The 121,896-nt window shown below is 41.7% G+C and overlaps 1 protein-coding gene across 1 annotated transcript; it reads right to left on the bottom strand.

The window, feature by feature from the left end:
- Positions 1-326: 326 nt before the first annotated feature.
- Rlf (RLF zinc finger) lies at positions 327-61,439 on the bottom strand. Its single transcript, XM_034502525.2, has 8 exons — positions 61,139-61,439; positions 35,157-35,311; positions 33,313-33,394; positions 28,584-28,716; positions 21,795-21,997; positions 13,475-13,611; positions 9,099-9,240; positions 327-5,239 (listed from the first exon to the last, which is right to left on the bottom strand). Exons 1-8 carry the CDS (start codon positions 61,373-61,375, stop codon positions 563-565), a joined length of 5,766 nt encoding a protein of 1,921 aa, XP_034358416.1. The 5' UTR covers positions 61,376-61,439; the 3' UTR covers positions 327-562.
- Between the last annotated feature and the right edge of the window lie 60,457 nt (positions 61,440-121,896).

Raw genomic sequence — 121,896 nt, 5'->3', positions numbered from 1 at the left:
ATCACTGGAGTATGAGACATACTCCAGAAAATACAAGTGCAACTGCAGTGTGCACGTGGCATGAAAACTCATTATGAGTAAACAAGAAAGTGGGTGAAAAACTGTAATTTATTGAAACTCAACTCAAAAAATATAAGATGCTGTAGTGTACAATATATTACACAAAGCACCCTTGGGTGCACATTCAAGTCAAGTAAGAACTTCCTACCCTTTCCCTAGCCCTCCCACCCTGGGACTTTAATATATGTTCCATATACAATCATGCACTTAATTGGAAAAAGGAAGCCCCAGTATATTTTGATGTATTAATTAGCACCAAACAAGAGTACAGTTCCATTTTTTAATAAACAAACAAACAAACAAACAAACAAAAATCCCAATCAATAAACCAACTGGAAAGCTACTGGACGCCGCCAATACTGCTGACACAGATATTGTACATTCATGTAAATACACAGCCTATTCTACCCTAAGCAAGTGTGGCTGACTCCCAGCCTTTGTTCACGTTAGCAAGTGTCCCGTACTGCAGTGCTGAGCTAGGCGCTTCACAAACAACAGCGGTTCAGGAACTCCCCACACAGAGCTCATCTGTCTTCTTAGTTGGAAACAAGTCTAAGAGCGGTGGAGAGAACTTTGATCTTTCAAGGACAACTACAGGCCGAAGATAATGCAGCTGTTTTAAGGCAAGCTCTCCACAGTCTGTTAATGCTTTGTCCAGCACAACCCTCAGGTTCTCCAAGGAAGGAACCGCTGTTGCTTCAGCTACTACTAATGGTGGGACTGCAGTCAGAGTCTCCGGAACTGGAGGGTCACTGGAAGAATGAGGTATGTCAACTTGAGGGTCGCTGTCATTCACTATGGTATCTGCCACAACATTCCCTGTCAAGTCATTACTGGGCTGAGAGGAATTATTCAATGTTAAGTGCTCTGAAGGCTCCCAGTCATCAAAATCATCATCCTTCTCTTCACTTTCCTGAATAAATTTCAGAAAGGAAGACTCAAATCCCATAGGTTTGTAAGTCTTCAAATCAAATGACCTGGGCTGAGGATGCTTTCTAATATTCTCTTTTGGGACCTGGGTTGCATTCTTTACAGTGTTTTCTTGCCCTGAACTCTGCTGCCCAGGTTCTTCTTTGATCCTTGGTAATGGCAGCTGGAAGTCTGTGAAATAAGTACCACTTTCTGTCCCACTGGGATTAGGCATGGGGCTTTCTATTTTACAGGGAGAAGACTGAACTATATTACATTGTTCCAAAGAAGTGGTTTCTGAAGAATGGTTGCATTTCAAAGTTCCCCTGTAGAGTAGACTGTGTGTGTCAAAAACTGGGTTTCTTTCTGAACACCCTTTCTGACCACCATCCTGTTGAGCTGGGCAAGTGGAATCAGTGGTTGGGAGGGGCACACTGCTGTCTCCTGGGGGTCGGTTCTCTGTGCACACCGATTCACAGCTAGTATTTTCCTCTTTCTTTACACAGGGCTCTACTTCTGAAGGGGGCTCGTCTTTAATTTTGGTACCATACTTAACACAAACCACAAGGTTCTCCAACTGCTGCTCTAAATAGGCACTATTCATCTGATGGGTACGTTTGTAATGCCTCACAATGCTGCTTTCCAGCTTCACCACAGACAAGCATCCCTGAACCATGCACGGGTATTGTGTGTGCTCAGAATGCTCAACACACATATGGATCGCTTCTGCTCTTGTTTTAAAGCTAATTGGAGCTTTTTTATCTTTGAGTAAGCCACATTTTTTAGCTTTAGTATTAAATGGCCTTTTGGCAGTTTGCTGTTCCTGTCCCTGTGTCTGCCCCTGCGTCTGCCCCTGCGTCTGCGTCAGTCCCTGTGCCTGAGTTGTCTGACACACCTTTTCACTCCGTAGGAGGCGCTCATTTGCTACTTTCTGGCTGCTGAACAGGTTGTCATAATAGTCCTTATGTCGGTAATAGACATGCTGGAAGTAATTACTTCGATGGCTGAAAATCTGGCCACAGCCATTAAGAGTACAATGGATTTCATAATCCGAATGGATTTCTCCTTCAATATTATGCTGTTCCAACAGGTGGTGTTTCAACTTACTGAATGAATAAAAAACAGCAGGGCACTGAGGCTGGTTACAAGAAAACCTCGCTGCGGACTCCGTCTCAGAAAGCACTTTAGACTCTTCAATGTGGTCTAAGTTATGAGAGTCACTGCAGTGCTTAGCCAGGGCCTTGGAGCACAGGAAGCGCTTGTTACAGTCCTTATATTTGCAAGCAAATAGCTTTTTACATTTTACGAGTTCCCTTTTGGTTCTTGCTTTGTCCTTCTCTAAGCACAACTGCTCTTTGTTGTACTGATGTACAGTTCTGTAATGGCGAATTAGGCCTTTTAGATTGGTAAATGAAGAGTTGCAAGTTTTGTGGATACAATGGAATGGTTTGTGGTACTTATTCAAAATATAGCACAGATTTCCTTTAGCAACAGTCCGCCTGCTTCCTCTTCCCTCTTTCCCCTCTCCCTCTTCTCTATGGCTACCTATTGGTGATGAGATACCAGAGATCTTACTTTCTGTTTCCTCACAGGAGGACTCCAAGTCTGTTTCTGAGCTGCATTCATCTTTTTTAGAATGACATTGAGTGGTCTCTGAATTACTGTTGGGACCAAGTTCTGCAGAGCAGTCACCTTTCAGTCTGTCTACTGAGCACGGCCCTTCATGATCACATTTTTCACTGTCTAACAGTCTGTGAGTTGCCCTGTCACTGCCAATTTGATGCTTGTTTTTATAATGAATCCTAAGGTGTGTTTTTCTTGTAAATGACCTTTGGCAGATGTGACACTGGAATGGGGAATACCGGTGCTGAAACATGGTTAACTGAAGGACCTTCTCTTTTGAATAGTTATGCTTTTTAAGATAATGCATTAGCAAAGCCTCTCTGGTCACAAATTCATATTTGCATCCTTGAAGCTCACAGAAGAAAGGCTTTGCTGCCAACTGTGCAAGGTACTGACTTGGCATATTTTCGTCCTGATTCTGAAGATTAAGGTCTGAAATGGAAGATGGGACTGACTGAAGAGACTTAGCACCACTAGATGGGCATCCCTGCAATGACCCTGAGAAAGAGCCATGTGCTATTGAGTTCTTCAAGCTTAAATGTTTCAAACGTAACAGAAGTTCCAACATTGTATCCTCTGTACATGGCCTTTTAGAAGCACAAATGGAAGGCTCCGGGGAATAACCTCCATGTTCTCGTTTGCATTTAGTGTGGATACTGTTATCAGGACCTTCATCTGGGGAGTCACTGTTTGTATCAGAGCTGGGTTTAGGTTCTGCATCAAACTTGTCAGCTTCATTATGTTTGTCATCCAGGCACGTAAAGAGGTCTTTTGTCTTTATCTTTCTCGGCTTGCAGTGGTATGGATGCACCTTCCGCAGATGCTTCTGCATCCCTCTTGCGTTTTTGTAGGTGGAGCCACAGCCATCAAAACCACAAGTGAATTTAGTCCCATCAAAACAAACAGCCACATTGGAGCATTTGTCTTTTAAACTGGAGGGAACAAAGACTTTCTCATGAGACAGTAACAGGTCCTGCATGGTTTCAGAGTGGTCCAGTGAGTCAATCAATTCCTCAGTTATTGATGTGGAAGAGCTGTGACTTAACTGATCACTAGAATTGCTGTCACTATTGTCCTTCAGGGTTTCTGTGGTGTCTATGTGAGCACTATCTGACCCTGGACAGAAAAGATGATCTTCAGGAGAATGGGACTTATCAGTTTGGTCAAGTAGATGGGACTGATCCACACAATCTTGCTTCCCACCTGCTACAGGTTCCTCAAGTTTCACTGACTTCTTTAATTCTCCATCTGGACTTTCAACATTATGCATGGAGAGGTGGTTCTGGTATTCAATTTTAGAATAATAGAACTTTTTACAGCCAAGGACATTGCATGTGTAGGATGCATCCCTGAAGTGTTGTGCTTCATGGTGGTAAAGCTGGCCCAAGTCACTGAATACAATATTGCAGCCATTCAACTCACATTTGTAACGGAGGTCATCATGTTTCTGCTTGTGGTTAAGGAGTTCATTCACTGACCCAAACCTTGCATAGCAATCTATAGAGACACACATATAAGGTTGAGGACCACAATGTACCTGCTCATGCTCTCGTAGGTGAAAAGCTGACATGAAATGTCTCCGGCAATAAGTACACTTCTCTCTTCTATTTTTCATATCCAAGTAGTGCTTGGCATTTTCATCATTATTTTGGTGTTCAGCTTTAAGATGCACGCTTAAGTATTTAAACTGTTTGAACACACGGGAACAGTCTGTACCAGGACATGGGTACAAGTCTCTGTCTTGCAGGCGGCGGTCTTCTAACTTGCTAAACGTGACATATTCATGAGACTCTCCCCTGGCTTGTTCACTCAATGATGAATTTTGTTCTAGACTTCCAGTAGGACTCTTGGGATAAATACCCCCTTGAGAGCTTTTCAACAGTAATTTTTTTCTAGAACGGTGGCTTCTGCTTGGTGGCATTTTAACATGTTCCATTACGTGAGGAACAAATAACTCTTTTCTCTTGAATTTTTTAATACAAACTGGACAGGTATATATTCCATCTTCCATGTGCATCTTGGAATGATGGAGAATCCTGGCCTCTATGCATTCCCGCTTACACAACAAACAGAAAAACTTATACTGAAGCCACCTCTGGTATCTTTCAGAGGAACCAATGGGCTTTTTGTCTCTTTTCTCCTTATTCTGATCTGCTAGACTTCTTCTATATTGTTTATCTTCTTTACCTTCATCATAGTCACTGAGAAATGACTCTAAGACATCTGTATCATTAATAGACATTTCATAGCCACTTAGGTCATCATCGGAATCGGAAGCTTCTTGTCCCAGGAGTTGGTGGCAGTGTCGCTTTAAAGTTTTCCAGTCCCAAAATTCAGGATCAAAGGGCCAGTGGGCTTTTAAAGCTAGTAAGAGCTCACATCGCAAGGAATTTGGAACTGGTGCATTTTCTTCATCAAATTTTTGATCTGGCTGCAAATATAGTTCTTCCAGCATATTGAATCCATCCAAACTGGGTTCAATTAAGAATTCTGTAAGCTGACAGGCTCGTCTGACTTCCAAATCTTCTGGTAAAAGACAGGAAATTGTTTTACAGACTGAAGCTTTCATTTCCTCATCATCACTTGATCGGAGTTGAAGAGCTCTGACACATAGTAAAATTGACACCCCAATGCCAGCATCTTGTGCCTGTAAGCAAAGGAGAAAGGAAAAGTCAGTTTTTTTTATGCACAAATGATTACATTAACTTCTGTTGCTAAGATAGCTTAACTTCTCATACTGGGTGGTGGTGGTGCACACCTTTAATACCAACACTTGGGAGGCAGAGGCAGTATGATCTCTGAGTTTGAGGCCAGCCTGGTCTCTAGTGTCCTCCAGGCCCCCCCTTAACTTCTCAAATTTTCAGAGTTCTTAGCACATGTTTATAATTCTAGCAGCTGGAAAGTTGAGGCAGGAGTAATAATGACCAGTTAGGGCTAAACAGAGTTGGGGGCTAGCCTGAATTATATTAGTAAAACCATGTTTCAAAAGTAAACAGGGCCAGTGAGACAGCTCAGTAGATAAAGGCTATTGTGAGTTACATTATTATAACTGTAATATTCTTCAGTATGCTTCTCTGTTTATTGTGTAAGCACGAATGCACAGAGGCCTAGGTTCTCACCAAAGATGCACATGAAAGACGGAACATATACCTGCCCAGTTTGTACTGATGAATTCAAGGGAACAGAATTATTTGTTCCATGAGTAATGGAGCACGTTAAATGCCACTAAGCATTAGAGCCCACTCTAAAACAACTTTTAATGACTTAACAAACAACTAAAAACGTAGTGCCACCAACTAAATAATCCTATGAGTTCTTAAACTTCATCTTAAATCCTTTTTTCCCCTTCAAGCAAATGGATATAGACCTTGAACGAAGGCCCCTCCCCCAAATATTGGGATCACGGGCAAGTATCACCACACCCATCTGGGTGTGAAGGATGATTTAGATCCTTCTTGTCTCAACATGCAAAGGTCTGAATTAGACTGTAATTAGGAACAACAAAATGTATTTACGGTTTCTGCAGTTATAAAGCATCATATATTGTTCTAGTTGCTTTGGGACAGGGTCTTGGTGTGTGCTTGCCACTAGGCACTGTTGATGATGTTGTATACTCAAGTAGTTCTTACCCTTGAATGAAATAATCCCTGAGCCAAATATATATACAAATATAAATAAATGCACATGAGTCCAAGGGATTATGGGACAAAAGCTCAATAAAAGATAAAAGAATGGTAGCATGCTGAGTAAAATGGATAGAGTTTAAACCTCGGTATTGGCAGATACTTGTAATCCTAGCACTGAAAAGGCTGAGGTGGGAAGACACAAGCAATCACATAAAGGAAGGAGAGGAAGAGGAAACTCAGGGATACAAGTGCTTATACAGTGGATTTAAGGAACTTCGTGTGTAAAAACCATCTGTTTTTCAAAGTCCCAATACTAGAAACTGACCCTTCTTCAATTTCTTCTGAAAGAATTGTTTTGTACATCAGTCAAAGGCATAATCAAATCTGTTTTCCACAGAGGAAGAGAAATTAGACAAGCTCTCTACAATAACTTCCTGGAAAGTAGTTAAAACTCACAAAATGGTATGGTTACAAAACCCGAAGATTATAGTATATATGTCTTTATGGAAAGGCTGAAATGAGATGTGACAGAGATGTGACACTGTGAGCCAAGAGGACTGTGTGATAGAATAAGCAGTGTCAACAGCAAAGGTTAGAGTCAGACTTTGGTACAAGCTCTCAACTCCTCCAAGCCCCATACTCCTTCCTTCTTTCTACTTTTTTTTTTTTTTTTTTTTGAAACAGAGTTTCTTTGTACTGTTGGCTGTCTTGAAACTCATGATGGAGATCAGGCTGGCCTTGAACTCAGAGATCTGCCTACCTCCTGAGTGCTAGATTTATAGGCGTATGCTTCCATGCTTCACTTTTGTTTGGGGCTGGGGGAATGAACATGCTTGCCATGATTACTAATCATGTAGAAACTCAGATGACAGCCTCGGGCCATATCAAAGTACAAGCATCTTGATTACAGAGTCTTGTTCACTGTAATCCCAGTCCTTGGTTAGTTGAGTAGAATCTGCTAGAGCAGCTAACTTGAACCTCTGATACCTGCATTCTGCCTCACAAACACTGCAGTTACAGACAGGTATGTGTCGCTTGAGTTTTAAACAGTTTCAAAGTCATCCATAAAATGAAACATATCCTAGCCTCTCTTGCAGCTGGATGACCCACATGTGTGTGCTGATACCTAGGTTAGGACAATGTATCACGGTGTAGTCTGTCCTACCTCTTTTTTCCTGCTCTCTAAATGGACAGACATATCATAGTCAAGGTTGGAAAAGTTAGGATGTACATCCTAAGACTTTGAATTGGTATGAAGTCATGTGTGCTTTCTACATGTGGACTCTCTAATCAACATGGTCTGTGTCCATTTTAATTTGTATTACATTTTTTTATGTAAAAAAGAGAAATTTCCATGCATGGCCCCCACAGATCTGAGTTAAGAAATCTCAATTTTAATGAGTTTACAACTTAATTCCCTTCCATCTACCAATTCAAATTCTTCTGTCCTTTAGGGGGACATCATGTGAGGACTAGGCAAGAATATAGCCCATACCCACATCTGAGAGTTCTGGTGCTACAGGTAAGTGGTAAATTCCTCAGCCTGTCCAAAAACAATGCCACTCCCCACCCAAAAGCCACCAACAAACAACAAAACAAAATAACCTCTTCCCCTTTCTCTAATATCTAGCAGCTTCCCTATTGTTCTGTGTTCTTAAAAATCTGTAGATTCTAAATTAATCCCCATTATCTATCACTGGTGGATCATGTATATAATTTTTGTTTCAGGAAAGCCAAACAGCAAAATTGCTTTGAGTCTGAAGCTAGCCTGGACTATATAGCAAGATTTTGCCTTAACAAAACAAAACAAACACACAAAGCAACCAAACCCACCTAAATAGGGCTGAAGAGATGGCTCAATGGTTAAGAGCATTGGCTGCTCTTGGAGGACTGGTTTTGATTCCCAGAATCCACATGGTGGCTCTGAACCATCTGAAAATTCCAGTTCCAGGGGATCCAACACCCAGTTCTGACACAAGGTATGCATATGATACAAATATGGTGCAAAACACCCATAACTGTAAACTAGTAATATTTTTTCTAAGCCCCGTTTAAGAAGGAGGAGGAAAAAAAACGTCTTCTTGAGTGGCATTCAGCTTTACAGAATCTCTTCCTCTCAAATGTGGACTGAATGTGTAATTATGTTATGCATGTGATATCAAAAGGGATTTCGCAAATAAAGGTCTCCAGTCAGCTGACCTTACATTAACTATACTACCTAGATTGGCCTTCTAAACTTAGGTCTAGGCAGGACCACTAAGATGGCTCAGTAGGTAAGAATGCATGCTGTCAAACCTGACAACTGAAGGTGATTCCTAGGAGCCACATAGTGAAAGGGAAAACAATTACTCTAATCTTTACATAAAATATGGTGTGTGCTCACACAGACAGACAGAAATAAATGTTTTGTTTTGAAAGAGACATGAATCTAGTTTAAGAAGTCTAGGTCAGAACTGGAGAGATGGGTGACACTGGTTAAGAGCACACACTGCTCAGTTTTTCAGAGGACCTGGGTTTAATTTCCAGCACCCACATGGCAAGTCCCATGATGCCCGTTTCCCATCCTAGGATGACAGTGAGACAGGGAGAGGGAGTCAGCTCAAAGTTAATTTTAAACCCAAGAAGCCAGGCATGGTAGCACATATATGGAGACCAGCACTGAGGAGGAGGCAGGAGGACCCAGCATTTGATTGCATCCTGGACTACATGAGACTGTGTTTCAAAAAACCCACACACACCAGACTAAGCCTGTGGCTCCTGAGAGGTCAGTGTGCATATCAGTAAGGCAGGGCCAACTCCACAATTTCAAATTCTTTTTATCCAACAGGAATTCTCTGAGAAATTGCCACAAAATCAATACGGAAAGCATAAATTACTCACTTCAGTCTGTATGACTCTAATCAGGCAAAATAGATGCTGTTGTGTTTTAGCTATGACACCAAACTGTCGACAGCGCTCCAAAAATGTCTCCAAAGATGGGTCGATTCTTCTTTGTAGTTTACTCCAAAAGAGAGTCAGCTCCCTGTGAAGAAAAAATGGCTGTATTAAACATTTTAACTTGTTTGCTGTCCCACTTGACCACTTTGTTTTTGAGTCAATGAAAGTAAGCTGACAATACATACAACAGAAACCAGTGAAAAGCTGTCTACATCCTCCACTGCTTCCCCTAAATCAGGCAACACCATCCATCCTGAAAGTTCTCATTCCCTCCTTATCTCTATAAAGCTAAAAAACCAACTACTTCCTTTATGATGCCATCAAACTTCTTTTCTTAGATTCCCCCCTTGTTCTAAAGGATTTTGGATTAGTCTACTTATATTGAGTGAATTAAACCGTCTTCTAATGAGCTGGGCAAGTACCAAGGAAATCTGTGCAGCCTGTCAACCTGATAGCCCCACTAAGCCTGTGTTACTGAATGTTTAAGTAAAATGGTCTACAAAGTGACTTCCAGGACAGCCAGGGCTATGTAGATAGACACTGCCCCCAAATGAATGAATGGATAATAAAGAGTATCTTTCAAAATATATATGTATGTTGAAAGCTGGGAACATAGTTTAGTGGCATAATACTTGCTTAGTATGTGCAACGCCCCCCCCCCCCCAGTTCCTATGTGTGTGTATGTGAAGCCTACTAAATAAAGCCAATTACATGTCATTATGAAGATTAAAGAATATGTAATGTAAATACCCAAAATTTACTATCTAAAGTCAGACATGGTAGTACATTGTAATCCTGGTATTCCAGAGGCTGAGTTAAGAGTATTGCTATCAGTTCAAGACCAGGCTGGGCTATATACTGAGTAAGAGGCCAGCTGAAATGCACAGCAAGATTTAGTCTTAAAAACAAGACAAAACACAAAAACCCTAAATAAAAAACTTCATTAGGGCTGGAGAGTTAAATAACTAAAAACTCTTGTTACTTTTGTAGAGGAATAGACTTCTGTTTCTAGCATCCATGTCTAGAAATGAACAATAGTTTATAACTCCAGATTCAAGGGGACATTCCATCTTCTACTGGTCTCTGTACGCATGTACATACATGTGAGCACACATGAACACATATACACACTGACACAGACATGCTCGCCCACACAGGTACACTTGGTCACGGGTTTGAAAAGATGGCTCAGCCATTAAAAATATTTGCTACTCTTGTAGAGGACCCAAATTTGGATGCCAGTACCCAAACCAGGAGGCTCTCACAACTGCTTATAACTCTAACTACAAAGAATCTGATGCCCTCTTGTGGACTTTGAGGGCATCCCACAACAAAAACGTCATTTAAACTTTGTTTTTTGAAATGGGTTCTTGCTACATAGGCAGGCTAGCCTCAAGTTCATGGCACACCCTTTCCCTCAGATTCCTAAATTCTCACAACAATCGGGAGCTGCAACTCCAGTCTTGAAATTTCAATTTTCTAGACAAGAGCCATCGATTCCCTCTATCTTAAACACACAAAAGTGCCCAGCATAACAAACTAATTTTACTTGAACAGTATTTCTGCGATTAAGCCTTTCTTAGTTAAATTTATCGTTATGTGTGATTATTTCTGACTCTAATATCTAGACCCACCCTACAAAAAGGAGGAAAGAGTTTTTGTTTGTCTCTTTTTAAAATTAAGATTCTATTTCACTTTGAAAGAGAAGCTTTTTAACAAAGTGTTAAGTGACTAAAGATTTTCTTTCTCCCCTCCTCCCCCAAAGGGGAAAAAGGAAATCCCCATTAATCCTTTCCTGCTTCCTGGGAACAGCATTAATCCTAGAGACTGCTATAGGTTCCTATGAATGGTGGCTGAGTAAAAAGAAAAGGGGGAGAAGACCACTGTAAGAAAAGTTATGTCATGAACACTAAAAAACTGTGGGAGGAGGCTGGGGAGATGGCTCAGTGTGTAAAGTGCTTGCTGTACAAGAATGAGGACTTAGACTTGGATCCCCAGCACACATGTAAAAGGCTGGGTGTGGTAAACACTAGAATCCCAGCACTGGGATGCTGGAAACAAGAGGGTCTCTGATGCTTGTTGGCCAGCCTAGTCAGCCTAATTGCAAAGTTCTGGGTTTACTGAGAGGAAGCAGGGAAAAAAGGTAGAAGCCAATTGACCTCTGCTCTCTAAGCACATGTACTCATGAACATACAACACAAGGAAGAAAAAAGGTCTGAAGCTGGGTGTGGGGTGATGTCTTACATCTGCACTTGGGAGGCGGGTCTTATTTTTGGGACCAGCTTGGGCTACAGATAAGATCCTAACCCCATATAACCAAATGGGGAAAACAAACAAGAACTAAAAGTACAATAAATGTGTGGGTGTGTTTTTGAAAATACTTAGAACCTTGGGTCATAAAAACATGAGGACCTGACTTGAATTCCCTGAACTCATGTAAAGACAGATACAGATACAGTATATGAATCTGTAGTTCTGGTGCTTCTGTTCCAAATTGCCAGCCAGGAAGAGACAGAATTTTTTAAAGTTTCCAGGCCAGCTAGCCTTGCATATGTAGCAGCAAAGAACAGAGAGACCCTGTCTCAAATTGAATGGAAGGTGAAAATCTGTGCCCAGGATTGTCCTCTAATCTCCACAGATCTGACATAGCCAATGGCTATGCATACAGAAGCATCTTCCTATCTCTCTCACCACAGAATCTATAATGTTCTATATACGGTTTTATTAACTAACTTTTGAAGTCAAAGTTATACCCAGGAATAATGGCGAGAGACAGAGGCAGCAGATCTGTGAATTTGAAGCCAGCTGGAGAACAGCCAGGGCTATGTTGAGAGATTCTGTCTCAAAAGTCTAGATACGACTAGCAGATGTTTTTATTATTGAATACGAAGTATATTTAACCATACCAAGAAAAATTTGATTTTACTTGATGCAATGATAAAACATCTCAGTGATATTTAACAATTTGTTTTATTTATATTATTCACTCTGGCAAAATGCCTACAATGATTATTAAGACCTGGGGTCCTTATTCCACTGTCTCTTTGCTTACAGGACACACACATGCAGTGTCATGGACTCAGTGACAGATTACAAGCTGCATCTTAGTCTGTGTTATGTGGCTGTGGCCCACAGCAGCTCTTCTCTGTGTGAAGCCCTAAGCTAGGTTAGCGGAACCAGGAGTTCAAGGTCAGCTTGGGCTATGGAGACACTAGTTCAAAATAAAAAAAAAAAATCTGTTTTGTTTTCTGGAAGGAAAGCACTCAAGAAAGAAGCAAAACCTTTGGGCTTGTGCTTTATAATTTCGATCTTGAGACTAAGAAACCATAACATTTCTCTATCACTGATTCTACTGCCTCATACTGTAATGAAGGATGGGGTGAGGTAATTTACAGCATATAAATACTTCTATATAAATGGTAGACAAAAAATTAAAGTGGAAAGTGAAAACCTACACTCAGGATTGTCTTCTAATCTCCACAAGTCTGACAGGCTAATGGCACCTATGCACTCATGAGTCACACACACCCTTCCCACCCTAGGAAAACTACACAAATAAATAAAAAATAAATAAAATAAATAAAGATAAGGCAGCTCCAAAGGGAGCCCAGTCAAGACCCAAGTACATATAAGGCCTTTACCAGAGTTTCAAAAAAAGAAAAGCCAAGCTTTCCTCAGGCTGGCACCTTTCTCAGCTGCTGCAGCGCAGTACTTTCATCACTAATGACATGTTCACTGACAAATATTTCCTGCCTATCAAGTTTATCTACTAGACTTAATACATTTAGAATTTCAGTCTATGGATATATTTGTTTCTGTTTTTTTTTTCTTTTGTAACTAAGCATTCTACAGGCATACATAAAGAAAACTAAATAAAAATTAACACAATGTCATCTACATGGTACCAAGGTTGCAGATCAAATAGGCACTCAAAGGGACTTGCTTTTGTAATGCAAATTTTAGCTAGACTCATAGGTAATATGGTTTTTTTCATGAATGGGTTTCTAAATTAGAGCAAGTTACAACCAGAAGATATTAATAAATGTTAGGGGAAATAATCTTCCTTTCTGTTCCATGCTGGCATAATGCTAACGCTGATTCAAGAAAGAAGACACCTATGGGAGTCACAAGACAACCGTCCACAGGACAGGCAAGAGAGACATCTCACCTTTCCTACATAATACGAATGGCATTTTTATTTAAATGGCTTTATTAGTAATCAAGATTTTATTTATATGCTAAGATTTACATCTAACACAGACCCTAAATCCCATGGTATATACTAACAAACAAAGTATATACAAAGTAAGTGTACTTACCAAGAACAGTAGACACTGGCTGTTTGGAGCTGCTGGGTCAGGTAAGTTGTACAAAGAACAAATGCTGTGTTATCCTGACCCTCAGATTCCAGGTTACATATGATGTCTAGTATTTCCTTGCAGTCCACCTTTGCAATCTATCAAAAAATGAGATAACTAAGTTAAAAAGAAAATGGTAAATTTTCTTTTGTAAAGTCTATTATGTAAAAGGGAAACTCTTCTGTAATACTTTATCTTTTGGTAATTTCTTTGACAAGAATTAGAGGCATGGTAACTATTTTACTGACTAATATCTGAGTAGTAGAGCATGAATGCTTCGTTTATCCAACTATTAAGATGAGAAAGGTTCGGGCCTTTTGTAAAGCAGCTCAGTTTGTTCTGTATTAATGTGGACACAAGCATTCTGCAGTCTCAAAGTACTTACAAACACTGCCGCCATATGAGTTAAATTATTTCCATCGGCTGGTTATTCCCATCAGAAGTTATATCCCTTTTCTTCTCTTCCCTTAAACCCCCAGTGCTGAGTAGTGAACACAGGGGCTTAATATGCTCAACCATCACTCTGTAACTGAGCCTCAGCCACCCACCCCTCATTCTGTAGTAGAGATAACAATGTTTACTAAGTACACTGCAAAGGGAAGAAGCCTAGGCAGTAACCGAGTACTTCCCACCACTTCTCCATTTGAAATAGGGTCTTAAGTTGCCCCTGAAGGCTTCAACTCAAACTCATAAAGCTCCTTAGTAGCTGGGGAATGCACCACTACATCCTGTCTCCTCTCTTCCTCTTATGAAACTCCTTATCCTAACTTTAAAGACATTCAAGGGGTGGCCTATTCACTTTCCTTCTTCCTTCCTGTATGTGAACAAATCCCCTCACATATCACACACCTTTACTTCCTACAGTTCTGAAACCAGTCATTCTCCCCTACTCTGCTTTAAAAAGTGCATCTCATCACTCAAGTGAAAGTTAGGGGAAACTCCTGAGATCCCTCCTGCCACTGTGTGGGATGGAGGATTAAACTTAGGTTGTCAGGTGTGCATATGTGTGTCTCTCTACCTGCTGAGCCATTTTGCTGCCCTCTAAAAAAGCTATTAGTATTCATTCCTGGCTTCATTTTTTTTTTCCTCTCTTTCTTTCAGGTTTGTTTTTTGAGATAGAGTTTCACTATATAGCTTTGGCTATCTTGGAACTCACTGTGTAGAACAGGCTGGCCTTGAATTCATAGAGCACCATCTGCCTCTACACTGGTTCCAAGAACTCTTCTAGCTCAGACTTTGTCCTAAATCTCACACAGCCATCAAGCCCCAGGTATTCCCCCATCTCTTATTTTCAATGCTGGATTACAGGAGTGTACCACTATGCTTATTTTGTTTTATTTTTAAAATGGGTTCTGGGTATTAAACTCTGGTTTTCATTCTTGTATAGCAAGCACTTTATTGACTCAGTTTTTTCTACAACCCTCTTTTTAAAGCTTATTTATTTTTGATATAGGGTCTGCTCTGTGGTTCAGGCTGTCCTGAAATTCACTATAAAGCCCAGGCTAACTTGAACTCACAGCAATTCTAATCCTTCAGTTTCTCAAATGCTGGGATTACCAGCATAAGCTGCCTGGCTGGATTCTTGAAAATTATGTTTGACTCTGCAGTGACCTCTCCAGTCCAATGAGATATCAAAGTATCAACACTAACCCATGAAAGTGAGACTAGAAGTCAAGTCCAACCCTGGGTGTGGTGTAGTGCATGCCTTTAATCCCAGCACCTGTGGGAGTGGAAGTGGGGTAGCAGAGGCAGGTGGATCTCTGTGAGTTCAAGATCAGCCTGGGCTACACAGAGAAAAAAGCCCAACAAAAAACAAAAGTCAAAGAACCCCAAAGCAAACAAAACAAAAAACAACAACAAAGAAGTTCAAACACTCATCAAATCCTAGGAAAATGCCTCTTCAGAACTGTTTAGGGCTGTGGTAGCCTGACCCTCTAGCAGACATGAAGCCCTGGGTTAAAAACTATTTTAGAAACTTTAGGGGTAAAACACTTAAATATTTAAGTCTTAAATTCTTCACAACCTTTCTAACTTAGTGTATTTCTTGAGTTTACTTAATTCTCCATATGACCATATTGGGAAAAAAAATATAAGTATTAAGATTCTAATTTTAAACCGGGCAGTGGTGGCACACGCCTTTAATCCCAGCACTTGGGAGGCAGAGGCAGGCGGATTTCTGAGTTCGAGGCCAGCCTGGTCTACAGAGTGAGTTCCAGGACAGCCAGGGCTACACAGAGAAACCCTGTCTCGAAAAACCAAAAAAAAAAAAAAAAAAAAAAAAAAAAAAAAAAAAAATCTAATTTTAAAGCTATGAGTGGTGGCTCATGCCTTTAATCTGATCAGATGGCTCTCTGTTGTTTAACAAGATCTCAATCTAAACCTACACCTAGAATTTCTATGCTCCTGTTTACTTCTCTACTCCCAAACTGAATTCCCACTGGGTCCTGTTTAAATGTATTTGCCCTGTTTATCATTTATACTTAGTGACTGTGTCAATTCCCAACAGAGTTAGTTAGACTAGTGAGTAAATTAGATCCTGTTTATATTTTCTTGTCTCTATCAAGAGAAGAAACAAGTATTTGTTACTGTGCCTACCAGCTATAAGAGCCAGGAAATGTGTAGTTCATTCACAGTCAAACCAAATAGTTTCTGCTATTAAGTACCCCACTACTGAAGCACAAAAGCAGACAGAGACAGGAAAAGCTGAGAGTGACTGTGCACTCAAAGACTCAAAAATGCATTCATATACACATGTGGAATGAGAGAATGGACTTTCACAAGCTGTCCTCTGACCTCCTCACATTTATGTACCATGCAACAACATGCTGGGTTCATGTGTGCATGTGCATGCTTGCTTGCATGTGTGCACACACACATTCATAAATAAATAATAAATGTAATCTAAAAAACTTTAGTTAGGGACCAGAAAGATAACTCAGTGGTTAAGAGCACTGGCTACTCTTCCAGAAGACTCAAGTTAGATTCCCAAAGCCCAGATGGTGGCTCACAGTCATCAGTAACTCCAGTTTCAGAGTATTTGACACTCTCATCTGACCTCCACAGGCACTGGCACGCATGTGATACACATACATGCAGTTAGGCACAGCTCTAGTACACATTAAAAAACAAAACAAAACAAAACACCAACCTCCAAAGCTAAAAGACATTCTATACAAACTGTTTCAACAAAGAACTCCAAATTCCAAGGTATTCTGTTTTTTAGTTCCCCCAGTTCCTAATTTGTCTAACTATGCACTGGCAATGAATTCTGGCCTTTCACACGACCCAGTCAATTAATCTTAATTGTATGTGTTTGGCAAAATGGTCCCCAGCAGAGGTTTCTCATTACATACACCCATTACTAGGATACCCACAGGTGCTGACATACAAAGAACTTTTATTCCCAGCTGTTCCTCAGTTAATTTAACTCTTCTCCTGAAGGTTGAAACAGAGTAAAAACTATGCTATATTAGGACATGTGCTGATTAAAAACACCAATTAATGAACATGTAGCAAGTCACCACTAGTATTCCAAAGTAGGGGTTCTTTATAATTCTATTGTTAACTAGATGAGATCAGTGCTTCTTTTAAAATAATTTTTGTGTGCTAAGTGTCTTTGTCCTGATAAATCTAACAAATTAATTCAAATTACAAGAAATATTTAAAATTACACTTATATTTGCCTAACATGTATGAAGACCTTGGGTTCAATTCTCAACACTGATGAGGGGCAAGGGTGACACTGCTCGTCATTTTCTACCCAATGGAAATAAATGGCACAGAGGAAAGACAGCCAAGGAGCCAGCTGAACTGCCTTTTAGTCAGACTTTAGACTGTCATTAGCATTAATACATGCAGGGCTTTGGGAACATGACCATACTGGCATCACTGGTGGAGTATAGAGAGTCTAGAGGACTGTTATGGAGACTGTCATTTAATGGTGGTAACACTGAAAATTTTTAGTATCATAAGAATTGGTAAACATTTGGCAAAAGGGACAGAAGAAAATACTTTCAGCCTTTACCAAATAGTTTCTGCTGTTAAGTACCCCACTACTGTAGCACAAAAGCAGCCAGAGACAGGAAAAAGCCGAGAGTGATTGTGCACCCAAGGACTCAAAAACCAGATAGAGGTAGGCATGCTGGCCTATAGTAACCCCACTACTTGGGAGGCTGAGAAGTGGACTAATAGTTTGAAGATAGTCTAGATTACAAAGAATGCTCAATGTTACTCGAGGTGAACAAAGGACAAAACAAACAGAAAACAGGTACAGCCACATGTCATAGCCACTAGCCCACACATAGGGAGCCTCTGCTACACAGCCTATGTGGGTAGTAGGTTAATGTGATCCAGATTGTGTAACAGCACTACAGTGCTGGCACCAAGACGAGACTGCCTCATGACACATTTTCCAGATGTGTGTCTGCCAATCCAGACACGATGCAGAGCAGCGGTAGCTGACCCATTTCCCATAGCAGTTCCCTGAAAACTCAGCAACTTCATAAGTGAACCAACTAAGTAACTTCATGAAAAACCCTGTTTACGTACTTAGCTGTTTAACCGACTTAGCCTAGCAGTACTGGGCAGGTACTGTTATCCGAGTTATGACTTAGCTCCTTAATCTGTTATTAATAAACCCAGAAAGATCATGGACAAAACAAAGCCGACAGCTACATGTATAATCTTCAACACACGCAGAGTCCACGGTTCAAGTGCAGCACCACTAAAACAACAGCAAGCACCCATAAGCTGGCTGTCTTCCCATGCTTTCCTGGCTCCTCTGCTCCCTCCTCTGGGGGTCTCTCTATGAAGGCTACATGGGCCTCCAACTCGGAGGGCTGGAACTGTAGGTGTGTACTACCATATACTATTATTCTGAGTATCTTGAAGCCATCTACTATCCTGCTGATTGTCCCTATTTCTGCCCTGTCAGCAAATGCTGTTGTTTCTCACAATCTCTTGTCCTAACCCTAATACACTATTCCTGAAATCAAATTTCCCCAAAATATCATACCTTATCACTTGTTACCTTCAAAGCTGAGTCTGAAGTGCATCCAATCTAAGCTCTAATACATTTGTTTTGGAAGACCTCCTTTCCCCAAGCCAACAGATCTTATGTCTTACAAGATCTTAACTCACATGTTCTGGCTCACACAAGGTGTTCACTAATTGAAAATTGTGAAAACACAATTTTCTATGCCTCACTACAAGTCAGTTGCCCCTCATATACTCTATCCATCTAACCTTACTTCAAGGTTCAACTTGGGCATCAGCTTCTCCACAAGGGCTTTTAAATGTATTTACATGGATAGCTTCCATAACTAGTTCTGTACTGAACACAGCAGCAGCTTAATATTACTTAGCACTTTTCTTTCTATAATTGTTTCTAGCAAATAATGCTACATGAACTGTATCTGCCAATGCCCAATACAATGACAGAATTAAAGTAGGTTTAAATTATGATTAAAGTTAAAGAAAAGTTATTATAGGATGAGGAGGAAATCAAATCCAAACTTAGACTTTTTGCTGTTACTTCTGAATTTTGCTCACAAAGTCTCCAGTACCAAAATTAATGGCTGTTTCTTAATTTGTTTTCTGAACACAAAATATTGCAGTTGGTCAGTATCTGAACTTAGCCGATACAAAACCAACCAACCAACCAACCAACCAACCAACCAACCAACCAACCAACCAACCATATGCTTTAAAAATGTGAATGAACTCATACGAGGCCAATTATGCCTATGTATACATACGACCGTGCTCCCCTTCCCTCCTGTCTTCTTAAGACAGGAGGCCTTAAACCTGAAATTTTCCATCCTGTCTTCTCAATTGCTTCTCTCTAGTACTGCAAGTTAGATCCAAAGAATTCTTATTACAGAGTCTATATTTGTTCAGTGTCTATGGTGTTGTGCCTTTGCCAAGGAGGCCGGAAAACAACTTTGGGTATCAACCTCATGAACATTATCAACCTCCTGTGAGTCTAAGTCTCTCATTGCTTGGTAACTCATCAGTTAGGCTAGATTGGCTGGCCATGCACACACATACACACAAATACACATAAATATAAATAAATCTTTCAAAAACACACTTTAAAGATGGGGGTTAGGGGAGGCCTATACTACATAGCACAGGATAGACAAATGTTAAGCAAATGCTTCCTGTAATTATATTTAAGGTTGCAGTGAGAAGTATGAAAAGACAGATAGTGTGAAACAGTTCAGCCTTTGATTTCTTTATGAGCACAATACTTAATTAATTAAAAAAATGTTAAGAGTCACTGAGACAATCTCAATTTTGGAAAACTACATTCAGATGTTCGCATCACCAAATGCTGTCTCATCTCTGCATGATCTGGACACTGTCTAGGTCCACATCTCAAAACAAGGATGACCAACACTCTGTCACTATTCACATACTACACGCCACCAGACAATCTCCCCAAATACAAGTCATCTCAAATTTTAATGTTACAGGGTCTACTCTTCCCACTAGGATACCACTAATGAAACATCCCAAGATAAAAAGTATATAAATGTAAAACAAAACAAAAAACAAAACAAACCAAGGGAGTCAGCAGGAAGGAAGGTAAAGATTAATGGGAGTCAGGATGGAAGGATGAGCTTCTGGAGTCAGTCAATCCAGTGAAGCACCTTAAATGTCAACAACACAGTGCACAAGCTTCTCAGAACCGGGAGGTAAGAACTGAGCCCTAATTTAACCACTTCACTTCGAAGAACTATTGACCCAAACACTGGTCTAGGATTCAAATAAAGAGAAGCTGGCTTTATAACACTGTATTATAACAGATATTTATTGAAAACAGAGTAGGAGAGAAAATATGGAGCATTATTTTCTTTGTAATTTCTTTGTGTGTGCCTATGTATGTGCACATATGTGCACAGCATGGACTATATGTGGAGGTCAGAAGACAACATTTAGAAGTTGGTTCTCTCCTTCCATCACATGAGATCCAAAGCCCATGATGAAGGTGATGAAGGCCTCTTTGATAAGAATGGTACCATGAGACAACAGAGTAGTCATGCAGAGTGACTTGCAAGCACAAACCTCTATGACAAGAACACACTGAGCTTGCTCTTAAACCTTAACGACAAGGTAGCTGAAGAGCAGTGAGCATTAAGCTGTGCAAGATAGAAAAACAGACACTGGCCACAGCAAATAGAATTAATGCTTCTAGATTTAACCTGAGAAAAATAGAAAATTATTGGAGGGTTGTGGCCAGAGAATGGCCTGACCTAAGCACTGAAGGGATTTTCTGGCTACTTCAGGAGAGTAAAATGCAGAGACCATCAGTGAGACTACACACAACAAGAAAGGCCTGAAGAAGACACAGGCCAACAATGCAAAGGCAGTGAGTGCACGCGCAGAAGCCGTCAAGGCCCTTGTGAGGCCTCAGGTCACCAAGCCCAAGATGCCAAAGAGCCCCAGCGGCAAACTCAGCCGCCTGGCTTTCATCGCTCACCCCAAGCTTGGGAAGCAGATTTGAAGCTACCTGGCCAAGGGTCGTGGCCTCTGCCAACCAAAGCCCAAGATTCAAACCAAGGCAGAGGCCAAAGCTCCAGCTAAGGCCCAGGCCAAAGCTCCAGTCCAGCTCCTAAAGGTGCCCAGGCCCCTGTGAAGGCCCCATAGAAAAGGCTCCTGCCAGTATGAAGACAGATGGACTGCCGTGACACACCTACCCACACACTATTTGCAGATGACCAGTGTCCTAGGCTGTTTTTACAAATAAACTCGAGGCAAGGGAAAAAAAAAAAAAAAAAGACTGGACCATTTTAGTAACATTATATATACACCCCATGGTATCCAGTTTGACCAGTTAATTATTAGTAAAATATATTCATGAAGCTTAGAGTCCTGCACTTGTGTGTTACGGAGGCAAAAGCACAAAGTGTTAAGTCCCATACTCCTTGGATTATTCCTTCACCTATTTATTAATTTCCCAAGTCCAGTAAAGTTAGAACTGTCAGGAAAAAAAGCTATTTTCATATCTGACGATTCCACAATAGACTATCCCGTGTAAACACTTATAAGCAACACTTGTACATTCTTAATTATCCATTTTAGAAACCCAACTATACCTATAAAAATTTCATATCCAATCTAAAGAAGTTAAGCATATAGTTAAATACATTTATATTTTGTAGCATGAAGGATGAACGGTGGCTTTCACTCTAGAAGAAGGGAAATAAGCCATGCAACCACTGTACTGACTGACACACCACGCCTACAGCAAAACTGCACAGTTGGCTAATGGACTCACCTCCTGAATGGCCTCTTCACTGGGAAGCATGGAACATAAACATGTGATATAGGCTTGCTGAAAACACGACACCTGGGCAAGTTCTTTAGACTCTGCACACAGTTTTGATAAAGCAGTGGCTTGGGGGATGCAGTTAGATTTCAATAAGTGTTTGATTCTCATCTGTAGAAAGGAAGGTCCTTCTTGTGCAATCAATTTGTTAACTAGAAAAAAAGAAAAATGCAATAGCATGACAATATACCACACGCCAAAGTAGTGATGACATTTTCATCTTTCTGCTTTTGCCTTTTTTTCCTCTGAGACTGGTGGATCTCAGGCTGGCTGCGAGGTCACTATACAATAGCTCACTATGATTCTCCTACCTCTAATTCGCTTGTTGTTACTAAATCCTGAGTTGCTATAAATGAGTGTTTATTCTAGTCTCAAGATTCCTCTAACAGAGAGAGGCAAGAGGAAAATAAAGCTAACAATTTTCATGTTAATTAGTTTTATTCTAAACACCAAACTTTTTACTGAAACTGTCAATATTTCAAAATTATATGATCATCTCCTCTCTCACTTTCTGATAAGTCCAGTAAAGAACAGTTAAGAATAGTGAAATCAACTATAAGTGTAAATAAATTCAAGAAAATGAAACAAGTGACCTACAACAATATTAACTACCACAAAGTGGATGCGTATAAGGTACTAAGTTTTATGCTAAATGTTCTCATATATCTCATTTATTTTTCACACCACCACCAAGGCAAGTAATGTCCACAGATTAAAGTTAGAAAAATTAATATTTAGAGAAGTTAGGTCACTTGCCAAGGATTCCAAAGCCAGTGGTGCTGTTTCCTCTAAACCAGGCATTTCTCAAAGTGTGTTCCAGCGACCAAAAGACCTGAGAGATAGTCCTAGAAAAAAAAAGGATTCCTTGGTCAAATCTCTGAACAGTCCTGCAATGAATAAAACTGTTCACGTGTCTTTAGCCCAGCGTTTCCCAAGCTGATTTGACCAGAGAACCCTTTTATGAATATTAGTCCCTTGTGAAATATACACTCCTGGTTTAGTACACACTTTGGAAAATGCTGCTCTGAGCACTAACATACAGTGCTCAGCCAAGCCCTCAACTTTGCAAAGCCACTCAACAAGTCTGTGACATTATATAGCCTTACCTAATAATGCAGTATTCAAGCAAAGTTAACCTAAGACTGCTTTAGGTGGTTAGTCTAAGGCACTACTTCTCAGACTTGAAAACGCTTTATAAGAACCCAGGAGACTTATTTAAATGCAGACTCTGACTCAGTAAGTCTAAAGATGGAACTTTACATTTTTGGGGGTGGGGGTGGGGCACAGCACCTCCCTGTGTATCGCTGGGAAGCCTGGAATGCTCTGTGTAGACCAATCTCGGCCTTGAACTCAAAAGACCCACTTGCCTTTGTTGAGATTAAATAAAGTGACTGCCAACATTTCCTAGAACTTTAAGTTTTTTCTATCAAACCCCTCCTTCATTGTAATCCCCCTGGTTTTAAAATTATCTTTTTAAAAAATAAGATAACTCATTGTCTGTGTATATGCAATGTGTATACACATATGCAGCTAAAATTATGGCCTAAGCCAGGCATGGTGGTATATGCCTGTAATCCTAGAATGAGCCTGCAAAAGATTCTTTTATATATGCATGCATGTATTCGTATTCAGATTTGTGTGCTTAAATGTGTAGCATGTGAGTATCTGTAAGTTACAGAGCAGTGCCACCACGTGTGCTGAGAATCAAACCTAGGTCCTCTTGAAAGCAACAAGTGAGTGCTCTTAACCACAGAGCCATCTCTCCAGACTGCAAGATTCATTAAAAGGAAGGAAAGAAAGAAAATATCCCTTTTATTTTGACATCAGTATTTTAGTTTCCCTCCCAGAGAAACAATTCTTTTCATCTTTTTCTGTACCCTTACATAAATGATCCCTTTCTTGACCAACCAAGTACATGATATAATAGTTCATTCTACCACCAATCTCTTAGAGTTGCCTTATTATTTATCGCTATCAACCAAATCTCACTGTTTAGATGTATTATATAATTTACCTCAATGATTCCCTACTGATCCATTTACAAGTTGTTTCCAATCTTAGCAGTCACCAATAATGATGCAATACACAAGCCTGTGCATGGGTAATTTTACCAATGAGCATGTAAGAAAACAAAACCAAACAAAACAAACAAAGCCCCAGAAGTGGGACTACTAGGTTAAAGGCTTTGTTCAATAATTCTGGCCCATATTGCCAAGTTGTTCTCCAGAAGTTGTACCTACTTTTAACTACTTTCAGTTCCAACTCTGGAGACTTAGATTTAGCAGGCAGAGCTTGGGTCTTAGTATTATATGCTTTTGGTTTTAAATTGTATAAAATGGAGCCAAAGTCAAAAGTCATGAAGGAAAAACATCACATTTACCTTAGCTGATAATTATTTAAATCCATAAAATAATTCATTATTATAGCTCCCCTATCAATAGTAATTTATTCTTTTGTTTTCAGTAATGTTATCATTCTTCTATGCTACTGCTCTCCTCAGAGAACCACAGAGTTACTTGCCCCTGGCCTTGTGGTTCTTTAAACCTCTTCCCGTTATTGCCTGACTCTCTTCTGCCTATTATCAGACTCTGCTCTACCTGTTACACGGCTATGAGCAGCTTATGAACCTCACAAGAGACAATACACTAGAAAGCAGAAATGTTACCATTAAGCCCCTAGTCCTGCTAAATTTGCATAGTACTTTTCATTTCTTACCACACTAAGATTTCTCTGTACATGTAGAATAAAGGGTTATAATGTAAGACTATAGATTTCTAAATTGCCATCTGATGATTCAACCTTACTCTGATGCAAATTCCCTGACCACTCTGAAGTCAAAACTTTTCATCTATAAAATGTTAATAAAACTTATTCACCTTACAGAATCATACATGAAATGGGAGCGATACAAATAAAAAACAGAATAAAAACAAGCATGTAATAAATGTTCATTATTACTGCCTATTATTTATCTCTGATATCGTCTGTGCTCTTCTACCACCAATCTGTGATACAATGTTTGGACTTCTGTATTCTCTATGGAACCGTGGACTTAGTGATGTAAGGGTTATCAACCTTCAGTCAAATACTTTTAAAGTCTGGCAAAACACCAATGCACAGAAAAAAATTCAATAAAAATAAGTAAACCATTAAACAATAATAAATGTTTTATTTATTTTATTAAATAATAATAGAGAGGTTATTTCAAGAGCTAGAGAGATGCTCACTGGATAAAAACATTTGCTCTGCAGACATGAGTTTGATCCCAGGACTCACACAAAAGGAGGTAGTAACTCCACTGCTGAAGCTCGGAGACTGGCAGCTCTACAGAGCTCTGCTGGCCAAGCAGCACTGATGAGCTTGTAGCTCAAATAAGGCAGTGAGGTTAATCTACCTGCGACCGCCTTCGAGAGCTGAGATTCAAGTGTGTGCTACCACGACTGGCTTCTTTCCCTTTCTTAAAAAGTATCTATATTTCTTAGATACTTATTTCTTATTTACTTGTCAATACATTTATTTGTTGAAAGGAAATCCAGGGACTAAAAAGGCAGCTCAACAAAGCATTTATCCTGCATATCCAGAGTACTGGTTCATGACTAGCACTGCAAAATAAAACGACAGTTCTGTGAACCCACGTGCTTCAATACTTAAAGCTGTCCTCTGCTGTGGCATACACATACACAAATAGCTTAGCAGTAGAACACTTGCCAATTATAAGGTGATCCCCAGCCACAGGTGTTGGGAAGAATAAATAGGCATTGATTGGCAGTATGATACTCTATCTTATCTGTACTTTATCACCTGAAAATATCACATTTAAAGTTTAATTTAAAAAGAGTTCTTAGGGATAGAGATGGCTCAACAGTTAAGAGCACATGTTGCTCTTTCAGAGGACCAAAGTCGGATTCCCAGAATTCACATCAGATGGTTCTGCTGTAACTCTAGCTCCATGTGAATTCAATGACTCTAGTCTCCTTAGGCACTGTACTTACATGCATATACCCACACAGACACATCCATATATATGTAATTAAACAATTAAACCTTTAAAAAACAAAATAAAAGGAGCTCTCAGCTAGGCAATATGCTCTATAGTTGTATCCTGAACACTTGGGAGATTGATAAAACTTCTCAAGTCCTTAGGCTGGAAAGATGACCCGATGGCTGAGAACACTTGCTGCTCTTGCAGAGGACCCAGGTTCAGTTCCCAGCACCTCCAGGGCAGCATGGCAGCTCTTAGACATCTTTAACTCCAGTTCTAAGGGATCTGATCCTCTCTTCTGGCCTCAGCAGGCAACACCAACACACACACACACACACACACACACAGTCATACACATAAAAAATAAAAGGAATTCAAGGCATGCCTTGACTATATAGAGTTCAAGGCCAAATTGAACCACAAACTGCCTCCACACACATACAACCAAAGGGGGTGGTGGTGGTAGTGGGTCTCCAGAGACAGAAGACTCTTTCAGGATGTCTTTAGCAATCAACTCAGGCAGAGAGTCAACTGGCACTTACAGGCTTCAGTTGTAAACAATTTTATACACATTTTCCAAATTTACTAGCATTTGTATGCTGTGTGTAAAAATCTATGTGGAAATCAGAGAACTTGGTTTCTCCTTCTATCTTTATGGGTTCCAGGATTTAAAATATGGTCATTAGGCATTGGGTCATAGGTTATTAGGTGGCAAGCAAAAATGCTTAAAAGCCTTTTGAATGCAAAACAAAGCTTAATCCCAGAACTCTGGGGACAGAGGCAAGTGGGTGTCTGTGAGTTCAAGACCAGGATGGTTTACACTGGAAGTTCTAAGCCATCCAGGACTACATAGTAAGACCCTGTAAATTCTGCAAGATTATAATGAAAGAGGGCTGAAGAGACGGTTCAGCATTTTAAAGCACTAGTTGCTCTTGCAGAGAACACGGGTTAGATTCCCAGAACCTACATGTTGGTTCATAATCATTCAGAACTCTAGTTCCAGGGGGATGCAAAACCCTCTCCTGACTTTTGCAGACACCCCCACACACATACAATGCACGCACGCACAGGCAAAACATTCACACATATGAAAAAAAATCCAAGAGAGAGACTATAGCAGAGAATTCCTACTGCTAGGCTGAAGAAATGGTTTAGCAGTTACAAGCACAGCTGCTCTTCTAGAAGACCCAGGTTCAATCCCAGCACCCACATGGTGGCTTACAACTATCAGTAACTCAGTTCCACGGGGAATTCCCAACACCCTTTCTTCAAGCCTCTGTGTGCACACATACAAGTAAAAATGTTTATATGCTTAAAAACCTCTAAAAGGCAATTTCTTGCCACTTAGTGACAATGTAGCCATAGGAACACTGTGATGCAATGCATCACTCTGTGATGATGCTGATATAAACACCTACCATATCAATAAAAGTACACTACTAAAATTAGAAAACACATGATAAACATACCCCATAAGCTGAGTGGTGGTAGTTCATGCCTTTAAAATCCCAGCACACAGCAGGCAGAGGCAGGCAGATCCCTGTAAGTTCAAGGCCAGCTTGGCCAACAGAGTGAACTCCAGGGCTACACAGTGAATCTCTGTTTTAAAAACAAAACAAAAGCAAAGCATACCCTAGCAGTAAGCAGTGTATGACCTCTAAGAGCTCTTACTGATAAGAAACATGATTTGTTAGTCTCCACTTGCCTACATTTACCAAGGAAAATTATCTTTTCCAAACAAGTCGAAGGTCATGACCAATAAAAAAAAATCTAAACACCTGAGGGCTGACAAGACCACCTAGCAATGTGAGGTGAGATTCTCCACAGTGAAAAGGTGGACAGACCTTACCCCATAAAGCTGTCCTCTGAACACACAACAGATTATGGCAGGTGCACCCACCAAAAAATAATTTAAAAATTATATGAGAAACAAAACCAAAACCACAAAGCCTTGTGCTAAGCTTCTTACTATTAAAAAAAAAAAGCCCGAACAATATGAACATAGTAGTTACACTTACTAAAATGTTAGCTAGCTGGGATAGTGTTCTGAAATCTACTGTTTATCCTAGAACTGTAACAATTTAATCTTCATTTCAGGAACTTCATGTGAGCATTATCATTCAATGTGACAACTTAAAATAAAGCAAATACAAAGACATACTCACAACACTAAAGGTAAGAATTCTTGCAGAAGCCGGGCGGTGATGGCACACGCCTTTAATCCCAGCACTTGGGAGGCAGAGGCAGGTGGATTTCTGAGTTCAAGGCCAGCCTGGTCTACAGAGTGAGTTCCAGGACAGCCAGGGCTACACAGAGAAACCCTGTCTCGAAAAACAACAACAACAACAACAACAACAACAACAACAACAACAACAACAAAACAAAACAAAACAAAAAAAAAAAGAAGAAGAAGAAAAGAAAAGAAAAGAATTCTTACAGAAAAAAGCAAAATATCAAACATTTGTTTGAAACATCTTCTCACTGTAACAGGGGGTGGTCTTCAGTATGCTAACAGGCTGACCTGGAACTAAATCTCCTGTCCCCAGATCCTGCATGCTGGGATTCTAGTGTGAAAAACACACACACACACACACACACACACACACACACACACACACACACACACACGTAACTATTTTTTACTACTCAGAAAAACAAAACAAAACAAAACAAAAATCTCAGGTACAATATTTTAATCATTAACCAATTTCAAATCTCTTAGAACGCAATATGGCCAATGAAATGTTAAGACTTACCTTCCTCTGTCTCTACTGGCTGTTGCGACAGAATTTTAAGAAGAACAGGGTTTTTCCACACTCCTTCTTTTGTAACATGAACCAGTATCTGTAAATTATTATTCCCAAATTCTAACAATGCATCATGTGACTCCTAAAACAAAAGTAGCATATTTAGGAGAAAAGTTAATAAATAATAAAGCTTTGCCTTCTCAACTTAGTTAAAGATCAATAAGCTGAAAAAGACTTACTGTTAAGGTCTAGATAAAATATTAAGGCCTGGATGGAATGTTAAGGCCTAGGTAACCATTACCTATTTGTGCTGGTACTAGTACTACAAGGAAACGTTCTCCTATGCTGTTTCCACTGTTACTAAGAAACTTTCTCATGCCCAAGTTGATACATATTCCTTTATGTTTTGTGCCGTTGCAAGATAATCATGATAGAAGTCAGTAGAACTGTTTTGTCTAGTTACCCACAATGAGCTTGGACCTGAACTAATCACCCAGCAGCACTTCCTGACCTGTGTAGAAGCTTTTATGGTATTTACTTTTATAAGCTGCCCCTGACATGAACTCCAACAGAAGAAGAGACACCTGCACCAATACAAGAAACTATTTGGAATAAGACTTCCATTTTGAGTAAGGGTTGAGTAAAGTTTAAATTCCCATTGGCTCCTTGAGAACTTGTATCCTACTTGGCTGAAAGAGACATGTACATGAGTAACTGACATCCTGGTTGACAAGTTAAGACAATAATGTTAGACAAGGCAAGTCCCCCGCCACAGCTGAATACCCCAACTACTAATGGGAACAGCAAATATACAGAGGTATGTTCCAAATAAAATCCTGTCCCTTAATCCTGATTGGTGGAATAACTTGGCACAAATGTTTGTGGATTTTAGGCTTAAAAACCTTGTAGAATCTTAATGTCTGGATTTGTGGCCCTGATCAATCAGTTCTGGGGCATATGTTCAATAAACTATCCCTGTCTGACTGAGGTCAGTGTTCATGTGGTTTGTGAGGAAACTCCTGGACTTCAATACTTATAACGAGAGGGAGAGAAAAGAAACCTCAAATGTTTGTGTTTTCCTATTGGGATATTTTCAAACAAGATAAAAATGTATTTAAAATATTTCCATGAATTTCCTTCATTAAAATTATCATAATCAATTTATACCTGAGTTGAATATCTGAAATATTTTAATAATTACGATGGCCAGACCAAATAACCTTAGCAGTAGCAGAATTCGCTAAAAGGCTTGTTCAGTATTCATCAGACAGCATAGACTTGCAAACAAAAATAATTATCATATGGGATAATTGATGTATGACACTGGGGTGAGGGCTGCTGTTGAGCTTGAGTTCCAGCTATTTAACTATTCATTTTCAACTATTTAAATTCCTTCTCCCCCCCCCCCCCCCCCCCCGAGACAGGGTTTCTCTGTGTAGCCTTGGCTGTCCTGGAGGCTGCCCTCGAACTCAGAAATCCGCCTGCCTCTGCCTCCCAAGAGCTGGGATTAAAGGCGTGCGCCACCACCGCCCGGCTTAAATTCTTGTTACTGTATTTATACAAAATGTTTTAAGGTCTTGGTTATTAGTATTTTTTAAAAAAATATAATTGCTATTAGGTATGAAGGCACAAACCTTTAATCTCAGCATTAGAGAAGCAGAGGCGGGTACATCTAGAGTTCTAGACCAGCCAGTGAGACAGAGTGGCAGGTATTCAACATTAAGCAGAAAGATCAAGAGCTCAAGGCCAGCATGGGCTACATAAAACCTTCTATGAAGGGGAAAAAATAGGCCTGCCCTAGCCTCAGGAGTGCCTTCATGGGACCAAGAATCTCCTCTCCCACCTATGCCCAACAGGGCCATCCTCCCTTACATATACAGCCAGAGCCATGGGTCCCTCCCTATGTGCTCCCAGGCTGGTGGTTTAGACCCTGGGGGGCTCTGGTTGATTGGTATTGTTGCTCTCCTCATGGGGTCACAAACCCTTTCTGCTCCTTCAGTCTTCTCTGTAACTTCTCCATTGGGAAACCCTTGATCATATCAGTGGTTAGCTGTGAGCATCATCCTCTGAATGTGTCAGTTTCTGGCAGACCTCTAAGGAGACAGCTATATCATGTTCTTGTCAGCATGCACTTCCAGCCATCCACATCAGTGTCTAGCTTAGGTGACTGTACATGGGATGGAGACCCAGGTGGAATGGTCTCTAGATGGCCCCTCCTTCAGTTTCTGTTCCACGTTTTGTTTCCATATTTGCTCCCTTGAGTATTTTTGTTACTCCTTCTAAGTAGGACTGAGGCATCCCCACTTGGTCTTCCTTCTTCATGAGCTTCATGTGGCTATTCCAAGCTTTTGGGCTAACATCTGCTTATCAGTGAGTAATACCATGTGTGTTCTTTTGTGATTGGGTTAACTCACTCAGGATGATATTTTCTAGTTCCATCCATTTACCTAAGAATTTCTCCAATTCATTATTTTTAATAGCTGAGTAATACTCCATTGTGTAAATGTACCACATTTTTTGTATCCATTCCTCTGTTGAGGGACATCTGGGTTCTTTCCATCTTCTGGCTATTATAAATAAGGCTGCTATGAACATAGTGGAGCATATGTCCTTGTTATATGTTGGAGCATCTTCTGGGTATATGCCCAGGAGTGGTATAGCTGGATCCTCAGGTAATGCTATGTCCAGTTTTCTGAGGAACCGCCAGACCGATTTCCAGAGTGGTTGTACCAGCTTGTAATCCCACCAACAATGGAGTAGTGTTCCTCTTTCTCCACATCCTCGCCAGCATCTACTATCACCTGAGTTTTTGATCTTAGACATTCTAACTGGTGTGAGGTGGTATCTCAGGGTTGTTTTGATTTGCATTTCTCTGATGACTAAGGATGTTGAGCACTTCTTAAGGTGCTTCTCAGCCATTCGAGTTTCCTCAGTTGAGAATTCTTTGTTTAGCTCTGCCCCCCCCCCCCCCTTTTTTTTTTTTTTGGTTTTTTTTCGAGACAGGATTTCTCTGTGTAGCCCTGGCTGTCCTGGCACTCACTCTGTAGACCAGGCTGGCCTCAAACTCAGAAATCTGCCTGCCTCTGCCCCCCAAGTGCTGGGATTAAAGGCATTCGCCATCACCACCCGGCTTGTACCCCATTTTTAATAGGGTTATTTGGTTGTCTGGAGTATAATTTCTTGAGTTCTTTGTATATCTTGTATATCCTACAAATTTAATAACTACTAAAAACTTACACTGGGGGAAAATAAAGAAGCTTGTCTAGAAATAAATAAATAAATAAATAAAGAAGCTTGTCTAGAGAGGATATAACAAAAAATACCAACAGCACCACAAGAATTAAGTACATGTGTCCTTCTAGAACGCAACACGCCAGAACCAAACTGAGGCCTCAAAGCACCAAGACAAACGTGCTTGTGCCAATCTGGGCATGGTGCTGCACATCTGTAATTCCAGCACTCCTGAGGCTAGGGCAGGCCTGTCTCAACCTTCATTGTAGGGCTACAGACTGAGATTAAGGATGGCCTGGTCTTGGCTTCTGGGGATGTGACCAGCTTTAAAAAAAAAAAAAAAAAAAAAAAAAAAGCTAAAGCAAAACCCAAATAAATCTCAAAAGCAGAGATCAACATGCCATACATGAAAGATGAATTTAATGGCTATTTGGATGCGTGAGAAATCAGGACCACATTACTGGTTTCAAATAGGCCAGGAATGACAAAAAATTTCTTTTCCCCTAGGAGGAAAAACATTATAACCACTTCATTTTGTAGTATGCAGCCCAGAGGAAATAAATTCCTGTACTCTAAAATGTATTTTCAATATATAAATCTTTATCTGTGCCATATGAAACAGATCCAAGTTACTGTGAAGTTGTGTGTTCTGCATGAAGCCATTAATAAAGGGTTCTGAATCTGAAGGTGGGTGTTGCTCTGGGCAAGCTACCTTTCTTATGTTTGCCTTCTTGTTGTAAATGGAGATTCAAATAATCTCCACATTTTAAGGTTTACTTGATTAAAGGACATAAAATATTTAAGATAATACAGAGCATGACCCTTAGCAATCAGTGATTATTTAATGTTTATTTTTATGTGTGTGTATATTTGCAGGTGTGTGCACACTTGGGTCAACACCTTGGTATTATTCTCCAGCAGATTACCAACTTTCTTTGTTTGGGAGGCCTGGAGCTTTGCCCAGTAGGCTAGGCTAGGCGGATATGCGCTCTAGGGATCCTTTTTCTGTTTCCCATCTCACTGTCCCTGGGATTATGGGCCTGTGGTACCACACCTGGCTTTTTATATGAGTTCTGGGAATTCAAACTCAGGTCCCCATGCTTGCAAGGCAGGGGCTTTACTGGTTGAACCATCTCCCTAGTTCATAAGTGTATTTTTAAACTACCTTTTCAGTTTCTATCCTTATGGATCATTTGACACCTGTTGCTGGGCAGGACACTAGTCATTTTCTAGTCTGTGCCATCTACGTAGAAAGGTGAGAGCCCAAGTGGTCTCCTGTGAGTACAATGTATGAATAGAATCTATGGCAACTAGTTTAGTTGATCTAGAGGTTTATATTGATTGGCAAAGACACTGTGTTGTGAGCAATCTGAATATTTTAGTTTAATAATCATAAATATACAAATGTGTAATTAGCTTGTTTTGTTCTAAGTTTCAAAGTTTCTTTGCTGAGAGAATCCGTTTGGAAAACTATGCAGAGAATTTCTTTGAATTAAAATAGACTTACCTGTAGAGACTGAAGGAATGGTACCCAGACTTCACAGGGCAGTTCACTTTCAGACACTGAAAGCAGTAATTCAAAACAACTCCTACAATGCAAATAACTATGTAAGTATGTAATGAGGTTAGAGTAATAATTAAGTACCACATAAAAAAGTATGCAAGACTTTTATACTTGTTCTAACTATTTTAAACACTTCTACTCTTTAAAAATTTTTTGAAATTGTTCTATTGGTTTTTCAAGTATTTAAAAAATAAGAAAAACTATAATGTTTTTATGTTTACATTGTTGTTTTAATACATTTTAGAAATACATGAACCTTCCAAAAAAAGGTCATATTCTAAGCAGTGTTCACTTGTACAGGAAGGCTACCTATAGACCAAGAACAAGATCTCAGGATATTGTGAGTTTAGTTGACACAGTGATACAGAGATGCAGACTGTCATCCACTTCAGTTTCTATCATTTGCAGAGGACAGAATGATCAGCAAAGTGATTATTTCTTCACTTGTAAAAACCGAGTAAAAATGATTCTTCCTTCTATAGTAACTACTACGCGGGCACAGGGAAGAAGTAACAGAAGATTCCCAAAAATGTCAATAAAGAACAACTCAAAATATCAATCCGCCAAAAGCTCACCTAAATCCCACAGCGTATCACTTTGCCTGCAGAGACTGGTATCAAGTGGCGGGAAGTAAGTGGGACTTGGTAGGGAGAACAAGGAGATACAGGGAATACTAACCTTCCTCAAAAATGTCAGAGATTCAGCCATGGTGACAAGAATACAAACAGGTAGGGCTAGACAAAAGGAACAGAGTACCCAGACTAGCGCTATCTTACTCAGCAATACAGGATCTAAATGAGACAGCACCAGCCTACATCTGAACAGCTGTTGGGATGAACAATATGTTAACGGTGTAATTCTGTCCTTAGGTGGCCTAATATTAAAACAGCTAAATGACTATGGACATGTAGGGTGGCTTTACTATACTGATATTTTGTGCTGGTGAAGTTATTTTCAGTTCAAAAAATGTAATCAAGTTGCAAAGTTTGACAGTATCTTCTCCAAAGTATATGGTATTTCTCTAGATAACCAGTTTCCAGTTTCCATTATCTATGATAATTAATTCTGGTTGCCAACATGATTAGACTGAGACTCCTAGAAGATGGACAAAGTGTATCTGTGAAAGCATTTCCACCAATGATTAACTAAGGGGAGACTTCAGTTGAGGTGAGCAGTGCTGTCTAAAGCCTCAGCTCCAGATGGATTAGGAAGATAAGGGTACAAGCCCATTCTTGGGGGAGGCATTTGCTCTGCTTCTTGCTTCGGGGTAAAGACTGCTCTACTTGGCCAGGCCTCCTTCTCATGATGGACTAAAACTCTTGAAACTGCCAAAATAATCTGCTCTTAAGTTGGTTTTCTTGGGCACTTGGTCACAGTCACAATAAACTGTTTAACACACATTCTACACGGAAGGGAAAGAGAAGGAGAAGGGACTGTGTACTTGAAGTACAAGCCTGAGTAAAAAGAGACTCCAGTGAACAGTGGTGGCGTACGCCTTTAATCCCAGCACTCTGGAGACAGAGGCAGGTGAATCTCTGAGTTCAAGGCCAGCCTGGTCTGCAGAGAGTTCCAGGACAGCCACATGATCCTGGGGAGGAGGAAGATGGAGACTGACTCTAAAGGCAGCTGCAGATTTTGTTGAGCTGGAGCCTCACTTGGACTTTACTTCTTGGGAACCTAGGGGTGAAGGCTCAGGGTAAAGACAACTGGTGCCACTATAAAGTAGTCAGGCAAACATCACAACCAACAGTATTCAATTCTTAAGTAATTTAAGAGCTTGAACTTACAGGACTAATCTGCCAAGCACTAAGAGGACATCTTCACATTCAGTAGTTAAAAATGGACGTGCGCTGGCAAAGCTTTGGATAGCAAGGCGGTATACCTCCAGAAGATACACAATGTGTTCTGATGCGTTCTTGTTGCTTGCATATTGCAATAAGGTCTAAAAAACAAACATATTTAGTCATTTTACAAATAAAAAGGAAACAAATTAGCTCTTCACTCTCAAATGTACTTTTCGTTCATCTTTTCCTAACACATGTGTACACACTGTCTTTTCCTAACACATGTGTACACACTGTCTTTTTAGGCCCTGGTTTGTTTAAAGGATTCTATAGTCACCAATTCATGAATCATCCCTTCTGAGCGAGTGAAACGCAGAATGGTTCTTCTGACAGGGAGAGATGAGAGGAGTAAAGCCATAATATGCCTGAGTTGGATCTCCCTATACATGCAGAATTAAAGTAGCAAGTTTGGTTAATACAGCATTAAATTGAAGGAGGAAATGGAAAGGAAGGTTGCTACATGTATACTCTACCCATAACAGATTAAGTTTCTCCTCCCCCTTGTAGACACTTATTCAAATATACTCCTAGATATATACAAGATTAAGAGACAGGTTGGTTTTGGGTGTATGAACAACCAGGCAAACTGTCATGAGTTGAACTTTTAGAAAGAACTTCCTACTTACCATCTTGTGCCTATACATATATAGACTATATAATTAAAATCAGATATGTCATCAGAAGGGACAACTCAGGTCTGTCAACTAAAGTAGAGAACCCAAATTATGACCCTTAACAATTAGTCTCTCTTTCCTACCTTATAAGCAAAGGCCCAGGAAATAACTATTCTCTCACTCATGTGGTTACTGTCACTCTTGCAGACAAATCCTGAGCCCATCTTGCTTTTGAATGAAGTGTTCTGGCTTAACTCTTTAAACATACGTGAGCCTTTAATTCCTTGAAAAGACACCAAGAACCTGACGTAAAGCTGGGTGTAGTGGTACACACCTTTAATCCTAGCCTTGAAGGCAGGGGCAGAGGCAGGAAGATCTTGCTGAATTTGAGTTCCAGGGCAGCCAAAGCTATATTGGGAGACCTTGTCTCAAAAACAAAGCCAAACAACAACAAAAACCTGATATAACTTTTTTGTGTCTTAGCCCCACATAGACAGATGGCATTTTCCCTCTAGAGGACACACTCTAACTGGTCTGTGGAGTTCCTAACTAGGTTTTTACTCCTATAGTTAAGTCTTCAGAAGGCAGCTTGATTATGAGTAAATTCTATGTGATCTGAAGTTTTTACCCCCAGGATAATTTCTATAAAGATTTTTAAATCACTGTCTTAGAATTTTCTGTCTAAAGAATTACAAATAGGGATAGTAAGACAGCTAACAGTTAGTGACACTGGCTACCAAACCAGATGACCTGAGACCTACAAGGTGAAGATGTCCTCTATTTCCACATGAGTGTCAGGCACACATGTACTCCTTCCCTCCCCCCCACCGCCTACACACAAATATAGTAACAATGCAGGATTCCAAACTTTTTATACATTTAGTTTCATACTAAGAGCCCTTTCTGAGCTGGGTGTGCTGTACCACCTGTACTTGCTCAGGTCAGCTTGGGTTACAGGACAGCCTACCTCATATGAACAATAGAAGATCTGTACTATTGGTTAAAAACAAAAAAACAAAACAACCTCCTCTTTCTAATGACATGTGATATAGCATCCTGCTGCATATAGTAACAATGCTCTCAATATACTGAATGACGTGGGATGTAATACTTGAATGCTCAACTGAGTGTCCTGTATTTTCAGAAAAGCAATATATTATTTAATCAAATCATCCTCCCCGCTGTCCCTCAAAGACAGGGTCTCATGTAGCCCAAGATGACCTTGAATTTGAGTGCTGGGATCACAATTATGCCCACCATACTCAGTTGCTGCTCTGCCGGAGAACAAGCAAGTCAGGCAGGCACTCTACCAACTAAGCTCCAGGCCACAGTCCAAGTTACTCACTTTCAAATATCCAAGACGGGATTTGCTTGCCTTGTCCTGATTTTTTTTTTTTTTTTTTTTTTTTTTTTTGTCTTAGATTTTGTTTCACTTTACTTTGATTCAAGGTCTGTATATGTAGCATTGGTTGGCTTCAAATTCATAGAGGTTCATCTGCCTCTGCCTGTGAACACTGGGATTAAAGGCCTGTGCCACTATGCATGGCATTTTACTTTGTCTTTAGTTATGTGCACTTGGGCATGCACATGAGTACAGGTGGCTGAGGAGGCCAGAAGAAGGGATTGGATCCCTTGTGAATTATCTAATGTGGATGGCGCAAACCAACTCAGGTTCTCTGAAAAAGTAGTTATATGCTCCTAACTGCTTAGCTATCTTCCTAGCCTCTTGACTTTCATTTTTATACTCCTAAACCTTTACCTCCCCCATGTTAGTTCAAATTAAATAATGAATCTTCTTAACATAGCCATTAGGATCATGCTTAGCATTTCAACAATCACTGAAACAATGTTCAATGTTCTTAATGTATCCAGTCATTTTTAATTAATTAGTTAATTTGCTGGAGACTGAACCAAGGGCCTTGTACTTGGGAAGTAAATTCTCCACCACTAAGCTAAACTCCCAGTGTTTTACCATTTTTTTAATGCAACATTAGGCTGAATGGATTATACTCATTCAAGTAACATAAACAACTCATACAAACCAAATCCCATCAGAAGCATTTAAGAAAAAGCCGCCTTGTTTTTTTTCTTTTTTATTCTAGAAGACACCAATGAAGCTGGCAAGGAAGTAATAAATGATAAATAGCACTGTTCCAAGTTCAGTGGCATTCTATAGAGATCAAATTAATGAAATTTCTTTGTTTCAGGAAACAAATTTATTCTATAAACAAGGAAACCAGATATGCATGTTTGAAAGACTACTATACCTATTTAGGCACCATATTTAGGCATTTAAATACTCTTACAAGCTTTTTCTTTTTCAAGTTCCAGGCAGATTAAAAAAATACTACCTCAAGCCTTGCTGTATATCTCAAATCCCTATTTTATATTTTCTTCTGGGTGGTCTACTTTAGTCTCAAACCCCAACATGTACAAAACCAAGTATCTTCCCCAGAAAATGTATCCCTTTACCTTTTATTTCCTCCACCTCTTTTCAGAAGCCAAAACTAAAATAATTTTGAAACTAACACACCAAGTTTGTTGATTCTAGCTCAGGAAACAACTTAGTCTCCTAGCATCTCTGCAGCCAGTGATGCATTCCCAGCCCCGAGTACTCTTATCTGAATTATTACAACAGTTCCCTTCTGCACATCCCAAGGCTCTAGTTCAAGTGTGCTATAACTGCAACACACTTGTACATTAAAGAATCAATGCATAGGGCAAAAGGACCACAAACAGCTAGACTAAAATACGCTAACACAGCTAGACTGCAACAGTAATAGGATTGTGGGCTATTTTTCTGTCATCTTCATATTTTATTCTGTGAAACTATCAAGAGAGAATAATTTCAAGATGGTCACATTTTATGCAAGGGATGCATTCCAAAATCATAGTTATATTTATTGGGTATACAGAATTGAATAGGTATTTTCCTAAGGGCTTTCACCCTATCACAGTCATGAATCACATGGTTTTGGTCAACGAGGGCTTATGTTAGATTTACAGAGATGGCTCAGCCAGATCTCTGACAGGGTTGAAGACTAATCTCATAATTAAACTTGAGTTATTTAATATTAAAGATGTTCTAGATTTGAAAGGATGGTTTTCTGATGGTATCACAAGTTAAAAATCAAACATAATTCAGGTACAGAATTGTAAACTCTAAGTTAGAATAGAATGATAGAATACAAAGATGATGTACTGGACATTATAAATGTATGTTATACCTTATAATTTACATAACTGTTATAATTATGTTCAATGTATATCTGAGAGAAAAAGCATTTTTAACTGGACAAAAAGGGGGAAATATAGTGGGGTTGGCCTAATGCTGCTTGTATTCTAATGTTAATTTGGGTCTCCAAAACTGTACATGTCCCCACATAAGACACTGAGGGACTCAGCCCCCACTTGGTTCTGACTGGTAAGTAGAGATGCCAGCAGCCCATGGCTGGGCAGGCCAGACAGAGGCAGGACTTTCAGAAGAAGGAGATCCGCTGTGTTGGGAGAGTGTGGAGAAAAGGAGATCCACCACCATGCCTGAGAAGCGTGTAGGGCAAAGAAGAGCCACCATGTGAAGGAGCCAGAAGAGTGCAGCCCAATGGGGTCCAAGGCAGCCAAGACAGAATACAGAATTTAGTAAGTAGTAACTTGGGTTATCAGTGGGAGGTAGTGAAGGTTAGACAGTGGCCCAGCTATTGTGCTGCTTAAGGCATATCAAAATATAAAGGCTGTATGTATGTCTTTCACTCTGGAACATAAAGCATTGAGATGGGTAGGGAACCTGCCGCTGGGACATATTAAGCAATTATTTAATTCTACAAGAACTCATTAAGAGCACACATACTGCTCTTGGTTTGTTTGTTTTGAGACAGAGTCTCTCTGTTAATGTAGCCCTGGCTGGCCTCAAACTCACAGAGATCCATCCACCTGGCTCTGTCTCCTGAGGGCTGGGATTAAAGGTGTTCACCATATCAGGCTCTTATTAACAACTCAAGTTCATACTCCCAGCAACTGCTCCCCGCCCCCCCTCCACAGGCACCAGTACTCATATTTACATACCCATGCACAGACCTACAAATTCACATAATTAAAACTAATCAAAATGGACAATGTTTCGAGAAAAAAAAAAAAGCAAAAAGGGGTTGGAAAGGTTGCTCATCTAGATTAAGAGCACGGGCTGCTATTCTGGAAGGCCCAGGTTCAATTCTCAGTACCCATGTCATATGTTACGCCAGTTCCAAGGGATCTGACGCCATCTTCTGACCTGTACAGGTACCAACCACAGATTACATTCAGACAAACATTCTTTCACACAGATAAATACAATTTTAAAATTAAATTAAGAAAAGAAAGAGGCAAACAGAATAAGAGTAGGTAATACAAATCATTTGGAGAATCCCAAAATGCAGAACCCCAGAACAAAAATGATCTGTGCTGGGATTAGGAAGAAAGAAAAGGGTATATCCTTAATGGTGTGTCTTTCTTTCTTTTTTTTAATTTTTTAAATTTTTGAACCAGGTATGGAAGGAGGCATTTGAGTTTAGTCTCAGCATGCAGAAGGGAGAGACAGGTTGATTTTTTATTTCAAGGTCAGCCTGATCTACATAGTGTGTTCCAGGACAGCCAGAGCTACATAAAAACCCTGACTCAAAAATCCTGTGTTGTGTGTGTTCTCAGTCAGCTAATAACTTTTTGGCTTTTTCAAGCTACACTACAGGGGACCTGGAGAGATGGTTCATTGGTTAAGAGTACTTGCTGTTCTTGCACAGGACCTTGGTTTATTTTCCAGCACCCATATGGTGGCTCAAAACCACATGTAACTGCAGTTCCAGGGAATTGAACCCTTTTTCTGACTGAGCATGTACATGATACACATACACATCTAGGCCGTGTGTATGTGCGCACGCATGCTGCTGGTGGTGGTGGTATGGAGTTGAACCTAGAGCTTCAAGCATGTTAGGCCTTGGCTAGCAGCTGCCTGCTTACAATGAGGAAGTGGCTAAACCACAGCTCTTGCACCTTGTGTTGCTATTAGTACCCAACTCACACTTTCCACATTAGCTACAGGGGAGAAAAAAAAAAAGATGGCATCTCTAGCCAGCATCAAACCTCTCATTTAGGCAAGGATGACTTTGAGTTTCCGATCCACTTGCTTCCACTTTCTAAAGGCCAGGATTATGAAACTGTTTTATGTACTACTGGGTAGGGGTCCAAACTTGGAGCTTCATACAGAGTAGGCAAGCACCTTACAAACTGAGCATATCCAGCCCTTACAGCTGGGGGGGGGGGGGGGGAGAGAGAATGACCTCCTTGTCATTTCCATCCTCCACTCATCAACATCCCTGACCTTTATTTACTTCATTTTTTAAGTAAGAAAGCAGAAGCCAGGGGGTGGTGGCGCACACCTTTAATTCCAGCGCTCAGTAGACAGAGGCAGGTGGATCTCTCTGAGTTTGAATCTAGCCTGGTCTACAAAGCAAGTCTAGGACAGCTAGGGATAGTTACATTGAGAAACCATCTTGAAGAGCCAAACAAAACAAAACAAAACAACCCAAAAAGGCAGACTTTATGCTTTCATCTGAACTAGTCACCTGGCTTGAATGTGCATGTTTTATCACTATTCTTTATGTCTTCTCAGAATTCACAACTCTACTATTGCTTTAATAAATATGTTTATTTCCAAACTCTGCAGCCTCTGCAGTGTGGCCATCATTTGGCCTTCTTCCTCAGAGTTTACCACATACACCTCCCGTTCTAAAGTCACTGCTTCTGAGAGATTCTCTGGCAATAGTGCTAAGTGACACTCACTACTTTGCAATGCTGTGGTCATGTCAGGGAAGTGGCTCAGTTTAGGCAGAATTGTCTGGCATGCACACAGCTCTGGGCTTGATCCTTGTACAAAAAAAAAGATGGACATGGTTTGCAGACCTGTCATCCCAACACTTGAGAGTTAGTGACAGAAGATGAGAAGTTCAATGTCATCCACACCCAGCTACAAAAGAACCCCAACCTACCCCCAAAAGCGAACCTACCAAGTGTTGGTGGGTCATTACAAATGGACATCATGGGGCAACTAGATTTTTAAGGTAAGTGTATGCATTATTTTAAAATTTTCACATAACACAAGAAATCTTGTTCTGATTTAAATTTCTCAACAAATGAAATACATAAGATTCTAAATCTAGTTGAGAGCTGAGTGCTGGGAGGCAGAGGCTGGTCTGGTCTACAGAGCGAGTCCCAGGACAGCCAGGGCTACACATGGACATCTTATTTTGAAAATAAAGCTCTAAATCTGAGCAATGTGATTGAATCGGGAGCCAGCAATTGAATCGTATCCCTGAAACAGAAGGTAACATTTTAAAATGCAAAAGTAAGGAGCTAGGAGGACTCCAAAAGATGATCAGAACTAAGATTTAGACATCAGTTAGCAATGAAGACTCAGGGAGTTGACGCAAGTGAATGGGAAGAGAACAGCTGGCTGCTTGAACTCCGGAAGTAACTGGAGTACATCTGGAACCTGCGCAGCTTCTGTGTCAACACGTCCCCTCCACATTAATTCCAGCTGCTCTGAGCTCAGAAATCTGGCCTACTCACTGTCCACTGCTCCACACTTCTTCATCCACCCTGATTAATTTCACTGGGTCCAGTCTCCATCCCCATCTCCCAGACTATTTTAGATCCTGATCCTGTCATGGGTCATAAATATACTTTCTAGCTTCATTTCATTTTTTAGTTTTAAAATGCTTCTTGCTTTTGCCATAACAGTAGTGTATCTTTAAATGTGTGATATTTTCCATTATGCATAAAAACACCACCTAGAAACAGATCACTGTTAACAAGCAGTTTGAGAATTTCCTTAATGTATGAAGTGAACCATTTTATGGCAATATTATGTCTCTACATTAATTGTAGAGCCTTCCTTTGACTTCATTTTTAGTTTCTCTGTGCGCCCGCCCCCCTCCCCCCTCCCCTCAGTCCAGTAAGCCCTCTTCCATGGAGTTATATCCCCAGCTACACTTAGATTCACGGACATCATAGTTTCTAACTTCTGTTGTGACTTTTGAGGCAGTCTTACCATGTAAAACCAAGGCTGGTCCTAAAACTCACAATGTAGCCCAGGTCGGCATGGAATTCACAATCCTCCTGCTTCAGTTTCCTAAATACTGGAATTATAGGTGTCTACTACCACATCCTGCCCTTATCTCTTAGCTGTGCAGTGTAAGATAAAGGTAAGTCCCCCATGTGTAAAATTTTACTTATATTCACGACAATCTTCTTGGCTTACTTGTTCTTTGACAGTTTCATGATTACATACCAGGTACTCACTCTTCACTCCCACCCCTGTCAGGACTTCTTTTCCCGCATCCATATCTTCTTGTTTTGTTTAGTGACCACAGGTTTGGAACTATCCACTGGAGCTTGGTGGCCTCATGACTGCTTTATTAGAATGGACTGTAAATACAATTTCTGGTTCCATAACTTCTAAGGCTTTATATGATACTGGATTCTGCTCCAGAAAAATCAATCCCAGTTTACATTCCTATTATCAGTATAAAGACACACTGAAGAGCTATCACATTAGACAGCATATGAAGTTGGGGGAAAGGGCGTAGTTACACTTGTGTAAATTCTACAAGGCCAAATGCCAAAACTTTGTTTGTGACTCTGGAAGTTAAAAAGCTGAGGACCAGAGTCAAATTGCCTTGGGTTATTTCTTGTCCTTTCAAAAGGTATTCATTACCCTCTCCAATGTCTATCTGACCAAACATCCTTGTGACTATCAAAGCCTTTAAAATGCATTCTTTGCAAACCACTAATTTCCACCACAAAAAACTAAGAACGTCAAGTAGCATAATACCTGTACCAATCTACTCCCCTCCCCATCTTACTTTGCTGGAACCTGTGGTCCTCAGCAACAAATTTGGTAGATGTCTGTGTTCTAGAACTAATTAAAAACCTCATGAAACCACCTCTACAATGATACTTGTAGCCTGAATCCATGTTCCTAGACCACTGTCACTCATATTTGGCTCCAGAATAAATTATATCTTATTCTTTTTGAGGTAAGAGGTATGGTTTTTGCCTGGATAAAGTATCAGCTTAATGGAGAAATGCAGTATCTTGCTTATTCAGCTTACAGTCCTTTCATCTTCTTTGTTATGTTGTTTGAGGCAGGGTGTGGTGTAGCCTGGGCTGGCCTCAGTTCCTATGTTGTAGAAAGAGGCTGGCCTTGAATTCCTGATCCTACTGCCTCTGCCTCTGAAGTGATGAGAGAGATGATAGGCTTATGCCACCAGCCAGTTAGCAATCTTCTCACCACCATGTGGTTAAATTGTTTTTAATAATATAACTCAAATTTTTGAATTGCGAGTTATCAGTAAAAGACAGAGACCAATGGAATCCAACAGATAGCCTAGAAATAAAATCCTTATATGCATGGTGTAATAATTTTCAAAAACTGTAACAAGACCATTCAATAAGAAAAAGACAAATTTTTCATTAACTAATCCTAGAAAGCAAGATATCTACATGCAAAAGGATGAAAGTGAGAGCAGCTGAGTTAGCGCATGGGCCACCAGTTGTTGATAAACCTGGGAGACCTGAGTTCAAGCCCCAGGATCCACACGGTAGGAGAGAACAGGTTCCCACAAGTCCTTCACATCCATACGCAATGCTGTGGCACTCATATCCTCCCCCCACCCTCCCCACACACACATTAAAAAGCCAGGCTTGATGGCACATGCCTTTAATCCCAGCACTTGGGAGGCAGGAACAGATCTCTGTGATTTCAGGCCAGCCTGGTTTACATAGTGAATTCTAGAACAGGAAAGAAAAAAAAAGAAAAAAGAAAAAAAAAAAAAGGTACATATTAGAGCAGTCAAGTTCATAGAAAGAGGAAAGGAAAGAATAAAATAGGGAATTAAGTGTTTAATGAGCAGTTTTATTTGGGGAAGATGGAAAAGTTCTGTTGTTCAAAAATGTAAATGAATGTACTGCTGTAATTAACTGGGCGCAGGTGTGGAGACGCACCATGTAGAGGAAGTTAAAACAGAAAAGAGTGTGAGCTCAAGAACTGAAGGCCAGATGTGGCAACACAGCAAGTCTCACCCCATGTTAAGTAACTTATGTCATATACATTTTACGCAATTAATTTAAAAGGAGTCAACTGGGGCTGGAAAAAAAGCTTAATGGTTAAAGGCATTTGCTGCTATCACTGAGGACTTGGGTTTGATTTCCATCATCCACATGACTCAACCATCTACTCTAGTTCAGGGGATCTGACCAACAACAACCTTCAGGGGTATCAGGCATCCATACACGGCGTACATACACACATGCAGACAAACCTTCATACATATAAAATAAAAAAAAAAAAATACATCTTTTTAAGTTTAAATAAGGGGCTGGAGAGATGGCTGGGTGGTTAAGAGCACTTGGGGCTCTTGTAGAAGACCTGGGTTCAGTTCCCAAAACCCACATGGTATGTCACAAACATCCAGTTCTCATGCTTTTTTTCTGACCCCTGCAGCCACCAAGCATACACATAGTACATAGACATACACTCAGCAGACAAAACACTCATACACATACAAAATAAAATAAATTAACCTAAAAGAAAAGGTTAAATAACTGAAAATCAACTATGAGCCAAGATTTTAGAGGAACTTGAATGTGCAATCGGAAGGCTCTTCCTGTTTTTGTGTGCAATATCACTGTCATAATATATTGTTTGAGAAGAGCAAAATGAAAGTGTATTACTGGCAGCAAAGCAGACAAACAGATGAGATAGAACCCAGAAATGCAGTTCTCAACACATGACTACTGACTCTTACATGGCACAAACCACTCAATGGAGAAAGAGTAATGTTTCAACAAATAGTGTTGAATTAGAAACTGAATTTTTACAAAAGTAATGTCTACTTATGCCTCACACTAAATATAAAAATTTATTCAAATGGACCATATACCTAAATTAAAAAAACTTGAAGTATAACATTTCTGGAGGGGATCAAAGAAGGTTATCTTAATGTTCTTAAGGAGAAAGAACTTTTTTAGGCAGATTAAAACACAACCCAAAGGAAAAGTGGAAAAATTGAATTTAAACAAAATTAAGAATCTATGTTCTCTGAATTACGTGTTAAAGATGCAAAAGGAGAAGCAAATCTTTGCAAGCACATCTAACAAAGAGCTTTTATTTGGAAACACACAGACTTAATTTTTCTCAAATCTCAATAGCATGAAAAAACCCTAATCTAAAATGCCAGATATAGATTGCAAAAATAAGCCTCCCCGCAAAAGAATACCAAACACAACTCAAAAAGGAAATACAAAGGTAGAGCTTCAGTGAGCTACCACCAATTTTGTAGTAGTGATAGCGTAAAAGCTACTGTAGCCATGCCTATGGCCTGTGGGAAGGAAAAGACAGACTCCATGCACTGCCGATGGGAGTGTAAATGATACAAGCTGCCAAGGAACGCTATTACATTCTGTCCACATCAACATCACAGAATGCTCACAGCAGCTCAATACATAGTATCCACAAACTAAAAACACCAAATAAATAAATAAATAAATAAATAAATTATAGTACATCCATACCAAGAAACCCAACTATTTATCTGTATGACCAATTTCAAAATGGTTATGCTGAGTGTCACAGATTCTGATTGTGCTTACATAAAATCTTAAAAAGATGCAACCTAAGGGCTGGAAAGATGGCTCAGTTGTTAAAAGCACTGGCCGTTCTTCCAGGACTCAGATTCAATTCCCAGTACCCACATGGTGGCTTACAAACTCCAGTCCCTCTTTTGGCCTCTTTGGGGACTACATACACATATGAACAGACATGAATCAAAAAAACCCTATACACATATAAGATAAATAAAATTAACTTGGAAAGAGAGAGAAATTATGTAGCTGGGAGTAGTATACTCTGGTAATCCCAGGAATTTGAAGGCATCAGCAGGATCACTGCAACAGTTAGTCTGGTCTATATAACAACCCAGGCCAAGAAAGAAGAGTAACATTAAAAAGTCATGGTACACATGGGATTAAAGGCAGTGGTGGCACACGCCTTTAATCCCAGCACTTAGGAGGCAGAAGCAGGTGGATTTCTGAGTTCAAGGCCAGCCTGGTCTACAGAGTGAGTTCCAGGACAGCCAGGACTACACAGAGAAGCCCTGTCTTGAAAAACAAAACAAAACAAACAAACAAACAAACAAACAAACAAACAAAAAAAGAAGTCATGGTACAAAGCACAAAACCAGAATGCTTGGTTGTTTGTGTGATAGATTCAGTAAGTCTAGCATGCTTTGGCAAGTGTTTCATGGCTGAGCTACATTCACAGCCCTAAAGAGAATTACTTTACAGATGCTCTTGTCCCCTAAGGACAAGCTGGTTGGAAAGTAGAAAAATAACAACACTTGGCCACCAAACACTATTGCTCTTCCACAAACGCAGTGACCACTGTTTAATGTTCATCTTCTCTACTAGACAAGCAACTTGACAGAGGCAGGCATAGCTCATGTTCTGTGCCAGTCAAGATGCATACTGATACCATGTCTAAAATAAAATAAAATAAAATAAAATAAAATAAAATAAAATAAAATAAAACCTATAGTGAATTCAAGGTTAGTCTGAAGCACATGAAACCAACCTGGGCTCAAATAAAAACAAAATAAAGCAAAGCACGCACGCTCTTAATGGCAGCAAGATGGCTCAGTGGGTAAAAATGCTTGTCACTAAGTTGGATAACCTGAGTTTGATCCCTGAGACCTACATTACAGAAAAACACTGACTCATGAGAGTTGTCCTCTGACTTCCACATGAGCACTGTGGTATACATGTACAAACACACAACACACACTCCTAATAGAAACACAACACACAACACACAACACACACTCCTAATAGAAAGGTAATTAAATTTTTAAAATAAATTTTAGCAGACAAGTATATATGCTAAATGACTTCCAAAAGTTCTTTCTTACTTCAAACACAAACTTCTACAATGATGGGAACACAGCTTTATTTTTCCCAGGGACATGAATTTCGTAGGTTATGAGTTCAAATAATTTTATATATGTATACTTCAATATAATAAAACACATAGTTGGGCATTGTAATGCACACCTGCAGTCCTAGCACTTGGGAAAGCAGGAGGATCAAGAATCAGCTTGAACTAAGTAAGAATTTGCCTCAAAAAACAAAACAAAGGAAGAAAAAAGAAACACACAATTTAAATATAAAACAAGCAAATAGCTAAGCTTTAAAAAAAAAAAAAAAAGCTTTATTTAGATTAGTCTATAGGGCTGGTGAGATAGATGGCTCAGTGGTTAAAAGTGCACACTGATCTTGTAGAGGCCCTGAGTTACACTATCCTAACACCCACTCTTCTGGCTTCTCTGGGAGTATACAAAATAAAGCCTGTTTTTTGTTTGTTTGGAGACAAGCCTTCTCTGTGTTGCTCTGGCTGTCCCAGAACTCAAAGCTATCGGCCTGCCTGCCTCCTGACTAAAGGCATGCACCATCATCAACCAGCCTAAAACAAAACCTTCTGAAAAGAGACTAATCTATTGGTTGGAAAAGGTAGGCTCTATCATATCCACTACAAGCATACACATACACATTTATGGGGAGCTAGGGACACACTGCAGTTTGTAGAGTGCTTGCCTAACATCTAAAAAGCCCTAGATTAGCTAGCTAGCTCCCCAGTACTCTATAAACCAGGTGTGCTGGTACAGCCTCTGTAATCCCAGCAGTGGGAGAGTGGAGACAGGAATATAAGGAGTTCAAAGTTTAAGACTAACTTGGGCTACATAAGACCCGGTCTCAAAAACAAAACAAAACAAAACAAAACAAACAAAACCCTTTTTGAGCCAAGCATAATAGTATATATGCTTAGCATAACCTCAAAATGTGGAGGCAGGCAGATGAGAGTAGCAAATTCTAGGACAGCCTGAGCTACACAGCAGAATCATGCCTAAAAATCTTTTTTCTTTGAAAGAAATTTAACATACTGGGTACTTATCTTCTATCCAATATAATGGCAAGGGCAATGACTTCTGGTCCCAATTGCTCCTCCCCACCACCCATAGCAGCGGCATCTCTAGATGACAATACGGGTATCTGTGGAACTACTGAAAGTTAACAGGAGCTAGAATGGACGATCTTAGTGCAAACTCCGAATCAGAGGTACATGTGTACGCTCTCCAGTTCCCGATCGCTAGGCCTCTCCAAGCATGCCATTTTCTCTACACTGCTAGACGATTATGGGGAAATGTGCTCTACATTCACATTTGCATTTACAAGTCCTTTAAGGTAGAAATCAAGATTTCACTACAAAGGAAAGCCAAATTAAAAGAGTAAGCTCGACTCATGTAAACAAGCAATCTTAGTTAAATTAGTAGTGAGGCTTCCATGGGGACAGGTGTTTGCTCTAGAGGGGTAAATGATAACTCATCAGGGGCACAAATATAATATTAACACTTACTGTTAAATAACACCTTCAAAAATCTCATCCCTGGGGGCTAGGGATGCAAGTGAATTGGCAGAGAGGGCTTGTCTAGCCTGTACAAGGCTCTGGCTTTGATCTCTAGTACCACACAAAACAGGCATGGTAGCTGACTGCTATAATGCTAGCTATCTAGATTCAAGTAAGAAATCTGAGTCTGAGGCCAGCCTAGTCTACAAAGTGAGTTCCAGGTTAGCCTCGACTAGAGTGAGAGGGATAGGAGTCATCACCCCTTTTATACATTTCTGGTTTGGCATTACAATTTATACAATTAATATAGTATAAATAAGATTTATATGTGGGCCCAGTGGGGCAGCCTTTAATCTTTGATCGTTTGGAAGAGTGCAAAGTTCTATGGACAACAGGTTACTGAGTAAGTTCAAGGCTAGTCTGGGCGATGGAGTGAGATCCAGTTTCAAAATAAAATGTAAAGAAGGCTAGGGATACACAGTTCAGAGCCAGTCGACGAGTGTTTGCCTAGCACGTGGGAAGGCCTGGGTTCAATTCCTAGTAATACACACACACACACACACACACACACACACACACACACACACACACGGGGAAGGGAAGGGGAAGGGGAGGGGGAGAGGGCTATTCAATTACTTTGATGATACAATAGATGTTTGGAAATGTACAAGTCTTTCAAGTTAGTTATACGTCCAAGGCTTAGTGTTCCCAGAGTCTAGTAGCACTGATATATAAAAGACAAATCTCTCCTGGGTGGATGAGATGACACACCTTTAATCCCAGCATTCAGAAGCCAGAGTCTACAGTGGTTTGAATGAGAATGCCCCCCCTTCCCCCCCCTCCCCTTGACTAATATATTTAAATGTTTGGTCTCCACTTGGAACTATTAGAGAAGGATTAGGAGGTGTGGCCTTGTTGGAGGTGTGCAACTGGGAGTTGGCTCTGAGGTTTCAAAAGCCCACACCAGGCCCAGTTTCCCTCACTTTCTGCCTGCTGCTTATGTTTCAGATTTAAGTTCTCAGCTACCGCTCCAGTGACTTGCCTGCCTGCCTGCCTGACTGCTGTCATGCTTCCCACCATATTGCTACTAGACTCTGGGAACACTAAGCTAGGACTAATAACTAACTAGAAAGACTCCTGATTCATATCATGGGCTCATCTTCCAAAACTGTACATAAGTACCTATTAAATGCTTTGTTCTATTAGTTGCCTTGGTAATGGTGTCTCTTCACAGCAATAGAGCAATGACTAAAAGACCAAACATTTCTAATCTTAAAACACTATCTCACAGTCACAGTCCACCACATTCTATCACACTGTCCAATCGCTCCAGCAGACTCTTTAACTGCCTGAACTCTTTAGGATATATTCTTTGCCTCTGCTTTTACGTGTTTGCTTTGTTTTGGAGACAGGGTCTCATGTGACCTGGGCTAGACTCCCTATCTAGCTAAGGTTGGCCTTGAACTCCTGATTCTGCTTCTACTTTAAAGTAGTAGGCCACCATACACTGCTATGTCTGCTTCAGAACATAAACAGTATATGAGTTTAGGATTTGAGCAGTGTGATAAGGCTCACCTATAATCTCAACACTAAGACGTTAGAAATCTGAGCTATATAGTTAGACCCTTTCTCAACAAACACCCTCAAGATTCTAGGGTAAATGTAATGATAAGGTAAAATCTATTTTAATAACTTAAATAATATTTTAACAAAACATGTAAAATAAAAATAAAAAAATCCAATAGTCTCCAAATGCACGTGTGCAGATTTTCCCAACCCCCAATATGAAACCTGCCCCTCAAAAACCAAAGTCAGCCAAGGAAGGTCTATAAGAAGAGACAGGCATTTGGATCCAAATTAAAACAATGAACTTAAGTTTTTGGTAATCTTCATGATCTTTTATAAACTAGCTGTGTTTTCTATTTATTTTTTATTAACAGTATTCAAAAGAGAGATGCACAAGATGAAACATACACTTACAAAGAAACCAAGTCAGATATGGTGGCTCACACCTTTAATCCCAGCTCTTGGGAAGCAAAGGTATGAAGATTTCTGTGTGTTTGAGGCTAGCCTGGTCTACATAGAGAACTGTAGGCTAGCCAGCGCTACATATTGAGAGCCTCTGCTATACTGATCTTGGGCATATACCCAGAGGACTTTATCCTAGTGTACATACTTGTTTACCATGTTCACTGATGCTCCATTCACAATAACCAGGACATGGAAATACAAGAGACAGCCATCATGACATGGGATACATTTTCACAATGGAATATTATTCAACTGTTAAGAAAAATGAAATTATAAAATTCATGGTAAATAAAGGCAGCTGGAAACAAACATCCAAAGGTAACCCAGACTCAAAAAGACAAATATTGCATGTTTTCTCTCATATGAGGATGCTAGCTTGGAATATTTGTATATGTTTTATTTGGTACACCCAGAGGTCAGAAAACTAGTAAGAGGCCATAGAGGTAAGGGAAACAACTTTTATGGGAGGGGATAGAGAACACAGTCAAATAAAGGAGCTAAAGGAAATAATGGAAAAAGAAAGGTTAGGTGGACTAGGATGTAGGAAGTCAGGGTCAAGGAGGGAACATGGAAATCCTAACACTAAAGTAAAGGCCTCTGGAAAAATCATATGGAAGCTTACTGAAATACGTATGTATATGTTCATATACACAGAGTTCAAACGGAGCCAACTTAAAACCTCTACTAGGTACCACAGGCTAGCAAATAAACAATACCAGGGATTAATTACCTCCTTTGGAGTTGCTGACAAGTGAGGCCCTAGAGAACCTCAAACACTACAGGCTACTGCCACTGCTCTTGGTTACCCTGCAGAATTCGACAGTAAGACCCTACTCAGAGAAATCAAGCTGGTACTCAACTGGATGCTTCACCCTGCTAGATAGCTTTCATAGTGCTGGACGGTGCTAGACGCACACTGCCAGTGGAGAACAGTTGTCATCAGTCTCACCCAGCTGTGAACTCAAGAGCAACACTAATGACTGAGCCGGTTATAACATGTTTACTGGTGAAACAGTAACCAAACACTCTCTGATTGGATTTAAGAACCAATTCACAAGATAAAACACACACCTGGCACTGTTATTGGGGTCAAGAACCTGTGGCTAGATATGTCATAGGCCCTAGGAGAGACCTATTACTATTATACTGATAAATGGACATAGTTAAACTAATAACTCATTGCTATACCCATCTCCCAATGCTCATAGGAGAAGCTTCTTGAAGTAAATAGAGATTAACACAGGAATTTCTAAGTGGTCGCGGAGAGAGTAAGAGATGTGGACATGTTCAGGGATCACTGAGGAAAGGGGAGCGGAAAGATTGAGGGAGGAGCAAGAGTCAGAGGCGGTGGATGATACAGATGAAAAAACAGGGCTGACAAGACAGGATAGCTGCACACAGGGACTCACAGTGGCTGTGAAAACATACATAAGACCTACACAAGCTCAAATCAGACAAAATCCAGCATGAAGGAGGGAAGCAGGCACTAAGTACTGTCCCTAATTGATGGGCTAGTGACAACTGATAGCTACTGGAAGAGAGTCAATTTTTCCTAAGATTGACCATGAAAGTAAGGTGTAACCCTTGGTAGACAGATCATGCCTACCCAAGCGTATCTAGGCAGCATAAATTGGACTTTATGGGGTAAAAAAAACAGACACAAAGCTGGGTGGGTGAGAAGGTGGGAGTCAAGGAATTTGGGGGTGATGAATATGATCAAAATATCTTACATGAATAAAATATTTTAAAAGAATATTTAAAAATCTAATTTACATAGAAATACTCAAGTTCAGTGCAAATTTACAAGATGAGAACACGCTTTTAGCATGGAAACTATTAAGTTTAGTAGCACCAAGCTGGCAAGGATACATAGGGAATAAGGATTCACAAGCAAGGCTGGTGGACATATATGTTAAACTTATTGGTAGAATAATATCTACCTACATTTAAAAAAAAGAATTCATTCATTGTTATGTGTGTGTGTGTGTGTGTGTGTCCATGAAGATCAGAAGAGGGCATTGGATCCCTTGGAGCTACAGATGGTGTGATCCACCATGTGTTGGGAATTGAACTCAGATTCTCTGAAAGAGCAGCAGTCAGTGCTCTTTAATCACTGAGCCATCTCCCTGGTTCCCATTAACATTCTTTTTAATCTAGGAATTCATGTTGCAGATATAAATAACCATATTTAAAGGGACTCTCTGAAATATCTGTAATAACCACTGAAAAACAACAGAGACTGGTAAATTATGGTGCTATCACAGGTGGTAGTCCACACCTATAAGCCTAGCACTCAGGAGGTAGGAGGTAGAAACAGGAGGATCATAATTCTAAGGTCAGCACCAGCTACTTGAAGAGTTCCAGGCCAATGTGGCTTACAGTGAGACCCTTCTCAAACAAAAACAAGATGGTGGCTTGTGAAATGATTCTGTGGGTGGGGACACCTATCACCAAGTCTGATAACCTAAATTCAACTGGATTGACCCAGAGTAGAAGAGAGACCTACTCCACAAAGTTGCCCCCATGCCCTCCACATGCCCACATGCATCTTGTGCACACATACACACAACTAAGTAAATCTAAAGAAAAAAGAAAATTAAACCAGCAACTATCACATTTACTATATGCCCATAAAGTGCTAGGAACGACTCTGAAGTCAACACCTTCCCCACACTTCCATTCTAGCAGAAGAGGCAGATCACACAGACCTTGACCTGAGATAGCTAGAAGTGCTATTTTAGATAAGATAGCAAGGGCTGAAGGCCTTGGCTTCTGTACATCTGTACATCTAGCACTGGGACAGCTTAGGATTTAAGTTGGAGGTTAGCCTGCGCTATATAGTGAGACCTGCCCCTCACAGCCAAAGATAAGGAAGTTATCTTTAGTTAAGGAAGATCTCTGGAAGAACATCAGTGGTCTCAGAGAACAGCAGAAGAAACAATGGTTCCACAGCAGACACTACAACCCATGTTTGACTGCTCCAAGGGTCACTTCCTATAGTGTTTGGATTACACAGGTTACACAGCTTGCTTCTGCTTAGAGAACAACTTGCCATGTAATTTCTATGCAGAGATCTATCTCCCAAGAGAAAGCAGCAGCAACAGAAAAGCTAATGTGTTTGAAATTCCTTGTCTGCAGGCCAAGGAGATGCTTCAGCAAGCAAAAGCACCTGCCACAGCCTGACAACCAGAGTTCACTGCGACAGGAGAGCTGACTCTCTGGAAAGCTGTCCTTACCTCCACACAAAGGTGATGACATGAGCACACTTATATTCAGATATGCACACATCACACAAAACGAAAAGACGCACAACAATCAAGTTTTCAAGTATGTCTGTGTGCTGAAGTAGAATCAAGAAGACCCCTGTGGGATGCTAGACAACTTTTGTTCTAGTTACACCCTCAGCCTGATTTTTAAACTTTTTAATATATTGAAAATGCTAAGCTCAGGGCTGGAGAGATGGCTCAGTGGTTAAGAGCACTGGTTGCTCTTCCAGAGGACCCAGGTTCAACTCCCAGCACCCAAATAAAAGGTCACAAGTATCTGTAACTCCAGTTGCAGGGGATCCAAAATACTGACACAGACACACAAGAAGGTGAAATACTAATGTGTATCAAACAAAAATAAAACTTAAAAAATGTACAGTAAATTTTAAAAAAAATGAAGAAAACATTAAGCTCAAGAATCTCCATGGTTACCATGCTCTCCCCTATGTCAGCATCTCTGTACTGCTGTTCTATTCATTTGCTAACTCAACTCTCCTACTGTTTTTTTTCTAAAACAAAATCTCGATCATTCCATTTTACCAATGAAGACTAGAGAGCCAGACACTGGAGTGAAAGACTGCTAGCTCACAGAAAGCACCCAGCTGACCTTCCTCTTCAGACAACATCTCACCAGAAATCCCCTCTCTCACACAGTGTCAAAAGTCCTCCTGACTTCCTCTTACTCTCTATGGTTTTTTCTTAATACTCCTATGTTTACTTCCTGTCAACTGGTTGCTTGCTCTGCCTCTTGACCTTATCTTGACTTTATTCAATCCTGTTTACAATACTCAACCAAAAAGCTCTTGGATTAAAGGTGTGTACTAAGGCTGAGCCACACCACAACCAAAACAGGTTTTTCCCAGTAAATACCAATCTTGGAGTTCACAGTGCGATCAAATATCCTGCAACATTCCACAATACTAAAATGCTTTTCATATTATCTGCCTATCCTTACTAACACCACAATGTGTACAGTGAAATACACACATTAAATAAATACAGGCTTAAAGCTGATAATGTCCTTCAGAAAGTGGTAAAAGACTCCTACCCCCGTTCTTTTAAAGTTCTTGCCTCTTCCAAATACCATACAGTTCCTACACTATAGCTCATCCAACTAATTACCTGAGGTGGGTGGTGGGGACAGGAGAAGACAGCCCAGTAGTTAAGAGAGCTCGCTGCTCTTTCAGAGAACCAGGACATGGTTCCAACAGCTATAACTGGTACCTGTAACTCCAGCTCCAGGAGAGGGTCTAACACCATCTTCTGGCCTCCTTGGACACTCACATACATTCAAGAACATGAACACACCCACACACACTAGAAAAAATCTTTTAAAAATATCACTATATGTCAGCATTGTAGAACCTGTTAAATACAAAGCACAGAAAGAGAGCTTGGTGAAGTGCTCATGCCAGGAATCCTAAAACACTGGAGGGTAAAGCAAGAGGACTGCTAGGGCAGATGTGGTGGCACACTCAGAAGGCAAGGTACGTGTGGCTAGCCTGCCTACACAGTGAATGTGTGTGTATGGGGGGGGGGGGTTTGTGGGGAGGAGAATAACAGATATGCTCTACAGAGAATTTTTAAATCTCAACCATAGATAAAGGCAATCAGAAAGCAAGAAATTTGTGAAAATAAAAGGCTACAAATAGGAGGCAGCCAACCAAAACACAGCAAGAAAAAGAACAGCTGATACTACATACAAAGTGTCAAACAAAACCAAGAGGAAGGGGTCAGCGGTAAACACTTGCTCAGCACTGAGGCCACAGGTTAAAGTAACTTCCTGCGTTGGCCCACACTTGCAATCCTACCTTTTGTAGAGCAGGGGCAGAATGATCACAAATTAAAGACCAGGCTGGTATCTAGAGTCCTAGACCTGGTATATACAGGTGTATATAATAGTGACCCTGCCTTTAAAAGTCAGTCCCCCAGGGTGATTGATGTGTGACACATTCTTATAATCCCAGAACTCTTCACACCACTAGATAATGAGTTTAGATGTAGGTTTTGTTTTGTTGTTTGGGACAGGTTCTCCCCAAACTGACTTTATATCTGAGGTTAATCTTGAACTTCTGATTCTGAGTACCCCACACCCAGTTTACTAGATTCTGGGTATTGAACCCAGGGCTTCAGGCATGCTAAGAATGGTGGCCCTCTCCACTTTTTAGGTTAGTCAAAAATATCAAGTGGAAAAGTCCCCAAATAATACTGTATTAACTTTTAAATGACACAATGATTTAAGTAATATAATGAAACCTTGGGCCACCCATCTCTGTCCCACTAGGGACATAAATATCCCTCTAAGATACCCAAACCAAATAGTTAGGGTATGCTACAGTGTTAGTTATTGAGATGCCAGCTCTGAGCTTGTGCTCAAATAATTCTTACACAATAGCTTAAAGATAGTAAGAAAGCCATAAGAAGCCACCTTCCAATTTAGTCCATCTCTTAGGCACTTTGTCATCTCTTATCATCACAGGAAGGATACACACACTAAGATACTTTGACATAGTACAACCTTCAGTACTGCATACTGTTGTGATTGTTCAGTTCTGTGATGTCACTTTGATTAAAAAAAAAAAAAAAGCCAGCCCATCCACCCACCCATCCATCCATCCATCCATCCATCCATCCATCCGTATTCATGGGAGCTGAGGTGGGAGGCACATGTGAAGGAGAATTTGCTAGAGGTCAAAGAATTGCTTTGGGGAATTGTTCTCTCTTACTATGAGTTCTAGGGACTGAGCTTAGGTTATCAGGCTTTGCAGCAATTGATTTTATTTTACTCACTGAGTCACCTTGCCTGCCCCATGGGTAAATGTGAGGGTGGAGGACATGGAACAACAGTTTGTAAAGAGACTCATTTTAGACACCTGTCTGGGACAGTCTTGGATTGTATATCCTGCCCATAGAGAGCTAATTATATGGCCTATTTGACTCAGAACCCTTTTATTCAATAACCAATCCAAAAAGATATGTGCAGTACTTATTTTAACTATTAAAAATCTATGAAGTTGAGCTGGACATGGTGATATAAGCCTTTATTTCTAGCACCCATGAAGCAGAAGCAGGCATATGAGTTCCAGGACAGCCTGGTCTAGTATCGAACTTGAGGCCAGCCAAGGCTACACAGCCAGACCCTACCTCAAAAACAAAACAAAACCAACAAAATAAAGCAAACAAAACCTATCTGCAACGTTACTTATAAGTATAAAATTTAAAAGTGTGTAACATATTTGCTCATTAAAGACTTTCAAAATGTTTTTAAAAATTCCTTCACTCCTTCATTCATCCATTGAGGGGCATGCTAGAGTGTGCATGTGGAGGTCAGAGTGTCCCAGGGGTCAATCTCAGGTCATCAGGCTCAGCAGCCAGCATTTGTATCCTCCTTGCCCACACAGACTGAGAACTTTGGTTTCCTAAATATAGCAAGAAATTTTAAGACATCAATTTTTCAACATTAACAAAAAGTGTAGCATTCATTTTTTTTTTTTTAAGTTACTTTTAAAAACACTGGTATCATGGAGGTCAAAGGACAGCTTTTAGGAACTGGTTCTTTGTCCAAATGGAATTTGGAGGCTGGCGTATCTTCCTTGTTTGCTCTTTACCCTATACCAAGGCAGGGTCTCTGGTGAGCATCCCTGAATCCAGAAGTCCTGGGCTGGAGAGGCAGCTCAGCAGTTAAGAGTACTGGCTCCTCTTCTAGAAGACCTGAACTGGGTTCAATTCCCAGCAACCACATGACAGCTCACAAATGTCTATGACTCCAGTTCCAGGGGATCTGGCATGTTTGCACAGACATACATTCAGGAAAAACACCAAGGGCACATAAAAATAAATAAATCTTAAAACAAAACAAAACAAAGAGTTTCTATTTTCACATAGTCTGGCCAGCCAGTTTCCTCAGGGGAACTCTTGTCATTGATTCCCTGGAATTGGAATTACAGATGAGACACCATATTTACTAGTCTTTTAAGACACTTTTAACAAGTATTATTTTCTTCCTTCCTTCCTCTTTCCCTTCCTTCTTTCTTTTTTTTAAGAGAGGGTCTCATTATGTATTTCTAGCTGTCATGACCTCACACTCATCAGACCAGGATGTTCTGGAACTCAGATCGATTCCTCTGTCTGCCTCCTGGGATTAAAGGCTGACTTGAGCTAGACATATTTCTTACATGGTTAACAGCATGTTACAATTGTAGGTACAATGTAAGTTTTTAGAACAACATTTCTTCTTTTTTTTCTTTGAGATAGTCTCACTGTATAGACCTGAATGGCTTGGAATTCACCACATAGACCAAGCTGGCCTTAAACTCACAGAGGCCCACTTGCCCCTATCTCTGCCTCAAGAATGCTGAGATTAAAGTATGTACCACCACACCCAGGCTAGGATGACATTTCTAAATACCTGTTGAGAACAATTTGTAACAGTAAACACTGGAGGAGCACAGTCAGCCCTTTAATGAACTACCAATTACCAATCTTTATGTAGTATGTGCTCCCAGCTTCTCATCTTCAGCATTCAGCCATACAATGAAGCACTTCATATTCTTTTTTTCGAATGTGGCACCAATGTCAGGCACTGGTGGCACATGCCTCATCTCAGCTCTCTAGAAGCAGAGGCAGGTGGAGGTTTAAGGTAAGCCTGGTCTACAGAGCTAGTTGTAGGGCAACCGAGGATACACAGAGGGGCGAAAGAGGAGAGCCAAGAAAACTATTCAACTAACCTAATTAGTGGTCCAATTTTTCCAGAATACTTATGTATGGTATATTCTGACAAAATTCAATCTGACTGGCTACATTTACCCTTTAACGTAAGCTTCAAAGCTCTGCTCAAAACCCACAGTTATTTTCCTACCACCACTCTCCCTGCAATTACTTCCCTCCTCTCCCACAGCATTCTGTGTTTCTCCTCATCTCCACCTCTGTCTCCTTCTCCATCCAGGCCCTCCTAGGATCATTTACATCCTTTAAGTCAGAGGCTCTTCCCTATCCAAAGTGGCTGCTCCCACTTCTCAACAACCAATACATTATTTTTTTTGTCATTCTCACCAGTTGTCCCACAAAGTCTCCTTACACTCTTTGTGTGACATTTTTTCTCATCACTACCAAAATTGTACTAATTAATTTTGTCATTTCCTTCTGGGGGTTGGTGTGAAATGTCTATTTGAGAGAGGAACATCACACTGTAGCCTAGCCTGGAACCCATTATAATGCCCAGGATGTCCTTGAACTTCCATAAATCTTCCTGGCACCATTCTAAGAGTTGGCAAAAATGTGTGCAATAAATGCCTGCCCTAAATAAGAATGGTCACTACTAGTAAAGTAAACAACAATGGGAGTGCTGAGGATTGTGCACACAAACACTGACACGATCTAATAATGGATAGAAAAGATTAGCAGAGACAAAATTCTAAACAGACGAAGTTCTGGGTCAAAGAGTAGGACACAAACAAACGCAACAGAGATAACTTTAATTCTGTCCAGGACCAACAAAGCTGATGGCTCACTACCCCAACTACAACTTTCTAACCCCACAATTTTTTCAGCACTCACTCAACTGCTCATTAAGAGTCCACGTACAAACATACCTCGATTATTTTGTATTCTCTAAGGTACTCCAAATGAGGAGCAAAGGGATGACAGAAACCTGATCGTGCAAGTACCAGAAGCAGAAACAATAACGGCAAGCATTTACTGTTGGAGGACACTTGAAAACATGGAAAAAAAAAAAACTGCAGTGTGATCACGGAGACCAAACTTAAAACACATCTGTCAGCATGTAGCCCCACAGATTGGGACCCGCACCGAAACGATCAATCACTCGACTGCCAAATGAGGCCATTCTATACATCTCTCTCCAGACCTCTTCCATTCGGACTAATCTCCACTACAGAGCTCACCAGTTCCATTCCGAGTAGTACAATCAGCAGATGAATACAAAACAGGTCAAAGAATGGCATAAACCTATCTTTTCACATCCGCCCACAGTGGCAAAAACAAAAAATAAAAACCAACCAACCAACCAACCGGCTCAGTAATTCCCTAATCAGAAAGCTCTAGACGCCATCCAAGACCAACCGTCGTATCTTAGGGAAGCCAAAAGATGTGACTCCAAAGATAAGTCTCTGGTCACACAGCCCACCTTTCCTGATTATTCAGAAAAACAAGGTTTTTCAGTTTGGAGATCATTACACCACTCAAAAAAAGCATCTCCCTGCAGGAACTGGCAATCGATCCCTCAGGGGGGCAGTGGCGCTCCAACCACCCGGCCAGGACCCAGGCAGCGGCGACAGGGCACAGCCCTAGCAGGGAGCGATCTGGGCTCTCAGTACCGCCCAGCGCAATCCGCCCCGGCAGTGACTGAAGTCGGGGTTATGGCAGAGCTGGGCCTGCCCGGCCCGGGGGCGCGGCGAGACACGGGGGTGGCGTTTTCTCCCCGTAGCCCCCGGCTGTTGAGGTGGATTCTGGGTCTCTTCTCCGGGCCTCCCCGTCCCTCCACCCTCGGCCAACTAGTCCACCCCTCACCTGGCAGAAGCTCCGGCAGTAGTTCAAAGATGAGACCTCGGACACCTCCTGCTCCCTCAGCTCGGTCTCCAGCTGCCAGAGACACGGTCGTAGGCCCGGGGCTCCCGACGCCGGAGATGCAGGGCGATGACCCCGAGCCATGGACTCAGTCTCGGTTCCGGCTCCCGCAACCGCCGGAGCCTCAGCCACGGCCACGGCCCCGGCGGCGGCGGTGGCGTCTCCCTTTCCGTCCGCCATCTTCCCACGGCCCAGCAGCGCGTAGGCAACCAAACCACGTGACTCCGCCTGGTGCCGCCCCCAATCGCCCGTGTTAGTGACGCACCCCCTGGCGACGCTGGCGCCAACTTTATTCCGTCACTAGGACGCCGAAGGTTGGTCCTCTCAGAAGTCTCCACCGCAACCGCCCTAGCAACAGTCTAGCAACGGCGAGATTCTAACGGCCCTGGGTTCTACAGGCCCTTCAGAGTCGAGGAGCGCAAAGGGCCTAGAGACAATGGAGATATGAAAGAGATGTCTGCTGAGCTGCCAACTGAAGAGCAAGGGAAAGGTAGTCCAGGAAGAGGCTCGGAGAAAAGCATCTCCGGTTGGAGGAAAATAAAGATTGTTAGGCCAAACTGAAAACAAACTCAAGGGAACTTGGTTTATAATGGGAATGGCATTACTAGTCGCTGGAAAAAGGATCGCCCAAAATATATGGCGTTGAGGCGATTCTACTAAAAGAGGGGGGGAAAAACTTTAAAAATTTTTTTTTTTTCAAGATAAGGATTCTCTGTGTAGGACTAGTTGTCCTGGAACCCACACTGTAGACCAGGCTGGCCTCAAACTTAAAGATTTACCTGCCTCTGCTTCCTGAGTGCTGGGATTGGAGGCATGCAGGGGCAGGCTGGATCTTCTTTGTGAGTTCAAAGCCAGCCTAGTATACAGGGCAAGTTCTCAGGACAGCCAAGGCAAAGCCACTGTAATCCAGCACTTGAGAGACTGAGACAGGAGGAGGATCATGAGTTCCAGGTCTTAGTGGGAGGACACAAGAAAGAAATGCAAAGAAGAACAGCTAAGAAAAGAGAGAATGGCAAACTGGTGTGACTGGAGCCCAGTGGGTGAAGTAGTGAAAACAAGAAAAAAAAAAGTGTGTGTCTTTGTATATATATATATATATTCATTCTATAGCATCAGGAACATAAGATGTTTGGTCTAGTATACAAATAAGGGATACACTAATTTCAACTGGAAGAAGTATATAAATGACGAGTCTAGATGAAGGTAAATGTAAAATTTGATAATAGGAGATTTGAGAGTCATGGCCTGCCGGGCGGTGGTGGCGCACGCCTTTAATCCCAGCACTTGGGAGGCAGAGGCAGGCGGATTTCTGAGTTCGAGGCCAGCCTGGTCTACAGAGTGAGTTCCAGGACAGCCAAAGGCTAAACAGAGAAACCCTGTCTCGAAAAACCAAAAAAAAAAAAAAGAGAGAGAGAGAGTCATGGCCTAAATGTTGCTTTCCCCTCCATGAAATATGAGTCATTATGCTGATTGGTTAGTTGTTTGTGACCTTAATACAAAAACAACATCACCTGGGAGGAGAGAACCTCAATTGAGAAGTGCCTCCATCACACTGACCCCTGTGGCACAGCTATGACATGTTTTTTTGTTTGTTGACTGAAGTAGGAGGGCCCAGCCCATTATGGGTGGTACCACTCCTGGGCCGGTGGTACTGGGAGGTATAAGCAAGGTAACTGCTTAAAAGCATGGAAGCAAATCAGTGAGAAGCTTTCCTTCACAGTTCCTGCCTCTGCTCCTGCTTGAGTTACTGCCATGACATCCCTCAGGGATCAGCTGGGACTGGGACATGTAAGCCACAGAAACCCTTTCTTCTTCAAGTTGTTTTTGGGCATTGTGTTGATCACAGTAATAAAAGGACAGTCGTCAAGCTTCTGAGGGGGAAAAAAAAACCTTGTTCAAGTTGTTTCAGAGTGAGAAAGGAGAGAATATGTACTAGATAGATAGAGGGAGACTCTAGGGCAGTGTTGAATGGCATTCATTTGTTCAACAAATACTCATTGACAATGTAATATTCTGGTTGTGCCCTATAAAACTAGTCCTGAGTTTTGTATCCTTTTTTGTTTCCTTGAGGTTACAATGTAACTAATTCATTTACACTTTCTTTAGTCATACCCTGCCACATCCTGAAAGGTTTGCTTCCTGGAACCCTGGCTAGGGGTGGCCAAGGAATGAAGATAAAGACACAGACAGGTAGAGTTCTCTAAGACTACTGCTTTCGCCTGCGGTGGTGGCGCACGCCTTTAATCCCAGCACTTGGGAGGCAGAGGCAGGCAGATTTCTGAGTTCAAGGCCAGCCTGGTCTGCAGAGTGAGTTCCAGGACAGCCAAGGCTACACAGAGAAACCCTGTCTGGAAAAACCAAAAAAAAAAAAAAAAAAAAAAAACAGCTTGTGGACTGTTGACACCCTTTCATAGAAAAAGCAAGTAGGGTGGGGTCATTAGAGCTACACCTTATTCCAGCTGCTCTTTCTACCATTCCTGTGCAGTTTTGCCCTAGGTTGTACTTAGCCTCAGAGGTGTTAGAGCACACGGGTTGTGGGAAGGTTCATTGAAGATCTGTGCAGCTATGGGGAAACCATCATCTGTGCTGAGTGAAGACTATCCAGTGTGGCAGCTTTGAAGTCACCCACACACTTACAAGTATCCTTAATTAACTTATGAATAGAAGAAGCTCATTTAGCTTTTATTCAAGCAGTTTTGATCCATAATGGACTGGTCTCATTGCTAGCACAGCAAGGTAGGGAGTTTATGGTTTAAAAAAAACAGGTATGCTTAGGAATTGTGAGCTCTTCCATAGGGATCCCCGACCTCAGTCCAATGCTTGGCTGAGTATCTACATTTGTCTCAATTAGCTGCTGGTAGAGCCTCTCAGACGACAGCCATGCTAGGCTCCTGTCTGAAAGCACAACACATCAGTAATAGTGTGTCAGGGTTTGGTACCCACCCATGGGATGGATTCCAAGTTGAGCCATGTTGAGGACCGTACTGCCCCACGCTTGGGGGCCACTGTGTCCCAGACCCAGCTGCTGCTCTGGTCCATGGGTCAGGGTCTAGCAAGAGAGAGAGTGGGGATGGAGGGGCAAGAGACTTGAAGAATGAAGACAAGACAGGGTGTGTGATCAAGTCCCTCTTTTTGAAAGGAAATTCGGGGTATTTATACACTTTGCCATGTGCCTTGTAGGCATGGATGCCACGTGCGTCTTGCAGGTGTGGATATCATGTGCCTTGAAGCTGGGGGCACTAAACGGCAAAACAAAATATGTGGGATAAACAAGATGTTTATCAGAGTGTGCTCAGCTGTTGTAGGCTGTTGAAAAATAAGTCTCTTGTCAGGGTATATGGCTCGAGATGGCTGCAAAGATGATAGCTGCTTTCTGCTAGGAGTCCCAACAGAGCCAGTCACTGGTAAGCCATTCGTTCAGTCTCTGCTCCATTTTTGTCCATGCATTTCTTTTCAGATAGGAGCAGTTTTGGGTGGAAATTTTTGAAGTTGGGTTGGTGTCTCCAACCCTCCTCTGGGGCCCTGTTTAACTACTGGAGGTGGTCTCTTCAGGTTCCATATCCCCACTATTTGGCATTTCAGCTAAGGACATCTATCTACATTGAGTCCTGGGAGCCTGAGCCACCAACTAGAGAGCATACATAGGCTGGTCTGTGGCCTCCAGCACATATGTAGCAGAGGACTGCCTTGTCTAGCTTCAGTGGGAAAAGATGCACCTAACCCTGTAGATACTTGATGCCCTAGGGAAGGAAGAAGCCTGAAGGGGGAATCACCTTCTCAGAGGCAAAGGGGAGGGGATAGGGGAGAAAGAACTCTGCAGGGGGTCGACATTTGGGATGTGAATAAATAAAATAATAATTTGGTTTATTACTGCTAATAAACCAAATCTTTGTGAGCTAATAAACCACTGGAGACAGAGAAGGCTCCAGACCATCTCTGAAATTGGCTCCATCTTAGTAGTTGATCACTGATAAAATGCTCGTGGGTCCAGGAAGAAGCTAGACATCAAATATACTGATCCAAATCTGCCAAGTATTTGTGAGAATTGCAGTTATTTCAGAGAATTAGGGAGAGGACCTGATTGAAAGCTTACTCATATGCCATGTAAGCATGAAAGGGGTTGTTCAGAACTTGATGTGTGTGTGGGTAATTATGTTGCTTCTTAGTTTTTGTTTTTTGTTTTTTTTTTTTTGAGACAGAGTTCCATGCAGCCCAGGATGAGATCAAGTTTACTATGTAGCCAAGGGAGGCTGCATCCTCCCAAGTGTTAGGATTACAGGCATGGGTGATCATGTCCCAATAATGTAGTGCTGGGGCTTAAACCCAGGGCTTCACATCCATGAGGTTAGTATTAGTACTCTACTAACTGAACTACGATTCCAGCTTGGTGTGTTTTCAAGCATGGCTAAATGTATGCTGTACTTGTGTTAGCTGTAGGTGAGGTCATGGGTACTTCTGAACACAGGGTTGTAAGAATACGATCAGATAATAGATTCATATGAAGTGTTAATATGTCTGATACATCGTAATTGCTGAAGATGTTGCAACTGTTATTGTTGACGATACAATGTCTTCTGTTTTCCTTTCTTATATCCTGTGACAAAGTATACATAAATAAATACTATTTATTCTCTAATAATAGAGTCATAAAAAACGAGCTAGTACCAGACTGTGTTTAAACTCTGCATGTTGTGCTACACAGTCTTGTGCTTGTTCAACATTTTGTGAAAGTTTCTCCATTTCTGTCCATTGAAGCCAAGTCAGTGGAATTCTGATCCATCTTCCTGAAGACCATTACACCCTAAAAGAGAGCTTATTTCTCACTTGTTTCGAGTGGCCATGAAGTGTTTAGTGTCTCTTGATAGAACTGCCTTCAAACAAAATTTAACAATAAACAGCCACATTTTTATAGCTAAGTATCACTTGACAGCATAAAGTGACATTTGAGTCATATATTCAAATACTGCATTTGAAATGAAGCCATTTAACATGACTCATCCTCTCCCCACTCTCCTAGCAGCACCATCACCACCATCTTTATTATTTGGCTCTTTAGACAAAAAGAGTCTAGTTAAGCAGCCCTGGCTGGCCTGGAACTTGCTATATAAAACAGGCTGGCTTTGAACTTGAGGCAGCCCGTCTACTTCTGCTTCCTGAGTACTTGTATTTCAAACATTATCCACACACTGTATTCCCCTCTTCCTCCGTCCACTGAGGATTGAAGTTAGGATCTTATGTTTGCTAAACAGGCATTCTGCTACCAAGCTACACCTTTGTACCTAACCCTTTACCACTATTTTTTTTTTTTTAAATTGAAGCAGAGTCTCTTTAAGTCACCAGGTTGTTGTCCTTGAACCCATCATTAGCCTGCTCAAGCCTTGAACCTTCAGTAAAACCAGTTCAGATCCCCAGACAACTGAGATTGCAGGCCTGTGCCACCAGGCCCAGCTCCTTATTTATGCTGACATAGGGCTCTCATATCGCTTGTCTGGCTTCCAGTTTGCTGCATAGCTCAGGAATGGCCTTGAACTCCCGATTCCCTTCCTTTTACCTCCTGTGCTACTGTACCCTGTTTATATGATGGTGGAGATTTACATGAGGGCTTTGTGCATGCTAGGTAAGCACTTTGTCAATTGAGCTACATCCCCAGCCCTGTCTCTGATCATTAAAATGGGAAAAAGTACTATACATGTATGAAAATGTCACAACGAAGCCTATCAAATATACTAACTATGCTAAGCCATAAAAACGTGCTAACTACAATTTTAATTTTAAAAATCTAAAAAGTAGGCATTGTGATTCATATCTGTAATCTCATCACTTGGGAAGTTGAAGTAGAAGGACCAGGAGTTCAAGGTCATTCCTCAACTATATTAATTCCAGGCCAGCATGGATCACAGGAGCCCTATTTCACACACACACACACACACACACACACACACACACACACACACGCACATGAATGGCTCCATACTGAGCCATCTGACCTCAAATTTTCCAGTCCTGAAGGCTAGGACACTAGTATGAACTACTACACTGTATTAATTCCTTTCCCCTTCTTCCTTCTATCTGGTTTTTGGAGACAGAGTCTCATGCAGTCCTGATTGGCCTCAAATTGCCCATGTAGCTGAGGAAAGCCTTGAACGTCCCATCCTTTTGCTGTGGTTACAGGCTTGTGCCAAAATTCCCACTTTATACAGTGCTGGAGATTAAAACCAGGGCTTCATTCATGCTATGCAAGTAAACTACCCTATCACACTTTCTTTCCTCTGTTTTCTTTAATCCCCTCCCCCTTAAAAACAAAACAGTCTTATATAGCCTCATAGTCTTGAACTTGCTTGCTTTTTGGCAAAAGATCACCTTGAGTTCTTGTACCCTTCCCCCCACCATGAGCAGGCCTGAGAGACCTTGTTTACCACAACAAGGTCAAGTGACAGGATCTAGGTGGAGTTACCCACCTTGGCTGCCTGGAACACAGAAGCAGAACTGCCCCTGGGCTTGCCTTGAGACATCTCTGACCTGCAACGGACTATGGATTATCCCACCCATCTGAAACCAGGAGGGGTTGTGGGTTGGATCTTCCCTTTAAATTGAGAGCTGAACATTAAAGCTTTGAGCCTTGATCAGAGAACTTTGTCTTGGCTTCATCTCTTCTCGCCCTCCGTCCCCTTTCATTCCCAGCCCCCCTTTCAGGTGAACCCAGTTGACTTGTGGCCACAGGTGGCTACAAGTTCTGATCCCCCTAGCTCCATCTCCTGAATACTGAGCCTGCAAACATGTCCCACCATACCTGGCTCCCTTCCTTCCTTCCTTCCTCCCTCCCTCCCTCCCTCCCTTCCTTCCTTTCATTTTTTCGCACTAGTGTTTGCATGTGTGTGCATGTGTGTATATGGACACAAGCATACACACCATGGCAGATATGTATGTGGGGGGGGGGATCAGAAGAAATTGGCAGAACTGCTTCTTCCTTTCTGTCATGTGGGTTGTGGTAATCTTTGGGTCATCAGGCTTGGTGGCAAATTTTTACCAGCTGAGCTATCTCACTGGCTTCTTTTCTATTTTTAATACATGATACATTCATACCATGGGAGATAGAGAAGGAGGGTGAGGAGCCCGGTCAGTTTAGGTAGTATTACTTATAAGAACATAGGTAAAGGATTGTTCACATGACTAATGGGCAGCTTACAAGTCGTTACATCACTGAAAAAAAAAAAGTGTACTTTTCTCCCCAAGCAACCATTAACTACATATGTATCCCCAGAGACCAGTGGGGCTTCATAAGCACCACTGTGCTCCATGACTGACTGTTGATGGAGTCATTTATTGCAGCTCATCACAGAGCCAAACTTTTCCTTCTTTCTTTCTTTCTTTCTTCTTTCTTTCTTTTTCTGAGACAGGGCTTCTCTATGTAACCCTGACCATTCTGCAACTCACTTTGTAGACCAGACTTGCCTTGAACTCAGAGATCAGCCTTCCTCTTTTGCCTCCGAAAAGACGAAAGGTATGCACCTGGGTCGTATTTTTTTAAATAAAAATTTTATTAGATTTATTTGCTGTATTTTATGTCTGAGTGTTTTGCCTGCATATAAATGTGCACCACTTTGTGTTTAGTGCCTGTGGAGGTCAGAAGAAGGCATCAGATCCCCTGGAACTGGGTGATTGTGAACCACCATGTGGATGCTGGGAATGGAACCCAGTTTCTCTGTAAGAACAATAAGTACCCTAAATAAATAAATAACCACGGAGTCGTCTCTCCACCCCCACCATGTATATCTTTAATGTTACACAGAAAAAGGAAGCAGCCCCTAACATCTAAAGCTGTCTTGGTGTTTCCTCCTAGTTAGTAGCACACACAGCTCAGTCATGGTATTCAAATGTTAAATATAAACAAAATTTATAAAATACAAATGTCAGGTAAACCCACTCTGTGATGATGATAAGACCACCTCATAATCACATACAAAGAAAAATCAAGGGTATGACCTAGACAGTTGGAGTGGCTCACATCAATAATTCCAGCCCTTAGGCGGACAAGGCAAAAGGATCACCAAGAGTTCAAGGCCAGCCCGGACTACATAGTGAGTTCCAGGCCAATCTAAACTGCACAACAAGATGCTGTCTCAAAAGATAAAAATAAAAATTTAGGCAGTAGAAACATTGTGTGATGAACTTGCTGTCTTGGAATGTGGGTATCTTTTCCTGTTGAACTTCAAATCCTAAGGACCTTGACTGTAAGTTGACTCTGGCGATATCCAATAGCAGGAAGGTTTTGTCCCACATTTGATGTGCTCCTATCTAAATTAAAACATATTAACATTTTGAAATGCAGAAGTGAAAACAAGATACTAGCAGTTACATCAGATTTACCATTTAAAAAGACGTCTTTGTTCTCCTTTTTTCTTACTGAGGCAATCTCACCACATGGCTCAGACGGACCTTGAGCTAGCAGCAGCCCTCAAATCTGAACTTCTCTCTTAGTCACTGTTTTATTGCTGTGAGGAGAAACCATGACCACAACTCTTATAAAGGGAAGCATTTAATTGGTGCTGGCTCTCAGTTTCAGAGGCTTAGTTCATTATCATCATGGTGGGAGTATGGCAGCAGGTATTGCAGGCATGGTGCTGGAGGTATGGAGAAAGCGTAGAGAACCACATCTTCATCCAAAGGCAGAGAGGGAGACTACACCTGGTTTGGGATTTTGAAACCTCAAAGGCCACCCTTCCAGTGACATACCTCTTTCAACAAGGCCACTACTCATAACCCTCTCAAACAGACCCATTCCCTGGTGACTAAGCATTCAAACATATGAGGCTATAGAGGCTATTATAAAAACCACCACATTCCACTCCCTGGATCCCATAGACTTGTAGCCATATCATATAATGCATAAATACATTCAGTTCAACTTCAAAACTCCCCACAGTCTCAATACTATTTAAAAGTGCAAAGTTTAAAGTCTCTTCTGAGACTCAAAGCAATCTATTAGCTGCAACCTCCTGTAAAATCAAAATAAAAAAGTTCACATACTTTCAACATACAATTCCAGTATATATTGCCATTCCAAAAGGGAGGAGAGGGAGCGTAGTGAGGAGAGACTGGACCAGCAAGACGGAAAACCAGATGGTCAGACGCCAAGCTCTGCATCTCCATGTCTAATATCAAAAGAGGCAATAAATGCTCTTAACTACAAATCTCTGTGAGTTGGAGTCCAGCCTGGTCTGCAAAGTTCCAGGCCATCAAAGGCTGTCTGCACCCAGGTGGTAGCTTACTGCTGTCTGTAACTCCAGCTCCAGAGGTATGATGCTCTTTTCTGGCATCTGTGGACATGTATGCAGTGCACATACACACATGCAGGTAAAATACTCATGCAGAGAAAGTAAATAAATCCTTTTTTCTTTTTATTCTTTTTAGATTATTTATTTATTTTATGTGTGTTGTTTTTTTTTTTTTTTTTTTTTTTTTTTTTTTTTTTTTTTTTTTTTTTTTTTTTTTTTTTTTTTTTTTTTTTTTTGCTTGCACAAGAGTGCACAGTACCCATAGGGGTTAGAAGAGGGCATCAGATCCCCTTGAAGTAGGGGTATGGTTGGTTGTGAACTACCTGTGAGTTCTGGGAAACGAACCCAAGTCCTGAGTCTTCTGCAGGAGCAACTAATGCTCCTAATCACTGAGGCATTTTGACAGCCCTGTGAACAAAAACCTTAATATATTATTTATTTTTATGTGCATTGGTGTTTTTCTTGCATGTATGCCTGTGTGAGGGTGTCAGAAACCCTGAAACTTAAGTTATAGACAGATGTGAGGTTCCATGCGGTTGCTGGAAATTGAACTTGGGTTCTCTGGAAGAGCAGCCAGAGCTCTTATCCACTGAGCCATTCCTCCAGTCCCTGTAAAAAAAAAATTTTTTTTAAGGTTTTAGTCTCAGCCGGGCAGTGGTGGTGCATGCTTTTAATTCCAGCACTTGGGAGGCAGAGGCAGGTAGATTTATGAGTTTGAGGCCAGCCTGGTCTACAGAGTGAGTTCCAGGACAGCCAGGGCTACACAGAGAAACCCTGTCTTGAAAAACAAAAACAAAAGAACAACAACAACAACAAAAAAGGATTTAGTCTCTAGGCAGAGAGCCAGGAGTGGGGAAGAGGGTGTTGTAGGAGAGTGGCTTGTTAAGAAGAAGGGGTTCGGTAACAGGGTCGAGGCTATGAGGTAGTAAGAGGAATATGATTGTTAGACATGTATACAATTTATGAAAGAATGATTTGTTCTTTAAAAGTTTCAGACCTAGCTGAGTGTAGTGACTCGTGCCTACATGCTGGCATTCAGAGCCTGTGGTGGAGAATTGCCAACCTGGACCACATTGTGAGTTCCAGGCCAGCTTGAGTTACAGACGGAGAGCTTGTCTCCAAAAGAGCCATTGAGCTAGTTCATTGGGCAAAGCACTTACTAGTGAAGCTCAATAACCTGGGTTTGATCCCCCAGAACTCACAATGTGAAAGTACTATAGGGTATCCACCAGAGAAGATTGCCCGGACATAGGTTTATACCAATAGAAAGTCTTTAGCAGGCCAGCGACTACACTGGGTGTCTGGGATCCCAGTATAGCAATGAGCCTTTTATAGAGTGAGCTTTTAAACACACAAAAAAGCATGGCCTGGGTTGACACACTTCAGTTAACAAGAACAGTTAGCCAGAAGTAGAACTACAGAAGCTAAATAGCAAGGTTAGTACATTTAGAGACTTTCCTGGAACTATGGACTTTAATGGATTAGCCCTTTGTTTTCATTTTGGTTGGTGGTGCTCCATGCTGAGTTAAATGGTCTGAATGGTATGTTCATCATGGAGTTAGTTGTGTTAAAGTCTGGGGGCCTGTTATAGAAAGGCAAGATCTAACTTCCAAAAACAGTTCTCTGTTCTCCACATGAGGATCATCACAAACAAATAGTAAATAAGTCAAATAAATAATTAAAAAAAAAAAAAAAGATGGAGGTCTATCTTGGCTATATATCAAGATTCAGTCTTTATGGTGGGGGGAAAAGGTGTTTCTGTTATTGTTTTGTCTTGCTTTGAATTTTGGAAACAGAGTCTCATGTAGCCCAGGCTGCTGTCCAGCTTGCTATATAGTCAAGGATGACTTTGAACTTCTGATCCTTCTATAGCTTCCCCCCGGGATAGCCAGTGTGCATCACTGTAGCCAGTTTATTAGGCACTTGAGACTGAACCCTGAGCTATGTGCCTGCTAGGCAACCACTCTGCCAGCTGAGCTACATCCTCCGACCTGTCTTTTTTTTTTTTTTTTTTTTTTGAGACAAGATATTGTGTTGACTGGGCTGGCCTCAAACTCACTTTGTAAATGAGGCTATCGCCGGGCGGTGGTGGCGCACGCCTTTAATCCCAGCACTTGGGAGGCAGAGGCAGGCGGATTTCTGAGTTCGAGGCCAGCCTGGTCTACAGAGTTAGTTCCAGGACAGCCAGCCAGGGCTACACAGAGAAACCCTGTCTCGAAAAAACCAAATAAATAAATAAGTAAATGAGGCTATCATTAAACTCCTAATTCTTATACCTCAGCCTGTAAGTGCTGAGATTACAGTGCTTGGTCTTTTTTTTTTTTTTTTTTTTTTTTTTTTTTTTTTTTAAGATTTATTTATTTACTTTATGTATATGAATACACTGTAGCTGTCACTCTAGCCCCTAGAGTCTTGGCCTTTAAAAAAAAACAAATATAGCCAGGGTTCATGATGTGTGTGTGTGTGTGTGTGTGTGTGTGTGTGTGTGTAGGGATGAGCACCCGTGGAAGACAGAAAAGGCCATTCCACACCTGGAACTGGAGTTACAGGCAGTTGGGAGCCCTCTGTCATGGGTGCTGTGGTAGTTTGAATAAAAATGGCCCCCATAAGCCTGTGGCATAGCACTATTAGGAGGTGTGGCCTTGTTGGAAGAAAGGTTTCACTGAGTGTGGGCTTGGAGATCTCAGATGCTCAAGCCAGACAAAAACAAAACAAGCAAACAAAATTGAATGAGTTTGTTGATTGTTGTTGTCAAGGTGAACAGTTGAGACTTCCTCACGTAAACTTTTAGACTTACATTAATGCTTTCGATCCCTGCATTGATATTAAAAAAATCACACACATATGAAAATGGAAAAAGCTGCCAATCCCTGATTTCTGTCTCATGTTTTTCTACTCCCAGTTATATACTTTGGTACCGTTAGGTCTCATGGGGTGGCAGGGAAAAATCTAACATTCAAAACTGCCAATAACAGGAACAGGAAAACAGGTTTCTTGTGTTGTGCTTTTATTTTTTGAGAATGAATAAAGGATTCTTAGGCATGTTCTCCATGGTGTCGTGCTATCTGGATGTCTTTTGGCACAGTTGTTACATATTAAGCATGGATGGCACACAGACTGGTATCAAAAAAAAAAAAAAAAAAAAAAGCCAACCAGATGGGCCTCACTTGCCTCCAGCAAAGTGCTGACAGCTGCACTCTGGGAACACGGATCTATTTTGAAGTCCTGAGCAATTTCTCTCACCCGGTGCCAGAAGGGAGTTTGCCAAACACAAGTGACATGACTGTGTCCAATTTCTGAGTGCCAGGGGCACCAGGCCTGTAAGAGGAGGTTTCTTTACCCCTCCAGGAGAGGGTGCACTCTGAAGAGCTTTTAGCTGACAGCCACTCCCTGGCCGGGTACTTCTGGTGTGTTTTCAGGCCTGATTCTGTGTTCCAGCCATGGTATAGTGTTGCAGTCCAAGTACAGAGGTGTCCTCACTGACTCCTCTTCTCTTTCAATTAGTCCCTGACAAACTAGAGGCAGCCCCGCTAACGACCTGAAAATATTTCAACCCTTCATTACCCAGCTAATGAAGTCCCCTCTCCCCAGTCCTTAAAACACAAAGTAATATGGCCAGTGTTTATCAAATATCTTAAATTCATGGAATTTTTATACCTGTGTTCATTCTTTTCTTCCTTCTATTGGAGTCTCACTATATAGTCCAGGCTGGCCTCCCAAATCATCACACCCCACCCCCTTGGTCTTCCAAGCGTCGGGATTAGAGACATGTACCATCACACCTTGCCAAAATTTTCCTCTTTCCTTTTGGCTACACCCCATGGGGGAAATGGGTTCCTTTCCTTTCCTTTCCTTTCCTTTCCTTTCCTTTCCTTTCCTTTCCTTTCCTTTCCTGTTCTCTCTTCTTTCTCTCTCTCTCTCTCTCTCTCTCTCTCTCTCTCTCTCTCTCTCTCTGGCATAAATAGCTTTGCTAATAACTAACTTTTAAAACATCAAAAGAAGAGCTAAAGAGATACCTCAGTGGGCAGAGGAACATGCTACCAAAACAAACAACCTGAGTTCAACCCCAGGGCCCTGCATCCTAGAAAGAGAGAGCCAGCTCTGATACACGTATATGTACACACACAGTCACACACACACAACACACACACACACACACACACACACACACACACACTCAACAATAATATAAATAAATCTAAAAAATTTTAACAACAATAATAAAAACATTGAAAGAGAATTGGTGTGGCAGCCTGTAGTCCCTAGTAATTCTGAGACAAAGATTGTTGTGAATTTGAGGCAAGTCTGGGTTACATAGAGCACTCCAGGCCAGCCTGAATTATGCAGTGAGACCCTGTCTCGAAAAACCCAGACTAAATCAACAATAAATAAGCTCTCTGAGAGAAAAGTGTGCCCCATCAGTTTCAAGCTCAGCCTCGGAGGTCTGGCATTTTAGATCTCTGAGGTCAATCACCATCAGAAACAAGACACACACCCTTAGCACTAAACATATATATTTAATTTATATAGATTATAATTTATAACTTAGAATTACCTCAAATAACTACATAGTTAGGATGCTAGTCCAGTCCTTGTTAATTTCAGCTTTGGGAATTAACTTCTAGACAATACACAGAATACTGGCTATAAATGTTTTCATCTTGGATCATGGAAAAAAATAATAGTTTGGGGGAGAACTGGAAAGAAAGCTGGAGGAAATAGTAAAGTAAGTGGTATAAGCTGAGCGAGAGCGTTTCTCGGTGTATCCTGGCTGTCCTCGAACTCACTCAGAAGTCTGCCTGCCTCTGCCTCCGGAGTGCTGGGATTAAAGTGTGGGTTTTTGTTTGTTTGTTTTGTTTTTTTTGTTGTTCATTTCTAAACCAGAGTCTTACATCTGGAACTTTCGGTATAGCTGAGACTGACCTTGAACTCCTGATCCTCTTGTTATTTTTTCTTCCTTCCCGAATGCTAGATTACAGATTGGCTGAGACTTTGGTCAACTTTCTCCCTTCACGCCACCACAAGATACCAAAAACTATTCCAAAAGAATAGTCTTTCTGAATCTGGAATTACAAGTGTGCCCCATCTGTGATCTCAGCACCTGAGAGGTGGAGGCAGGAAGATGCTGTAAGTCTGAGGCCAGCTGTGCGTATATCAGGCTCTGTCAAAAATAAAAATAAAACAAAGCAAAAGAAAGAGAGAGCATGTGGGGGAGGGAGGAAATGAGAAGAGGGGGAGAGGAAGGAGAGAGAGAGAGAGAGAGAGAGAGAGAGAGAGAGAGAGAGAGAGAGAGAGAGAGATTAGGCATATGAGCTGGCTCCAGAATCTAGGGTAGATGAATTATGAAGAGTCTGTAAACAGTCACAAATTAAAAGACATCGAAGCTGTCTTCTTCATCTGTTGAATAGAGTACTAAAAACTGTCTGAAAGCTAAGGAGACACCCTTTTCCCCTGCAATTGTTGCTTGTGGACTACACAAAATGAAGAACAAGGGGAGCTGGGCGGTGGTGGCACACGCCTTTAATCCTTTAATCCCAGCATTTGGGAGGCAGAGGCAGGCGGATTTCTGAGTTCCAGGCCAGCCTGGTCTACAGAGTGAGTTCCAGGACAGCCAGGGCTACACAGAGAAACCCTGTCTCGAAAAACTTAAAAAAAAAAAAAAAAAAATGAAGAACAAGGGGAATTAGACATGTCCCCTCCCCCATCCACCTGTGCTAGGCTCTGTTGTGGGAGCGAAGTTGCTTACAGTGGGCAGTTCCATGTACCAGGCATTTTGGGAGAAACATAAAAGTCAGAAGGGATTTTGTTTTTGTCTTGTTGGAAAGGCTTTCATTACATAGACATCTCATGTCAAGGTTACATGAGTGTCAAAAATAAATAATATGAGTCGGTCTAGACAACAGTTCTTTTTAAAATATAGCTTCTCATCAGTTTGATTTGCTTGGTAATCTAGTTATTAGCAACTAGTTCACGAACTAGTTCATTCAGGAGTTAACACGAGAGAAATATGGCAGACGTTGCAGGGCTCTCTAGGTCCTTGACTTCTATTTTATTCTTACTTTGAATTAATTAAAGTAATCCATTAATTTATGGTTTTCAAGACAGGATTTCTCTGTGTGGTCCTGGCTGTCCTGGAACTTACTGTGTAGACCAGGCTGGCCTCGAATTTACAGAGACCCATCTGCCTCTGCCTTTTGAGTGCTGGGATTAAATGCACACACAAGCACAACTGGGTTTTAGCTTCTTTTTAAAATAAGATTGTTTTTTTTTAAGCTGTGTATAGTGGCACTTGCTTTAATCCCAGTACTGGATGAGGAGGCAGCGGGGAGGATCTCTGTGAGTTTGAGGCCATTCCGCTCTACATAGCAAACCCCCTGTCTAAACAAACAAACCTAATTAAAAAACCTTTTTTATTTTTATTATTATCATGGTTATGTGAGTGTATGAGAGTGTGTGTGTGTGTGTGTGTGTGTGTGTGTGTGTGTAGAGGACAACCTTTCAGAACCAGCTTTCCTCCTACCTTGCTTTTGAGGCAGAGTTTCTTTCTTTCTTTTTTTTTTTTTTTTTCTTCCATAGTGCATATTCTAAGGTAGTTGATACTCCATGGGTTTCTCCCATGGCACCACAGGAATGATCTATAGATAGGTGCCAGTGTGTCAGGCTTTTTCCGTGGCTTCCAGGGAATCTAGCTAGACTGTTAGGCTTGCCCAACCTTTTTGCCAGCCTTAGGTTCTTATCTTGTTGAGAGGATGAATTCAGTTTGAGCAGAAATTACCGTAGCAAAGGTGCAGAAGCAAAACTAAGCAAAGCTAAACAAAGCAAGAACTTCCAAGACAGCCGGGAGTGGAATGCCTCAAAGTGGGGAGTGGAATGCCTCAAAGTGGGGAGCGCTCAGATCTGACACCTGACGCTGTATTGTTTTAAGGACGTCTACATGAATATTTATGAGGCAAGTGGCATATTTATGACTCCTGTCTAAAATATAGTGGGCCAGATCTTTTAGGTGCTTCTTCCTATGATCGCTACACAAGATGAGGGGTGCAAATGATATTACCAGGGAGTGAGGCCTTTTGAGGCTGCAGACCCTTTGTTACCGCACACGTGTGGGAGGATGCCCTCCTGAGTTCGTTTCTGCTCCAGTGGGAACTGCCTCACTGCAGCTTCAAGGACGTTCAACTACAAAGGAGCCGCAGCACGTGCAGCTACCAAGATGCTTCGGTGGTTTTCCTTGGTTACCTAACATCTAGCACCTTGCCAGGGCGTGGGGATTGGGGGCGGTCCACTCCTAGTAAGAGATGAGACTTCAGGTGCCAGTTAGAGCCTGCCAAGACAGCTTTGTTCCCCGCCCCAAGCCCTGTCCTCTTATCTAATGAGCTTTGCTATCTCATCACCAGCTGCAAGCCCTTTTATTTCTCAGTTACTATCACTGTTTTAAACCTAGCATCCATTTAAACTCGCATCTATCAAAACAGAAAAATGTCTCTTGGTAGCTTTAAAATTATCTTTTAAAAAATTAAATTATTTTATTTATTTACATTCTAAATGTTACCCCTTCCTGGTTCCCCCTCCCCAAGTTCTTCACCTCCTCCCCTGTGCTTCTGAGAGGGTGCTCCCCCATCTACCTACCCCCACCTCACCCCACCAACATCCCCCTTCCCTGGGGTATCAAGTTTCTGCAGGATTAAGTGCATCCTCTCCCACTGAGGTCAGACAAGGCAGTCTTCTGCTACATGCATGCCTGGGGCCACGGGGCAGTCCATGTATGCTCTTTGGTGGTTTAGTCTCTGGGAGGGGTCCAGGTTAGTTGACATTGTTGTTCTTCCTATGGGGTTGCTGTCCCCTTCAGCTTCTTCAATCTTTCCTCTAACTTCCATAGGGGTCTCCGACCTCAGTCCAAAGGTTGGCTGTAAGTATCTGCATCTGTCTCATTTAGCTGCTGTTAGAGCATCTTATTAAAATATTCTTTTAAAATTCCGATGGTGAATCTGTTTTAAAGAAGACAGCTGGCCAGTCCTGCAGCACACCCTGCTGGCTGCAGCTCTTACATGCTCTGGGAGCTCTGCACACCCTCTTTGCTCCACTAATTTAACTATTTTTGCTAGTGGACTGATTTAAGAATTTCAGTTTTTAAGATTTGTTGACTACTGAGAAACTTTTTTTTAAAAAGTGCATTAAATATGATTAAATTGTAAAGCTCCCCATAACTGAAAATGTGCATGTATGTGTGTGTGTGTGTGTGTGTGTGCGTGTGTGTTTAAACATGGAAATCTGACCTTAGAACTGCACAGAATTAAGAATCTATTTTAAAGTCAAACCAATGGACCAGTGAGATGCTCGAGCAGTTTGCCACAAAGACTGATGAGCTGAGTTCTATCCCTGGGACCCATATGATGGAAAGAAAGAACAGACTCTCACAAATTGTCTTCTGGTTTTTACACTGGTGCTGTGGTACACACATGCACACATGCACACACACACACACACACACACACACACACACGAATGAATGGATAAATATAATTTTAAAATTTTAGGTAAAAATTTAAAACATGAGAGTAGGGACTAGAGAAGATGGCTCAGTGGTTAAGAACACTTCTTGTATCACAGCGAGGTCTGGAGTTTGTATGGCAGCATCCATACACCAAAGCAGACATTCCATGCGTACTTACAAACCCAGCCCTGAAAACCTGGAGACGGGAGAGTTTGTGAGGCTTGCTGGCTTCCAGCCTTAACTAAGGAAACACAAACCACAGGCTCAGGGAACAACTCAGCCTTTATAATACAGGTTACCTGATCCCCTTCTGAAGCTGGAATTACAGGCAGTTGTGAGCTGTCTAGCAAGAGTGCTGGGAACTGAACTCTGGTCCTGGTCCTCTGCACAATCAGCAAGCACTCTTAACCATAGACTCATCTCTTCAGCCCCGTGAAAAAGTGTTAAAATGTGGCCAGGACATTTATTTTCTTTGTAAGAATCACACAACTTAAAGTATCAAAAATGAGAGTGATTGACCAGGCATGGTGGTGAATTCCTTAAATCCTAGCACTCAGGAGACAGAGGCAGGTGAACTCTGTGAGTTTGAAGGCAGCCTGGTCTACATAGAGAATTTCACGTCAGCCAGGGTTACACAGTGAGACCCTGTATCAACAGAACAAAGCAAAGTAAAACAAAAAAGAAGTATTTTATGATTTGCTTGTTTATTTAGTTATTTTGGGGATAGGGTCTTATGCAGCCTAGGCTAGCCTCCAACTGGCTATATAGATAAGGATGGGCTTGAACTCTGGATCCTCCTGCCCCATACCCTTTCTCCCAAGTGCTAGGATTACAAGCTTGTGCCACCATGCCCAGTTCAATTAATAGTTTAAAAGCAAGCTTGTTTTATGAGATGTTCTGTACAAACTTTGATGTACGACTTAATGCTTTAGTGCACTTGTAAAAGTCTCTTGTCTAACCTGCACTTACATACCACAATGATTACATGGTACACATACATATTGCTATTAAAATAATAAACAGGCATTTCCCCAGAGGGAGATGGGTGGCAGCTTCATCCCTGACTCACGAAGAAACTTCCAGAGATCCTATGGGATCAAAGTAGAATTTTATGAGTGTAATAGATAAAGAGAAGAAAGCCTATGGTGGCCAAGAGGGCCGTGACACCACACATGTCAAACTAATATCTTCTGGTTGGGCCTGGTGACACATTCTTTTAATCCCAGCACTCTGGGGCAGAGATAGGTGGAGCTCTATGAGTTTGAGGTTAGCCTGCTCTACATTGTGAGTTCTGGACTAGGCAGGGCTACATAGTGTCAAGTCCAAAGAGGCCCTCCAAAAATGTCAGTGCTGGTGACAATGTCCTAAACAGAAGGATTTAGGCCAGGTAAACAGAAGAATTTTTTATTGACTGATATTATGTAAACAGAGGCCTAAAGACAGTTTCTGTTTTCCAGGAACCTCTCTTAATTCCATCAACTGCCTCAGGCTAGGGTTCTGAACAGCCTGTGTCAGCCCGAAGGCCCCTAGTCTGTTGACTGTCAAAGAAAATCAGTTGGCTTTTCTCCCTTTTCTCCCTACCCCACATATCCTAAAGAGAGAGAGAGAGAGAGAGAGAGAGAGAGAGAGAGAGAGAGAGAGAGCAAAACCAACCAACCAACCAACCAACCAACCAGCCAGCCAAACCCAACCCAACCCAACCCAACCCAACCCAACCCAACCCAAACCAAACCAAACCAAACCAAAAAACCCATTATCTTTTGAGGGTCGTGAATATGAAAAGAGAATACATACCTAACATTGGGAGCAGTAAAAGCCATACTGAAGGGGACAGGCCAGTTTGATGAGATTGAAAATAATGAGATCAGTTTGGGAGAGATCCCTTGGCATGTGATAGAGAAAACAGGCATTTATTTTTAACCTACAAGCTCCACTACCCTAACAGCTTCACAGACAAATGGCACAGGTACTGCTGATGGCTGTGAACTTCCCATATTGTTAAGTAAAATAGATGATAACAAGCTGTTGATTTTTTTCAGTATTTTCAGACACCAGTAATTCAGTTAGTCATTTTCTCATATATATCGTGTTCCCTGCATGTAACTGAACTAGGATGGTGATTGCAAAGCAGGTAGGTTCCCTTCTGGTCTGCATACAAGCAGAGTTGAAATTTGTTTGCTGCATTAACACAGTAAGGATCTTTTTGCAATCTGGGGCATAAATGAATATGGCTATTTGTAGATAAAATTAAGTAATAAACACACACACACACACACACACACACACACACACACACAGAGAGAGAGAGAGAGAGAGAGAGAGAGAGAGAGAGAGAGAGAGAGAGAGAGAATAGAGAGATCTTTTCAGCAAAAGGTGTCAGGAGAAACCAAGTGTGGCAGTGCACACTTGTATTCTAATGTCCTGGTTAGTGTTTGTTTTGTCAACTTGACACAAGCTAAGTCATCTGGGAAGAAGACCCTCAGTTTAGGAATTGCTGCCATCAGATTGGCCTATGGGCAAGCATGCAGGGCATTTTCTTGATTAATGATTGATGCTGAATGACTCAGTCCACTGTGGGCAGTGCCAACCCTACTAGTGACTAAAAAATCACTGGAGTTAACGGTTAGTAAGTGGCCGTGTGGGTGCTGGGAACTGTATTCAAGTCCTCTGGAAGAGCACAAAATGTCTTAACTCCAGCCCCCATATTTGTATGTTTTGATAACTGCTTTTGTAGTGAAATAATCTTATTGGATTTCTTCCCCTTTCTGTCTCTCTTAATTTTTGGTGATTGTTTATGCAACAGAAAATAATATGCTCTATCTTCACTTTCTCATTTCAGATAGTAAGATCCCACTTTCCAATATAAATATTATTTTTAATTATTTAATTTTTGGGGAATATTTTTATAGAAATATACAATATATCTTGGTTATATCCACCCTTCACTGTCCCCCCAGCTTTCCTGCTCCCCAACATATTTTTAAGTTACCACCCAATTTTGTGTTTTTGTTAGTGTTCTATTGCTGTGAAGAGATACCATGACCAAGGCAACATATAGAGGAAAGCATTTAATTTGGGGCATACTTACAATCTCAGAGGGTTAGTTTGTTATTAAGGCTTGGACCATGGAGCAGGAAGCCCGGTGGCAGACTTGGTGCTGTAGAAGTAGCTGAGAGCTTTATATCTTTTTTAAAAAAATTTTTTCCCAATCTGTTTTTTTAAAAGTTTTTATTTATTTATTTATTATATGCAAGTACACTGTAGCTGTCTTCAGACACACCATAAGAGGGCATCGGATCCCATTAGAGATGGTTGTGAGCCACCATGTGGTTGCTGGGATTTGAACTCATGACCTCCGAAAGAGCAAGTCAGTGCTCTTAACCGCTGAGCCATCTCACCAACCCCCCCCCCATCTGTTTTTATACCATTTTAATTACATGCAAGTATTAAGGTCAGTTCTAGGTTGAGGAACTAGAAATACAATAGACGAAAATAGTCAAGGAACAAGCAAGACAATAAACACAAATAGTCGAAGAATAAGCAAGGCAATAAACAAAGTCCCATGATCACTCATGTGATCACTGTTTCTAAGGGCTTATCAGGATGACCAAAATATCTGAGCCAACTTCCCTGTCCTAGCCCAAAGTCATTTTCATGCCTGAAGCCTACTTCCTTGTTCTAGCCTAAGCTTTAGATTTCTGCCTGAAATTACTTCTTTGAGCTCCCAGGGTCTAAACAGCCAGCCTGGGAACACACATGGGGAGACCCATGGCTCCAGCCAAATATTTAGGGGAGGATGGCCTCGTTCACATCGGTGGGAGAGGAGGCCCTTGGTCCCATGAAGGCTGGATGCTCCAGTGTGGGGGAATGTGAGGTCGAGGAGGCAGGAGTGGGTGGGTGAGAGAGGGTATACTCTCTTAGAAGCAGGAGGAGGGGGGATGGGATAGGGGCTTCTGGGGCGATGGGGAAAGGGGATAACTTTTGAAATGTAAATAAACAAAATATCCAAATTTTTTTAAAAAAGAAAAAACGATGCTGAAAAATCAAGCTTTTAATTTGTATACTGAGAGCTTTATATCTTGATCCACAGACAGCAGACAGAGACAGGGGAGAGGGAGAGACTAGAATGATGTGGGCTTTTGAAACTTCAAACCCGGGATGATGCACCCTTTCCAACATGGCCACACTTTCTAACCCTTCTCATTTTCACTAACCAAACATTCCAACCTATGACCTATAGGGGCTATCCTCATTCAAGCCGTCAGTCACATCATCTTACATGTTTTCTACCTTCTCTTCCTCAGAGAGCAGTGCAGATCTCTGGATAAAACCACACGTATTTAGAGGGGAGTATTTTTCCTCTTCTTTACCTTTCATTCATAGTCATAAGCTTAACTCTGCAATGCAGCTAGACTTGGTAAGGAAAAGAAAAATGTGAACTCCAAAGAACTGCAGTCAGAGCTCAGAGATTACTGAATATTTCGAGCAGATAGAAGGTGTGGGGTGAGGCTCCTCTCCTGAGCTGCAGAAAGAATGTTCTTGTGCTTAAGATGTACAGGAGTCAGGTAGGTTAGATGAGCCATGGTTCTACATAGCTAGTGTTAGTGATCTTGCTGGAAGCATCAACTTTCTCCTAACTTTACATGGGTTCTGAGGCTCAAATCCAGGTGGTCAGGCTTGTGTAGCAAGTACTTTCAGCCTCTGAGCCATCTTGCTGGTCCAAATTTTCTGTTTCACTTAGAAGCAAGAATTTTTGCTAGCCAGATGTGGTGTGGCACAAGCCTTTAATCCCAGCATTTGGGAGACATAAGCAGAGGCCAGCCTGGTGTACATATGGAGTTCTAGGATAGCCAGGGGTCCATGGAGAGACCCTTCCCCAAACAGACAAACAAACAACAAACAAACAAACAATGAATAAATTTGGGGACCAGAGAAATGGCTTAGTGGGCAAAAGGCACTTGCCAAGCCAGCTGACAAGAGTTTGTGCCCTAGGACCTGCACGGTGAAAGGAGACAACTGACTTCCTTAAGTTGTCCTGTGATGCATGTAATGACATGCAAACATACCCCAAGGCAGATAAATCAATCAATCAATCAATCAATCAATGACTTAATTTGCTCGAAGTAAATAATGATCTGTGTCCATTTACTGTAGAGGGAAAATTAGTAGAGTCATTGTATCTAGGGTAAACATCGGAATGAAATAGTTGTTTTCTAGAAGTACTTAGACCCTGAAGAAATCACTGTAGAAAACAGAGATTGTTTTCTGTGATTTATAGAGTTGTTTTCCTGAAGGAGCTTTATATCCTTTGTATGGCTTTGGCCATAAGACAGTCTTGGCACACCTGGAATATCTTGCATGACTGGGTATTCCATACAGTACACAGTAAGGAGTGACGTTTCAGGAGTGTGACGTTTTCCTTCATGTAGCACATAGAATAGACCAGAGGCTCCACTATGAGACACTTATTTAACACAATAAACAACTTCTATATAATGATCAATAAATATACGTTGGCATGGCAGTTTGAAGTAAGTCCATCAGAGGTAGGACCTCCCTGCTGCCTGCAAGGTCATATTTCATCCTGGAGTGACCCTCTTTCTTTGATCACTCCGCATGACTCTACTATGAACAACTTAACATGGATTCACTTTACTAGCTTAGTATTTCTAGTCAAGCTCCATTGTTCCGTTGCTTTTCAGGATTGCACGGCTAGTATGTTACTTTGCTTCTCAGCAGGTAGAAGCATTCTCTTCAAAGAGAATCCTTATGTTTTGTTCCAAATGTTTCCCAAGTGAGACAGGAAGATTAGATAGAAGGGCTTCCAATTCTTCCAGATACAGCCACAGGAGATGGTTGATAAGAATGGGAGGTGTGATTGCTTATTAGGCACCAGTAGACACAAGAGTAAGCAATAATAGTGTTGCTGTCTCTTTCTTCCTAATTGCTCATCCCATCCCCAACACAATTCCTCCTCAGGATAAAGGTGAGCAGAAGCTCTGCCGGGGCCTCCTCCTGACCCATAAGACTGCTACTGGCATCTTCAGTTGTGTGTTCAGGAAAAACCAACCAACCAACCAACCAACCAACCAACCAACCAACCAAGGAGTTACCTAGAGTTTCAGGTATTGTCATTAATCTTGGGAGGTCTCCCATCTTTCCCTAGGCAAAGAGACTAACATCTGGACTCCTTTCCTCATCTCTCAGGAGATGGCCACAACTAGAAGAACTTTTAGAAATTCTTTATGACGGTTCATACCAAAACCTGGCATTTGGTTTTCATAAGGCCACTGTGAGTTTGATGATCTCTGGGCTCAATGACAGAGCTCAGGCAATGTGAATGTCATTCTTTGGTTTATCTGTGGCACTTCGAGGGTCATGGCAAGTATTCGCTATATTTTAATGAACATTTCCATCCTTGGCAAAAGTAGTGATGTTTCGTCCCAGTTGCCAAAGCCTTGTTCTTTTTTTTTTTTTTCCCTTTCCAGGCTGGTCTCAGACTCACTTTGTAAAGAATGACCTTATATTTCGGATACTTTTGTCTCTGCAGGTGTATGACATCATCCTGATTTATGTATGCCATATTAAGAATTGAAACTAGGGCTTCATGCCTGGAAAGCACTGTGCTAGTTGAGCTGTACCTTCCTAAAATCCTAAGTTTGTCCTTAGCCTACCTTGGAATAGGAGGACTATGCTGAAGGAAGCAGCTCTATTACTGGGAAGACTCTCAACTAATGAAGCAAAATGAGACCAGGACAATGAAGACCCCTATACAGAGTGCACAGCTGGCCTTATGACCACAACAAAGACCCCTATACAGAGTGCACAGTTGTATTAGGACCAAGTGAACACTGCAACTGAATTGGGCATTAAGGAATCATTTATTCAACAAGAGTTTCAACTATTGTAGTTAAGCAGACAAAGGTTTGAAACATAAATGAACTATGTAAAGAGTGCATGTTTCACTAAACTTCCTTGCTAGTCATAAGCAGGAAATGCAACAGAAAACACGTTTGTCAACTGCACAGGTGCATTTACTGTCCATGTTTGCTGGATTTGCCAACTGCTATGATCTATGTGTAGCTCTTGAGATTGGTACAGTATCTGCAGAGAGTATAATTTAAACACAAAGCTTCCCGACTTCATTTCAGCTGTTTCTGTAGCAGAGCAAAGCACTTGAAATAAGACTTCCTTCTACATAGGCTTCTAAGTTTCAGTCCTGGCATCTGATTTTTTATCAGTTTTGGGTAGACTTTATTTCTTATTTTAATCTCAAAAATAGCATTGTAAAATTTGGACAATTTATCCCGAAACTTTGTATCTGGCTGCACCTGTATAAGCTGTTACAGATAAAAATAAAGACGTACAACCTGTATCTTGAAAACCTGTGTCTGGAAAAACTAAAACAAAAAACCAAACCACCACCACCACCACCACCACCACCAACCAAAACAAGCCACCACCCCCCCAAACAAAGTAAAAAATTAAGGATATATTTTAAATTTATTTTTTATTTGTATGTGTTTGTGTGTCTGCATGTGTGTATGCCACATGTGTGTAGGTGCCTGCAAAAGCCAAAAGATGGTGTCAGAGCCCCTGGAGCTGAAATTATAGGTAGTTGTGAGCCACCTGATTTGAGAACTTGGAAGCAAACTCAGGTTCTAGAACAGCAGCATGTGCTCTTAAATTTAAATATGTTTAAAGAAGGACCAGTAAGATAGTTCAGTGGGTTAAGATGTTTGCCACTAAGCCTGATAATCTGAGTTAAGCCCTGTGGTCCACGAAGTAGGAGAGTGCTGGCTTCCACACGTGGGCCTCTGACCTTGGAGTATGTAGCAACACTCTATGACAAATGTGCTACAGAATACATTTTAAAAATAGATATGAGCTTTGTATAAGGCAGAGATGTTAATTAGCCTTCTTCATTTCCTACAGACCAGAGTGAATTATCAAGTGCTTTCAGCAAAAGTTTCTTTCAAGTCTCTAAGAAGTTTCCTAGGCAACCATTATTATCATAACCCACATGTTAAAGGTACTTGCTATCTACAAAGCTAACTGGAGAATAACAATGTGTTACCCAGCTGTGTGGCTGCCAAAATTAGTAATTTCTAAGTTAACTAAAAGTAGGTAGAACCATAGGTATTATTTAGGTTTTCCACTTGATAATAAATACTGTAAGAAAATATGTTGAAAATAAAAATTTTTATACAGGAAGGGCTAATTGTTTGATTCTGTAAGATCCAATAATGACAGGGAAGTGGTGGTGCACACCTTTAATCCCAGCCCCTGAGAGGCAGAGGCAGAGAGACGGAGAGGCAGAGAGAGAGGCAGAGAGAGAGAGGAGGCAGAGAGAGGCAGAGAGAGGCAGAGAGAGGCAGAGAGAGGCAGAGAGAGAGAGAGGAGGCAGAGAGAGGCAGAGAGGCGGAGAGGCGCAGAGGCAGAGGCAGAGGCAGAGGCAGAGGCAGAGGCAGAGGCAGAGGCAGAGGCAGAGGCAGAGGCAGAGGCAGAGGCAGAGGCAGAGGCAGAGGCAGAGGCAGAGGCAGAGGCAGAGGCAGAGGCAGAGGCAGAGGCAGAGGCAGAGGCAGAGGCAGAGGCAGAGGCAGAGGCAGAGGCAGAGGCAGAGGCAGAGGCAGAGGCAGAGGCAGAGGCAGAGGCAGAGGCAGAGGCAGAGGCAGAGGCAGAGGCAGAGGCAGAGGCAGAGGCAGAGGCAGAGGCAGAGGCAGAGGCAGAGGCAGAGGCAGAGGCAGAGGCAGAGGCAGAGGCAGAGGCAGAGGCAGAGGCAGAGGCAGAGGCAGAGGCAGAGGCAGAGGCAGAGGCAGAGGCAGAGGCAGAGGCAGAGGCAGAGGCAGAGGCAGAGGCAGAGGCAGAGGCAGAGGCAGAGGCAGAGGCAGAGGCAGAGGCAGAGGCAGAGGCAGAGGCAGAGGCAGAGGCAGAGGCAGAGGCAGAGGCAGAGGCAGAGGCAGAGGCAGAGGCAGAGGCAGAGGCAGAGGCAGAGGCAGAGGCAGAGGCAGAGGCAGAGGCAGAGGCAGAGGCAGAGGCAGAGGCAGAGGCAGAGGCAGAGGCAGAGGCAGAGGCAGAGGCAGAGGCAGAGGCAGAGGCAGAGGCAGAGGCAGAGGCAGAGGCAGAGGCAGAGGCAGAGGCAGAGGCAGAGGCAGAGGCAGAGGCAGAGGCAGAGGCAGAGGCAGAGGCAGAGGCAGAGGCAGAGGCAGAGGCAGAGGCAGAGGCAGAGGCAGAGGCAGAGGCAGAGGCAGAGGCAGAGGCAGAGGCAGAGGCAGAGGCAGAGGCAGAGGCAGAGGCAGAGGCAGAGGAAGGATCTCTGAGTAGCCTGGTCTACAGATTGAGTGCCAGGATAGCCAGGGCTACACAGAGAAACCCTATCTCACTGATCCCCAAAAAGGATACAAAAAGGAAAATTCCTTTCCTGGAGAAGACATAAATAATATCTACCCCCCCCCTTTTTTTATGGTGCCAATGACAAACTGAGGTAAGTGAATGAAAATAAATAAATAAATAAATAAATAAATAAATAAATAAAAGGAAAGGTCAGGACTGCTTCTAGGTATGGTAGGGGAGAAGCTTTGTTGAGGATAAAAGGGAGAGCATGTTGAGGATAAATGTTGAGGATAATAGTCAGAGACTGGGAAGACTGGGAGAGTCCATAGTAGACTTGATCCTGAGCCATGTGAGGAGAGGGGAGACGGGAGGAGAGGGGGGGAAGGGGGAGAGGGGAGAGGGGGGGAGGGGGGAGAGGGGGGAGGGGGGGAGGTGGGAGAGGTGGGAGAGCGGGGAGGGGGAGAGGGGAGAAGGGGAGAGGGGAGAGGGGAGAGAGGGGAGAAGGCAGTCGGGTGCCACAGCCTGGAGGCCCAGAAGACTGGAATAACCTAAATGAATGAATTCTGTGGGGAAGAGCAGCCCAATCTCCTGGGCTGAAGAGTTCAGGGGTGGGAAAGGAGGGAGGGGAGAGAGTGGAGGGGATTTGCCCGCCAGGAAGACCCTGTAAGAGGTATGGACTGAGAAGTGCAGGTAGACCCAGGCAGCCAGACTCTGCTTTGATATGTTAAGTAGGTACCTCTGCCATTTGTCCCGGATTTGAAGCCTAACGTCCAGCCTGGGGAACCAATGATCTTGTTTAAAGGCTTATTTATAGAGCCTGGGAGACATTAAAGCAGCCACACTGGAACGTTCGTATTCAACATGGATGGTGACACCCCCAGGGCTGTGTAGATGGACACCCCCTCCCCCCCAGTTCTTCCCTGCCTAAATGCTACAGCCCCTCCCTAATACCTCAAGACCACGTGTGCAATTCAGATTTGCATACAACTGATTGGGAGGGGTGACTGGATACTCACTTGAGGGTTGCACGACTTTCCCCACCCCTTTCTTCTCTGAGGAAATGTCAGTTGTCAAGTTCAGATGTGATGATCTTTTGGGTGCAGTTTCCCCAAAACTCCAGAAGATGGCAGTAGTACACTGAAGTAAAAGACTTAAGTGCCCATTCATCCAGTGTAGGATAGGTTTAATAGTTATGCTGTGCCTCTAGCTAGCCATAATTAGGGATGTAATAGAACCTCTGAAAACAGGAAAACATTTGTGAGATGCTATGGAAGACTTTAATGGCTATTGGGTATGTAAAGCAGCAGGACCTCTGTATTCTGCACTCCGGCCTCCTTCAATGATTATCAGATATAAGAGCCAGGACCGAGCCCAGGCTCTGCATGATGGCTATGGGTAGTGACATTTCATTGGAGAAACCACAGACGAATGACTTTAAGAGTCAGGCTCCATCTGGAGACCATTCCACCTGGGTATCCATCCCATGTGCAGTAGACACTGATGTGGGTGGCAGGAAGTGCATGCTGACAACAGCCTGATATAGCTGTCTCCTTAGAGGTCTGCCAAAGGCTGACACATTCAGAGGCCGATGCTCACAGCTAACCACTGATCTGATCAAGGATTTCCCAATGGAGAAGTTAGAGAGAAGACTGAAGGAACAGAAAGGGTTTGTGACCCCATGAGGAGAGCAACAATATCAACCAGCCAGAGCTCCCCAGGGCCTAAACCACCAGCCTGGGAGCACATAGGGTGGGACCCAGGACTCCATCTGTACATGAAGGGGAGGATGTCCTTGTCTGGCATAGGTGGGAGAGGAGATCCTTTGTCCCGTGAAGGATGAACACCGAGTGTGTGTGGGGGATTTGAGGGTGGGGAGGTGGGAGTGGGGGGATAGGTGGGGGCACATCCTCATAGCAGCATGAGGAGGGGGGATGGGATAGGAGGTCCCTGGGTGGTGGGGGGTTAGGGGATAAAATCTGGAATGTAAATATAATATCCAACAACAACAAAAACAAAAAGAATCAGGCTCCATCTGAACCTTGGGGGATGTTCCCTAAAGGAAAAATTTGACTGTGCCTTTGTATTTGCAAAAGGTAAGAAGCCATTGCTATGTGGATACAATCTGGAATGTAGTGTAAAAAGGTAGTTGCTTGCCAGAAGGAAATATAAAGACTTTCTGTTCCTGTGATGTTTCTTCTGTACTGGAGAATGGACTCCAGGCTTTGTATATGTATACACTTCTCTCTTCCTCCTCCCTCTCCTGCTGGATCCTTTCTTCGAAATAAAACTCCCTCTTACTTTCATGTCCTCTTTCTGGGTGTAGCCCACTGAGCTTAGAGTTTCTTGCCTTTGCATGGTGGGAGGTAATTTCCCAGAGCAGGTCAATTTATCAGTAGCTATACCACTGACAAAATTAACAATCCCTTTGCAAATACCCATTAACTGCTAGTTAAGGAGGTCCCGAGTAGCTATTCAAATGTAAATTAATTAACATTAAATAAAATTAAGCGGAGCATGGTAGTATGTGCCTGTAATTGTAGCATGCAGGAGAAAGAGCCAGAAAGCTCAGGCTAGCTTTTTTTTTGAGGCTAGCCTTGGCTATATTTTGAGATACTGTCTCAAACCAAGCCCACCAACCAATCAACCAAATAACCACAAACAAATAATAATAAATACAAACAAACAAACAACAAGAAAATCTCAAATTCCATCCAACAAACAGACAGACAGACAAACAAACAAACAAACAAAAAAAGCCAGTCATGGTGCCTTTAATCCCAACACTTGGTAGGCGAGGCAAATAGATTTCTTTAGTTAGGGGTCAGGCTGGTTTATGTACTGAGTTTCAGGCCAGCCAGTGTTATGTATAGAAACCAAGTCTCAAGCAAACCAAACCAAATAACACCCCCGACCCCTAAACAAATCCAACACCTAAATAGAGTCTTTTTGAAAAAGCAACTCATTTAGTCCAAGCTGGCCTCTAACTCCTGGTGTGTCTGCCTTCCATGACCTGGGCATTACAGGTGCTTTGCCACTGGGTCCAGCTCTCATATATTCAGTTCACTGGCCATATATCTAGTGTTTAGGAGTCACATGAATCTAATGGTCACTGAGTCGGTCATCTGAGATGCAAAAACATTTCCATGTTTGCAAACAATGTCTGGTTTGTGCAGCTTTAGAGAGACCAGTCTGACAATGAAATTTTTAGAGACCGACAGGGGCTGGGAGTGTATGTCAGCAGTAGAGAGCTTGTATAGCATGCAGCAAGCTCTGCCTTTGGTTCCTAGTACTGCACACTCCTGTCATCTGGCACTTGGGAGGTAGAGGAAGGAGATCAGTAGTTCAAGGCCATCCTCAGCTATAAAAAAAGGAAGGAAGAAGTGTAGACATTGCTCTAAAGAAAAAGATTGATGCCATATAGACCGTAGTCTTCGGGAAAGTGTGTCTAAAGAGCTCATATTTGAGCTGAGAAGCTCACCAGCTGGTCCTCCAATGGCACCTCCAAATCTAGGTCAGTCAGGAGATACAGACACTATACAAGTATCTTCCGGCAAACAGCCCAGCACAAGTGACTGTTTTTGTGACCTTTTCATGTAAGAGTTGATTGTTCAGCTGCTGTCATCACCAGGAACAGTGTGCGGAAATGTACATGGACAGTTTTATGACTGTGATGAACTATTCAGAACGGTGGGTAAGCCAGGGCTCATAGGGCAAAGCTGTCATCCCTCACTGGTTGATAGAGGTGGGAGAATTGCTTCATATTTAAAGCTAGTCTCGTCTACATAGCAAGTTCCAGACCAGCCAAAGTCACATAGAAAGACCCTATCTCAAGTAGCTGAGGCTAGCTCCTGATCCTCTGGCCCTCACTCCCAAGGACCAGGATTATGTGCACCACATGCCAGATTCTAGATGCTTTAAAATCAGCTCTGCAGTGAAAATTGGGAGCAAAATCATTTTTAAAAGTTAGGGCTGAGGGCATAGCTCAGTGGGAGAGTGCTTGCCTACCTAGCATGTGTGAGGCCCTGGGATCAATCCCCAGCATTGAAAAGAAATGAATATCTGAGAAAAATTACAAAAACACGCAGTTTAGCCACAAAAGCAGTACACTTAAGCTTGGGCCTAGAGAGATGACTTGACAGATAAGAACAGTTGCTACTTTGGCAGAAAACCCAGGTTCCCGTCCCAAATACCCTCATGGTGGTTTATTGTTGGCAGCGACCTTGCTTATACATTAATGGCCTAAGTCAGCCATGGGCCTAAATCAGCCATACATGCCTACTGACACAAAGTCTTGGTCTCTGTGGAAAAGCACTAACCCTAGAACAGATAGCTATAGATCATGTAGACAGGTAGCCCTCGTGGGAAAGAACCAGCCTAGATAAGAACAAATGAACAATAGATCTTATGGACAGGTAGCTTTGGTGGGAAAGTACTAACTTTTATAAGAATAAATGAATAATAGATTTTATGGATAGGTACATAGTGACCTGTTCCGCCCTGCTTCTTCCTGTGAACTTTTCACCCAGCCAATATCCTGTTCTGAAAGACATCTGTACTCACCCTGAGAACACCTGCGCTCCCCAGAAACAAAGAAGACCCCACGTCATCCACCTCCCATATCCTGCTTCTATGTGTATATAACCCCCTTGTGGAAAAATTAAAATTTGACAGCTTGATCAGATTCTAGACAGGCTGTAGGTTTCTTGTGTACTCTTGCCCCTAGGTTCTCTCTTCCAGGTCCTCCGGATCCTAGTTCACGCCTGTGGGACTGGGGCAGTTTATTGCCATTTATAAATCCAATTCCAGGGAATCCAATACCACCTTCTGGCCTCTGCTGGCACCAGTTACACATGCAGTGCACTTACACATGCAGGCAAAACACTCCTATACATAAAATAATCTTTTAAATAATAATAATAATAATAATAATAATAATAATAATAATAATAATAATAAAACAAAACCACCTTGGGGCTGAGGAAGGCTGGGCATGGTGGTGTTCACCCATAATTCCAAGGGAATTTTTACCTGGCCAATAAACTTTAGCCTCTCAAACCCTGGCTCATTAGTAATCCTTCCTTTTCTCCTTCTCTACTTGTAATATACGAACGTTGCATGCAATACTTGAATTTAAGCACTGAATTCCCACTAAAGAAATTAATTTTATCTTTAGCCTCTCAAAATAATTTCCCCCTCTTCACACTACTAGAAATCATTCCGGTCACAGACACAAAGCCAGCTTCTAGCTTGATATGAGTATATGGTGGCATGCCTCTACATAGACATGGCCATACTTTAACCTGTTCTTTCATGGCTTATAACACACAAGTCATGTTGCATGGGACTTCCACAATTCCTGGAAATCTGAAAGAGCCAGAGACTCTGTCTCTGTTTCCAGACCGAAGGCTCTTCTCCTTCAAGTCCTCACCATGGCTCTCTGTGGCCACAATGGTTTCGTTCTCTACTTAATGACCAGCTGAAGGTTAATATGTCCTTCCTCACATTTGAACTTATAGTGTCTTTAGAAGCAGGATGATGGTACAAGCCCTGCAGATGCTCAGAAAGAGCAGTCTGTGCAGAAAAACGGAGGGAATCTTGTAAAATTTTTAAGGTGTGCTCATGAGACAGCATGAGCTTCTTTCATTCTGTTAATCCCACCTCTGGAAAATAAGAGCACAGCCACAATTTTTTTTATGTCCCCCCCCTTTTTATTCATTCTTCAGTTGAAGGATATCAATGTTATTTCCAGTTTCTGACTGCTACAAGATAATTGATCAAGTGTCTTTGTTCTATGATGCTGTGTCATTTGGATATATGTGCAAGAGTGTTATAGCTGCGTCTTGAGGTAGATCAAATCCCAGTTTTCTGAGTAAATACCATATTGATATCTTTTTTTTTTTTTTTTTGAGACAGGGTTTCTCTGTGTAGCACTGGCTGTCCTGGAACTCGCTCTGTAGACCAGGCTGACCTCGAACTCAGAAATCCGCCTGCCTCTGTCTCCCAAGTGCTGGGATTAAAGGCATGAGCCACCACCACTCGGCCACCAGATTGATTTCTATAGTGGTTATACAAGTTTATGCTCCCGTCAGCAGTGGAGAGGTGTAGCCCTTGCTCCACATCTTCATCAGTGTGAGTTGTCACTTATGTTATTGATTTTAGCCATTCTGACTGGTGTAAAATGGAATCTCAAAGAAGTTTTGATTTGCATTTTCCTAATGGCTAAGAATGTTGAACCCTTTCTTTAAGTGTTTCTCAGCCATTTGAAATTCTTATATTCTGTTTAGATTTGTACCCCAGTTTTTAATTGGATTATTTGGGTTGTTGATGTCTAGTTTCTTGAGATCTTCATATATTTTGGATATTAGCCCTCTAGAGGATATGAGGTTGGTAAAACATATTTTCCTATTCTGTAGACTCCCGGTTTGCCCTATTGACAATGTCCTTTGCCTTACAGTTTTATGAGGTCTGATTTATTAATTGTTGTTCTTCATGCCTATGCTATATCAGTGTTCTATTTAGGAAGTTGTCTCCTGAACCATTGCATTCAAGGCTATGCCCCACTTTCTCTTCTATCAAGTTCAGTGTACCTGGTTTTATGTTGAGGTCTTTGATGCACTTGGGATTGAGTTTTGTGCAGGGCAATAAACACAGCCACAATTTAAAGCAAAATTTGAAGCAAGCTTTTATTAAATACCGGCCAGGTTCACCTCTGTGTACCCAGAGATGGCTAGAAGTCATGATTTACAGAGGCTTAAAAAGGTAAACCCTGGATCTAGTGACTCTGGGATTTGAGGCATCCTGAGTGCTGTTCATATTCCCAGACTCTAATTCCTCTCCATGATTTTCTTTAACCCACTCCAAAAAGATTGGCTTCAAACTGCTTTTTGTCAACACCCATACACATCATCAATTTCCAGGCTGCTCATAACCGACCTATGGACGTGTCGTCCTATGACCTGCTATCTTCCTTTCTGTTGTTTGCGGTGGTGGGGTGTGTTGTTTGTTTGTTTGTTTTTTGAGGTGGGTTATCACTCAAGAATGTGCTCACTACAATCTCACTACTAAGTAATCCCACCCTGGCCTTGAACTTGCAGCCAACTACCTTCCTTGGCCTCCCCATCCCTGGTGCTACAGGTGTGAGCCATCACACTTGGCTTGCTTCCTTCTTCAGGGAACATTTTCTTCAGTGGCCTCCAGGACACTGAACTCTCCTGAACTCCTCCACCCCTCAGGATGTTCCCTTATTGCCTTTCTCCTAGGCTGCTTCCTGGTTGTCCACCCTATCTCCAGAAGCTGAAGTGTCCCTATTCCTAGCACATTGACTCCTGGGGTGACCTCACCCTACGGCAGGACTTTAAATTAGTCAGAGACCAATGGCTTGGAACTAAAGTCCTGCCGGGCGGTGGTGGCGCATGCCTTTAATCCCAGCACTTGGGAGGCAGAGGCAGGCAGATTTCTGAGTTCGAGGCCAGCCTGGTCTACAGAGTGAGTTCCAGGACAGCCAGGGCTACACAGAGAAACCCTGTCTTGAGAAAAAAAAGGAACTAAAGTCCTTACCTGTGCAAATACCTCTGTACACTTCCCAGTGTTGTGAAAACAGTATCAGATTTACAGAAGCCAAAGATGGGTGTGCCCTCATAATGCCAGTAATCACAACCCTCCAGAGGTCAGACATAGGGATCTTGAATTCAAAGTCAGCATGGAGTCTACCTGGTACACTTTTGTAACCCCACAACTTGGAAAGCAGAAAGATGATCAGGAGTTCAAGGTTACCTCTAGAACCCTGGATTTGTAGCTCCTGTAATCTCAGCAGTCAGGAGGAAGCAAAATGATCACTGGGGATTTGAGGCTAGCATGGACTACATAGTGAGCTCCAAGACAGCTTTGGCTACACAGTGAGTGAAACTCTGCCCTAAAATAAAATAAGAACAAAAGAAAAAATAAAATAGAAAGGAAAAGAAAAAAGATCATCCTTGGCTACTCATCAGGATGAAGAACAGTCTGGGCTCCATGAGACACTATCTTCAAAATCAAATTAATCAGACATAGTAGCACATGATTTTCATCCCAGTACTTAAGAAGTAGAGGGAAGAGGATCAGGAGTCCAAGAGTAACCATGGCTTCATGGAGAATTCTAGGATACAATGGGCTATGTGGGATTAAAGAAAGCAATACGCAGGGTTGAAAGTGGAAAGAGATACCTGCTGCCAAACATGACAACCAGAGTTAGATCCCCGAGACCCACACAGGAGAAGAAAAGAAATGTATCCCAAATACTATCCTCTGACCTCTACATGTGCTGAGCCACCCCCGCCCCCAACACATACACCAAGTACAACTCAGACATGCTACCCCATATGATAAAACAACTTTACTCTGTAATTGTTCAAGCCAAAAAACTATGATGTCATCTCTGTCGCTTTTATCTCTCAGGCCATATCTAATCCCTTGATGCCTCTCTCAAGTATGTCCTAGTCCAACTTCAAGTTCTTCAGTCTGCTTCATGCTCGGGTGCTCTGAGGTAACTGCATGGACATGCATGTGCCTGGTAGATCTCTATTCAAATGTGAAGGAATGAAAGTCCAAGTGTGCTACCCAGCTCTGCGGGGACAGGCTGGCCTGACTGTGAGATGCTGCAGAGTGATGGTACAGCTGCTAGGATTTAACAAAGACAGCAGTGCACAGTTCTCCCTGAGTACTCACCAAAGACACCCAGCTGCCTTCCCTCCAGTGCAGAGCAGCAGCCTGCAAATCCCCAATCCTGGCCCTTCTATTATCTCTGGCTTAGCAGATGTGATCCCAGGTGAGAAAGAAGAGGGACACCTGCCCTGTGACCATCTACTCCTCACTCACCTGTCTCATACAAGAGTACAACTGTTCTGACTGTGGATCCTGACTCTCTAGCAACCTGGTATTGCAACACTAGGGCATAAGACAGACAGACAGACAGACATGAGCCACCAGGAGCCATGTAATAGCATCTAAGCTTAGTGACACCCACAAATGCTTGCATCCCTGGCTGGCAATTAGGGAGCCTTGTAGGGACCCAGGTTACTGTGTCCCTGCCTGGTGCCTGTGCATTCCCTGCAGCAAAAATATTGCTGGTGTGTGTTTATTCAGTGTTTATCACAGACCAGAAGCCAACCCTAGTACTAGCCAACACCTCACCATAGACTCTACCAGTTGGGATACCCACCACTCAGCCGTGTTCTACATCTCTCATTGTTTGTCTCATGCATCCTTCACAGAGCTATGCTAGCTGGATGTTCCTCCTCAGTGTTAACCACCAGATCTTTAATCAGACAAATTACCCACAGTCCTTTGAATACTGAGTCTGTCTGTTTACCCAAACCTAAAAGTTCATAGATTTCCCTACTTTCCAGTCTGTCATGGCCCATTCTGCATTGAGTCTCCACCTAATCCATACTTCTTCTCATTGCGTTCTCTGTCTCTGACCTCCACAGATGCCTTAAACTTCCTCCAGTTTTCACCTCTTGTTCTCTCTGCAGCCCAGATCTGCAGGCTCTCTCCCTCTTACAGCTCATTCACTCTACTGTATCATTCCCATTCCTACCTGCTTCACAGCTGTCAAGTACATGGAACCTCTCCACAGCTGTCTGGAGTCAGCTTCATTTCCCCTGGAGGATCCTCTCTAGCCAGACTGTCCTCTCCTCTGAATCCCTACTTTGCATCTCATCTTGCTTCCAAAGCCTCTCTTTCAAAACCTTTGTGAAAAATCTACTGTCAGTGTGGTGGCCCATGCTTTTAATCTCAGCACTTTGGAGGCAGGAGTAGGTGGATCTCTGATTTGCAGGACTGCCTGATCTACAGAGTGAGTTCCAGAACAGTCAGAACTACATATAGAGACCCTGTCTCAAAAGAAAAGAAAACCCACCAAAACCAACTAAACAAAAAAATGAGCTGGGTACAGTTGACCAGACTGTAGTCTCATAGCCAATCCTGACTATTTACTTTGAGAGAAAAGATCTGAGTGGATGGTATTTAGCTGACATTCATTCTAAAGCCAACAAAAAAGCCAGGTTCAAAACTAAGTGTTTTAGTTAGGATAGATGACAGAGGTTCTGGTTAGTCAACAAAATGATGGACTGGGTATTAGGACTATCTTGTACCTCACTGGTACAATTAGGAATAAGTATGCTCTAATTGTACTGTGAGAAAAAAAGTTTTATTTTAACAGGAAGGGTGATATGTAGGAGGAGCTAAGTGGGAAGGAGTACTGAGAGGAAGAGATGGAGTAAGGAGAGGAGAAGATGAAAGAGAGGAGAAGCTAGGTGATGAGAGAGAAAAAGAGAGAGAAAGAGAGGGGGGGCATGGAGGCAGATGTTCACATGTCTCCACCAGTCAAAGATAGTTGATATATCTAGGTTGGGTATTGGGTTACACTTCTGATTGAGCATTACCAAACTTATAAAGCCTTTGATTAACATTTAAAAAATTGTATAAAAGCAAAAAGGAAAAGGGGGCATGGGATAGGGGTTTTCTAGGGAGGGGAAATGGGGAAAGGGGATGGCATCTGAAATGTAAATATATATATATATAAAAGAATAATATGTTTAAAAAAAAACCCAGCATTTTCTAGGGAGAGGCAGGAAGAGCAATAGTTCAAAGTCATCCAGAGCTACATAGAGAGTTCCAGGACAACTTGGTCTCCTGAGACCTAGTGGGTTTCTTTCTCAGTGCCTTTCTACCTTATGTCTAAGGCAAAGGTTCCTATTAAACTCAGAACTCGGTAATTTGATTAGACTGTGTGGGCAGCAAACCCCAGGGATTCTCTTGTCTTTGCCTCCTCTGCACTGGGATTGCAGGTTCATATTTATAGATCTGTGGATGCAGGCATCCAACTCAGGGTCTCACGCTCATGCAGCAGGCACTTTATTTATTTAAAGGCTATTTTATTATTATTTTAACTTTTTTAATTAATTATTTTATTTGTTTATATTTCAAATGTTGTCACCCCCTCTGGTCCTCTCTTTCACCAGCTCTCTACCCCTTCCCTGCCCTTCAATCCACCCACCCATTCCCACCTTACCTCTTTAGCCTCCCCTTTCTCTGGGGCATAAAGCCTCTACAGGACCAAACACATCCCCTCCCACTTAAGTTAGATCAAGCAATCCTCTGCTATGTATGTAGTGGGGTGGAGGACATGGACCAGCCAATGTCTTTGGTTGGTGGCTTAGTCCCTGGGAGCTATGAGGGGGTCCAGTTAGTTGATACTGTTTTTCTTCCTGTAGGGTTGCAATCCCCTGCAGCTCCTTTAGTCCATTCCCTAACTCTTCCATAGAGGTCCCCAGGGTCAGTCTGATGGTTGGCTGTAAGTATCTGCATCTATCTCAGTTTGATGCTGGCAGAGCCTCTTAGAGGACAGCTATACCAGGCTCCTGTCTGCAAGCACATCTTGGCATCAGCAATAGTGTCAGGTTTTGGTGTCTGCACATAGGATGGAGCCCAAGGTGGGATAGTCTCTGAAAGATGGCCTTTCCTTCAGACTTTGCTCCATTTTTGTCCCTGCATTTCTTTAGACAGAAATAATTCTAGGTTAAAAAATTTGAGATTGGTGGATAGCCCCGTCCTTCATGGGGGCCATGTCTATCTAATGGAGGTGGTCTCTTCATGTTCTACACTCCTTGGCCCCACTGTTGGGTATTTTGGCTAATGTTATCCTTATTGGATCCTGGGAGCCTCCTATATCCCTGGTATCTGGGACTTTCCAGTGGTTCCCCCCATTCCTTCACCCCACACTGCTGTTATGTTTCTGTTCATTATCCTTGCCATCTAGGCTTCTCTCCTGTCTCCCCCCCATACCTGTTCCTGCCCCCCCCTTTCCCATCCCTCTCTCCTCTCCCACCCAGGTTCCTCCCTCTGCCTTCCAGCAAGCACTTAAATGACAGAACTATCTAACTATCTCCGATCCTATTACTCTTTTGTTTGTTTTTATTAAATTTTAAAAATGATTCATTTATTTAATTTTATGCATATGCATGTTTGCCTACATGTATGTATAAACACCATGTGCAAGCTTTGTATCCACAAGGCTAGAAGAAAGGATTGGCTTCCCAGGAACTCAAGTTACAGATGGCTATGGGTTGTGGCAGCCAAGGTAAAAGAAATGACTGTGCTTAACCAATGAACCACCTCTTAGCCCTGTTCTTATTCTATTTATGTATCTATTTTGTGTCTGCATGAGCACATGTGGGGCCCTGAATGAAAATCAAGTCTCTCTTCTCCAGTCCCAACACAAGGCAGACTCTTGTTTTCCTTCCATAAAGCATTTTCTTTCAGCGCAGTGCTGGAGACCTTGTTGCCTTTGTGGACATGACCTAATGTCTCACATGGACACACACTGAAATGAAAATGCTTAGTGGTTGAGGCAGCTCCAGCCAAGTTCTAAGTCTTGAGTTTAAGTCCTGAAACTGAAATCTGAGAAGTCAGGAGGAGTAAGAAGTCATTTAAGGGATGAGGTATCTCTAGACATTACCAGAGACTGGTGATCCTCTCTTGGAGAGAAAGTTTGCGCACAGAGCAGATGAGAGAGCCCAGAAGCAGTCTTTCAGACACAGGACACTCATTACCTCACAGTCAGAAGATGGCTACGTGTTGGATGTCTGAAGGTTGGAGGGAGAGAAAGGTGGAAGCCCAGTGGATGGTCTAGGGCCAATTGGAGGAAGAGGTCCAACAAGTGTTTGGAGAGTCACCCATGCCAGGACCCAATAGTGTGGACAAACAGATCTTTGGCTCAGGCGATTGGCATCCTCAATGTAGAGGGCTGACAGAGGAAGGCTGAGTAAGAGAAAGTAGGGGATGTTCAGGGACAGGTGGAGCTGACTCAGGGACACCTCAGGCAGGATCCAAGGGTTACCCATGAATACACTGCTGTGGAACATGCTCCCTGGGTTGAAAGATGGTGCCCTGCTCTGAGCTCCTATCCCAGGACTGAGTACCATGTTAGGAAATCATGTAGAAAAAGAAGTCAGGAGACTGGACTCAAAGTGCAGGCAGGTTTATTTCAGAGAATCTGAGGTAAGCAAGCAAGCATGCTTCTCTTACAGACTAGGATCCTTTTCCAACCTAGGAGGAGGAGAGAGGAAAGGAGGAGATATGTGGAGGAGCGGGAGACTAAGCTGTTTTTTTTTGCAGGCAGGGTTGGCCTTCTGCAGTTAGGTTGTGTCTCAAGAGCCCAAGACTGGTGCTGAGTGCTACTGTGTTCACATCGTTCTCCGTGGGACCATTTTCTGGAGTTGCAGATAGCTTGGCAAGTCTCTTCACTTCTCTGTAAGACCAGATAAGAGCTCTTTCCCACTGAGAAATCTCTTGATACCAACCCTCCCCAACCCCAGACACCATAAGGTCTTAAAATGTAGCCCTGGCTGTCCTGGAACTCACTGTATAAACTAGGCTATCCTCAGAATCAGAGATCTGCCTGCCTTTGCTCCCCAAAACTCTGTGATCAAAGGCATGGCTCACTATACCCATCTTCTCCAGACACCTTTGTACCCATTTTCCACCAAACTTTTACATCAAGGTCTCCAGTAAATAGAATATTTCTAAACCCAAGTTATGTTTTTGGTTTTGTTTTTTCATCCACTATTTTTGTATCTGAAGCTAACCTCAAATTCACTTTGTAGCCGAGGTTGCTCTTGAACTTCAGATCCTCCATCTCCCGAGTGCCAGGATTAAAGACATGTGCCCCCACGGCCAGATTATAAGCTTCTTCTTTTTAATTGACAAATATTTATCAATCATAATATGGGACTTTGGTTTAAAATACTCTCACCCAGGGAAGGGTAGATGGGAGAGATGGGAGAAGATGGAGTGTGATTGTAGGTGTCAGGGCACATGTGTGGAGGTAAAGAACAGCTTTCTAGACTTGGTCTCTCCTTTCACCAGGGACCTGACAGTCTAGGTCTAGCCTGGCAACCACTTTTGATCGACTGCACCATTTTACCAGATCTAACTTAATAGATGTTAACAAGATATTCCCTCTATTGCTCTCTGCTTTTGTATTTATTTATAATTTTATAACCATATAAAGATTAGATTAATCAGAATTAATGAATATACTGGTGACTTCTGAGTGTATCCAGCCCTGTCCCCATCTTGAACTTCAAACACATGTTTTTAATGATCTGAAGTATAGGCATATATCTTTTTTGCCATCCCTACTAGTGTGTTTACAAATGAAGTCTACATTCTGTCCCTTCACATTACAGTTAAACTGGTTGTCTAAACAAACACTCACACTCTGTTCCTCCACATTGGCTCCCTATCGCTGTAATAAATGGCAATACTATTCAGACAGTTGCTCATACTGATACCTTGGGAGTCATCCTTGGCTCCTCTATTTTTCCCATTACATTCTATCCACAAATACATCTTGATTCTGACACCTTCTCGACACCTTTCTGAGAGCAGCCTTCCTTGTCATTCTACCCTGAGCTGTAACAAAAGTCTTCTCACTAGTCTCCTTGATTCTATCCTTGTCTCTTCCATAAGCGTCCAGAGGAATTCATTTAAGAACATTACCTGGGGTGTGGAGATGGTACATCAGGGAAAGACATCTGCTGCCAAGACTGACAAACTGAGTTCACTCCATGAGTACCATATGGTAGAAAGACAGAACTGACTCTCCCAAGTTTTTCTCTGATCTTTACAAGCACACCACAGCATATGTGTGAACATATACAGTAAATACATAGATGTAATGAAAATTAATCTTAGTGACTGCAGAGATGGCTCAGTAGTGTAGTGTGCACTGCTCTTGCAGATGACCCAAGTTAGGATCCAAATACCCACATCAGATGGTTTACAGATGCCTGTATTCCAGCTCCAGGGGATCTGAACCCTCTTCTGGCCTCCCTGGAGCCTGCAGACACATTCATACATATGGTCTTTAAATACCACCTCCCACATAGCTGGAACCACCTTACTTCCATGAAATTAGAGAGAGAGAGATGGCCACCTAATGATTCACTTGTGCTATAGAGCTTTGCAATCCCAAGAAACTTTCTATTTCCTTTCTACATTTTTTTTATAGGATGCAGAAATGGGATTTGACAGGGGTGGCTGATGTAGTTTACAAATCCAACTACTAGCCGGGCAGTGGTGGCGCACGCCTTTAATCCCAGCACTTGGGAGGCAGAGACAGGCGGATTTCTGAGTTCGAGGCCAGCCTGGTCTACAGAGTGAGTTCCAGGACAGCCAGGACTAAACAGAGAAACCCTGTCTCAAAAAACCAAAAAAAAAAAAAAAAAAAAAAAAAAAAAAAAAAAAAATCCAACTACTAAGTTTTTTTTTTTTTTTTTTAACATGTGGTTACTGGGTTATGGTGGCATATGTTTATAAGGGTATCTGGAGTTTGAGGCCAGCTTGGGACAGGAAGCAAGTCTTTATTCCAACAGGAAAACAGAAATTCAAAATATCCAGTGGATATGGGTTAGAAGTGAAAACAATGGGGATAAAGAAGTGAGAGTTGTCACTGTACAGAAGCTCAGCAGTTGAGAGTTGAGGTTGTTAAGTTGGTTAATTTCTACAGGTCTTCAATTCTCAGCACTTACTTGGTAACTCACAACTGTCTGTAACTCCAGTATCAGAGGATCAGACATTCTCTAAGAGATTCATACAGGAATAAAGCCACAGACATAAAATAATAAAAACAAAGTTTTTAAAAAGCTGATGTTACCTCTAAAAGATTTTTATCGTTATCAGGGGCATACGCTTCATGGGACGGATTGGACATCTCTGAGCAACTGTATTCCTAGAGAAATCAAAGATGGCTGTCAGCTCTGGCTGTCAGATTAGAATGTATCAACAGTCACTTCTCAGATGAAGCTATTTAATACCCCATGAGTTCCCAAACCACAGAGTTATAGGATCTTCCTCCCAAAAGGCTGAATACAAATCTAGTCAAGGGCCATGCAGGATGAATGAACAACAGACTTTAGAATTCATGGAATTCAGCCCAGAGGGTATCAAAGCCAAGATGGGTATGCCTCAGAGAGGCAGAACCCAGAGGACTATGTGTTCTGAGGACTTCATGCTGTTGAGGAGTTTTGTGCTGCATGTTGCCTTCACATCCCTTTAAATCTAAGAATAGTATTAAAACTCTAAGGGGGCATCTATTCCTTCACTGGGCAGTGTCACTGGCACGCACAATAATAGTGCTTGAACTTTTTCAAGCATTGTAGCTGGAGCAGAGTAATGATTCAATTACTACTCTAGAGAAAGAACTTAGAGATGTAGATTGTCAGTAGTGACCACCGCCTGTAGAAAGCATTTAGAAAATAGATTGTTAGTGAAATCAGGTTAAAATGTTTTTATTAGTGGCTCTGATGTAGAAAATCTTAGAGAACAATTTGAAGTTCAGAAGGGCACACTCCATAGTTGAGCTATGGACTTTTTTTTTCTTTTATAAAAATATTTATTTATTTATTTTATGTATGCGATCACATTGTCACTGTCAGGCACACCAGAAGAGGGCATCAGATTCCCATTACAGATGGTTGTGAGCCACCATGTGGTTGCTGGGAATTGAACTCAGGAACTCTGGAAGAGTAGTCGGTGCTCTTAACCTCTGAGCCATCTCTCCAGCCTGAGCTACGGATTTTTTTTTAAGGTCAGGGAACAAGAACAATGGCAGCTGGATCAGCTGCCTTTCTTGCTAAGACAAGATCAAGGTGATGATTAATTCCTTACATCTGTTTTTGTCCTCAGCTTCCTGATTTGATTTAATAAAAAGTTGTTAATGAGTAGATGTGCACTCTGAGGATCTAAAGTAGAAATGACTGATTGTTCTTCATATAAAAGTTAAGACTTGTGATTCTTTTAAGAATTTTATTTTAGATAAATACTAAAATAATTGATTTTTTTTGTTTTTCGTTTTTTGAGACAGGGTTTCTCTGTGTAGTCCTGGCTGTCCTGGGACTCACTCTGTAGACCAGACTGGCCTTGAACTCAGAAATCCGCCTGCCTCTGCCTCCCAAGTGCTGGGATTAAAGGTGTGCACCACCACTGCCCGGCATGATTTTTTTTTTTTTGAAACCTCACATTGCTTCCTGACAGTAAGAGAAACTGACTGAGAAAATTACCTTGCTTGCTCACACTTTGTTAATTTGTCACAAATTGCTTAGTTATGAATGTTATGTGATTCTTGGGAATAATTTGTTGTTATTTTTTTAACCTGTACTATATAATGTTTTTTTTCCACATAAAATTATTGGGGAACATCTTATTTTTCCATTATTTAGTAGAAGAAAAATAGAATGTAATCACTTTATAATTTTTATGTTGCTTGAAAGATTTTGCTAGGATATATAAACTGTGGGAGAAAAAAAAAGTTGTTGAAGCCAGCTCATTGGTGTTTCCTCCATCCACCAAATGTGTGTGTATGTGTATATATGTATATATGTATATAAGTATATGTGTATATGTGCACATGTGCAAACATGTATATGTGTGTTTATATGTATGTATATATGCACATAAGTATATATGTATATGTGCATATGTGTATATGTGTACATGTGTGCATGTATATATATAAATGTGTGTAAAATGGTTGGAATTTGTTGCTTAGAGTTTGCTCTATATACCTAAAGTATGAATGTACATGCATATGTGTATGTATGTATGTATGTATGTAGATGTATGTGCAAAGTGTAAAGTGGTTTTGGAACTTGCTTGTTGGAGTTTGTCTTGCTTCATCTACTCAGTGCATGGTGTGTGTGTGTGTGTGTGTATTTGTGTGTGTATGATTTTCTTCCCCATGTTTCCTTTTCTCCAGTCGCTAGCTACTATCAGTACTGGCCCTCAGTGGCTACTATCATCAGTACTGGCTCCTGTGGTACTCTCAACAATTCTACATCCTGCTGTAGTTTACCCTGTGGTGTTTAAGCTGGCCTTTGACAAATATTATTTTAGAGAAAATAAATCAAGAGAGGCTGGGGAGATATCTCAGTCATTAAAGCGTTTGTAGTTTATGATTGTAGAACTGAGCCTGAATTTCATGGTCCTTCCTTAAAAAAAAAAAAGAAAAAAAAATCTAGGTATAGCAGTAATCTGGAATATCAGCACAGGGGAGGTAGAAATAGGAGGGCTCTCCAGCTGCAATGAAGCTCAATAGTGAGCTCCAGGTTCATTGACAAACTTTTGTATCATCATCATCATCATCATCATCATCATCATCATCATCATCATGTTGTTCAGCAGGCGCATACTAAGCAAAAAATATAGTTAAAAAATTTAAACTATCAAGGAGGTGGTGCACACAACTTTAATCCCAACACTCCTGAGTCAGAGGCAGATCTGGCCTATATAGCCAGTTCCAGGACAGCCAGAGCCACACAGAGAAACCTAATCTGGAAAACCAAACCCAAACAACCAAACTCAAAAATATTTCTTTCTTTCTCCCCCAACTCACCTATCTCTGTCTATCAGTAAAATAGAGGGCTGGAGAGATGGCTCAGGTGTCAAGAGTGTTTGCTTCTCTTGGAGAGGACTCAAGTTCAGTTCTTAGCGTCTACAATTACCTGTAACTCCAGGTTGAGGTGATATCATGCCCTCCTCTGGTCTCTGTGGGCACTGCACTCATATGTACCCATGCCCCCACACACAAATAATTAATACAGAATAATTTTTTTCTAAAAAATGTAAGGTAGGACAGGCAGTGATGGTGCACACCTTTAAATCCAGCACTTTGGAGGCAGAGGCAGGCGGATTTCTGAGTTCGAGGCCAGCCTGGTCTACAGAGTGAGTTCCAGGACAGCCAGGGATATACAGCGAAGCCCTGTCTCGAAAAACAAAACAAACCAACAAACAAAAAATGTAAGGTAGAGAGCAATTGAGGAAGACACCCAACATTGACCTCTGACCTCCACACTCATGTTCACACATGTGCACACGTGCACACACACATAGAGATGAACATGTTTAAACACACAAACAATACATACAAATACATGAACACACACATTTATACACACAAAGCACAAAAGGAAATAAGTCTCACAAAGGTTCTTACTGGGAAATCTTAAGAGTAAGTTTTTTCATTGATATGGGGAGATTTTAAAATAATTACAATCAAGAAACATCAATACTGTGAAAATGTTACCATGACATAGAAGGATACTTACAGGAACTTCAGTGCTTCAGGGGATATAACAACAATGTAGCCATGGTTCAGCTCAGAATCAGTGGCAAGCATCTTACATACTTGGGAACTGACATTCAAGATTTGCTCATCCACATCCTAAAAAAGAAGCAGTGAGAAATATCAAAGAGTGGGACTGTTGGAAAGGATCTTCTCTAAGAGGGTTACAGATCTAAGTTGTGTGGAGGTTTGAATGAGAATGTCCCCCTCAGGCTTAGTATTTAAAAATATGGTCCCCCACTTTCCGGTTTGCATCTGTGCATAGCCTGTACTATAGCCCTCCATACCTCAATCACACCCAGAGACAGTTTGACCTCCAGGAGTTCTGACACCCCCAGGTTCACAGGTGAGTCCACCACTACCACCCCAATACCTGGCCTAACTAGGACCTGCCTAGGGCCCAGGGGACACAGGAAACTCCAACCTAGCCTGAACATGAACTTTCAAGTTTCCATCTGTGTCCAGGAGTGGACCCTATGCTACAGCCCTCCCCACTCCAATCATGCCCAGAGACAGCTTCACCTCTAGGAGTTCATACACACCAAGACTCACAGGATCACATGAGGGACAGGCTCCAGTCAGGGACAGCAAGGCCAGCTAACACCAGAGATAACCAGATGGCAAGAGACAAGCACACGAACATAAGCAACAGAAACCAATGCTACTTGGCATCACCAGAACCCAGTTCTCCCACCACAGCAAGCCATGGGTACCCCAACACACTTGAAAAGCAAGATTCTGAGATAAAATCCCATCTCATGATGATGATAGAGTGTTGAGAGCCAACTCCTAGCTGAAAGTGGCTAACATCTTTGCAGCCATTTTGGGCCATATATTTATAGGTTGATACTTCTCCATCCTGACAAGAGACTTGTTTTTTTAGCATGATATTTTTGTAGCAGCTCACAACAGCTACACTGAGTACACTCTGATACCATCTTGTTTTTCTCAGACATATCCTGGACTTGTTGTTTAGTACCCCCAGCTGCAAGGTACTCGAGTTTAAGTGTCTCCAGCTGCACTCCACTGCTTGTGCTTATATATCCACAATTGCCTTTCAATGAGTGAGACTTGATCAGACACCCTGTCTTGTCTCCATTCTTCATGTCTCTTGCCCCTCCATCCCCACTCTCTTGCTTGCAGACTGCGTTAACTGACCCATGGGCCTGATCAATAGAGGACTTTAAGAAGGACATAAATAACTTCCTTAAAGAAACACAGGAGAACACAGGTAAACAGGTAGAAGCTCTTAAGGAGAAAACACATAAATCCCTCAAAGAAATACAGTAAAACACAACCAAACAGGTGAAGGGATTGAACAAAACCATCTAGGATATAAAAATAGAAAAAGAAAAGATAAAGAAATCACAAAGGGAGACAATCTGGAGATAGAAAACCTAGGAAAGAGATCAGGAGTCATAGATGCAAGCATCACCAATAGAATACAAGAGATACAAGAGAGAATCTCAGGTGTAGAAATATCATAGAAAACATTGACACAACAGTCAAAGAAAATACAAAAAGCAAAAAGCTCCTAACCCAAAATATCCAGGAAATCCATGACACAATGAAAAGACCAAACCTAAAAATAATAGGTATAGATGAGAGTGAAGATTCCCAACTCAAAGGGCCAGTAAACATCATCAACAAAGTTGTAGAAGAAAACTTCCCTAACCTAAAGAAAGAGATGCCCATAAACATAGAAGAAGCCTACAGAACACCAACTAGATCGGACCAGAAAAGAAATTTCTCCTGTCACATACTAATCAAAACACCAAGTGCATAGAACAAAGAAAGAATATTAAAAGCAGTAATAGAAAAATGTCAAGTAACATATAAAGACAGACCTATCAGAATTACACCAGACTTCTCAACAGAGACTCTAAAAGCCAGAAGATCTTGGGCAGATGTTATACAGACCCTAAGAGAGCACAAATGACAGTCCAGGCTACTATACCCAGCAAAACTCTTAATTACCATAGATGGAGAAACCAAGATATTCCATGACAAAACCAAATTTAAACAATATCTTTTCATTAATCCAGCCCTACAGAGGATAATAGAAGGAAAACTCCAACACAAGGAGGGAAATTACTCCCAAGAAAAGCAATCAATTAATCTTCCCACAACAAACCCAAAAGAAGAGAACCATACAAACATAATTCCACCTCTAATAACAAAAATAACAGGAAGCAACAATCATTGATCCTTAATATGTCTTAACATCAATATACTCAATTCCCCACTTGTGGGGAGCCAACAGAAGGTGGATATCATCCTTGCAGCCATCTTGAGCCATATACCCTGAAAAGAGACTTGATTACATTAGCCTACAACAGCTGAGCACACTCTGATAGCATCTTGCTTTAGATACCCAGGATCTTCCCTTGGGTGTGTGAGACTTAAAGGTGTGATTTAGAGCCGGGGCTTAAGGGCGTGACTTAGAGATCAGATTTAGAGACAAGCCCTAAGGGCATGACTTAAAGGCATGACTTAGAGGCGTGGCTTAGAAGTGAGACATATAAAAGGCGAGAGGCAGACAGGAGAGTTCCAAACAATTTGGAGTAACAGAGATTCAGACACTAGGAGTAGGAGAGAATCAGACACTTCAGAGAGTACAACTTGGAGTAGGAATTAGGCATTAGGTAGAAGATACTTGGACTAGAGAATTCAGAAGAAATTATTAGACATTAGGCATTTGGTACTTGGAGGAAGAACTTGGAATTAGACATTAGGCACTTAGCACTTGGAAGAAGTAACTTAGAACTTGGAGGCACTAGGGACTAGGAACTCAAGACTTGGGACTTGGAGAAGAAGAGAGACTGAAGAATAAATGGGATTGAATCACACTCTGTCTGGTCTCCATTCTTCAACTTCGTCCTCACTCTCTCTCTTGCTGAACCCCAACCTGTGGACTGGAGCAGCTTGGGGCAGTGCAGGCTCTAACAATTTAGCCCCCAAGGCTTTTGGCAGTGCGGGTTCCAACATTGACAGAGCGGTTCGAGACATTTTGAACTCCAAACATGGGGTAGAGCAGTTTTCAACATTTCTGGCCCCCAAGCGTGGGGAAGCTCAGGCTGAGACACCCACTAAAAAGACGTAGGCTAACAGACTCGATGCACAGAGAGGACCCAACATTTTGCTGCACACAGGAAAAATGCCTCAGTGACAAAGACAGACATTACCTCAGAGTAAAAGACTGGGAAAAAAATTCCAAGCAAATGGTCACAACAAACAAGCAGGAGTAGCCATTCTAATATCCAATAACATGAACTTTCAACCAAAAATTATCAAAAATGATGGGGATGGACACTACATACTCATCAAAGGAAAAAAAATCCAGCAAGATGAATGCTCAGTTCTGCACATTTATGCCCCAAATGCAAGGGCACCCACATTTGTAAAAGAAACATGACTGAAGCCCAAAGCACACACTGAACCTCACACAATAATCGTGGGAAACTTCAACACCCCACTCTCAGCAATAGACAGATCATGGAAACAAAAACTGAAGAGAGACACAGTGAAATTAACAGAAGTTATGAACAAAATCAATTTAACAGATATTGACAGAATATTTCACCCTAAAACAAAAGAATATACCTTCTTCTCGGCACCTCATGGTACCCTCTCCAAAACTGACCATATAATCAGACACAAAACAAGCCTCAACCAATACAAGAAATTGAAATACTCTCATGCAACCTTTCAGATCATCATGAACTAAGGCTGATCTTCGACAACAACAAAAACAACAGAAAGCCCACACACACATGGAACCTGAACAACTCTTTATTCAGTAATAACTTGATCATTAAAGAAATAAAGAAATTAAAGGCTTTTAAGAATTTCATGAAAATGAAGGTACATCATACTCAAACTTGTGGGACACAATGAAAGCAGTACTAAGAGTTTTATAGCTCTGAGTGCCTCCATAAAGAAATTGGAGAAAGCATACAGTAGCAGCTTAACAGTACATCTGAAAGCTCTAGAACAAAAAGAGGCAAATATACCCAAGAGGAGTAGATGGCAGGAATTCAAACTCAGGGTTGAAATCAACCAAGTAGGAAAAAAGAGAACCATACAAAGAATCAATAAAACCAGGAGCTGGTTCTTTGAGAAAATCAACAAGATATATAAACCCTTAGCCAGACTAACCAGAGGGCACAGAGACAGTATCCAAATGAACAAAATTGGAAATAGAAAGGAATATAACAACAAATACTTAGGAAATTTAAAAAAAAATCATCAGATCCTACTATAAAAGCCTATACTCAACAAAACTGGAAAATCTGGATGAAATGGATAATTTTCTAGACATACCAGGTACAAAAGTTAAATCAGGATCAGATAAACCATCTTAACAGTGCTATAACCCCTAAAGAAAAAGAAGCAATCATTAAAAGTCTAACAACAACAACAACAACAAAGCCCAGGACTAGATGGGTTTAGTGCAGAATTCTTTCAGATCATCAAAGAAGACCTAATACTAATGCTTTTCAAACTATTCTACAAAACAGAAACAGAAGGAACACTACCCAATTCATTCTATGAAGCCACAGTCACACTGATACCTAAACCACGCAAAGACCCAAGAAAGAAACAGGGCTTCAAATCAATTTTCCTTATGGATATTGATGCCAAAATACTCAATTATAATTCTTCAAACTGAATCCAAGATCACATCAAAACGATCATTTACCATGATCAAGTAGGCTTCATCCCAGGATTGCAGGGATGATTCAATATATGCAAAGCAGTCAATGTAATTCACTATACAAACAAACTAAAAGAAAAACAGTCACATGATCATCTAATTAGATGCTGCAAATCCTTTGACAAAATACATATACCCTTCATGTTAAAAGTCTTGGAAGGGTCAGGAATTCAAGCACACACCTAAACATAATAAAAGCAAACATAATGTAGCAAACCAGCAGCCAACATCAAACTGAATGGAGAGAAACTTGAAGCCATTCTATTAACATCAGAGACAGGCAAGGCTGCCCCCTCTCTATCTATTCAATATAGTGCTCAAAGTTCTAGCCAGAGCAATTAGACAACAAAAGAAGGTCAAAGAGATACAAACTGGAAAGGAAGAAGTCAAGATATCACTATTTGCAGATAATATGATAGTATACTTAAGTGACCCTAAAACTTCCACCAGAGAACTCCAAGCTGATAAACAACTTCAGCTTAAGTGGCTGGATATAAAATTAACTCCAATAAATCAGTAGCCTTCCTCTACTCAAAAGACATATGAGCCCAGATAGAAATCAGGGAAAGAACACCCTTCACAGTAATCACAAATAATAAAAAATATCTTGGTGTGACTTTAACCAAGGAAGTGAAAGATCTATATGATAAGGACTTCAAATCTCTGACAATAGAAATCAACAAAAACCTCAGAAAATGGAAAGATCTCCCATGCTCATGGATAGGTAGGATTAATATAGTGAAAATGGCCATCTTACCAAAAGCAATCTACAGATTCAATGCAATTCCCATCAAAATTCCAACTCAATTTTTCACAGAGTTAGAAAGAGCAATTCTCAAATTCATTTGGGATAATAAAAACCCCACAATATTGAAAACCACTCTCAATAGGCCGGGTGGTGGTGGCACACGCCTTTAATCCTAGCACTTGGGAGGCAGAGGCAGGCGGATTTCTGAGTTTGAGGCTGGTTTACAGAGTGAGTTCCAGGACAGCTAGGACTACACAGAGAAACCCTGTCTCAAAAAAAAAAAAAAAAAAAAAAAAAAAAAAAAAAAAAAAAAAAAAAAAAAGAAAGAAAAAGAAAAAAAGAAAAGAAAACCACTCTCAAAGAACAATAAAAGAATTTCTGGGGAAATCAACATCCCTGACCTCAAGCTGTACTATAGAGCAATAGTGATAAAAAACTGCATGGTATTTGTACAGAGACAGGCAGGCAGATCAATGGAATAGAACTGAAGACCCAGAAATAAACCCAACTACCAGTGGTTACTTGGTCTTTGATTCAAAACCATCCAGTGGAAAAAAACAGCATTTTAAACAAACGTTGCATGTTTAACTGGAGGTTGGTATGTAGAAGAATACAAATTGATCCATTCTTATCTTCTTGTACAAAGCTCAAGTCCAAGTGGATCAAGGGCCTTCACATAAAATAAGATACACTGAAACTAATAGAAGTGAAGGTGGGGAAGACCCTCGAATACTTAGGCACAGGGGAAAAGTTCCTGAACAGAACACCAATGGCCCAGGCACTAAGATCAACAATTGACAAATGGTACCTCATAAAATTGATAAGCTTCTGTAAGGCAAAGGACACTGTCAATAGAACAAAATGGTAACCTACAGATTGGGAAAAAAAACTTTACCAACCCTAATTCAATAAAGGGCTAATATCCAAAATATACAAAGAACTCAAGAAGTTAGACTCCAGAGAACCCAAGAACCCTATTAAAGATGAGGTACAGAGCTAAACAAAGTATTCTCAACTGAGGAATCTCGAATGGCTGAGCAGCACCTAAAGAAATGTTCAATAACGTTAGTCATCAGAGAAATGCAAATCAAAATGTCCCTCAGATTCTACCTCACTCCAGTTAGAATGGCTAATATCAAAACCTCAGGTGACAGCAGATGCTGGTAAGGATGTGGAAAAAGAGAAAGAACATTCCTTTATTCCTGGTGGGATTATAAGTTGGTATAACCACTCTGGAAATCAGTCTGGCAGTTCCTTAGAAAATTGGAGATAGTTCTACCTGAGGACCCAGCTGTACCACTCCTGGGCATAGACCCAAAAGTGCTCCAACATTTAACAAGGACACATGCTCCACTGTGTTCATAGCAGCCTTATTTACAATAGCCAGAAGTTGGAAAGAACCCAGGTGTCTCTCAACAGAGGAATGGATACAGAAAAGGTGATACATTTACACAATGGCATACTACTCAGCTATTAAAAAAATGACTTTATGAAACTCACAGGCAAATGGATGGAACTGGAAAATATCATCCTGAGTGAGGTAATCTAATTACAAAAGAACACACATGGTATGTACTTACTGATCAGTGCATATTAGCCCAAAGCTCACAATACTCATGAAACAACTCAGAGATCACATGAAGATGAAGAAGAAGGAAGAGCTAAGTGTGGATGCTTCAGTCTTACTTAGAAGGGGGAACAAAATAATCACCGTAGGCAGAGGGAGGGAGGAACCTGGGATGGAGAGAGGAGGGTGAGGTAAAAAGGGGCAAGATCAGGTGTGGGAGGAGATGGGGGAGAAGTACAGAGGGTCAGGAAATTGAGCAGAGCTGTGTAGCAGTGTGGGATGGGGGTAGCCACTAGAAAGTACCAGATGCCAGGAAGCAAGAGGTTTCCAGGACCCAATGGGAATACATTTACTGAAATTCCCAACAAAGGGGAGATAGAACCTGTAGAGACCATATCTAGTGGATAGGCTGGGCCCCTGGTTGAGGATTGGGGCCACTCACCTACCTCAAATATTTTAACCCAGAATTGTTTCTGTCTAAAGTAAATCCAGGGACAAAGAGTGGAACAGAGTCTGAAGGAAAGGTCATTCAGAGACTGTCCCACCTAGGGATCCATCCCATCTGCAAACACCAAACCCAGACACTATTGCAGGTCCCATGGAGCGCTTGCTGACAGGAGCCTAGTATAGCTGTTCCCTGAGAGACTCTGCCAGGACCTGACCAATCCAGATTCAGATGCTGGAAGCCAACCATTGGACTAAGTATGGGGACCCCAGTGGAAGAGTTAGGGGAAGGACTGATGGTGCTGAAGGGGATTGCAACCCCACAGGGAGAACAACAACATAACTGACTCCCCTTTCCCCCAGAGCTCCCAGGGACTAAATCGCCAACGAAGAGTACACATGGAAGGACCATGGCTGCAGCTGTATATGTAGCAGAGGATTACCATATCTGTCATCAATGGTAGGGGAGGCCATTGGTCCTGTGGAGGCTCAATGACACAGGGAAGGGGAATGCTAGAGCAGTGAGGTGGGAGTGGGTGGGTGAGTGTGCACCATCATAGAAGCAGTGGGAGGGGGCATGGGATGGGGTTCTGTGGAGGGTAAACTGGAAGAGGGACAGCATTTGAAATATAAATAAATAAAATAACCAATAAAAAATAAAAATGTGGTCCACACTTTGTAGTATGATTTGGTGATGTTAGGGGAGTTATAGCGTGGTATATAAGGAGTATATCACTGGGGTGGGCTTTAAGGGTTTGCCTCACTTCCAGTTTGCTCTCCCTGCTTCATGCTTGCAGTTGAAGCTGTGCTCTTTCACCTTCCTTCTCCTTCTGCTATGCCTTTCTGCCATGATGAACTTTTATCACTTTGGAACCAGAAGCTCAGATAAACTCTATGTAAGTTGCTTATCACCATGGTGTTTTTATCACAGCAATAGAAAAGTAACTCATACAAATTGAGCCCATCATGTGTCCATTAGAGTTCATGAGCATGATGGCACAGCCTGCAATCCCTACACTTAGGGGTCTGGGGCAGGAAGATCTGTTGAGGCCCACATTCTGCCTCAACACTTTTGCCTCAATGCTTTGGGGGCTTAGTGCTCTGGTCAAGAGAGAGTGTGGGGCTCTGGGGGCAAGAGACGCAAAGAATGGAGACAAGACAGAGATTCTGATCAAGTCTCGTTTATTGAAGGGAATTCTGAGCTATTTATAGGCTTTTGCCACGTGCCTTGTAGGCGCGTGGATACCACGTGCCTTGCAGGTGTTGATATGACGTAAGCCTTACAGGCGTCTATAGCGTGGACAGCACGTGCACCGCAATGCCTTGCAGGCGTGGATAGCACGTGTGCCTTACAGGCATGTATGGCATAGATAGCACGTGGACAGCACGTGAACTGCAATACCTTGCAGGCGTGGCCACCACGTGCACCTTGCAGCTGGGGGCAGTAAACAGCAACACAAAATATGTGGGATATCAGAGTGTGCTTCAGCTGTTGTAGGCTATTGAAAACCAAATCTTTCGTCAGGGTATATGGTTCCAGATGGCTGCAAAGTTGATCTAGCCGCTTTCTGCTAAAGTCGGCTCCCAACAGGTCCCCCTTTTTAAATTTTTTTTTCAAAAGGGAAGGCTGGGAAAACTTACGGAAACCGTGCCTGTCCTAGGTGGGAACAAAGGACCCCAGCCTCCCTTTCCCGTCCTTGGATACTCAACAGCCATTGGTTGAGCTCCTGTCTTAGGATGGTGAGGCCTCCCTTCTTTTAGGGGCAAGGGTCTCCGTATGCTCTCTTACCCGTCACTGACTATCCGGCTTAGCGCGTAAGTTAGGGGTTAATCCTCATCAGTCTTGATGACAGAGGTTTCAGAGTCCCCTACTTCCAGCCTGTAATAGTGGACCTGTATGGGTTTCATTTGAATAGTATCTCGTACAAAAGCCATCAGTTTGTTGAACCTTATTAACCCAAGAGACAAGAGACTTAGCAATGCCTGAACAGTCAGTATAAAAGCAACACTCTTTTTTAAGGGTAACACATAACTCCCTCTATCAGAGGAGTAAAAAGTGTAAGCCTCTTCTATTCTGTTATAAATGTCTTATATCAGAATCTAAATCTATATAAATACAAAACTGATCATAGCTTTGATCTAAAGAAAACTAAGGAAATCCCTGTTCCTGCTCTAGTCAATCTCAAACCCAAAAAACAACTATAGTAACTGTGGTAGTGGGTTTTCTCCTAATCTAAATTCCCACTAAATCTAAAACAATCTAGTTCCCCACTAAATCATAAGTCAGGGAATCAAGAGTCCAATAGAGCCACCCTGGAGATATGGGTGGTGATATCTTCTTCAGCACTGATAACTTCCCAAGTCAGGTTTACTCATTGATCTGTTCCAATTTGAAGGCAATTGTGAAGCATCTTTATGTTTCCTGTGAAGAAAAAATACGCTTCTCAGGGGGTTTCTCCTCCCTGGATTTGTTATTGTTGTCTATTTGTTTAATCAGTCTCTCTGGCAGCCAACGTGCAGCATCTGCAGTTTGGGAATATATGCAAACAGAACCTCTTCCCCAGATAAGCACTGGGTCTGGCCCATTCCAGGTTCCAGTTAATGGGTCTTTCCAGAGGACTGTTGCAAAATTCTTTTTTTTTTTTTTTTTTTGTATCAGGATGCCAGAATCTATCTGCAGCAGATTTTCCTTCAGAATCCAAATTTAAAAAATTTAAAATGAAGAGTGCATGATGAAGGATATTTCTGGGGGATCCCTTGGTAGGGTACCATTCCCCCTTTTTAATTTTTTCAAATTGACATTTAATGGTTTGATGTGCCCTTTCTACTATACCTTGGCCCTGTGGATTATATGGAATACCCGTTTTATGTAGTATTCCCAATCTTTCACAAAATTGGTGGAAACTGGAGCTTGTATAACCTGGGCCATTGTCAGTTTTTATTTGTTTAGGCACACCCATTACAGCGATTGTAGCAAGCATATGAGCAATCACATGCTTGCTTGCTTCTCCAGTTTGTAATGTTGCATAGATGAAACCACTGTATGTGTCTACACATACATGTATATATTTTTGCTTGCCAAATTCATTATAATGAGTAACATCCATTTGCCAGATACTGTTTGGTATCAGTCCCTTTGGATTTACACCCAAATGAGGAACTGGTAAAAGTTTAACACATGATTGACATTGTTTGACAATTTGTCTAGCTTGTTCTCTGGTAATTTTAAACATAACTCTTAAGGTTTTAGAATTAAGGTGATGTAACTCATGAGCCTTTATGGCCTGATCCAAATTAGATTTTTGATCTGGTAAAGTCACTGCAGCTATTCGAGTAGCTAGGTCTGCCTTGGTATTTCCTTCAGAGAGAGGACCTGGTAGCCCAGTGTGGGCTCTCAGATGTCCTATAAAGAATTTACACTTTCTCTTCAAAATTAATTGTTGGCACTGTAAAAACAAATCAGCTGCTTCTGAGGAATGCTTTATTTGTGCAGCAGTTTCTAGCAGAGGGATAGACTGAGCTATGTATGAGCTATCTGTATAAATGTTAATGGGTTGATTTGGAAATGCTTGAAACACAGCAATAACAGCATGTAATTCAACCAATTGAGCTGACACAGATGATGTAGCAAAGGAGATTACTTGATCTTTAAAGGCATAAGCAGCTGTTCCTGATGAGGAACCATCAGTGAAAACTAGCAATGCTTCCTTGATAGGTTCATGTGCAGTACGAGATGGAAAAACAAATTCATGATGATTACAAAACTGAACCAATTTATCTGGTAGATAATGATTATCTATCTGACCAGCAAATGAGGCACATGCAATAGGCCAGACTTCAGAATTCTGCATAAGCCAATCAACCTGATGCCTTGTATAGGGTTGTACTATGACATCAGGATCTTTTCCAAAATATTTTTGACTGTTATATCTGCCTAACATAATCATATCTGCTACAGCTGCATAGTATGGATTAAGAACCTTCTTGGGGGATGAGGGAAGATGAATCCATAATATGGGTGCAGTTTGCCAAAAAACTGCAGTAGGAGTTGGTTTAGTGTTAAAAATAAGAAAATATAAAGGCTTAGAATAATTAATATGAGTTACAAATTGGGATGAAATAGCATTCTCTACCTTCTGTAAGGCTTTTCTACCCTCCTCTGTTAGAGCCCTGCCAGATTTAGGGTCAGGATCTCCCTTGAGAATATCAAACAGAGGCTTCAATTCTCCTGTTGTAAGTTTCAAATATGGTCTTAGCCAATTAATGTCTCCCAGTAGTTTTTGAAAATCATTAAGTGTCTTAAGGGAATCAGTCCTCAGTGTGGCTTTACTATTAATAATACATGGACCATTAATCTGAAATCCTAAATAAGTATATGGGTCTTGTAATTGCACCTTTTCTGGTGCTATTTGTAACCCTGCAGTCTGTAAAGCTGTTCTAAGATCATCAAAGCACTGGAGTACCTGTTTTCCATCTTTTCCAGCTATCAAAATATCATCCATGAAATGAATCATGTAAATTTGCTTCCACATAGTTCTAACACCCTCTATGGCAGAAGCCACAAACTTTTGGCACAAGGTAGGACTGTTAGCCATACCCTGAGGCAATACCTTCCATTGATATCTTTTCATAGGTTCTCTAAAGTTTATAGAGGGAATACTGAAAGCAAAACGTTTTCTATCATTAGGATGTAAGGGGATAGTAAAAAAACAGTCTTTTAAATCTATAACTATTTTATAATAACCTAAAGGTATGGCCACCGGTGTGGGCAGCCCAGGTTGTAAGGCTCCCATTTTAATCATGGTTGCATTAACAGCCCTCAAGTCTTGCAACAATCTCCACTTTCCTGATTTTTTCTTAATGACAAATATTGGGGTGTTCCAGGGAGAGTTACTCTCTTCCAAATGCCCTGCCTGTAATTGCTCCTGCACTAGCAACTGGGCAGCTTGTAATTTTTCGGTGGTTAGGGACCACTGATCCACCCAGACGGGCGAGTCCCCTTTCCAGGTAATGGGATCCGCACAACGTCCTAGGGGTGCAGCTGAATCAGTAGCCCCCATCAAAAATACCCCAAGCCTCTTCTTTCATTGTTACCATAAACTTCAGTAGGATGAATAATTTCATCTTCACCTTTTCCTAATCCTTTGTCTGGGGAAAGCTCAGAGTTTACCATTTGAGCCATGATTACTTCATTAGGGCTGCACATAATCAATCCCAACTGGGATAACAGATCTCTGCCCCAGAGATTAATGGGAAGGCCTGAGATGACATAGGGTTGTATATTTCCTTCTTTATCTTTCCACGTTAGCACCTTAGAGCTTTGTAGTGGATTTTGACTTTGGCCAATACCCCTTAAATTGGTTAAGGTTGGGGTCAGAGGCCAGGTAGCAGGCCAATCACTTTGTTTTAGGATAGTCACATCAGCTCCTATGTCAACCAAGCCTTGGAATGCCTTTCCATCTAGCCAGATTGTCATCATAGGTTTTTGTTTAACTATAGGCTGTACCCAGTATGCATCAGAGGAACCAAAACCTTGATCCCCTCTTTTAGGATTCTTATATTTGTGATTAGTAGGGTACAATGGAAGTAACAATAGTTGAGCTATCCTCTTTCCTGTAGGAATGGTGACTATGTTCTGAATTGCCTGCGCCATTACCTTAATCTCACCCTGATAATCATTATCTATAACTCCAGGAAAAATTTGTAATCCCTGCATAGTAGTACTGCTTCTTCCCGCTATCAGGCCAAACACATTTGGATAGAGTGGTCCAAACACTCCAGTGGGTAAAGCCTGAGGTCCCATTTCTGGGGTTAATACTGTGTGGGTGGCAGAACTGAGGTCCAGTCCTGCGCTTCCTGGTGTTGCTCGACTAAGTTCAGAAAGGGATTGGTGTTTGCTGGTAGGACACTGACTGCTCCATAAGCCTGTTTTGGCTTGTGTCGGTTCGGGGCCTGGAGCTGGCCCCTGTTCCCGTTTCCCTGATTATGGGAAAGGGTGTTACCTTGTGCGTCTCTTTTAGACATACAATGACTAGCCCAATGCCTTCCACGTTTGCAACGTGGGCAGAGCCCAGGCTGTTTTCTGGGCTGTCTCTGGCTTAACTCATTTTCTACTTTGCAATCTCTTGCAAAGTGTCCAGGCTTACCACATTTAAAACATGCCTTTCTGTCTTTATTTGCCAAAAAATCTCTTACAGATTTTCCTTGCATAGCAGCTGCCATAGCTAAGCCCTGTTGATAAGAGGGACCTATGTCAGAACAGAGTCTGATATATCCCGTAAGGTCTGTCTTTTTCCTATAAGGTCTAATGGCCGCTTGGCAGGCAGGATTAGCATTTTCATATGCAAGTTGTTTCACATAATCTACACCTGCCTCTGCATTGCCAAAAATCCTCCCTGCTGTTGTCATTAATCGATGAACAAAGTCAGAAAATTGTTCATCAGGCCCTTGCCTGACTGCTGTTAAAGATGCACCAGGGTCTCCCTTTACCGGGAGTTTATGCCAAGCCTTCATGGCTGCATTTTGAATTTGAGCATATAAACCTGGGTCATATTGCATCTGGTTATCACTAGAAGCAAATTGCCCTTCTCCTACTAAGGCATCAAAGGACCAACCATTGCCTGCCTGAATGTTTCTCCTAGCTGTCTCTTTACAATTCTCATGATACTCTGATTTCCAAATAAGATAGTCTCTACCACTAAGAACTGCCCTCACTAACATATTCCAATCACTAGGAGTTAGCCACTCCTCTGCAACAGATTCTAAAATTGCAAGAGTAAAGGGAGCAGTGGCACCATATTGAGATACTGCATTTTTTAATTCTTTAATAATTTGAAAATTAAACCCTGTGTGATGTCTCCAAGCAACCCCTTGAGAGTCTCTGGTCTCTGATACAGGGAAAGCCTTAGCGTCTCCCTCCTCTGGCTGATCTGTAGCTGAACTAAAGCTAGAGGATAGGGACTGC

The sequence above is a fragment of the Arvicanthis niloticus genome, chromosome 5 (genome assembly GCF_011762505.2).
Source record: "Arvicanthis niloticus isolate mArvNil1 chromosome 5, mArvNil1.pat.X, whole genome shotgun sequence".
Classification (NCBI taxonomy): Eukaryota; Metazoa; Chordata; class Mammalia; order Rodentia; family Muridae; genus Arvicanthis; species Arvicanthis niloticus.
Note: the sequence above shows the minus strand (reverse complement) of the source record. Positions and strands in the feature narration are given on the sequence as shown.

Excerpts from the sequence above, each read along its gene's own strand:
- Rlf (XM_034502525.2), bottom strand. The coding sequence starts at position 61,375 with ATGGCGGACGGAAAGGGAGACGCCACCGCCGCCGCCGGGGCCGTGGCC. Across the intron at positions 35,312-61,138 it reads ACTGCCGGAGCTTCTGCCAG|ACCTTATTGCAATATGCAAG; the intron begins GTGAGGGGTGGA and ends TTTGTTTTTTAG. Across the intron at positions 5,240-9,098 it reads TTAGAGTCATACAGACTGAA|GCACAAGATGCTGGCATTGG; the intron begins GTGAGTAATTTA and ends CTTTGCTTACAG.